Source organism: Cibotium barometz, chromosome 55 (assembly GCF_041138505.1).
Source record: "Cibotium barometz isolate CiBa-2024 chromosome 55, ASM4113850v1, whole genome shotgun sequence".
In the NCBI taxonomy this organism is placed as follows: domain Eukaryota; kingdom Viridiplantae; phylum Streptophyta; class Polypodiopsida; order Cyatheales; family Cibotiaceae; genus Cibotium; species Cibotium barometz.
In genome coordinates, this window is record NC_141100.1 from 31,757,461 (window position 1) to 31,901,639 (window position 144,179).

Below are 144,179 nucleotides of genomic sequence, written 5' to 3' on the forward strand. Positions count from 1 at the left end.
GTTCTAAGGATTTCTATACCATTTAGTGCCTTAACACAAATGTTTGTATCATATGAGGGTGTTAAGAAAACAAAGATAATATATCAAGTGAGGTAACTTAATAATGCTTGGATGAACCAATTTTTTGGGAGAGGGATGGGATGTAAAGAGGACCTCCATTGAAGATACCATTGAATGCAAAATAACAATGCCATATATTACATTCAGGTGAAATCAGAACATAATGTTTGTTTATGTTTGTAGCGAATTCTGTTAAGGTGACAACTGTTAATTTTTAGCATTGGTTGTTTCTATGACCACGTATTTCATTGGGAGGCAAACATTACATTATGCATGTGATTTCATTATAGAAGATCGCGGCTATTGTAAAGAGGCATCTGGCAAAGCTTGGATCGAGACATGCGTGATAGAACTCACTCTTCCCCATCATAGATGTTGTAATCCCATCACAAGTTCGAGACCCGTTATAGTAGTCAATCTAGAAATCCATTGGCCATTGGCCGTTCCGTTGCTACTATGGTGTGTGTGTGTGAAAAAACTAAAAATATACATGAAAGATGACTTAAACAATTCAATGCCAATAATAATCTTTCTACATGAAGCCCAGATCAATCAGGTGACACATAATAGCAATGCAGCCAATGACTCACCATTTGACGTCTTGCATGCACTAGTAGATATAAAGGTTCATTTGGCTAATGTCACTGTACCCAGGTGCTCTAAAAAATTCAGAGACTCTGAAAGCAAGCTACAAAAGTCTTCATTCTCCACAGCAGGTGAGACAAAGAATATATGTCTACACGACAGGACTAGGCGACCAAGGTGAACAGTTGGTTTAAGTGGCCAATTGCTTGCAGTCAGTTGGCCCAGCCCTTAAAATGCTTTCTTTTCTTGATGGAGAGAGAGGCAGAACGTCTCAAGATGTCATGGACAAGACAAGCCAAGCCAAGCCAAGCCAAGTCAATGACATTGTAGGTCACACAGTGTGCTGTCATATGAACCAAGAGATTATCATCCTCCAAGCTGCATGTCAAATCCTTAGTGATGAAGAGCTCCACCAGTTGCATCCCGATACTGTTTGTGCATCACCTTCTTATAATCTACAGATGCATTTTGAGCAGCAAAACAATCATTTCACAGAGAATTGTGATGCAGCTAGAAAACCTAAACCATGACCATATAAAGGCCTAACACAACGCACTCCCTGCGCATGGGATGGGCAGGATTGGCCTGTCCATCCCTTGAGCAGCCCAACCGAGAGGCATTGTTCTGTATCCAGACTAAGGAGAAAAATCTTTTAAAAACAAGTAGAAGATTATGAACACTCAAACTTATCCATACTCCAAACTCACACACCCCAGAAAAGTGAAGAAGAAGCATGCCTTCTTGATTACTCCACAATGCTGCTGCATAGCTGTTCAATGGACTGTCATTGTTTGGTTCTGTTGTAAAAGTCATCATAAACATCAGGTGCTGATAGACATACAGAGCAGAAATGCAGATGCAGGAGACCAGCAATTTACCTCCTAGAAGGCTTTGGATAGAAAGTAGGATAGTCCGGACATCATATGCAGAGGACCACTTATCCTGCCAACCACCAAAACCTACCTTAGTCCCTATCTATGGTGCTCACAGTAGAAACGTGCAAACAGGTGAAACAAGTAACCCAACCTGAAGAATGTCCAAGCAGATGTTTCCATACTGGTCCACATTTGGATGGAAACACATTGTCTCAAACTTCACAAGAGGCGGCTTGAAAGGGTAGTCTGTAGGGAATCGTAAAGATAACTTGTAAGACAATCCTTCATACACAGTTCCTGGACTGCCCTTGATCGTGCCAATCCATGAGAATATGTTGTCACCATCTGGAAAAGCAGATATCCCAGGATCTCCAGATGTCTGAAAAAATAGCTCAATTTAAAAATACCAGGCATTAGTCTAATCTTACAATATGCAATGCTAGTCTAAACAAATCTGCAGTTCTTGGGTGTCTTTCCATGAATTTACCTGCTCTAAAACGTCAGCTATTTCTCTTAAAAGGCAGTATCCAGACATGAGCAGCCCACAGAAATCTATATATCTTCTAATGGTCAGCCCCACTATGAGAATAGATACCATAGTGTACCCTCTTCAAGCTCTCGACTATATCCTCTCAAATGACATAACATGACCTACGGGCACAATACTCTAACAATAAGCCAGGTGCAAGGTTTGGAGAAGAACTGATAAAACTATCTCAATGTGTCACAGCAGCTTCAGCCCATTTGCAGCTGTAACTACTCCCATCAGCAATGCAGTCAAGCTCAAGCCTACCTTGCTGATTCGACCTTTCCCAATTTTCACCTCCTCATGAATAAAGTTTCTGTTTCAATTCCCCCCCTGGTCACTACTTCCCATGACTCAACAGCACTCGTGAACATACACTACCAAACCATCAAGCATCCAGGCTGAACTTTGAATCGCAAGTCAAGATTGTGACAGCTGATAAACTGCACAATACCAACCATAATCTTCTTCTCCACCTTTTGTACATAACCAAGCATCTCAGTTGAGATGGACTCAAGAACAACTACCATAGACTTGAGAATTATGGACCAACAAGCTGCTAAACTGATTGCAATTATGTCAGCTAATGCAGGCATGTAATACACCCTGGTCTTATTTTTCTTAGTTCTAGATAAGTGACATTACCAACTAAGGGCAAATTCCCAAATTTTTCCGATACGTTTTCTTTTTCCATTCACATCTTTTAGGGTAGGTGGAGTTATGTGCGAGCAATTTTTTCCTACACACACACACACCAAGTACCACAAGGGGGTACATCTTATTACTCACGCCAAGAAAGGGAAAGGACCAAAAAAGAGAGAATTTTCCCCTTTAAATGAAGCAAGGTATTCACCAAATTAGGTATATCAAATGCTACGATCAAGCTACTAACTCAGTTTCGTACAACCCTTGCTTCTTCAGCCAGTTCTGCAATAAAGTTAATAAACCAATTCATATATTACTGCTGAAAAAAGCATTCATGCTCAATCCAGACATGCCCCAAGAATGACCGCAGTGAAAACCGAATAATCATACAGTTCTACCAGCCCATGCAGGTCCCCTGTAGTATGTCACTTCCATGGACGCTCACCTAACCCAGTCAAAATAACGACATATTCGATAGCTCCAAAGTTACAGATTCATTAGAGGATCAAAAAAAAGTTCCTAAACTTACCATGAGCGACATAAGCTCTGTCTGCAACCTGCACAAACAAAACAACCAACAGGCAGATAAGCATATGAACTGAATTACATCTGAAATTGAAAAATCAGATGTTCTGGTACACAGGGCCCTGCTCACACTCCCCTGAGGCACCTTTTCACACCGCCTTCGACAGGCACTTAGCTGCCCGCAGGCGTATTCATGTACGAACTTACAGAAGCATCTACTACTAGGAGGAAAAAGGTCTTGAAATAACGGTGATGCAGCCTAAAGCCCTGTTAGGGCATCAGTTTACTCAGCAGCCATCTAATCTCTACCTTATTCAATCACCTGGGTCTCCAGCCACATTCATGAAACGTTCAGCTCCTCCATGAACTCATAGAAAATATTAATACAGCACATTGAAAACAGAGACAAAGAGGGTGTGTACCTGCGAGCGACGGAGTGGCTGTCGACAGGCTGAGTTGCGGGCCGTGTCTGTTTCGCGTTAAAAGGGGAGGTCACCGTGTTAACGACGGTGTGGCCCTGCTGAGGAGGGGCTCGGGACTCCATAGCCAATTTTCGGCGTGGCAGGCGTAACCCTAGAAATCCCTCAGAAGAAGATCGCGGTAAGTGAGAGGGAGAAAGAAGAGGAAGGTGGTGTGAGCACACCTTAATAATAAGCCTATAGTGTTGCTGGGAGTGATTTCAAATTCAATTTGATTTTTGGAATCGCTAATCTATATAAAATCTTTCACCAAAAAAAAAAAACATTTTCATGTGTGTATGCTTTAGAAGTTACAAGGTCATGGTGGGGCTAGTACAAAGGCAGAAAGCAAAAATTGAGTAAGTAAGAAATTGACAACTAGACATTTCTTGTCTTGCATCTGCCATAGTACTCGAGCTAATAATGTTTAAAGAGGGAAGAGTGGGTGGGTTCATTCACGCGCCCCTTTACTAGTCCCTGTACCGTAATTGGACGGCCTAGGTAGTCCTGACCTTCAATACTATGGGAGATAGTCTGTTGTAAGCCTTTTAAGAAGCCACCCCAAGTGTCACATGTATCATTGTGAATGTGTGTGGATTGCATATGCTTTACACATATGTGGCCATAAGCCTCTTGGGGTGAAGAAGCCACCTTAAGTGTGTGGTGTATCGTTGGCATATATGTGCTAGGCCCAAAAGCATGTGCCTCTTTACTAGCCCCTTTACCCTAATTGGGTGGCCTAGCCAGAGCTAACCTTTCAATTCTAGAGATGCTTTGTTGTAAGCCTTTTAAGAAGAAGCCACCCTAAGTTTCACGTGTATCATTGTGAATGTGTGTGGGTTTCAACTACATGTCCATATGCTTACACATATGTGGCAGTAAGCCTCTTGGTGAAGAAGCCACCTTAAGTGTGGGGTGTATCGTTGGTGTATATGTGCTAGGCCCAAAAGCATGTGTGTTACGCTGCATACAAATATATTCCCATTCAGGACCCAAAAGGATCAAACTTTGCCCAAATGATAGGTGTAATGCACACCACACATCCACGTGGGCATCTACAATTTTTTGCATAATCTTGAGAAACCAAGATGCCCAAGTTAATTGTAGGTATTTGCATACATGGGTATGTGTGCTTGCATCTACATGTGCATAGCTTCTCAAGCCAAATTTCAAACTGTTCCAAATATGACAATCCCCCCCTCCTCTCCCCCTTTCTTCCTTTCCTACCTGTTCTCTTAATGCACACAAATGTTCTTTATAGATGCATTGAGTTTTTATATTCCAAAATTGTAGCTATAGATGCATTGAACAAGACGAGGAAAAATGAATTCATTATCTTAATAATCTTTTAAAAGTTGCGCAACTAATTCCTAGTTTTATTATCGGGTGTTAGCTAGTTGTTAAGGTGTTTGGTTGATATGCCCGGTTTATGGGTTCAAACCCTGCTGGCTACCTTGAATGATGTGGTGTTTGTAAAAGGGCATGAGGGGCCTTGAGAGGAGTCCTCCCATTATCTTAATAATCAGGTTTCCTTCTTTTACATCCTTGAATTCTCCTTATTAGACTTTTAAGAAACTAATTACATGAGAACTTATGTATATTCCTTCTAGCAAGCATTGTAGTTTTTTAAAACCACTACCATCTATAGAAGACGTGTGTGTGGAAGCAACCTACCAACCATGTGCACCATGCTTTCCAAGTACTATAGATAATGAGCTCAACTTTCATTTCATTGTGAATGAAGATTCCTCCCATGTTCCTTGTTTGTCTTATGAGATGCAACTTGCGAAGATTCTAAGTACATGAAAAGAAAATTAGATGATTTGTTTATTGTAGCACATTGACTATGATGTGATGAATTGTTTACTGCAAAACATTGAGTGTGATGTGCATGCCTTCATTTAGCCTTTTGATGCTATGAAAGTATAAAAACATCTACTAATGCTAGCCACATTTTGTTTTCTATATGATTTAGTGGTATAGCTAGCTTTTCAATATGGCCTTTTCAACTAAAAGTGACCCAAACATCAAGCTAGAAACCTTTTGATGTGATAACACAAATAATAAATTCTTTAAATGTTGACTTGAAGTTATGCTAGGAAGGCATGTCAAAGCTATGACAAGACCATGGGCAGTATGAGGTTGCATTAATAATTAGTAATAAATAGTTTATGCTGGTAGAATATGTAAACATAAACAATGATAGATGAGAATACATGGTCAAAAATCTTGAATCCATGTGTGAATGGTAGTAAGATTCTAAACACAAGAAATTAGAAAAGCCAATGAAGTTTTTAAGGCATTAAAGATTTACAACAATTGTGATAGAATCTATAAATCATGTAATAACAAGTTAAGGTGTTCATGAGAAGTGAAAGATTTAATAGTTCTTTCTCCCAAGAAAAGCACAATGTCAAATGCATGCATTCATTGTTACAAAAGACCTATTAAAGGGTTTACAACTATAGGGGGTGGGCTTAACAACATTTTACTTCCCCCATCTCATTCATGTATACACTCTAGGGTTTACAACTCTAGGGGGTGGGCTTAACTTGCCCATCAAGGTAATATATTTATTCAACAACATTTTACTTCCCCCATTGCATGCATACACTCTAGGGAGTTGTAAATGTATGAAACAAAGAGTATGTAATAGTTTTGTTCAATAACATTCCCTCATCTCATGTATACACTCTAGGCATTACAACTCTAGGGGTGGGCTTAACTTGCCCATCAAGGTTATAAGGAGTTGTAAACACATAAACAAAGAGTATGTAATAGATTTATTCAATCATCTCAAGTATACACTCTAGGGTTTACAACTCTAGGGGGTGGGCTTAACATTTTACGTCCCCCATCTCATGTATACACTCTAGGGTTTAAGGTAGTCTCAACTTGCCCATCATCTCAAGTATACACTCTAGGGTTTAAGGTAGTCTCAACTTGCCCATCAAGGTTATAGGGAGTTGTAAACGTATGAAACAAAGAGTATGCAATATATTCATTCAACAACATATTACTTCCCCCATCTGATGTATACTCTAGGGTTTGCAACTCTAGGGGGTGGGCTTAACTTGCCCATCAAGGTTATAACGTATGAAACAAAGAGTATGTAATAGATTTATTCAACAACATATTGCTTCCCCCATCTCATGTATACACTCCCACAAAGTTTAAATTACATTCATGTGTGTAAAGTCCTCCTCATTATTTTCCATTTCCTAGAATTAATCTCCAGAATAACATACATGCATAAGAAGAAATAGTATCATTAATGAAATGGGAAAATACGCGGGCCCTCGAGAAGCGTGCCAAAAAAATACAGACGCAAGAGAACACCAGATTGGGTCCCAACTACCCCCCAAGCATGTGCCAAAAACATCTCCGCTTGAGTATTTTTATAGTATTTTATTCCATCAAAAATAGATCACATGGCTATTTTAGCCCAAGCTTGCTCTACAAGCTTTCTTTTTACAAAAATAGCTCAAAAATAGCTTTCTTTTTACAAAGAAAGCTTGCTCTACAAGCTTTCTTTTTACAAAAATAGCTCAAACACTAGAGCTTGTTCACACACTAAGTGTAAATAATTACAACTCTTCTAGTATATGTGGTATTAATATAGCAACACCATGCACAAGCATGCATAAATAATTTGTACAAACATTTGGCACGTGGACAACAAAAATAACTCGTAAAATAACCTTGTGCACATTTGCACATTCCATTTATTAAGCTGATTTCTGCACACATTAAATCAAGCATATTTTTCTATGATTATTATGCATAAAAAATATGATAAAATATATACCTATAATAGTCCTCCCGTTTGAGGAAACAACTATCCTCAGTTGTGTAGAAGAAAACTGGTCAAAATTTGACAGAGCTCTGGTAGTGGGGATTACCCCAGATGTCTATAAATAGGATGTGGGAAAGCTTTCCCTCGAGTCCATGAGACAATACATGTAAGTCTATCTTACAAACTAGGCAAGTTCTTCAACCTTGCTAGCTAGGGGAGCCACACCAATGAAAGATCAAATAGAAATTTTAGGGTTTTCAATTAGAAGTCCACCTAGATTATTTACTTGCATATGGACATTGTGTAGTAGATGACCCTCAGTGGATCACCACAGTCGAGCTGGTAGCACTGATGGATGGAGATGTATGGAGAGGCCCTTGGTTTCTATGATTTCCCAGATGATTAGGGTCAAGGCCTCCGTACCACATGATATTATTCGTGCAAAGATGGCTGCCCCCCCATTCGTAGTAGAGGCACTCACTCGATCAGTCCCCTTTATACATAGCACTTGGGCTCTCCCTAGAGATAGATATGCTCGCTTAGCCCTGGAGTCTTCACGATAGTTGGCATCACAGGGAGACGGATCATGTTGGTATGCATAGATGACATCTTGGTTCCAACTGCATGGACAGGCTACCTCTATTTCAGTACTCCCTAGATGCACCATCCCTCTCTCGCACACGAAGACGGATCATGTTGGTATGCACAGATGACAACTTGGTTCCAACTGCATGGCTTTAGTATGGACAGGCTACCTCTATTTCAGTACTCCCTGGATGCACCCTCCCTCTCTCTCACACGGGCAGAGATTACAAGACTTATCAGGTAGGACTTGACTCAGCTCGACACTAGGAGGACATGGATACAGTCGACACATGAGCTTGGTACGAAGATGGCTTTCTATAGAGATCATCTTCTCTAGCTCATAGAGGATGGGTTAGACCCAGCTACATGGATACTCATCTTTCTCACCATGATGTACGATGTGCTGTTGTTCAGATGTGCATATCCTCACACCAGCTAGAGATTGAGACTGGCAGATTCAAAGGAGTACCAGAGCTGAGGCCAAGATTTGTCAGTTGTGCCAGATGGAGCCAGAGACAGAGTTACATTACATATGTCACTGTCTAGTATATTATGAGATACGAGGCCGTTTTCACTGCCTATTCAGAGAGGGTTTCGGACCACTTTCCAGAGTCATGAGATACCAGGATCAGAGATGCCTCGGATTATACTTGCTAGAGCTGTGTAGACATAGAGAGGGTCTCTTGAGAGAGGGAGGGGATCAGAGAGGGAGAGACACCTACAGAGGCAGATTACAGACTTCTTTCGACCAGAGATTGAGCAGTCAGGCCAGCGGATTGTAGCTAGCCCTAGAGTATAGCCGCACCAGAGGTACATTGATTGATCGGGCTATAGAGCTGGGGTGGTCCAGGCGCCCCAAGATGAGAGGCCCATCTTGACACCGGCGGAGACTATAACAGAGGATCAGGACCATACTAGCACGGCATGGGAGACGTCCAGTCAGAGTACTCACCATGGAGGACATTGAGGATATCTGCCACATCGACCGATGAGAGACATCTTTGGATAGTGATGTATATGATGCTTACCTTTGTTGTTGGAGTTTTCCTTCCAAGATGTTATCCATTAGGAGCTCCTAGTACCTTACTTTTCCTCATAGTTGTTGTTTCAGTTTCAGTTAGTTGTTTATTTGTTTTAGCTTTTCTTACACAGACATTATATCAGATCCACCAATTGTTGTAACCTTTTTGGTCTCATAGGTCATTTTGGCGAGAGAGAGAGAGAGAGAGAGAGAGAGAGGAGCAAGCAAACTTACCTATTGCCATTGCTTTCTGGTTACGTGGGTGTGGATGCTAGATTCTCTCTCTCTCTCTCTCTCTCTCTCTCTCTCTCTCTCTCTCTCTCTCTCTCTCTCTCTCTCTCTCTCTCTCTCTCTCTCTCTCGGGTTCCTGAAAACACTGGATGCTCTCTCTCTCTCTCTCAAATACAAGAACCATCAATAGTGGCGTGAGGATTAAATAACTTTATACGAGCCCACGTGTGTGTAGTAATAACGGACATGTGTGATGTTGACAATTGACACGTGGGGATTGTGAATATTAAAAACGACTCTTTTTTTATTCTATTTGCGCCTGAGAGAGAGAGAGAGGGAGAGAGACAGATCCATCGAGCATGATAGCGATCATCCATTGACCAACCACGACATTAATCCATCAAGCCTTGGTATGTGTTTAGCTTGCACACACTCATGCACGCACACAATGAGACACACACACACACTCACTCACACTCACACACACACACACACACACACACACACACACACACACTCAGATGTCTACACACACACACAAGGAGAAACACATACAACACAGACATACACATCCAATAATGCTATATATATATATATATATAGAGAGAGAGAGAGAGAGAGAGAGAGAGAGAGAGAGCGTGGTTTTTGCGTTTTGGCGTGATAAGGTGCTTTAAGCCAAAACTGAAGAGCTCTATCGTGCTAAACCGCACACATACACACACACATATACACTTACATGACATCCACAAATACACACATATACACTTACATGACATCCACAAATACACACACACACACACACAGAGGGAGATAGAGGGAGAGAGAGAGAGAGAGAGAGGTATTTTTACGGTTTGGCACCATATGGCGCTTGCGTGTCTAACGCAAGTTTGATATCGCATGCCAAACCGCACTAATTATTATAGAGGCCTCGCTGGTGCGGTGTAACACGTATACACACACAGGACACACACACACATGCACGCACGCACACATGCACATGCACACACGCGCACACACGCACACATGCAGAGAGAGAGAGAGAGAGAGAGAGAGAGAGAGAGAGAGATTGTGTTATGTCTCTTTCTACTAGGCTAATTGGTAGCTCATGGGCGAGGACGAAGGCCACTGCAAGGAGATAGGGTAAGGGGCCTGGATTGGCAAAGGCTGCCTCTCAAAAGAAGACCTATCCATATTCTGAAACAGGCCAGAATAAGGAGATTTTCACAGAACTTCTACATTCTGAGGGAGATCAGGAAGACGCAGAATTGTGTAGAGTTATGTGTTCCCAAGCTCCCTTTCCAGAGGGTGTGCAGGTCTATATGTGAGAATTGGAGCCTATCCATAAGGTGGAAGAGGACAACCTTACTCTGTCAGAGGAGGTTGCTGAAGACTTTCTCATAGAGTACTTCAATGACTATGTGTTGTGTGTTCCCACGCACATAGGATGACTATAATGCCCAAGGATAGTGAGACACTGAAGAGGCTTAGGTGAAGGTATGAGAAGCTTCTGCAGAGCTTATAGACCCAAAGATGAAAAACATCCTCATGATTCCACCAGTAAGAGCTCCTCAGGATAAAATAAAAATTATAGAGATTACACATGATATTAACACAAGAGCCAAGGCAGAACAAGAGGCCAGACGGGAGGGAGAGTAGAAGGTAAGAAAAGACAAGGATCAACAAGTAAAAACAAACCCAAAGAATCTCCAAGAACAGTACATCAAAGAAATAGAAGAGTTGGAGTCAGTCAACGTGGAGATACTAAGGAGCTTGCAGAGGGGGATTCTTGTCTTTGTGAATATGGAAGATGGTGAGAGACAGATCTCTCTTAACATCATGGATGTCAGAATTTTGATGGATAGGACATCACAGATCACAGATCACAGATACTATCCTATACGTCTGTTTAAAGTAGGTATGTGAATTGCATTTTCTGATGATATGGTCCTTTCGTCTTTAGTTCTTCCCTTTTTCCTCAATGAGTTACCCTTGTTTTTGCAGTTTAATAAAGTGCCAGCTTCCACGTGAGAGCCATTCTGAGGTGTTTATTCTCAACTCTCAGCTGCTGGCACCACTGCTAAGAAGGAGTACTTCCCAGAGCAAGAGATTCAAAAGTGGTTCACCTATTTGAACATGCTAGAGGTTTTTGTATTAATTTTTCCATATGAATCAGGGTATGTTACTCCTCTATCTTGTTAGTTATATGCATCTAATAGATAGGGGATGCCTTAGTTTTAGATATTTCTGCTTTTGCAGGAACCTTGGAGCCTTGCTGTTATAGAATTGGATAAGAGAATCGGGTGGACTCTTAATTCAGTAACAAGATCACATCTTGAGTTAGGCCTGTAAGTAAACATTCAAAGCACCTTTCTCTAGTATCTATGGCTCCTTGAAGTTGGCAATGTATCTTATTGTGAAAGCTTATTTATTATGCAGGTGTATAAAAAGGCTTCTTCATGTTCTTGGTTCCCTATATGGAGACTATGAACTTACAAATCAGAGGTCAAGCCTGTTCAAGTGCCCAAGCAAGGAGACTCACACTCCTGTGGATGCCAAATGTGGTTTCCGTGGAACCTGCATAAACTGACTCACCAACCCAACAGCATAGCTCAAATCTGGTCTGGTGATCGTCATGTAGATCAAGCTTCCTACTATGCGCCGATACATAGTAGGATCCTCCAAAATCTCTCCTGAATCTGCACTCAACTTGCCATTCTGATCCAATGGCACGGAAATAGGCTTACAGCCTGTCATACCATACTTGGACAACATGTCCAAGCCATACTGTCTCTGCAGTAATCCAATACCATGTGGTGACCTAATCACCTCAATGCCCAAGAAATATCTGAGCTCCCCCAGATCCTTCATCTCAAACTTTTGTCTAAGCAAGATCTTTACATCAAAGATCTCTGCATCATGGTCCCCCGTAATGATCAAGTCATCTACATAGATGACAACAAGCACAACCCCTCTATCACCATGTCTCGCATACAGCGAGAAATCTGCATTGGCTACATGAAAGCCAATAGTGACAAGATATTCAGAAATCTTGTCAGACCATGTCTTGGTACTTGTTTTAAACCATACAAGGCTTTCTTCAACCTGCAAACATGCTCGGGGTGACTCACATCCTCATAACCAGGTGGCTGCAACATATACACCTCTTCTTGCAGATCCCCATGCAAGAATGCATTCTTTACATCCATCTGATGTAAAGACCATTGCTTTGACACACAGCCACTACTATCACTCACTGTTGCCATCTTGGAAACTGGGCTGAAAGTTTCCTCATAATCAATGCCATATGTCTGTGCATATCCTTTGGCTACCAATCTAGCCTTGTACCTGTTTATGCTTCCATCACTGTTATGTTTTACTTTGTACACCCACTTGCATCCAATGGCTTTCTTGCCTTCGGGCAATTGCCAACTGAGAGTTAGTTGTGATCAATTTAAGTCAGCTATATAGGCCAGCTGAGAGTCAATTGTAATCAGTTTAAGTCAGCTATAGGCCAGCTGAGAGTCAATTGTGATCAATTTAAGTCAGTTGTGATCAGTTTAAGTTAGTTGTAGGTTAGTTGAGAATCAGTTGTGATCAGTTTAAGTCAACAGGTGATCGGTTTAAGTTAGCAGGTGATCAGAGAAGTTAAGACATAAGATCATACTTGTTTAGAGTCAAGGTTGACCCAGGAGGACACTTTGGCGGGTCAGTTGATCAGTGTAAGTCATATGTGATCAGTTTAAGTCAGCAAGTGATCAAAGGAGGTTAGAGGAGGAGTTAATGCATAACATAATACTTGTTTAGAGTCAAGGTTGGCCCAAGAGGACACTTTGGCGAGTCAGTTGATTCACGCTGAGAGGGTTTAAGTATCCGAATCAGGGCTGACTAGTTAGAATCAGGAGAAGTGTTAGAATCAAGAGTCAGAATGAGTCAGTTAAAGTTATAGAAGGGTAGATATAATTTTTTAGAGCTGAAAGGGATTTAGTTAGAGTCAAGTTTGACAACCAATGGTCTATCAAAATCAGTCAGACAGTTTTTTGTGAGTTGGAGGACATCAAACAAAGTCAAGTGTAGGTCAGTTTTTGATACCAAACTATGGACTGTAAGGCTGAATCACTTTGAAGCTAAAGGTGTTTGCTTGTTTGTGAGTGTTGGAGGATATAGAAGTAGAAAGTTCTGAGTCAGATGAGTCAGCTGAGTCTTAGCACAATCAGGACTAAGTCAGATTGGAGTCAGTCCAACAGAAGGGTACTTACATGATCAGTAAAGTTCTAGAGCAAGGGTTTTAAGGATTGTAAGTTTTGGAGGAAAATCTGAGAGTCTAGAGAACAGAAATATGACAGAGGTCAGCTATAGTTAGCTGAATTAGATATGGTCACTTGAGGGTCTTCTAGGTTAGCTGAATCAGATATGGTCACTTGAGGGTCTTCTAGGTTCTGATAGAGTCAACAGATCAAAGGAGGTCATCTAAGGAGTTAGGATTGAAGATCAAGGTTGCTGAGTCAGATCTAACCTAGGAGGACATTTTGGTGGGTCAAATGATTTAGGATGAGAGAGTTCAAGTGTCCAAAATAGGAGCTATCAGGATTAGGAGTTGTCCAAGGCTGCATTTAAGCAAATAAGACCTTCAGTTTGTGTGTTTGTTTGTTTGGTGTTTGGGGATGGTGCCTTGTATAACTGATGCCATCCTGCCTTCTTATAGTTCTAGCTAGTTGTAGCTAGTTTGAGAGCTGAAAGAGCCCTCATAGACTAGTGCCCCCACTAAGGAAGGCTCTAAATCAGGTATAGCTGTATAGATCGTGTGAAGAAGTAGATATTATGGAGCATAGATATATGCCTACATATTTGGGGATTCCTTCGTTCTTTGGAGAGGAAGGGAAAGATACTTAGACATTTTTAGAAAATGTGACTACTTCATGTATTCTAAGCAACAAAGATACTCCAACAGGTCTTGGGACTAAGAAAAGAGGTAAAGAAATGTTTTAATAGCTTGGATACACTGGTTCAATAGGATCCTAATCAGTTGGAAGTAGCTTTGAAAACTCAATATTGCAAAGGAAGAGATGTAGCAACCTTATGGCAGAAGATTCTTAGTCTGAAGCAAAAGAAATTAGATGAATACACTGAATATGAAGTTGAATTTTTAAGGTTATGGGGCAGATGGATAAGGTCCTTAGCATAGTTTTTTTTAAAGATAGATTTATTGAAGGTCTGCACCCTCTGCTATAAAGGCCAAAGTGGAAGAGGTTCAACCTATTGACTTTGAAGAAGCAGAAGCTAGGGCTTTATATAAGGCAAAAAAAGTAAAAACATAGGAAACACATGCAAGGGGAACAGGAAGATGAAGGACCATCAACAACAAAAGGAGGGGAAGTAGAAAAAGAGGGCAAGGAAGAGCAGACTAATGTAGGGAGGACACCCTCAGGTAATTCAAATTGTTACTCCTGAGATAGTTGATAGACTAAATGAGAATATGCAGAATCTTTCCATTAACTTGGCACATGGCATAAGAGGAAGAGAAGGTGAACACAGAGAACCAGGTGAAATAGGTGGTAGAGGAATCTTTCCATTAACTTGGCACATGGCATAAGAGGAAGAGAAGGTGAACACAGAGAACCAGGTGAAATAGGTGGTAGAGGAATGGTAGGAGAAAGAGAAGGTGAACACAGAGAACCAGGTGAAATAGGTGGTACAGGTAGAGGTAGAGGAATGGGAAGAGGAAGAGGATGGGTACCTAATATACAGTGTTGGAATTGCACAGAGCTAGGAATGTATACTTGTCCTTGGCCTAGAATGGAGCCTGGTCAATCCTTACCTACCTATCCACAGGTTGTTCCACAAGAACCTTAGGTTTTAGCAAGAGGTAATCAGCAAGTGCAAGGTGGAAATCAACAGAGGTAATGGCCAAGGTACTGCTACAGCTCAAGTGCCCAATCCACGAGTTCCAGAACCATAACAAGAACCTTAGGTTTTAGCAAGAGGTAATCAGCAAGTGCAAGGTGGAAATCAACAGAGGTAATGGCCAAGGTACTGCTACAGCTCAAGTGCCCAATCCACGAGTTCCAGAACCATAACAAGAAGCAGGAGATAATAGAGTAGTGCATTTGGTTGAGCTAAAGGAGCCAAAAGAAGCAACAAATTTGGATGCATTAGCTACCAAAAGGACTAGGAAAAAAGGGAAAGAGCCCATAGATAAAACTGGACCATCAAAAGTTCCTAGAAATAAAAGTAAGCCAAGTGAGGGGAGACCAAAAGTAGCTAGGAGAAGGAGAAGGATTACTTTAAGGAGTTTTCAATTGGGAGAAGGAATAGAGCCCTATAATATCAAATAGGATCTTCAACAATTCAAGCCTAATATCTCTTTACCTTAACTACTTGCTATGGTACCAGCATTAAGAAAAGAATTTGCTAGATGTGTAAGTGTGAGGCCTCATAAGATAAATCCCCAGCCTATGGTTGATGTAAATGCTATTCCAATAAATATGGATGAAGATGTGGCTCCTATTGTGGACTGTGCAATTAAAAGAAGGATTGTACCCAATACTTTAGTAGATGGAGGAGCACACATATGCATCATGTCTGAAATTCTTATGCATAAGTTGGGGCTAAAAAATCATGAGGTTTCCTACATCAAAGCAAAGATGGTAGATAACAAGAAGGTTGAATTTTTGGGTGTGGTCAGGAAGGTAGATGTGGATGTATGTGGGATCAAGAGGAGAGTAGATTTCTATATTATGAACATCAAGGGGGATGGCTATGCTCTCATCTTAGGAAGACCTTGGCTACGTGGGGTAGGAGCTATACAAGATTGGATGAAAGGTCATCTTATCATGCAACAGGATGAGCATAGGGTTGTGTATGACTTGAAAGATCAGGTCCACTTTAGTTACATGGATGAGGATGAGATAGAAGAGATGTCTGACTATGAATCAGGGTCATCTGAAGAGAATAAATGGTATGTTGGAAGTGATGAGGAAACATATTTGAATGTCCTGGGAGCTAAATTTCTTTCAAGAAAAAAGGGTGCCCTAAATATTGAACTAGAGGACAAAAATGAGGAATGTAAAGCTTTGTTGGAAAAAATGATTACTAGATATTTAGATCATTAGGAAAGGGATAAACATGTAGAGATGTTGTCTCACTTTCGTTTATTACTGAATATACTAAGATCATGGGAGTCGAAGTTGTCCAACACCATATAGAGTTGAAGCCCAATGTTAAACCAATAGCACAGAAGCTTAGGAACTCGGTGTAATTTAACAAGAAGCCTTGTGGCATTAGGACATTTTGGAGGTCATTCATAGGGCCTTTTAGTAGAGAGAGAAAAAGGAGCGCATCCAATCAGGAAGAAGGCAATGTTACGTTGAAAAATAGATTATTTCTTTTTTCTAAATCCAAGAGCTCTTCTTTTTCACCTCAAAATGTACTCTACTTACACTTGATAGTCATTTTTCACACCCAAATGCATTAAACACACCCAAATGCATTAAACACACCTACACTTTTGTAGGGAGAGAAACTTGTATTCGTATCCATGTAATAAATACACATCTTTGCAAAGGAGGGAAAATTTCCTCCTTCTCAAACTTCCTCTTGCGCTTAAACAATATCTTGACACACTCTTTTCATTTCCTCTACCTTCTGCCACACTTCATTTTGTGAAGCTTCAGCCTTTTGTACTCCATTTCTTCTTGAAAAGATGGGTAGCGAATCTTGTTTTATATCATCCCGATTTTGCCCCACTAATGCCATCATAGATGATTCAATTCCTAGGGCAAGGAGACTAACTTGTATTCAACTCTCTCAATGCACAAAATCAGTGGGCTGAAGTGCTAATCACCAAGGGCACATGGGTCCTTATGCAGCCAAGGAAGAGAAGAAAGACAAGCGACAAGAATACATTTAGGGTGTCATGGAAAGGAAGAGTGAAAGACTTCAAGATAGAGGCTGGAAGGACAATCATCAAGGAATTCCTAGTGAAGCATATATATATATGCATAATGAGCTTGTGCTTGAGAATCCAGATGACATAAAATTTCCCTCGCATAGACCAAACTGTAAGTTAATCTATCACTTGTCAATCTTTCATTTTCTCATAATGGTCTAATGGACTATGTAAACTATCCACGTCTATGGTTGCAGATGTGTACCCCTCATCATATAAGGAGTGGGAGCCAGTTCAGTGCATCATTGGAATTATGAATGTGGTTCACGTACACATTGGTCGGGTATAGTATGAGGGAAGGAGCAACAAAAGCCTTGTAGATATGCAGGAATCTTTTTCTATGATCATTTCTACCGTCTGCTAAACAAGCAACAGAATCGTGGCTGCTTGGAAGAGCTACCTTTACAAGCTGAGTGGAACTACATGGATTGGCCTATCCCAGACCCCTTAGTAATGGAGTCAGCCAAGAGCAAGCTCTTCAAGGATGTGTAACGCTCTCTACGAGGGAGCATTCCAACTCGTGTAGTAAAAATTATTGTTTACCTACCAATTACTGTGTTCGTGAAACTTTTTAGCTTATTTCAGGTAAAGATAGCGAGAACCATGCTTGTCTGCAAAGATTTGGACACATTCCTCTTAGCAAGACTTCTTGATGAGGGATGGCTGAGTAAAGTTTTTGACAATATCCATTATAACATTGCACTAGAGACAGTAGTTGCAAAGTACATGATTGCAACTCAAACTTTTATCTTGTCCTTCTAGTATAGCAGGTCCCGTTACATCAATGGAGAGTTGGTACCAATGGATCAGGAAGCCACAAGTGCAATGGATGACAAAGTCATAGACATTAAAGTGATTTATGAAGCTTCAACACTGGTGACAATTGTTTCTATACAAGAGAAATGCAATTTACAATAGCTAAGGAAGGATATTGTCAAAGAATCCTTGCAAGACACGCTGACACACTTTAATTTCATTCACAATGGAAGAGAGGTCATGCTTAGAAGGGAGCGGCTAATACAATGTAAAGAATTGGGTAACACAGTCAAGATCATTTCTACTTGACAATACCCACTCCAATGTACTCTTCTGACATAATTAATCAAGTCTATCATGATAATGACACTCCTACTTGACATTACAAATTTGACTCTTTTAACATAATTAATCAAGAGCCTTTTGTTCGAGGCAGTACTTTCAAAAAACAAGACAATGTATACTATTTTCCAAGACACATTACTTGAGTGAGAATAGAACAGTTGAAGACATTACATTACAAAAAAGGATTTCTCATTACATAATCTTGTACAGAGTCTTTTGATTTGTACAATCCATCTAGATATGGAATGAATTGTTCTTCCAAATAAACATCATCTGCATTGTCTTCGAAAGGAAGGGGTGATATCAATGTTCCAATGGGATTATACATAACTTTCTCAGGGGTATCATCAATTAATAATGTATTTGTAGGATTATACGGGTGTTGGATATCCAAATAGCACTTCATAAGTAAGGACCCCAGGTTTTTTGGGATGAAAAACACCCGGGTCAATGTAACAGTGCCTTTGGTCATATACAAAATACAATTCTGTTTCCTCAATCTTAGATTCTCTCAAAACTAGTGATAAGAGGCCTCAAATTATGCGTCATCATTGAGGACCACCTGAAATTCTAAAGTGCTTAGTTACAAAGTTGATAAATTGATACAATTTGGGCCTTAGCATGACATGCATTTCCCTGACTTTGTAATTCCCTATAACACTTGGTCCAAAGATCTTGGGCTGTCTTTTGAGCAGCAATCCATTAACATCCAAGATGATAAGCCTCCTCAATGCTGCCTGGAACCATTATTGACATGATTGATACTTCTAATCAGTCTGAATATGATTGATACTTCTAATCAGTCTGAATATGATTGAAACTTATAATCATTGTTAAGGGACAAAAATAGCTAATAGAAACAATTCTTAAAATTGAGTATTAGGCTTGGGATCTTCATCAAGCTTGGGATCCTCACTAGCCTTGGGATCCTCATAAGACTTAGGTTCTTCATTGTTCGCCTCCCTACTAGGTCCCGACTCAGCCTCTGCACAGTCTGCTTCGCGTCTGTCTACTCTTCAGGCTTCGGCTCTGCCTCTTCAGCTTGCTCTACCTCATCAGCCTTGGGTTGTTCAATGTTAACCTCCACATTGGACCTTGGCTCTACCTCTATGTGCTCAGAGGGCTTTGGCTTGCCCCCTTGAGCCTGAAGGAGCACCTCGACATCTGTAGGATCGGGGAATCCCGGCTGTTCTCTTCAGACATCTCTATGCTATTCTTTAGTATTAATCGTATCATGGTCACTTTGTACCGCTCCACATAGTTCCTATCATAAGTTTGTAATGCGGTCTAAAAAAATAAAATTCACAATGTCAAACCGCAAATCTAGCTAAATCAATGTCCACCCGATGATTCTTCCACTTACCTTGGACATGAAGGGATTCATGGAGAAAAGACTGGAGAATATATTCTACATCCTTCCTATTAAAAAGCTCCACATTTTCAATGTTGCAGATGTGTTTACTCCTAGAGCTTATCTACAAAGGAAAATAGAACATTATTACCATTTTGTTGGGCTCAAAAATCTAAATAACGAAAATAAAACTCTGAAGAAATGTTGTGAAGCTTGCACTCCATTTTTCTTGTAGTCGAGTTGATAAACAACTCTGTAAGTTTTCACAAATGACATCATAGTCAAGAAGGTTAACGAACATAACAAAAAAAATAAAATCACAAAGAAATCATGATTAGTAAACATAGCTTAACAAAGTTTACCAGACTATTAAGAAGGCAGAAAAAAGAAGCCGAGAGAAGAAGAAGAATAGATGAAGCAGATATGGTGGAAATAAGTGACGTTGTAAGAGGTGGGAAACGAAGAGAACTAAGTTCAAATTGTGGAGAAAGTCTTCAATTAGACTAGCTTTCAATTAGTCTACCTCTTTTCTTGATATTCCTTCTAACATCTGTTTTGGTAGGTGATATTCAAGCATGACATTATTCTATTTTTGAGTTTTCGGCCAATATATTTTATTTCTCTTTTTTGAGCTTGAAATTATGGGGACCACTCTAACAAAAAAGATCCATGTTACATGGATCTAGAATCCAAGCACTCTCATTAGCTGGCCTTGTATTATTTTATTGGGCTCTAAAAGGGCCTTGTATTATTTTATTGGGCTCTAAAAGGGCCCATTTGGAGACCGAATTTTTCGTAATGAATCTGCTTTGCGTACTATCAGCAAAGCACTCTCATTAGCTGGCCTTGTATTATTTTATTGGGCTCTAAAAGGGCCCATTTGGAGACCAAATTTTTCGTAATGAATTTGCTTTGCGTACTATCAGCAAAACCATCTTTGCCCTATGTAATGCTGCAAAACCTATTCGTAGTATGTATACTTACCAAATATAATCATTTATATTTCCACACATACAAATATACAAACCATTTATATTTCAACACGTACAAACCATTGGACCATATAGACCACACATTGAGTGCAACAACCATAAAACAAATCACATGGATCCCTTTCTTATCTTGCAATCCATGCCAAGATAATATGGAGCATGTAAAGATCTTTTATAACCTGCATCATCTATGTACAGAGGCAATATGAACCATACAAACCACTGGATGATACCAAGTATATAAAGATCTTAAGTTTCTTGCTTTAATCATGCATGAGGCGTATGGATTATATCGACCACACCAAGAGGACACCAAGCATGTAAAGAGATTGATCAAATCATTTTTCTATGTGTAACCATAGATGTAGAGCACAACATTCGGAGAGACCACATGGAATATGCAAAGCACACCATGAGAAAACCAAGCATAGAGATTCTACATGAGCCCATTCTAACCATATACATAGTACATGGACTATACAAAGCACGCTTGGAGATGACCGACCACAATATGGAAATCACATACATTCCGATCATACACTTGATGTATGTACCATGTAGACCACATGGGGATAATATTGTGACCGCATAAAGATAATGTACAGCCCCCATCGCCACATTATCCTAACTAGAAATACCATAGGGACCAGACATGGGCTATACAAAACACACACCATGAGAATATATAGAGATCATATAGAGCCCATTTGACCATGTACAAGATATATAAACCATATAAATCATATAAACCATACCGAGATAATAGTGAGCATGTAAAGGCCCTGGGAAGCCCATTTTGACCATGTACAGAGACCACATGGACCATGCAGTAGAGCACATCATGAGAAGACCAAGCATATAGACACCCATTATGATCATATCTAGATCACATGGACTATATAGAGCATATAGAGAGAATACCAAGCATGTAAAGATCTATACAACCCATTATACATATGTATGGACCATCCAAGGCCATGATCTATGGACGACACAACCCATTCCCCACACATGCAAACCATGTACATGTCGTATCCACTATAAAAGCCACATTAAGGTGAGCATGTATAGATCTTGGAAACTTGCTCCAATTTTATGCGGATCATATAGAGCCGAACCCATAAAGAAAGCTCATAAAGAAAGGCTCACCACCAAATGCTCACCAAAAAAAGGTATCGAGACAATACAAGGCGTGTAAAGATCTCATGCAACATGCTTCGACTATGTACATGGGCCATATAAACCATACAAACCACATCATATGCACCAAGTATGTAAAGACCTCAAGAGTTCTGTTTTGACCATGTACGAGGTGTATGGACAATGTAGACCACACCAACAGGACACCGAGCATGTAAATATCTTAAGCATCCCATTCTGACCATGTGTAGACCACATGGAACATATAGAGCATAACATTTTGACCATGTGCAGACCACGTGGAACATGTAGAGCACACCATGAGAAGGCCAAGCATACAAAGATTACATAGAGACCATTCCAACCTATACAGAGACTACATGGACTATACAAAGCATAGGTCCTAGAGATGACCAAATATATGGATATCACATAGAGTCCTAATCGTATGCTGGTTGTACGGACTGTGTAGACCACACGAGGACAACCCTGACCACATAAAGATTACATAGAGAGAGAGACTATGTGGATTATAAAAATCACACCTAGAGAGAGATGACCAAATATATGGATATCACATACAATCTCGATCTATGCTTGTTGTACAGACCATGTAGACCACATGAGTACAACCCTGACCACATAAAGATCGTGTGCAGCCCATCACCAGAGTGAACCATCTAGAAAGACCATAGAGACCATACATGGGCTATACAAAACACACACACCAAGTATATAAAGATGACATACATGACCATTCCAACTATGTACAGGACATATAAACCACACCAAGACAATAATGAGCAAGTAAAGACCTCACGAATCCCCTTCCAACCATGTACAGACACCACATGGACCAAGCAGTAGAGCACATCATGAGAAGACCAAGCATGTAGACACCCATTCCGACCATATGGAGGATCAAATAAACTATATCGAGCACATCGAGATAAGACCAAACATGGCCTTGGATGGACTATATGGACCATCCAAGGCCATGATCTATATACGGTATAACCCATTCCACACATGTACAGACCATATGGAGCATCTAGAGCCATATGGATGATACCAAGAATGTAAAGATCTTAAGCAATCCATTTTAACAACGTACATGTCGTATCCACCATACTAGCCATACCAAGGCAACAACAAGGATGTAAATATCTCAAGAAACTTGTTCTAACCATGCACTATACATATGATCACATGCACTATGCAGACCACATCAAGATGTCATCAAGCATGTGAAATCTTGGTAATCTGTTTTGACCATGCACACCGTGAGAAAATAGAGCATAGAGAGATCACATAGAGCCTGCTCCACCCATGTACCAGACACATGGATCATACAGACCACATTGAGATGACAAATGATCATGTACAAATAGTACGTGGACTATGCAAAGAGCACACTGTAAGAAGACCAAGCATATAGAAATCACATAGAGCCCATTCCAACCATATAAGGGTAGTATAGAGCTCACTAAGACCACACTGATCATGTAAAGATCTTGGGTAGTCTGTTCCAACCAATCCAAGCATATAGAGATCTTATAAAGCCCATTAAAACCGTATGCATATCACAAGGATCGTATAGAGAACATTGAAATGACATTGATCATGTAAAGATCTTGGGCAATCTATTCCAACATATACATACCACATTGACTGCAATATAGGGCACACTGTGAGAAGACTAAGCATATAGAGATCACAATTTTGACCATGTACAAGACATATAGACCATACAAAACACAACATGTAAATACCTTAGGAAACCTATTCTGACCACATGACATAAAGTGACCACATGGTGGCATGCAGTAAAGGAGACCATGGGAAGAAGCATATAGAAACGTATTCCGACCATATGAGCATTACATGGACTATATAAGGCACATTGAGAGAAGACCATATGTATGGCCATATGGACCATCCACCTTCTTGGTCTATGACATCATGCATGGCCATCATGTGGATGATACATGTATGTCCATGGTGCACATGATAGCATGTATGTCCATGCTCAGTATGCCAATCCCTCTTGTTTGAGCCATTTCTCTACTCTTAATATACTAAGTAGTTCTTCCAAAATGTAATGGTTAAGCTAGAAAGCTTGAACCACTCTATTCTCCACTATTTCTCAATCACTCTCACTCAAGCTAGAAAGCATACACACTTAACACATTTCAATCACACACACAAGCATGCATCGGACAAGCAAGAAAGAAAGAAGGTAAGAGCTCAAGAGAAGAAGAAAGCTTTGCACTTGAGTCATTATTTAATTCCCCCATTCACATTATCAAAAGTTGTATGTATACAAATGGGTTTTACCTAGCCGCCCAACTTAAGTGGGGTGCCCATTGCCTATCTCTACCCATATATACAAGGCTTATGGTTGGATTTTAATACATTATTAGGTCCATGGAAATACATAATATGAAGTAATCCTAGGCTATATGTAGGGATTTTAGATGTACGAAAAGGGTTAACGAGCCCCCCTATGTAGACCTGCTTCTCTACTTGAAAGTTGTGAATGATGGGCTTTGTCCATGAGAGGCTGTTAGTTTACCTTTGCAAGTAATGACTTGTTCATGCGAAAGTGTTGCACCACCTTTAAGTAACATAAATTTGGAACCTTAAAGAATAAACTGAGATGAGAACGTCTCTTCAAAGACTCGCATTCTAAAAGTTTCCAAAAATTGGGTACATGCAAACAGTTCATAGATTTCAAAGTGGGGGCTCGAGGTTGATTTCAAAGGGAGGGACTTGCACATATGATTCATCATATTTATGCCATTGCATTGGACCCTTCTCTTCTATGAAGTCTTTTATATAGATTTGAATGGTGTCCAAGAACTTGATGCTGGTTTCTCGAATATAACAACATCTAGGGCATCTTAATATAAAGTAATAAACAGTACAATTAGTCCACACATCCATTCTTCTATTAGGATCATGCCAAATGGTGGAGATTTAAACTCGACGAAGTTAAGGAGGAGAGGGTTAATCTTCTTCATAGCCTCATACTCCTTCTATCTCATACACCTACGTAGTGATATAGCAACATCTAGGGCATCTTAATATGAAGTAACAACATTAATATTCTTCATAGCCTCATACTCCTTCCACCTCATATACCGGTGATGATGTTTTTTTTAAAACCCTTTTACTCTATTAGATGGTGTCTAGGGGCTGGTACCAATGTGTAACTTTACACCTTTGTGTTGACAAAGGAAATGAGCATGAATAAATGGTGAAGCATGTAATGGCCATGTACCTTATTTAAAGGGAGGCTAAGACGCACGTGGAAGGTCCAGAAAGAAAGAAAGAGAATGGGAAGTGAAGGTGTCATGTGATAGACTCTTTCAAAAAGGAAAATGTGAAGCACAGCTTACTTCTTCCTATAAAAACGTCTTTCAACTCGGCTGGAGGGGGATATACATGACACACGGTACGATGGGAAACGTAGGAGGAAAGGAGAGAATACAAGCTTGATAGAGAGAAATAAAATCAGAGTTTAGCTAGCGAATAAGAGAGTGAAGCTATAAGCTTTGTTGTAAGAAATTTGAGTATGAAAGTTGAGCAAGTCTCTTTGTTTTCACTGTGTGGGATACATATTCTATGTAATCAGTATAATAAGAAGAAATTTCTTTGTTGAAACTTGTTCAGTTTAAGTCTACTTATTATCAGTCTCAACAATGAGAGTGGAGTACTTCATGTTCATTTACCTTCTCTAGAAGTCTCTCTGATTCATATTGAATATTGTCTCTGGGTTATCAAGAATGTCAGGTTGTGTTGGTCATTGAGCTTCTATAAGGCAAGAGTTTTGGGTCAGAGTGGACTTAACTGCTTGTGTTTATTTTTAGTTTTTTTTCTTTATGAGAGGTGTCAGTTGAAGAATAAACTAGAGTAATTCAATCTGAGAAGGGAATAAAACCAGACAGTCTCAAAAATCCAATATGATGGAATGAATGCATGTCCCAAATAAATGGGCGAGACTAAATAAGTCTCCATAATACCAATATGAAAATTATGTCCGAAAATAAATGAGCAACACAAAACAGTCCCATAAGTCCAGATATCATAATCATGTCCCAAAATAAATGGGCAAGAATTCCGTGGAAGATATGATAGTAAACACAAGCACAAGAGCCAACTGTGTCTCAATAACCAATACCAACAAGATAAACGTATGCCAATGAAAGTCGCCAACCAGGCGCTAAGACCCTAAAACAAGTGCCATGCACAAGAAACTAGTGCCTTGCATAGAAACATGTGCTATGCACACAAACTGGTGCCATTCCACAACTCAAACCATGGTGATAGAAACGATAGTTCTCCATAGTTCTGGCAATCCTTTCTCCCAATCTCAATGGTAGCCATGTTCTCCCACACAATCCCAACTCCGATCAACAAGCATGGTGTGGAAACAATGAAGCACTCACTCCACAATCCCAACATGAATCCACATGTATGGTGGAGTGTTTATTGAATTTCCCTCTCACAATCCCAACACGAATCCACATGTATGGTGAACCTCTTGGTCTTCGTATGGGGAGATAGTGGTGGTTCCAATATCACAGGTATACCCTGGTTCTCCTAGTTTATAGGAATTTCAACCAAATGAGAAACCATAGATATAATCCATCCCAATAAAAGGGGCCATGAAAAGACCATCCCATTAAAGGGAGCAGTAAGTCCATAAAGCCATCAAACAAAAGAATGCAAAAGATGAACTTATATATATATATATATATATATATATATATATATATATATATATATATATATATATATATATATCCATATCATATATTGTAGTCCTCGAGCATCATGCTCACAATAGAGATGACCCTTAGATTCTAGGCTTCTCACCCATGAAAAGAATTTTTCTTCCCACTCTAGCATGGGTGCTCTAATAGGATACAATGTGTGGACGGGAAGCCAGGTCCTCCACACTTCACCAAGAGCTTTCCACCATCACCTCCAACATCTCCGATCGCTCTAGCCGCCGGCTCCGACCGTCGGTGCCCTCCGACTGCTCTGACAACTCCGACCGCCATCATCGTCGTGCCCTCTGCTTGCCATCATCGCTGGTGCCCTCCAACCTCTGACCACTGTCACCGTCAAAACTCCCTGACCACTCCGACCACTGTCATTGTCAATGCCCTTTGACATCTCCAACCACTCCGACTGCTATCATCGGTCGATGCCCTCCTCTGCTTGCCCGTCACCCCGCCGGTGCCCTTTGACATCTCTGACCGCCGCCGGTCCCCTTGATGTGCATGGCCAACTCTGATGGCACTCATGGAGGCAACACCCCTCTCCCTTTCCCAAGGTTGGGAGAGATCCTCTTCTTCAAGATCCTGATCACATATCTTCATTTCCCCTCTTCCTTTTGCAAGGCAAGGAGAGATCCTCTTGAGCACCACTTGAGGAGGAGATAAGGGGAGCACTCAGGTGAGGGGGTGCACACTGATAGGAAACACTCTCCTTTTGCAAGGCAAGGAGAGATCCTCTTGAGCACCACTTGAGGAGGAGATAAGGGGAGCACTCAGGTGAGGGGGTGCACACTGGGGTAGGAAACACTCTCTCAGACACATACATTATCTTATAGGACATACATTGTACCACATTCTCTGTTGGAACAGAGTCTCCCTTGTATTATTCTTATCTACAATTGGTATATAGTGTTGTGCTTTGTTGGTGCTTTGTTTATCTCTCTGTGTGAGCAAGGTGAGTGAGTGGTCAGTGGTGTGTGTGTGTGGTGTGAGTGAGAGGCCTGTTAGGGATATTGCGGTGCTAGGTGGTGGTCAGAGAGCATGGTAGACAGTGTAGAGCATAGGTCTTGCATGTCTATCTAGTGATAGTCTCAAATTATTTTTCCTTTTTCTTTTTCTTTTGGTGATTTTTGTTCGTTTGGTTGGTGAGAGGAGTGTTGTGTATTGCCCCAAAGACTAGAGCTTCTAGAGGTGATTCAACCCTTTATTCTCCTTTTTGAACTAGTTGTCATAGGATTCTCCCTCATTCCCTTACTCTTCCCTCATCATCTTCCTCTTCTAACCCTATGGCAGCTCCAGGGCCAGAGCCATTGGCTACTATCCTTAACCATGTGCAAGTTAAACTACCAACCTTCAAAGGTACCATCACTAAAGATGCCGAAGACCATGTGCAGTAGTTCCTCACTATGTGTGACTCAAGAGGTCTCAACTAAGATGATGCACGCTTGGTCTTGTTCCCAACAACGCTAGAAGAAAGTGCTGACCAGTGGTACAGTCAATTTCACATCAACCACTTCCCGGATTGGGCCACCCTCAGACTGTAGTTCTTGGCTAGCTTTCGGCCTAGGAACTACTTCGACCTCATCACTCAAGAGCTCAACCAACTCTCCATGAAGGCGGGGGAGTCAGTGGCACAACTTGTCACAAGAGCTAAAGTTTTGGTTGCTCGGCTACCCTAAGATCCTAGAAACTACATGCTGCAATAGTGGGTGCTTCGAGCACCTCCTACTCAAATGGCGATGAATATGAGAGAGACCTTTCCACCCCAAGGTACTGTACAAGACTTCCAAGACAAAGCTACATAACTGGAGAATGCTCGCCTCAAGGCAGAGCACAGTACCTCTTGGTCTCCACTTATCCCCCGGCATGTCTTCGGCTCCTCCAACTGTTCATTTAGTCTCGACGATAGCTTCTACATCTGCTTCCATGGACGAGCTAGCCAAGCTCAAGGAGCTTGAAGATTTCAAAAGGTCACAAAAGAGGACACGATTGTGGCAGCGCTTAGGAAGGAGATCGAGCATCTCAAGTCAAAGATCCCAAGACGATTCCATGGTGTCCGGTATGTAGCTTGCAAGGCCATCTTCCAAATGATTGTCCCACCAAGAAATATTGCTCATTTTGCTCAAAGGCGGGCCATGAGGACAAGGAGTGTTACTACCTCAAGGGACTTTGCCTTATGCAACAACAACTTAAGAAAGGTGCCACCCTTCTTGATCCCTTCATCATCGAAGACTACATGGTGACCCACCAACTAGTAGTGCTTCAACTTCTGCCCCCTATGCCCCTAACCACCAACCAAACCCAACACCCTTCTTGAATCCTCAATCAGCTGGAGTAGTTACCCCCCAATCCCAAGCTTATATTAACCTTGTCACCAATGGCCCCTCCTACTTAGCTGCCCCACATACCCTTCCCTCTCCCATGGCTACTTTCGTACAAACCCCTCCACCGGCCCAGGCCACATCATCTCAAGGAGCTCAAGTAGCCACGATAGCATACACCAATACCCCTCATCCCAAAGCAACCCTAAGATATAACCCCCTAACTATGCAAATCCAATAGGCATAGACATGCAAGACCTATGCTCTACACTATCTACCGTGCTCTCCGATCACAACCTAGCACCACAGTATCCCTACAAGCCTCTCACTCACACCACACACATCACTGACCTCTCACTCACCTTGCTCACACAGAGAGATAGACAAAACACCAATAGAGCACAACACTATATACCAACTATAGATAGGAATGATACAAGGGAGACTCTGATCCAATAGAGAATGTGCTACAATGTATGTCCTACAAGAGAATGTCTGTGTCTGAGAGAGTGTGTCCTACAAGAGAATACAATGTGTGTGAACGGTGGACCAGCAAAGCATAAGGCTGGTGTGCAAATAGACGTGAGACGAGCGATGATGGAGCAGAGGACTATGGAGATGAGTGCAGCCCAGTAAAAGGAATGAGTGGTGTGCAAAGAGAGAAATGCATCAAATAGGGGGAGGCGAAGTACCCCTGGCTAGGGATGAGGAGCGAGCTAGGTGAGGAGATAGTAGATGAAAGCGTGTGGGGGGTGAAGCGAGTCTGCAGACACCAAGGTGCTGGTGTCCAGGGACTAACCCTTGGAGGTTAAGGACCCAATCATCCTTTGGAATCCTGGAATACCCCATCCCGTGTAGGCTTGGGAATGGTGGGAGCCTGAAAGATCTCGACTATGTAGGTGGTGATGAGGGTGGGGATGTGCTTGGTGGCTAGGTCCACTAGGAAGGATCTACATAAATCCTCAGATGCAGTGGTGAAGTCTAAGGAATCAAAATGAGCCAACCCTACTAGGGCAAGCTCATGTGATGATAAAACATGAGACAAGGGCGGACCTAGAGGGTGGTGAGGAAATGATACCTCAGCAAGTGGCAATGACGGCTCGGTGGTGGTGGTGGCAACTGTCGAGGAAGCTGCATGAGACATGCTGGCGATGTCGATGGGTGGCAGCCACAAGAGAGGTGGGAACTAGTGGGATCCAAGAAGTGGAGATGATTGGTGGTGGGCCAGAGAAGAGAGACACTCCCAGGGCTGAAGTTGTTAACCCATGGGGTGCGGGCCCTACAGTTGCTTGCCGCCGAGGTGGTGGTGAACGGAGTGCTCCTCCATATGGCGACGGCTATGATGGGACAACGGCCTGCTGTAAGGGTGGGGTGAGGGTAAAAAGGGGTCAATGAGAGCACGAGAGGAGGGTGGATATGAGAGAGAGGGATGGGGGAGAGAGGGAGAGGGGGATGTAGTTCGGTGAGAGAGAAAGGGGGAGAGGGGGTCAGTGGAGAATGGGGCTAGAAAGGCGTTTTTGTTTTTGTTTTTGTTTTTGTGTTTCTTTTTTTTGTCTCCTTTTGTTTTTGGTTGGGCTATGGGAATAAGCGCTAGGGAGAAGGAGAGCGAGGAGAGAGAGAGAGAGTGAGGGCGAGGGAGAGAGAGAGTGAGGGCGAGGGAGAGAGAGAGTGACGAGGGGTGGTTGGTGAGAGGGAAAGTGAGGGAGAGAGAGAGAGAGAGTGAGGGCGAGGGAGAGAGAGAGAGAGGGCGAGGGAGAGAGAGAGTGACGAGGGGTGGTTGGTGAGAGGGAAAGTGAGGGAGAGAGAGAGAGAGAGAGAGTGACAGGGGGTGGTTGGTGAGAGGGAAAGTGAGGGAGAGAGGTGTTGGTGATGGATCATGGAGTCACATGTGGGATGAGTGGAGGATTTGGTCTGACAAATATGGTAGTCTGACGGATGTGGTGGTCATCCATTCAAGTCATCAAGGCAGCTTTATTGGCTTTACAGGTGTGGCACTCAGAGACTGACAAGTCATTTGGAGCTTTTTTGAGCCTGGCCATGGGAAGGTGGAGCATGTGGTACTGATGCATGTGTGAAATACGACACCAACTTTGGCATAATGCAGAGAGATGTAGAGCAAGTGGTGGAGTGGTGTTGTGGTGGTGGTCGTCCATTCAAGTCATCAAGGCAGCTTTATTGGCTTTACAGGTGTGGAACTCGGAGACTGACAAGTCATTGGGAGCTTTTCTGAGACTGGCCATGGGAAGGTGGAGCATGTGGTACTGATGCATGTGTGAAATACAACACCAACTTTGGCATAATGGGGGTGGCACATTAGGCGGCATCTAGGGAGAGGGAGAGCAAGGGGGAGAGAGAGTGTGAGGGGGGCACACTGGGGACAAGGAGACCAAGGGAGAGAGAGAGAGAGAAGAGAGGGGGGTTGGGGGGTCACGAAGGAGAGGAGGAAGGAGGGGGGTTGGTCAGTGAGGAAGGCCGAGGGGAGAAGTGAGAGGGTAGGGGGTATGGTGATCCATGGAGATTGAGGCCACCCTCTGACCCACTAGAGAAAAAGGAGAAAAATAAAAATGCAAAGAAAACCAATAAAGTGGTAAAAGAAAAAATATATAAAATATGTACAACCTGTATCATCCCCACAAGTGCTTGCCAGCCTATCACCCTGAGGAGGCCAGTACCTCTTCACCCTAGAGCCATTCACCAACAACGGAAGGGAGGCACCTTAGAGAGTTTCTAGTTGCACTGCACCCATGGGCAAGATCTCCACCACCCGGAAGGGACCCTGCCAAGCATACACCAACTTCCAAGCCTTTTTTAAATATTTAGAATTGTAGACCAAAGCCAAGTCACCTTCAGATAATTGAGGAAGTGTCGATCATGCCATGCTTTACATCAAAGTTGCTCCACCTCTGTGGCCATCTGAGCGAGTTGACGGGTCTCTTCCAAGACTTTGAGCTGCTTCTGCTCGCGGAGTATGCTGGGAGCCCTAGGCTATCCCACTCTGGATGAGCCTACATTAAATTCAAAAGGTAATACGGCCTCAAGCCCAAAAGCAAGTTGCAATGGAGTGTGCAAGTTGGTTGCCTTGTAAGTTGTGCGATAGGCTCACAATACACCCAAAAGGGCTTGATCCCATTGTTGAGAGTGGTCCTTGGCTACTCATAAATAGGGACTTTCACAAGACCTTGTTGGTGCTCTCCACTTGCCTGCTGTTAGCCCTGGGGTAGTATGCATAGGACCTCTGGTGGAAGATTTGATAATGTGCCAGCATGGTATCTATGACTTCATTCACAAAATGTTTCCCTCTATCACTGATGATTTCTATGGGACACCCAAATATGGTGAAGATGCTCTCATACAGGAACTTGGCCACTGTGAGAGCGGTGTTGTCCCAAGTGGCTTTGGCCTCGGTCCATTTGGTTGCATAGTCGGTGGCCACTAAAATGTACTCGCACCCGGTGGGGTGGGACTTTGGGGTGATGGGGCGCCCACAAAATGAATGCCCCACTTCTTGAAGGGATCCCAGGGTAGGGAAACATGGAGAGGCCAGTAGTGCCTACTATCGGGTTTGGGTCCTTTGACATATGCCGCATTGTTTCACCCACTTTTAGCAGACTACATGATCTTCCGGGCGGTGACATGGCCAGGCTAGTGACCTCCACCTAGTTGTTAGAATTCGTGGTGCTCATGCTAGATCAAGTATGTGGAGGAGAGGGACTCACATAATACAAGAAAAATATCTTGCTTATTAAGTTGTTTATGAATACAACTAGGCCTTGCTCAATCCAAATTGCCTTCTAGCTCCACCTTTAAATAGGTGAGCTAGTGGACCTTAAGTCCCTTCACACACACACCCTTCTCTTCCTCCCCTTCTACATAACCTTAGTCTCTTAATACCCCCCCTCAATTCCAACTATGAAAGTAGATTGGAATAGGTGGTATTGGACATAGGTTGCCTTTATAACATCATGCGTACAAGGATATCATGGTGGTGTGGTTTACTAGGACTTACAACTATGTTCCTAGAGCCTTAAAGGCTAATACAATGATGCCATCTAAGTCTTTATTTGATGTCGATGAAGATGTACACCTTAATGATGGTGCACCCCACTCTTTGTGCTTGCTTGACCTTTTGTAGTTGACATGCTTTAGACATACATGCCATTGCTTCCACATGCTTTCCACCTTGACCATTCTCACACAATGATCAAAACAAGGCTGCCACCCTTGCTTAAGTGGTTTGCACATAGATGTTTCTTCAACATGCTTGATGCTTCCTGGAATACCATACCTCCTCCATGGGCAATGAGGGCCTTCCTTGTTAGAGTAATGGTGGTTTTGAGGTACATTTATATGGGAAATGGTCTTACCACTTGCCTTATGGATTGGTCTTACCACTTGCCTTATGGATTGGTCAAGGGGAGTGTCTACTCCATAATTACAACAAAAGCTTTTGTGCATGTTGGTTACATGATACCCATTAGGGTTTGAAGGTGGTACAAGCTTAATGAAAGTGAGTAAGTGGTTGAGGTAAATGCTCAAACCAATAAGGTACATCATTCTTGGCTCAAGAAGGAGAGGGCATGGCTCATAATGTTGCCTATGCCTCTTACAAAGACAATGCCAAGAGATGCTTAAAAACATGATAAACAACAAGGTAGAGCACTTAGTGATGCTATGCTCAACCTTACAACTCATCTTAGAAGATGAAAATGTTGAATATACAGTGGAATAACATGCCTTGGGCTTGGGAAATGAGAGCATATGGCTTATGACATGCCTATGCCTCTTACAAACAAGAGCCTCAAGGGTGATACACAACAACATTAAAGATGAGCACTTAGTGTACATGTGCCCAGCTTTAAACCACTCAAAAAAGTGAGTTTTTTGATGAAAAAACCAGAAAACTTCAATCCTTTGGCTTATGGGATGAAGACAAAGCACTTCAGGGATTGATGGTCCGTGATCACCACAAAGTGATGCCCTAATAAATAATGTCTGAATTTGTAAAATGAGTATACCATGGCCAAACCCTCTCGCTCTATGGTGGAGTAGTTTCCTCACAGCCTGATTGAGCTACCTGATTGCATAATGAATAGGCCTATCCATCTTCAGTTCTACATTTGGTTGCACTAGCACTGCTCCTACTGCTATTGCACTAGCATCTGTGTGCACATGGAAGATCAATTCCCAATTCGGGGTGATGAGTATCGGTGCATGCACCAGCATGTGCTTGAAAAAAGTGAAGGCTCTCTCTTGATCGTGGCCCCAATGGAAGGGAACATCCAAGTGGAGCAAGCAGTTGAGTGGAAAACAAATATCTGCATACATGTGGATGAATCGGCGTTGGTAGCCTATATGCTCGAGTAGTTCCTGCACACCTTTAGGATTGGATGGAGGGCTTAATCTGAGAATAACAATGATCTTGTGAGGATCCGGAGAAAGACCATCGGCTGAGATGATGTGACCCAGCAAGGCACCATGACCCACAAGGAAATGGCACTTGAAGGGGTTAAGGCAGAGACCGGATACCTTGCACTTCACAAACACCAAAGTGAGTTGAGGTGGGAGTTCCTCTAGAACCACCACCCTAAGCATGCCTTTTTTCCCACTAAAGTTTGAGAAGTCATCCAAAAAGATGCATAAGAAATCATTCAAATACTGTTGGAAAATCTTGGTGGTGGCGGTCCTGTGGAAGGAGGCTGGGGCATTGCAAAGACCAAAGGGCACCATCCTGTAGGCATATGTTCCCCACTGTGTGACAAACGCTGCCTTGAGTTGATCCTTCTCATTTATCACTACCTAGTTGTAGCCACTGAGAACAGTCTGCACAAGAGAATGATCAGGAATAATCTCACCTGCAGAAATCAACTATTCCTTGAGATCTTTAATCTCACCAAGAAAAACATTCATGTCATCATCTTCCTGCATAATTTTCGATTCTATCTCTTTACGCAGGTAAGAGATTTTTGCCTCGTTACGACCTGCATGCAAACCAGCTAGAATATCCCAAGCCTGTTTTGCTGTTTTAGCTGAACGAATATGTGGAGTGATGTTACATTTGACAGAAAGTGCAATCAAGGCATGAGCCTGCGCATCTTTACCATCCCAACGAGATTGTTCAATAGTGGGTAAAATAGTAGCAACAGTAGAGTTGCTAGAACAACCTGCAACATCCTCAATAGATCCTACATCCACAGAACCTGGACATACATCCATACCCCGCACAATGTTCCACACTCCTTTTGTAACAAAAACATGCTGCATCATGTATGCCCAAAGTGGGTAGTTGCTGTCTCCATCCAATTTGTCACAGCAGACAACATACGAAATACATCATTGCTATTATTAGCCATGGCCACTGACTGAGATACCCCGAGCTAGAGCTACTTTTTTTGATATACTCACCTACAAGGAGGGGCACCCATAGGTGGAACCAAGACTGGAAGAAGCTCAGGATGCAGAGATAGAGGATACTTTCACCATGTTTTTGATGATTCTTACAGGAAGGTTCATCATGAAGCTTCAGGTGGGATGAGCTTGCATAAGGCTTATGCATAGAGCTCTAATGAATAGCTTGCATAAGTCTTATGGATAAATCCTATGCATAGAGCTCTATGAATAGCTTGCATAAGGCTTATGCATAAAGCCTATGTATAGAGCTCTATGCATAGGCTTTATGAATAGAGCTTGCAAGAACTCTAAGCTAACCATAACCCAAAACCTAAGAGTGAAATAATACGAAGAAAAAAGCATAAACAAGGAAAGGAAAAAGAGGGCTTACCTCTTTTTTAAGAAGCCGAAGGAGAGGATTGGTGAAAGACCTACAAAACAAAAGAGTAAACAAAGTAATTAGCATAAGATTAAGAACTAATGTACAAGTAATATAAAACCCTAAAATCTCTATGCATGCATTGGGAGATCTATGCATGCATAGAGAGCTCTCAACATGCATACAGAGCCAAAAAAACCACAAAACCCTAAAAGCCCTCAACTCCAAAGAGACATAAAAACATAATAATAAAAGGGGCTCTTACCTCAAAAAGGTAGAGTTGCGAGTTATTCACTTGAATAAACCTACAAAATAGAAACAAAATAAATCAAAAAGTTAGTAAGTATACTTTATTTTAACATATTATCATGCAAGAGACTAAGTGAAAGAGAAGAAGGACGAGAAGAGAAAAACAATGTGAGTTTCTTTAACCTAATCCTAATGCATAAATGTTTGAAAGAAAGTGGTTTATGTTGCCCTAGCCCTAGCTTTTACATAGAAAGCATAATAGAGAGCTTTGATGGAGAGCTCTCCATCCATCAAAGCTCTCTATTAGTATTCCCATGCATAGAGCTAGGGTTAGGGAAAGGGAAAGGAAAGAGAGAGGAAGGGAAAGAAAATCTCACATAGAGAGCTATGTTGAAGCTTTCCATGAAAACTTAAAAAACAAGAAAGCATTGAAGATTTACATGAAATCTTGGGAGAAATAAAGAAAGGAGAGAGGCACTTACCTTGGAGAGGGAGAGAGATTTGATGGAAGAGGTGAAAGGACTTGGTGGGAGGAAGTGTAAACTGTGGTCCTAGCATGTGTAACAAAGAGAGGTAGGTAGAAAGGAATCCCATTTGCACAATTTAGGTGGGAGTCTTAGTTTCTAGGTCATTGCCTCTAGGAGTGAAATTAGTCTTAGTTTCCAAGTCATTGCCTAGTAGTGAAATTTCACAGCTGGGCAGTGTTATTTCACTGCTATAAGTAGCGAAATTTTTCTGCTGTGTAAACGCTGCCTGGCACAAAACCCGTGATATTTTGTCTACCGGTTCTGGATATTTCATGTGTTTTAATACTAACACATAATCAGTTTTGGTCTGGTTTTAGATGTTTGATAGTGATCAAGGGCTGGGAGTTTGTTCCGAAGCATGGTTGAGAGAAAAAAATTATTGTATGTGTGATTGATGCAAGGGCCAATATATGCCACCACGTCATATAACAATTGAGCATGTCCTGACATATGAGCTTCATGAGTCATTGGCATGACCAAGTGTGGATGATGACATGGAGGAGAACCATAGGAGAGTGTTACATAACATGCCACACCATTCAATGAAATTAGGTAGATTGTGAAAAGTGGCAAGGCTTCATAGGGAAAGCATGGTTGAGAATCATCTTCACCAACTAATGAATGAGGTGCCTCCACCATTGCCACATGAGGAGTAAGAGGATCTCATCATGGAAGACATGGTGAATGACTTCTTTGAATTGGAGGTCATAGATGATAGAGAGCAAGCTCCAATGTCACAAGAGGAGGAAACCTTGCATAGAGAGGCAAGAACCCCTTTGTATGAGGGATGTTCATACTCTACACTACTACGAGCAAACTTGGAGCTATTAAAATTGCAAACAACTTATGGATGGAGTGATGCAAGTGTCACAAGTCTTCTTAGTTAAGATTGCCTCATTCTATTCTCTTAAATAGAAAATGTCTCATGTTTTATATACTCTCCTTGTAGATATTTTGACATATGATTTCTTATGTTATGTTGTAGGCTTCTCAAGAATATTCTTCCCCCTCAAAATCTAGTACCGGACTCACGCAATGGGTGTCATAAAATGCTCTCTATGCTAGGTATGAATTATACAAAATATACGCATATCCCAATGATTGCATGCTATTTAGAGGGGTTAATAAAGATACAACATAATGTCTACAATGTGGAGAGAGCCGCTATAGGGATGATTTGCAAGAAGACAAAATTCCCCGAAAGGTGTTGAGACACTTCTCTATTATTTCTGGCATCCAACACATGTTTAAATGTAAGGGGATTGCAGAACTCATGACGTGGCATGCTACTCATCGCTCAGATGATGGCATCATCTCGTCACCGCCGGCATGGCAACATGTGGAGCATTAATGGCCAAAGTTTAGAGATGAGCCCGTCACTTACGTCTTGGCTTAGGCATGGATTGTGTTAACCCATTTGGATTCAAGTCCACATCATGGTCTACTTGGTCTATTGTATTGGTGAATTACAACCTCCCTCCATAGGTGATAATCAAGAAAGGTCATACTATGCTTACTCTCTCCTTGTACTAGAGAAGTATAAGGTGGAAAACATTGATGTTTACCTAGAGCCTTTGATTGAGGAGCTTGAGACACTATGGCGAGGTATCAAAGTGCATGATATCTCAAAAGGCATGAGGTGAAGGTGAAGGTGAAAGGAGTTTTTCTTTGGACGATGTATGACTATCTCGGGTTCTCGGAGTGCTTAGGTACATACTTGAACCGGATAACTTTAAACTTTAAGTTTATATCTCTACCTCTTAATCATCTCAATTTTAAAATAGGTTTTGAGACCTCTAGACATCATGCATGTCCGATTTGTGGACCATCATTTGTTTTGGAAAGACCCTCTACACTAAAGAAGGTGGTGTATGACAAACATCATTTGTTTTGGAAAGACTCTCTACACTAAAGAAGGTGGTGTATAACAAACATCATCGATTTCTCCCTCCTTCACATCCCAAGTATGTGGTGCCACATGATGTCTCACCACTTGTGATGATAGGTAGAGATTGGTTTGAGGCATGGAGAAGCACCCCCAACCCACCAACCCGATGGGATGTCTAGACACGCAATCTTCTTTTAACTTCCATATTGGTGTGAGTTGAAGATCAATCATCTCTTAGATCCCTTGCATATCTTCAAGAATGTGGCAACAAATATTTGGGACTATTTAATTGGTATAAAAGAGATACAAAGGGTGCAAGGGATGACTTACAAAACATTAGATGCCTTCAAAGTGCATGGTCAATTGTAAGTGAGAGTGGTAATATAGTTCTACCAAAGGCACCATGGATATTAACCAAGAAGGAGCACAATAAGGTGAAAAGTGTGATTGCCTCTTTTCGTACACCACAATGGGAGTAATGCATTCATTCAAGGGTGACTTCACAAAGACCAAAAGAAAGGAGAGGTACAATTATATGGCCTCAAGGCACATGATTGGCATAAATATTAAAATTATATAAATATTCGCTTATTTATTTTCTCTTTATGGTACATAATTTGTAGGCTCATATACTAGCTTTCATTTTTTTCTATGCATAGTTTATTCTTACAATTGCTATAATTAGTTGTGGAGACAAGAAGGTGAGAGAGTCTATTTATAAAATGGGAAGCTTGGTGAGGTATGAATCTTTTTAATTCACTAGCTAAGTCATATTTAATATTTAGTATTCTCATATAATCACAAGTTATGTATAATAAATAGTACACATGATTGCTATGTATGTAGGTACATATCTTTAGATAGATCCTACATCCATTGAGATGGCTCGTCTCAATGCTATTGGGGAAAAGTGTATGATCGAGGAAAACTTTCCTAGAACAATTCTCACTAGCCAATTGCATCTTGTGGTGCATTTTGCTGATGAAGTGGTGCTTTGTGGTGTTGTTTATGTTCAATGGATGTTTTTTCTTGAAAGGTTCATGAAAAACTTAAAGGACTTTGTGAGATAAAGAGCAAGGCCAAAATAAAGCATGGCAGAGGGATGATTGATGCAAGTGTCTCTTGTGTATATCTTAAAACATCTCTCTCACATAGATCCTTTCATGCCACAATTGTGGAAATCTTATGACTATGTGGTGTTTTGTTCTTACTTGAGGTTACTGCTTCCCATTGAAGTTCAATGCTTTGTGGCTTTAGTTTATTTCTTTGGAGTTTTAGTTTTTGTTGAAGGGTATATGCTAGCTCATGCACCTAGTTTTGCTTCTAGTAAAACAAGTTGTCTATAATGGCGATTCTGACACTATTTACTACATATGTCTCCAATCCACTAGATTTAGCAATGATAAGAACATAAGAAGATTTTATTTCTTACCTACATAGGAAAAAAAAGGTATTCACTAGACAATTTCCTAAGTACAACTGAACATATCTAGGAAAAAAAGGAGGTTTTGTAGGAAAAAAACGTATTCACTAGATAATTTCCTAAGTATAAATGAACATATCTAGGAAAAAAGTAACTTAGAGAAATGGAACACTTACTAGAGAGATTACATAGGAAATGTGGGTTTAACATAGGCAATTTTACCTACATAGGAAACCTGCCTAATATAGGTAATTTTTCCTATGTAGTGAAAATTCCATCATTTTTCTTATGTAGAAAATGTGCCCAATGTAGATAATTTTTTGTATATAGTGAAAATCCTATATATTTTCTAGTTATACACTATCTGGTAAGTGTTTCATTTTCTCTAGTTTGCTTCTTTCCTAGATATGTCCATTTACACACTTTTTTTCCTACATGGAAAATAATCAAATAGTCACCTAACATAGTTTTTTTTTCTCTATGTAGGTAATATGTCAACATAGATAAATGTTCATGTATTTTGTAAATCACATACATAGTAAAAATTCATCTACATACAGATGCAAACTACCTAGAAATATGTTCTATTTTTTTAAGTTTGCTTACTCTATGTTTATATTTTAAACTTAAAATTTTGCATAGTGAAATGGTTTAATTTTTTCTCTATAATGTCTACCACACTATAATAAGTACACAACGGAGTAAACTCGGCCAAATGCTATAAGCTGACTAATGAAGCAGAAGCCGCCAGCTAAATGCCAAACACAGAGTACTAAAGCGGACGGTTGAATTGAGTAAACACGAGCAAGAAAGTAAATTAGGCCACTGTTGAATGTGGATATCTGAACACTGAAAGCTAAGTTGCTGATGTGGAAGGTGCAATAAAATGTTGAACGCTGATGGGGCCGAACTCCAAGCACTGAAAGCTGATTACTAAATGCAGAGAGCTGAAAGTTGAAAGCCAAGCTGTTGAAAGCTAACTGTGGAATGCGAAGAGTTGAACGCTGAAGATGGAAAACCAAGTGCTGAATGCTGAAATCTGAAGCCGCAATCAAATGCCAAAGGTTGATGGTGGCTGAATGCTCAAGCCGAATGACTGAAATGTGGAAAGCTCGAAGCCGAATGGCTGAATGGCTGAAATGTGGAAAGCTGATTACTAAATGCAGAGAGCTGAAAGTTGAAAGCCAAGCTGTTGAAAGCTAACTGTGGAATGCGAAGAGTTGAACGCTGAAGATGGAAAACCAAGTGCTGAATGCTGAAATCTGAAGCCGCAATCAAATGCCAAAGGTTGATGGTGGCTGGCTCAAGCCGAATGACTGAAATGTGGAAAGCTCGAAGCCGAATGGCTGAATGGCTGAAAGCCTGAAACCGAAGGCTGTAAGCGGAAAGCTTAAAGCTGAATGGCTTGTGCTAAAGCTGAATGGTTGAATGTGGAGGGCTTGAAGCTAAATGACTGATTCTGAATCTAAATGATTGATTCTAAAGCCAAATGACTAAAAGTTGAAGCTGAAGTCAAATGACTGAAAGCTAAAGCTGAAGTCAAATGCTTTAATGTGAAGTGCCTGAAGTAGAATGGCTGAATGTAGAAAGCCAAATGTTGAACGGTTGATTGGGCAAAGCTGACTGATACAACTGATAGACGTAGAAGGTGAATGTCGATAACTGAAAAGGTGAAGGATTATTTGCTAACTAGGCAAAACTGATGGGCATAGCTAAATGGATGATCGAGCACAAGTGAAGTTGACTGACTGACTGAACGTGCAAGTGCTAAATGAGGAAAGCCAAAGGCTGAACTACTGACTAGGCCAATCTAATTGATGTAGTTGAATGGCTGAAACAAGCAAAATTGACAGACATAGAAGTCTAATGCCAAATGGAAAGTTGAATGATTGACTGGGCTAAATTGATGAACATAGAAGTCCAATGTTAAAAACTGAAATAGCGGCAACAAAACAGCAGAACTTGGCGGATACTAAAATCCAATGCCAAAAGTTTCTCAAAGCTATGTGTGGTGCTAGTGTGTGGGGTTGCCCAGAATGTACAACAACATAAAGAAAAGATGACCAATGTACAGAGAAGGAAGAAACCCTAGATCTATGGAAAGAGCAAAGTGCAAGAGTTTACCCAAGCTTAATATGGCAAAGTTAAATGGGTGTACGGTGACAAAGTTGAAAAAGACTAGCAATGTACACCTCCCTTCACCACTTCAAAGATTGATGGCAACAAGGAGCTATTGGCTCTATAGCCAAGCTTTGAAACCAGCTCTAAAAAGTGCAACAGAAGCCAATGCTAACAAAAGGAAATGCATCGAGGCCAACTGCAAGAAGTCAAGTCAAGAGTAGACATAAACGCCAAGTGTAAATGCTGACAATCGAATGCAAACGCAGTCTTAGAAAACAAGACTCTAATAACATTGCTCTGGTACCAATGTTGCATGAGGGAGAAGATGCTCTACACACTCACACAGACACACATGCGCACATAGTGATAGAGAAGCTTAGAGAGAGTGAGAGAGATGAAGATAGATGTTGGGAAGTACTCAATGATAATGATCACCAAATGAGTGGAGTACAATATAGCCCTAGCCCTAGGGCTAATGTGGCTAACACACAAGAGTGTGTTTACACGGGAAAAAAACCCTGCCCACACAGGGTAAAAAAATGTCCGTATGTAGGGTTGTTCGTACTAGGGACTTCAAGGCTAACAAGGACAATACCTTTTTGGCTCTTTCACGTCATGCTTTATATGCCTATATAGAGGGCTAAATAAGCAGATGATAACAATAAGTATCCCTTGTCTCTATTGATGATTTGACAGTTTAATTATCCAAAACTAAAGTTTCTTAGAATATTAACAAGAGACTAGACTACCTTTCCACACTCGAATGCGTGTGTGTGTGTGTGTGTGTGTGTGTGTGTGTGTGTGTGCATGTATAAACTATATATCACCATAAATTTTATTAATCTAACTCTTGTTCCACACACACACACACACACATACACACCCAATCACATGGGCACCATATATTTGAGAGTTTTTCATGATGGTTCCAAAATTTGAAATAGCTTGGAATGTGGGGCTCAAAAAAAGTATTTGCCTCTTTTTAAAATCCTTTAAAACAACCCAACATCTCTCTCTCTCTCTCTCTCTCTCTCTCTCTCTCTCTCTCTCTCTCTCTCTCCATTTTTCTTTTCTTTTAGAATTTTACTTTGTCAAGATAGATTAAGAAGTTCATTCCCTTATATTTCATGAATGGATGACATCCCTCATACACAAATCATGTCATGCCTATTTTGACGTACAAATGTTTGTTTGATGCAAATAAAGCAAACATGCCAAAAGCAAGAACAAAAATTGTGCTTATGGACCAATATTTATTCTTGCTTACTATATCCAACATTTAGAATATTTATTATTTGCTTTACCATATCCAACATTTATAAAATGTATAATTGATTGCATGAATTCTATTTTATAGCCATCGTTTAGGAGTTTAAAGGGCCTTAGAGACTTAATAGGTACACCACCCTTGTGTTTAGACACCTTTGTAATAATTGGAGTTGTCCTAATATGTATTGGCTCAAAAGAATAGTGTCCTCTAAAAAAGAACATTCAAGATATGATTAAAACTAAAAGCTTGTATTTTTGCTCACCCTATTATTTTCATATGGTCTCCAAACATTGACATGGTAATGTCATTGAGTGGATATGACGTTTTAAAAGTGTTTCTTTTAGAATTGGTATTTAAAGAACCTTGTTCTTAGATAAAGAGTGATGAAGGGATGATGTAAGAATGGGAGAATTGTTACATAAAAGTAGTGATGGTGGGTCAATACCATGTGAAAAGAGAGCAACATGTGAAGCGTGAGAAGAACTCGAGGGGATGGGGTCACAACATGTGAAGGGTGAGAAGAACTTGAGGGGATGAGAGGGAAACATATTGGTGCCACTTTAGGTGGTGTAGACTAGGAGAGGGACCCGTGAAAATGAGAAACAAGGACACTTGGAGGCTAAGCCATATCTCTTTGTAGGAAGATGTTAGCGCATAGGGCTAGACATCAACTACAAATTACCACATGCTATTATTGTAACATATTGTCTAGTTAACACTTGTACTAAATAACTCAAATATTCTTTCGCCACTTTCTATATGACCTATGCTATCTCAACTAGTTAAAAAGGTTGGTGTTGTCCACATTATCTATGTTGTACAATCAATGATGTTTCAAAGTATCAAGACTTATGGTTTCTTTTTTTCCTTTTCACAAATGCATTCAAACTAGCACAAAAATGTCTTCTTTTGATCAAATGAAGGAATGCTATGTAGGGGTCAATGTATATGCAGGGAGCCAATAAATAACCAACAACCATTGATGAGTGGGTATGTAGATTTGATTGTGAGGGAGGTAATACATTCAACTTTTATAAATACAAGTGAAAGAGATCTTGGAGTGTGTGGGCCCTTTAACCTTCCATTAGTTGTGCACGAAGCTCTCATAGAGGTCAATCTTACAGTAGGCTAAGTGTGGCTTCACAAAAGTGATCATTGTCCCTAGGGGTGGCAGTGTGACGAGGCCAACTTGGAATGGACACAATGCTAGCCATCGCATTTGTCACATTGAGCCTAAGAATGAAGGGCGAACACCATAATGTGAAGCCTCTTAAGAGTGTGGGCAAGATCAAAGCATATTTTGAGTATTACCACCACCAATGCTGCTTGATTTAAGGAAGCATATTTTGAATATTACCACCACCAATGCTGCTTGATTTAAGGAAGGGAAAAAAATGTCGATAGACATGCTAGAAAATTGATGTCTAATTTATATTGAGACCATTTTGATGTCTAAGTTATATTGATGCCATTTTGATAAAGATTATTTTGTTGTGATAGGTAGATTACAAAATATTAATTGGAGTAAAGTTAAAATAAAAAGAATATCATGCAAGTGTCCAAAAACCATAACCTCACCTATTAGGAATTAGGTGAAATAAAGCCTCAATGTAGTTGTCACAAACAACCTCAACTCAATTATTCTCAGAGCAAGGATAAGTCTAAGTGCCAATGAGCATCAAGTTGTATAGAATACAAAGCATGAAGAGCTGAGAGTCTTTACAGTGCATCATATACATTTGGAGGAGATAATGGAAGACTCACTCATTCTAGTTTTCATCTTACTTGCGAATTATCTAATTTGGAGATGAAAGGGAAGCTATGCTTCTATCCTTGTTAGCTCAAACTACAAGTAATGTGCTTTGAGGAAATGCATGGGGCACAAAATAGTGCTTAACAAACAAGAAAACAAAAAGATTACGTTCTTAGAGAGCCATTGTGGTTGGAGAAATTGCCAAAGAATTGTGAGGCCAAAGGTGTGCATGTGAAGGGTGATTAAGCGCTAGGTCCTCTGTGAGAAGTTAACATTGGCAATAGCAACAATAGAGAGTTACCTTATTTTGGTGAATATCACCTTTATAAACAAGTTTATTGTAGAGCCTGTGCCTTCTGTTAGTGGTTCTAGCTTTGTTCTTTCTTCTTGAGGATTTCCTCTTCCATTATTTTTGAATAAGAAAATTCAAATTTTCTTCTTTTGTTAGCAAGCAACTAATAGTTTCTACTTTACAATCAATGGGGGGCACTAGCTCTAGATTTGGTCGTGGATGATGGGTGGTCGATGTGTCTTGTCGCATGTTGGAACACCCTTGTAGGTTTCCACTGGTAGTCTTAGATTTTCACCACCCAAAACTCATGTATGGTGGATCTCCCTTGTCCATAATAAGGGCTCGCCCATGGTCTTTAAGCACACTTAAGTTTGCTTAGACATGAGGGGAAATGTTTGTCTAGAAATTAATAACCCTCACTATGTGTGTGTTTATTTTGGAGTTTATAGCTAGAGCTTTGGAAGCGGTCTAACCGTGGTTCTTGTAAACTCAACCCTGGTTTAAGTCTAACCTCATTGACTGCTTTGGTGTCATAGCTGTCGCCGCCTGACCTCTTTCTCGCCATAGCCGCTTTCACTGCTTGTCCTACGTTAATCCATCGCTCTCATTCTGTGGCTCATTTTGATCTTCATTTTCAAGCAGAAAGAAGAAAGCAGAGCACCAGCATCACAACAGCTTATCCGAATTTGCTTCATTTTTCTCCCCCCCCCCTCTCTCTCTCTCTCGCGCGCGCGCGCACACACACACACACACTGGCCCCCCTCTGTGGTTTACACACAGCTCGAAATCGGTTAATGGAACCTGATTTGCTGTGGAGACCATCGGATCAGAGGCTATGCACAACAGTGTTGCTCCATAGACATCATTTGGAAGCAGGGTTTCCTTCGCAAACGAGCTTTGTGTGAGTTCCTGCTCGAGGAATGGTAGCGATGGAAAGGTACTTGCTGAGCCTCTAAGATGGGAAGATAAGCTGTGTAATGTTCGTCTTAGTTCAGCTCCAGAAAGAAAACACAGAGAAGGATGTCCCTGGCAGAGTTGAGAGATCGGCACTTACAGGCAAATCTGCATGTCAATGCTCTGAAAGAAAGATTGCTACAGAGACGCGCCCAGCTTATTGATGCTGATGGTTAGTCCTTAACCGTTGCCTGGTTTTTTGCTGAATTTTTCATCTTTTTTCAATATCACATTTTAATTTTATCTTTGGCAGTTGCCTCTTATGCACGGAAGAACGGGCATTCGACTGTTCCATTGCGTCCTCAAGATCTTGTCTGCTGCAGAACCCTTCAGGGACATACAGGCAAAGTATGCAACCTGTAACTGGATTTCATATTTCATCTATAATTCAACACACGCGAGAGAGAGAGAGAGAGAGAGAGAGAGAGAGAGAGAGAGAGAGAGAGAGAGGTCCTAGCCAAGCCAATGGACCAATGACGATCCCTATGATGGCATTGAAGTGCAGGGAATGTGACTTGAACCAGGGACGAGAGAGAGAGAGAGAGAGAGAGAGAGAGAGAGAGAGAGAGAGAGAGAGAGAGATGAAATGAAATGTTATATTAACGTCTTCAAAAGGCAAAAGTGACCTATGAGACCAAAGTTACAACCATGTGACATCTGATACACTGTCTGGAATAGAAAAGAAAGAATTGAAGGTAAGTATATAGCCCTACAATACATCAGTAGGGGGCATCCGGAAGCAACATCTAGGGAGAGTGGGAAGCTAATGCTACTAGCCAAAATGGGGTACATGAGTACATGGATACATGAATATGGGGGAGTACGAAAGTGACAGTGAGTACAACAGTATATGGCAGGAGTCGTAATCATCATAGGAGCTCTAGCATGGGTCTCTGTCGGATGGCTTGGATATCTGCCATAGTGAGATGCCTGGTCGGACGAGCCCGATGCCTCGCAATGATGCTCTGAATCCTCTGGTGTAGGCACCGTCTACGATGTGAGGATCCGCGAACCCTCGAGCGTCTGGATCTGCCCAAGTGGATAGCTCTCTCAACTAGAGTCCCACGGGGTGCCCAGGAGAGAGAGAGAGAGAGAGAGAGAGAGAGAGAGAGAGAGAGAGAGAGAGAGAGAGAGAGAGAGAGAGAGAGAGAGAGAGAGAGCTCGTTTAGTTTTTGGTAATTGATAAGAGTATAAACCAGCATAGAACTATCAATAAAGAATGAAAAATGAAAATTAGTTTTTTAGTGCAAATGTCACATGGTAAGTGATAAGGATGCTGGTGACTTCTGCCCAAGTACTCCAACGCTAGGGGTACCTTGTGTTCGGCTTGGAGTTGTAGAGGTGAGTGAAGACCTCATCCTTTTGAGGGGTTAAGTGAAACTCGCGGCGGGTGCCCGGGGGACTAGGGCCTTTGACACACTTGTTGATACCATCAATGCATATTAAAACGTTTAAACATGGCCACAACCTTAACACATATGCATCATCACTTTGCATAAAACATAAAGCTGGACAAAACATCCACAAATGTTGAAAATGGATCTTGCACGTGTGACACCGCATAGAGGCTGGAATGGGCCGACCCCCCCCCCCCCTTGGAGTATTTTATTACCCAACGAGAATAATATCAGGTACAAGCTTTGAGGGCCTTACTCTCCCCACGGGAGATGCCGGATTATCCCTATACAAATTTCATAACATAGCCCAACACGAGGCAACCGAGCCGGAACATAGGCTGTAGAAATGCCGAGCCAACAATATAATCCATATACCTCCGTGTGGGTACCGATTCTTTCCCAAAAACCACGGGTCTTCATGCAATAGAGCTGGTACAGCAAGAACAACTCTCCATTCAGCCAGTACAGCAGGTACAATGGTTGGTACAGTCGGTACAGTGGTTGGTACAGTCGGTATGGTGGTACAGCAGGTACAAGTACAAATGCTGGTACAGCAGCAAGGTTGTTGCCGTACATACGTACGGATCCGTACAGTACGGTACAGCCATACGGTACGGTACCGTACTGTACGGATCCGTACGCAGTCATTTAAAAAAATAAAAATATGTGGCGAGGCGCGAGGCCCAAATTCAGGTGATTGTAGATAAGCGACCACGTTGCACTTTATTTTGGGCATTTTGTGTGTACTTGCAAAATCGAGTGTCCTGTGTGTACCTGCAAAACTTTGCAGAGCAAATTTCCTTGCTCTCTCTTCCGCCCAGACTTCATCATGCCGCGCAAGACTAACCCGAACTGGGCAATCCACACCAATGTCTTGAGGGTTGTTAACACCCCTTCTCAGCAAGGGTCAGGTACTCGGCTATGGGCATGCAGGTACTCGGCTATGGGCATGCAAGTATTGCGGGGAGCAATACACTAGCACCATAACCCGCGTCATCAAGCACATGACAGGTATCAGGTGCACCAATCAATGTGGTCCATGTGATAAAATACCACAAGCTTTGAGGGACCAATTGATTGCGGAGAATTGTCTTGCAATGGGTGGTGCAAGCAGTGTTAGAGGTGATGAAAGTACGCAAGATGCTCTCCATGATGCTTTTATTGGAGATGTTACAAGTTTAGGTACACTAGATGAGGGTGAAAGCCTTTTGGCTTCAGCCCAATCCACCACAGGAAGGAAGAGGGCACGTATTGCCGATGATGAGGACCTCTTGCCACAAGATGCGAGAGGCACAGGGGAGGCATCAAAGCAATCCACTCTGCGTTCTTGTATCTCATCACAAGCTTGGGTAAAGGAGCGGCAAAGGGTGGCAGAAATGGAGATTTGTCGTACTCTTATTGAGTGTAATATCCTTCAATGTGTTAAGGACAGACCAATGGAAAAGAATGGTGAAAGCATGTCATGTGCATCAGCAATGCCATGGACCTTCTCAAGGCTAGATCCAGAAGAGGCAGACAGATAAAAGACTAGGAACCAGATAGAGTCAGACTGTGGAGCACAAGATGCAGTAGTGGACAGGTTGGACTTGGAGAAGCACCAGGGAGCAGTCGGCTGAGGACAGAAGCTGTCGGCTGAACCAGGAAGAAGGCGCATGAAGTCGGCTGATTTAATAAGCATTTAATGCTTTTAGAACTGGCCGACCAGCAGTCGGCCAGTTTCCAGCAGTTCCCACATTGTCCAAGACACATATAAAAGGGGCTCAAGTGCTCATGAATTATTCATTCCACCCACTAGGGGTGTGGGTCACTTAGAGGTCCCATAGGGACAGAATTTAGGGTTTATTACCTTTTTATGAAGGCAGCCCATGGCTGTACAGATTTGTACCTTTTTTGTACATAGTATATACTGAAATTTCCAGCACTTCTCATTCTCTCTCTCTACTCTCTCTCTACCTGCGTTTTTGCATCATGGTGCGTTTTTGGCATCAGGAGGTCTTCAAGAGTGTTTAGGGCTGAAAGAAGACTACCCAGAGCTTCCGCACGTTACATTGGTATCAGAGCATCAGGCTCAGCAAACCTAAACGCTGATTCAGTCCCAGATGATGGTGTACAGGTCCAAGGTACAGGAAAGTACACGGATTCGAAGCCCCAGACAAGAACACAGATCGGGAAGAACTCCCAGGAGGTTTGTTGGTGGTGTTCCACAGTGCCAGATAGGGATGGCAGTTCCGTGAGCCAGATGGGTTCTAAGGGAACGGTCCCAAGGGAGGTTGATCCTCCAAGGGTGATGTGAGAGTGCCAGACTCAGTTCCAGGAACGAAGACCAAGACGGTGTTCAGAGCCAGGGGCAGGAATGGATTGTGGACTAGAGGAAGACCAGATGCATAGATCTTCATCAGAGACAGAGTGGTTTGGAGAACAGATCGGATTTTCAGAGAAAAAGGTTTGCCAGGGATGGATGATGACAGAGGGACTTCGGAACAGGATTGGGATGATGACAGTCATCCAAGAGCAGATTGGATTCCCGTCATCAAGTTTAGCAGAGGGGGATGTCATGTGCATCAGCAATGCCATGGACCTTCTCAAGGCTAGATCCAGAAGAGGCAGACAGATAAAAGACTAGGAACCAGATAGAGTCAGACTGTGGAGCACAAGATGCAGTAGTGGACAGGTTGGACTTGGAGAAGCACCAGGGAGCAGTCGGCTGAGGACAGAAGCTGTCGGCTGAACCAGGAAGAAGGCGCATGAAGTCGGCTGATTTAATAAGCATTTAATGCTTTTAGAACTGGCCGACCAGCAGTCGGCCAGTTTCCAGCAGTTCCCACATTGTCCAAGACACATATAAAAGGGGCTCAAGTGCTCATGAATTATTCATTCCACCCACTAGGGGTGTGGGTCACTTAGAGGTCCCATAGGGACAGAATTTAGGGTTTATTACCTTTTTATGAAGGCAGCCCATGGCTGTACAGATTTGTACCTTTTTTGTACATAGTATATACTGAAATTTCCAGCACTTCTCATTCTCTCTCTCTACTCTCTCTCTACCTGCGTTTTTGCATCATGGTGCGTTTTTGGCATCAGGAGGTCTTCAAGAGTGTTTAGGGCTGAAAGAAGACTACCCAGAGCTTCCGCACGTTACAAAGCAATTGCGCAGGTAGGGCCTACTGAGACGTGGACAGGTCTTGAGTATACGAAGATGCGTACATCCATGTTGGATGAGCAGAAGGCCTTGATAGACAAGGCGCTCACTCCTGTGAAAGCAGGTTGGCAGGAGTTTGGATGCACTATTATTTCAGATGGGTGGGCAGACATTCGCAAGAGGCACATAATCAATATCCTTGTGTCATCTTGCTTGGGCACCTATTTCTTGCGTGCCCTGGATGCAGGGAGAGCAAGAGACAGGATCACAGGGGAGTTCATTTATGGCCACATTCGACAGGCTATCCTTGAGGTTGGGGAGGACAATGTTGTGCAGGTGGTGACCGACAACGCCTCTAACTGCAAGGCAATGGGTCAAATGGTCGAGGCAGAGTTTCCACATATAGTGTGGATTCCATGTGCTGCCCATTGTCTTGATTTACTTATGGAAGACATTGGGAAGCTTGTTTGGGTGCAGCCCATTGTTGCAGATGTTGTAAAGATCACCACCTTCTTCCGCAAGAAGCATCAGGCAGTTGTGGTAAGCTTTACAAGTTTTGAAATTTGGGCATTTTTCTCTGTGAAAATTTTCTGGCAGATATTGGCAAATTTTCTTGCAAAGAAATCTCTACAGGTTTTTTGCAAGGTTTTGGGTGCAGTAATTTTGGGCATTTTTGGGCATTTTGGCAGTGTGTAAGCCATTTGTGCTGCTCTACTCAGTCAGTGGTGCATTGTATTGCACATTCAGAGGATTGAGAGTGCAGGCATATTTGGGTTAGCTGTATTCAGTGGAGTACAGTTGCTTTCAGGGTCTTTGCTATTGGGTTTCTTGATACACAGGTACAACATTGTGCATTGGCATAATGGCAAATCAACAGCAGAGTGATGTATTCACGTATTTGTCTAAGGAAGACAAGTTGGACGGCATGAACTACTCCTTGTGGAGTTTTATGCTGAGAAATGTGCTCGTGGCAAAAGGTCTTTGGGATTTTGTTAGTGGTGATGAACCACGTCCAGGTCCATTGGCTCCAGAGACTCCTCCCCAAGGGGGTGCTCGTGGACGAGGACAACAGGTACAGGCACCAGGTCAGCCATTGCCTGTTCAAAGAACAAATGCTCAGAAGACATGGGATGCCAGAGATGCACAAGCCTTGTCACTCATTGCATTGTCAGTTCAGAGGTCTATTATACCTCATATTCGTTCAGCTGGCTCTTCACGGAATGCATGGGTGACTTTGGAGCAGATGTAGGCTGCTCGTAATGAGGCTCGAATCTCGTTTTTGAAAAGAGAGCTGGAAAATCAGAAAATGCATGAAGGAGATGATATGTCTAGCCACTTGAACAAGCTGCAGGATTTGAGAGAGCAACTCATCAATGTGGATGAGATTATTCCTGAGACACAGCTTGTGTCCACCATCTTGAACTCTTTACCAAGATCTTACTTGGCCTTTCATACCTCTTTGAACCTCAGCATGAGGAATGCTGTTGAACCCCTTAAGTATCAGGAACTTGTTGCTCTCTTGCTACAAGAAGAGCAAATGAGGAAGAATATGAATATGAACACAAGTGCCGAACAAGCATTTACTACAGGTCAAAAAGGGAAAGGCAAATCTCAGCCAAAGAGTTCAGATCAGAATTCAGGTGATGGTGGTTCATCTCAGGATACCAAGAAAGGTGATGGACAGCCCAAGAAGAAGGGCAAATGCCATTACTGTAAGAAGCCAGGTCACTACATCACAGAGTGTAGAAAAAGGATTGCCAAAGAGAAGGCAAAGGAATCTGGGATGTCTGTAAATGATGCCTCTAAAGCTCCTCCAGAGACTGCTTCCTTTGTTGAGGACAGGGATTACTGTTTCTATACATGCAGCTATGATGCCTCTTGGTCTTCACAGGCACTCAGTATGACAGAGCATGCATGTACTTGGTATTTTGATAGTGGTGCTTCAAAGCATATCACATCTCGCAGGGATTTGTTTTGTCATGTAGGCCCTGCCCCTGTTGGCAAAACTGTTCAGTGTGCCAATAATGCTTCATATCCAGTTCGTGGCATTGGGGAGATTCAGCTCACAGCCATTGATGGCTCTATTCTTCGACTTACAGATGCCTTATATGTACCAGGGATAAAGAAGAATTTGTTGTCCATTTCTTCTTTAGCACAATGTCTGGTATCAAAATCACCAGCCCAATCTGAATCGCTGTAAGCATATAACTGCATGTCACCCCCCTCAGGATAAAGCAATCCAAGAGACAAGGTACCCTGCAAATACCGGAATACATGCTTCACAGCTTGCCAATGTGACAATCGCGGGCTGTGCATGAATCTGCTCAACTGAGATACGGCATACTGAATATCTGGCCGTGTAGTACACAAATAAATAAGGCACCCAACAGCCTGAGCATATGTAGTGGCATCAAAGGAAATACTGTCATCTTGTAGTGACAGTTTCATCCCAGGCTCCATAGGAGTGCTAATAGGCTTGCAATCCTGAAATTTAAACTTCTCCAGAAGTTTAGCAACATATCAAGATTGCAACAACCCAATGCCTCTGTTATCCTGCACAAACTATATGCCCAAATAGTAGTGTACGAGCCCCAAATCAGACATGTCAAATGTCTGTTTTGCAGTATCTCTTTAAAAGCTGCAATTTTGTCATCATTTGATCCCATGAGCAAAAGATCATCTACATAAAGACTGATGACCAGCAGATCTTTCTCTTCTTTCTTTACATACAAAGTGGCTTCTGATAGACTGTTCACAAAGCCTTGAGTGAGTAGGAAAGCATCTATCTTTGCATACCAAGCTCATGGAGCTTGTTTCAAACCATACAAGGCCTTTTTCAGCCTGCATACTTTCCCTTCATGACCATGTTCTGCAAAACCTATGGGCTGATATACATAAACTTCCTCCTCGAGGTCCCCATGTAGGAAAGCAGTCTTAATGTCCAACTGGTGAACAACCCAACCACGATGTGCAGCCAATGCAATGACACACCTAAGTGTCGACATACGGGATGCAGGAGCAAATGTCTCCTCATAGCCATAGATCACAAGCTCGAAATCGCCAACCTTCCAACACCCTCCCTCGATTCGAGCTCCGCAAGCCACCGAGGCACGAGGGGGTTGCCCAGGACCACACGTGCCTGAGCCGCCCAGGACCACACACGCCCGGGCTCTGATACCATGAAAGAATGGTTGTAAATCAGAAAAACAACAAATAGATCCTACGGGCAGCCCTCGTGCTCTACTTAGCAAATAACAAGTTTTCTACTTCAGTTCTTTTGCACATGTGCTTCTTTGCAAGATCTATTTGCTTTTTTTTTGATTTACAACCATTCTTTCATGGTATCAGAGCTCGGGCGTGTGTGGTCCTGGGCGGCTCAGGCGTGTGTGGTCCTGGGCGACCCCCTCGCGCCTCGGTGGCTTGTGGAGCTCGAATCGAGGGAGGGTGTTGGAAGGTTGATTTTGAGCTTGTGATCTATGGCTAGAAGGTGCCTTGGATTATCCCATAAGTGGAAGCATGGGAAGTTGAAGAGCTATATATAGGCTAGAGTGGCACCTTGTCATAATCATCTCCTCCGGAGGCAGCTCACCGGGAGATGGGAGCTCGGTGGAGGGATGCTGCAGTGCCCGTTGGGGGTGTTCGTGGAGCTCGATGGTGGTGCATCTCCTACGTGCGTTAGTCTTCCGCTGCGCATTTTGACATGTTGGCATTATCATCTCCAGATTGGGCATATATGTGCATATTTCATGCTGTATCTGGCTAGATTTATGAGGCCATGCATTCATCTTATTTTAGATATTTTTCTGCTATTTTTGTCTATTTTTTAGACATTATTTTAGTATTTTTTACATAGTCGGCCAGCCCACTGTTTTTATATTGGCCGACCAGCTCTTGTCCAACCTATAAATAGGTGGCTTGGGTTAGCATCATTAGCACATCATTATTCAGCCATTGCTGTTGGTTGTATGCACCTACGAGCAGCCCTTGTGCTCTACTTCAGCAGATAACAAGTTTTCTACTTCAGTTCTTTTGCACATGTGCTTCTTTGCAAGACCTATTTGCTGTTTTTCTGTTTTACAGCCATTCTTTCATGGTATCAGAGCCCAGTGTTACAAAGGGACCTGCAGTTTTCTACATCTACTGCTGCACGCAAAGATCCACCGCATCTACATCTACAAAGGAGCTGCGTTTTCCACAAAGGAGCTGCGTTTTCTGCTGTGGACGTGCGTTTTCCATGGAGCTGCGTTTTCCACTGAGGAGCTGCGTTTTCCACAGAGGTGCTGCGTTTTCAGATCTCAACCCTGTATTTTGGTGCTACAACAGGGTTTTAACCCAGGGGAGTCATTTCTTACCTCTCCTTTTGGTTTCCCACCCTCCCATCCCTTCTTCTCCTTCCTTTATCTTTGCTGCACTCAGCTTTCGAGGAGGAGTTTGCTGATTTTCTGATCAGCTCTGTTGAAGAGGAGGATTGTGCTGCGTTATCGGAGATATGGCTTCTGGTCATAGTCATTCTTCTCACTCGGGGATTCTCTTTTCTTCTCCCCGCTCCCAAGCCCCAAATTCATAGGCTTCTTCTTCCCAGCTTCCTGTTTCTCTACCTTATTCCCAGATTTGTGTTTCTTTTCCTTCCATATTCCCCACCACCACCACTTCTCTTGTTTCTCCCCTCCCACAAACCCTCATCCCAACCCCTTCCCATGTGCCATCCTATTCACCCCCTCAAGTGAGTGATTCCATGAAGCTGACTGCTACCAACTACCATACTTGGTCGTTTTATACGCAATTGCTTCTTGAAGGAGCAGGTGTGTGGCTCTCTGTCACCACTCCTCAATTGGTGGATCCCGCGTTTCGTGGAGTTCTGGATGCACGGGCCCGTCTCATCATCATCCATTGTATGACACCATCTGTCCAGGCACAATTCATATCTTCTCGGAGGGATGCCAGTCAGATGTGGAATGAGATTCGGGAGAGTATCTTCCGTGAAGATTGCTAAGTTGGAGGCGGATCTTGAGCAGATTATCATCAGTGACTCAGATAATATCATTGATAAGATTGGGGAATTTACAAGGATCAAGAGGCTGCTTGAGGAGTATGGGAGCTCAATCAACAACCCGATCCATAAACTGCTTGGTAAGCTGCCATCATCCTTTGACTCTTTTAAAGATCACATTTATTTCCGTGATTCTCTCCCCCCTTTTGAGGAAGTCGTGAGTTATCTCCACGACAAGTGCATGCTTCGCGGAAAAGGCAAGTCAGAGTCTGCTTTTGTTGCCTCTAACAAGGGCAAGGACAAAGGCAAAGGCGGAAAAGGGAACCCCAACAACAACAAGCAGAAAGTCACCACAAAGTCATCTTCTGACGACGACGATTCTGATAGCAACAAGGGTTCCAAGATGAAGGAATCTTGTGAGTTTTGTGGCCGACTTGGTCATTCTGAGGCCAAATGTTTTGCCAGACAGGCTGCTTCCCGCAAAGCTAAAGCCAAAGCTAAAGCAAAACAGGAGTCCTCCTCCGATGGCTCAGACACTTCACCCACGACAGATGGTTCAGATACTTCGCCAACGACAGAGGAGGGTACGAAGTCTCATGCTAAGATGGCTTTTCTTGCTGTCTATGATCCCCCTGTTCTTTCATCTTCACAGGAGCAGGATGAGTCCATCCTGGTGGTCACAGAGGAGACATCTGATTCAGAAGTCAGTGCCCTATCCGCAACTGAGGATTATTTACAGGAGTTTCTGATAGAGACCTTATCAGTTCCTCTAATTCCTTTGGATGAGTATCTCCCTTCCCTTGTGATGTTTCACGTTGATGCTATTATTGCAGATTTTCTCTCGTCTCTTTCAGAGGAGGATAGTGGTTCTTCTACTGGGTAGGTGGATGATTTTGCTGAGATATCCTCACATATTCTCAAGCTTCCTACTTTGGCAGTTGCTTCTCCTTCCTATGTTTCAGAGGAGGCATCTTCCACTATCTTGGAGCCTGTCCCTACTTTGAACTTGGCAACTTCTACTATCACTGATGATCAGTTTGTTCCAATGGTTGTTTCATTTCCTTCTTCTTTAGAGGAGAAGTCTACTTCGGTCCTGATACTTGTTGCAGATGCAGAGGAGGTACCATCTATGGTTCCATCTCCTGAGGGCTTCTCTCTTCAGATTGACCATATTGTTTCGTATCTGGCCAGATTTATGAGGCCATGCATTCATCTTATTTTAGATATTTTTCTGCTATTTTTGTCTATTTTTTAGACATTATTTTAGTATTTTTTGCATAGTCGGCCAGCCCACTGTTTTTATACTGGCCGACCAGCTCTTGTCCAACCTATAAATAGGTGGCTTGGGTTAGCATCATTAGCACATCATTATTCAGCCATTGTTGTTGGTTGTATGCACCTACGGGCAGCCCTTGTGCTCTACGTCAGTAGATAACAAGTTTTCTACTTTAGTTCTTTTGCACATGTGCTTCTTTGCAAGATCTATTTGCTCTTTTTTTTGTTTTACAGCCATTCTTTCAGAGACATTAAAGCATAAGTTACCTGTAAAGTTTCCTCTGACTGATGAACACAAGAACTACTAACATCTGTACTGGAAAGTTCCTGCAAACTGTTGCCATCAACTGGCAAGCTATCCTCCATCTGGTCCCGGAAAGTTAGCACCTGTAGCATATCCACACTTCAGTGGCCATTACTAGACTGCCACTCATCACAAAACTGAGGACCCGGGAGAGAGAGTGCTGAAATGTGACATGTGAGAGCTTAAGACCATCGTAAACACAACCTTAGTCTAACTAAACTGCACTTAATGATGTTTAAGAGATAGACAAATATGTGTCAATGCAATGCAGCTATATTAAATGATGAAGGCGGTTACAATGAGATCCAAATGGATCTATACTGCCGAATATGCTGCCTATATGCTAAATATACTGATGAACTGCTGTCCACTATCTTTCCCTTGTCTCCTGGGAAGGAAACGCTGAAGGGATGCTTTGGAACAGATGCTATGCTGACCTGATGATGAAACGCAGATGCTCTCCAACACGGGAAGGTGGATGCTCCATGCGTTTGCAGATCTGATGGGCTGATGATGATGCGTTGCTGAAAATGCTGCTCCCAAAGCTTCCTGGAGGAGATGCGTTGGAGAACACCCTGCTGAATGCTGCAGTGATGATCTTGGAATGCTGAATGGAGAGGCGCCTATATATATATGGGTGAGGGGGCTGGTCGGCCAGCTTGGCTGCAGTCGGCCAGATGTCAGAAGCCCACGACTGAATATAAAATGCCAAAAATAGCATAAATGCTGGTCGGCTGCCCATCATGACTACCATGTGCTGTCGGCTGCCCATAATGAATACCTTACATGCTTATGAAGTCTAAGGTGCTGATGTTGGTGATAAAACACCCTCATATATGCCTGAATAATGCCTGATAAAATCCTGATGATGCTTATGATGCTAAAATGATGCCATGTCACTGTACACCTGAATGGTGTGCACGTGACATTCCCCACTGCTAAACTGTTGCTGGGTGGTATACCTGGCAACCTTCGACTCCTTTGTGATCCTTCTCCTCCGAACCACTGCCCCCTTCTGTCTTCTGCTGCCGGGACTGAGGCCGTCTGTTTGCAGGAGTGAAATCCTTTGAGCCAAGACTCTATGTACTGCGGGAACTGAATGGCAAATGCTGCTAAAACTGCCTGGAAATACCTGAGTCACCCCTGACCTGCCTGTGGAAACCTTTCACCTACCATCTCTGTCGTTCCTGAAGCTCTGAACCTCCCGAGGCGATGTTGGAGCAAACTTCCGTCTTCTGTGGAAGAGAACCCCCCTGCTGCTGCCAGTTGAAGCCCAAAACTTATGTCCTCCTTTGATGATGGATGTCATTCTTCCCCAGAGAGTTCATGGGCAACATGTATGCAAGACTGACTGCTAAGATGTCTGTTATGCAAGCCGTGTGCAACCCTATATGCTGTGCAAGAATGCAGATGGATGGGTTACTGATGCAGACCTAAGGGAAAATCCCTAAGGGTGGCTTGCAAGATTTTGAGAACTGGGTTTAACTGTGCGGAAGCGATTAACATGATGTCTGACTGAATGACTGATGAACTGAACATGCTCTAAGGCTGGTTACCCTGTAACGCTCTGATACCAATGTGACATGAGAGAGCTTAAGACCGTAGTAAACACAACCTTAGTCTAACTAAACTGCACTTAATGATGTTTAAGAGATAGACAAATATGTGTCAATGCAATGCAGCTATATTAAATGATGAAGGCGGTTACAATGAGATCCAAATGGATCTATACTGCTGAATATGCTGCCTATATGCTGAATATACTGATGAACTGCTGTCCACTATCTTTCCCTTGTCTCCTGGGAAGGAAACGCTGAAGGGATGCTTTGGAACAGATGCTATGCTGACCTGATGATGAAATGCAGATGCTCTCCAACATGCTCCATGCGTTTGCAGATCTGATGGGCTGATGATGATGCGTTGCTGAAAATGCTGCTCCCAAAGCTTCCTGGAGGAGATGCGTTGGAGAACACCCTGCTGAATGCTGCAATGATGATCTTGGAATGCTGAATGGAGAGGCGCCTATATATATATGGGTGAGGGGGCTGGTCGGCCAGCTTGGCTGCAGTCGGCCAGATGTCAGAAGCCCACAACTGAATATAAAATGCCAAAAATAGCATAAATGCTGGTCGGCTGCCCATCATGACTACCATGTGCTGTCGGCTGCCCATAATGAATACCTTACATGCTTATGAAGTCTAAGGTGCTGATGTTGGTGATAAAACACCCTCATATATGCCTGAATAATGCCTGATAAAATCCTGATGATGCTTATGATGCTAAAATGATGCCATGTCACTCTACACCTAAATGGTGTGCACGTGACATGAAAGTTTGTAAACTCCATTCTCCACTCCACCTTCCCAAACTACCTGGCTTGTTGCTTTGTCTCGGAGAGCAACAAAATGCTCATCAAACTCCACCCGTACGCCAGTCTTGCAAACCTGATGCATTGACAACAGATGAAAACCAAGTGATGGAACATACAACACCTGGGAGGAATGCTTCCCCCCTCTGCCATCGGGAACTATCTCCAACTTGCCCTCACTGTGAACTGGGATAGTGGATGTATCCCCGGTAAGAATGTGACCAGAATACCTGCACAGATCTTGTAAATCTGAACGGGAAGGAGTCATGTGCCTAGAAGCACCACTATCTAGAATCCACTCCTGAGTATCCGTAGCGGCGAGTCCTCCAACCTCCTCCCTACCCGAAGAAAATGAAACATTGGTGTCCATCACCTCCAGGTGTACAAATGCTGGAGTCTTCACGATTGTTGCCGAGGATTCTTCACCCTTCTCGGTGTTCCGCTTGGGACACTGCCTCCAATAGTGGCCTTTCTCGCCACAATCATTATAGGTCCTCTCTGCCTTTAGTTTCTCACGGTCTACATCGGACATCTTCTTAGAAGACTTCTCCGATGAAGCCTTCCCTTTGTCCTTGTTGTTATTCTGGCCTTTCGACTGTTGGCCAGTTAAGGCCTCTGAACCTCCGCCCTGTGGAGGGTTCATGAATCTTTCCTCTTGCACGTGATATTTATGATGCGGGAGTGGGACCATGGCATCTTCTTTTCCTCGAGTACCACAAGTCTTACATGGCATCATGATGCTCCGCAGTGGTTGAAATCACCTTACATATTGGGGTGATTCTTTTCTTTTCCGGCTTATAGCTGTGATTGTTGTATGTTTTTTTCATACTTAATAGAAGTCTCTTTCTGAATTAAAAAAAAAAAAAAAAACCTGTGTAGGAGACTTTATAAATAATGAGAATTTTGGGAATATCAAATTCCATGAATTTTCTTCTTGTAACAAAATATGAAGTGTGAAAAACTGATGGTGCTGAGCCTGCCATTGGTAATCAAAGACGAGTAGAATGCCGAGTACTGAGAGGGCAAGTGCGACAGCAACGTTATAGCCATATCCTCTGATGATATCTCCTTCCCAGCTTGAAGAACTTCCTGCTGAAGAGCCTGCAGCTTGTTAATGTGCTCCCGCATCGTCGATGACTTTGCAGGGTTCATAACTTGCATCTGTACTTCCAAGGAAATCCTCTTCATGGGCGATACCCTGTTATAAAGAGAAGCCAAATGCTACCATATACCTCTGGCCGGCGTCATATGCTTTATATGATTGATTACTTGTGGTGTGCAGTTGAGGAAGATGAATGAACGGACCCTGGCATTGACACGATCCCACAACTGTGCCTGTGCCTGTGCCTCCCGGTCCTTATGAATCGACGGTAACTCCCCTTCCTCTACCTCCGGCCGTGGAACCCAAAACAGATTCCATCATAACCTTCCATATGCTGTAATTGGTCCCGTCTAATTGATGGTCTACTGGGAACGTGGGGAGTGTAGGCATCTTCACATGCTTCTCAGCCATCTCAAGTAAATCTGCCATTGCGGGGATGTAACTGAAAAGGGTGGGTGGGTGGGGAAAAAAACTTACACCTGCAAGTGGCTGTCCAGCAAATCAGCCCGCCTTCCTCTTGCTTCTCCTCTTCCCGAACAGTCCAGAACAGTCCACCAATCAGCAACACAACAGTCCCCCTCTTGCTCACAAAATTCCCAAGATCTATCAAGAGCCTAGGGCTCTGATACATGTCAGAATATGCAGCGGAGATCATAACCAAATCTGAGAACACGAGCAGTACAGTGCAGAAAATAGACAGCACAAGAGAAGGAGAGAGAGAGGCGTGTAACTTTGCTCTATATACACAAGAAGATCCCGAAGAATAAGACACAATGGCATGGGGCAATGGGGCCATTTTATATGGCCCCAAACATGCAGTCGGCCTGTAGAAAAGGCAGCCGACTGGACCTGAATCTCCACGACCAGCCAAATCCACGAGTCAGCCAGCTGTGCACAGTCGGCCAGCATCCATGAGAGGTCGGGGACCTGAAGGAGCAGTTGGCCAGCATATGGGTCCTCCTGCCATCACAGGGCAACCACCCAAGCCAAGGAAAAAATAGGAAAAATGTGAAAAAATATGGAGAGTGGGGAAAAATGAGAAAACACCTAATAAGGGCGGGCACACCCACAACAGAGGCCCTGGTGTATATGTATAGACAGGAGATGACTTCTAACAACATAGGCCCAACTAGTTTTATAAGCAAAAGAGTCATGGTCTTGCCTTACCTTTGCACACTGGGAGCCTGATCTTTCTGTATATTTTTGATTTTCTTCATCAATCACACTAATAGACATATTGTGGGGTATTGTCTCTTTGAGTGATTTGTGGACTATAGTGTATAGTGTTCATTGCCATCAGTATCCCATTGTGATGAATCTTGCACCTCGATAGGAGAGGGGTTCCTAGGCAATGTGAGAGCGAGCGCCCAGGGGATGACCATTGGGCATCTTGAAGAGGGGGTTCCAAATCAAGGGCTGACAAAGTCTCTCGTCATCTAAAGTCAAAGGTAGCTGAATGACTGCCGGCTTGAGATGACCCCAAGCCCGGATCAAAGTGGCTGCAAAGCCATCCTCGAAGGAGAAGTTGAGACCGTGAAAATGGGCTTCTGTGAAGATCCACGGACCACCGCACACTAGGTGTCCAGGGGCCATTGAGAGGGGGTGCGAGATGAGATCTGTGAGAGAAGAAAGACCTTCCAAGGCTCTCCACTTGGCTCGAGGCCATGAATGACCAGCTTACCCAGCTAGGCTCTGCTCTAAATAGCTGGGTCAATGATGTCCAGCCCACCACAGGTGACGAGGTTGGATGAACACCCTCCAGGCAACCTTGGCCCATGTGCCGGCCGACTGCTGTCGGTCCCAGCCCACAGAAAATTCCGGATCAACCTCTGCAACTGCCCAAGGCATGCTCTAGAGAATGCCCAACAAGAAGCAATGTATCACATGGTGGCTAGGAGTACTTGGTTGGCCACAACCACGCGGCCGACGAGGGATAGCCCGTCAGTGCTCCAATAAAGAAGCTTCTCCCGAACGTTCAGAAGAAGATGTTACTCGGGTGAAATATCGATCCCGACCTGACAACCCAAATATCTGATCGGGGTGCCACGGGAGATCCACCGAAAAGACTCAATTGATCGCCAAGCTTGGGTGAGGGGCCAACCGTGAAACTACACTTCTTGTGCGAGTTGATCTGAGCCCCTGAGGCTAAGCAAAAGTCATCAATGGTTGGCGCAAACCTCTGCTGGTTCCCTTCCTCTCCTGACAGGTAGGCGGTAGTGTCATCTACAAACTCGGAGGCTAGCAGCTCCTCCTGAGATTTGATGGGGAGGCAAAGACCTTGTAGTCTGGTCCCCTGGGTGGGAAAAAAACTGCTCATGGCCTTTGCAACAAAGAGGAAGAGGAAGGGTGGAGCGGACAGCCCTGCGGACTGATCTGGAAATCAGGAATCTGGCCCTTGTGGACCCCCGAATGAGGACCTGGCTGTGGGAGGTGGAATTAAGCGTGGAGACTCCTTGGATCCAGCTGCTGGGAATCCCACCCGAGGCATGGTGCCAAGTCGTAGGATTTCTCAAAGTCCAGGAGTACCACTGCCATATCCTCCTGGCGGAGGCGTGCCTTGGCTCTCAAAAAGTGAAGATGTTATCCTGGATGAACCCTGTTTGGGTGTGATGAATGAAGTTGGGGAGGTGGGGCTGAAGGCGGCAGCGGATGGCTTTGGTGAGCATTTTGTAAGCACTGCCAAGGAGGGTGTGGGGCGCCACTGTTGTACCGCTAAATGGTCACCACCCTCCTTGGGAATCATGTGAATGAGCCCCTCCAAAAGCCCCTCTTGGCATGAGGCCAATGATCATGATCTCATTGAAGGCAGCCTGAAAACCATCCTCCACAAGGTCCGAGTGACGAAGGAAGAGGGAAACCGGAAGGCCGTCCACTCCGGGGCACTTGCTGCGAGACGGGGCTCAAAGAGCCTCCCTACGCTCTTCAGTTGAGAAAGGGGAACTCAAAAAACTCTGTAGGCATGGGGAGACCACCTCTCCTGTGTGCCACCAAACCCTCTCTCTTGCTGCTTGAATCTGGGGGTGAGGGGACCGGCCAAGAGAAGCCCTCAGTAGAAATCTGTGGCAATGGCATACACCTGGGGGGGGATCTGACTCAATGGTACTGATTGGATCCCCTCAGTCTGCAGATCATGTCTCTATGGTGATGCGGGCTTGTCAGCTTGATAAAATTCCGCGTGACCCTGTCTACTGCTTAGGTCCAAAAAGAAGTACAGGCATGATACTTGAACTCCACCCTCCTCTCTTCTATCGAGCGTATCTGGTATTCCAACCACAGGCTATCTGGGGTCTGCTCCTGAAGTCGCTGAAGAGAGGATAGGCTTCTGTGAAGGCTCTCTCCTGCTCCCGAAATGCGATAAGACTATCCTGGGCTGTCCTCTGTTGGAGTGAGCCGATCTCTCCAAGACCCAAATCTAGATCCGCTGTAGCTGATCCTTGTCTGAAGGCGAGAGCTCCCATAATCTCCTCGATCTGCGTGCCAATTTCGGTGTCTAGGACCAGCCTCTCTGGGATGCGGACACTCTGCTGCTTCTCTGGTCTCCAAGGGTCCTCTAGTGGAGGAGAACAAGGGCATGGTCCGACAGTGTGGTGCCTGCAATGATGCCAATCGTGCCTCCCCTCCTGCAAGCCCACTCATCCACATAAAATCTTTCAATACGGGAGAGGTTTGGTCCATGCATCTTTCCGACCTAGAAAAGTGGAGGCTCCCATGGATGCATCCAAACTCCGGTAGGTGCCAGGGCTCGTCCTCTCATGGTGGAGTACAACTCCTCCCAGGCGGAGGCAATGATGCGGGCGGCCGGCGAAGGGAAAAAGGAAGAAGATGGCAGACAGCAGCAGAGAGAAGGCGGCGAGCAGCAGCAGAGGGAGAAGATGGCGGACAGCAGCAGAGAGAAAAAAAGAAGAGGTGGACAGCAGCAGGTGAGGACGGGTGAGGAAGGGCTCACAGCAACGGAGTCGGTAGGAAAACGAAGAGGCGAAGGAGAAAGGGGTGTGGCAGAGGGGTGCACACAGGAGAAAGGGGGCGGCAACGCGATAGAGGGAGGAGGGAAGCAGAGACCGAAGGGAGGAGGGGAAGAAGGCAATGGCGAGGGAGGGAGGGCGAAAGAGAAGGTGAGGATAAGGGAGAAGACGATGGAGGCAGGTGTGCAAGCGAGGGGGGGAGCTCCAGCCCTATTTTTCTCTTGATAACACCCCAGATGGATATATTTCAATCTTATGAAGGTATTTATGGAAAACAAAATAACCCCTAAAATCACCTGAGTCTTTGGTAGATGAGGTAATCTATTATCCATTAGAGACTGATAGGGTTAGATAATCATTTGATATTCTCATGTGGGGATTGAATTTTAGCGTTTTATCCAAGTAAACATTTTGCATCCACTCACATATCCACTAGAGCTAAGCTTAGAGTCTAGCATTGTTATACATGGCTTACCAGAAGAAGCAAGTTAGATAAGTTGGTAAGAAGGGCCAAGGTCTTCAACTGAAGTTTGAATGAATTTTTCTGGTTTCAGATATACTCACTGGACTGGTCACGAGGGAAGGATCGAATTGTGAGTGCTTCACAAGACGGTCATCTTATTGTTTGGAATGCCGTGACAAGCCAAAAGACTCATGCAATCAAGCTAGCTTGTTCTTGGGTAATGACATGTGCGTTTTCACCCAGTGGACATGCAGTAGCTTGTGGAGGGCTAGACAGTGTTTGCTCCGTCTACGTGTTGAATTCTCAGAAAGAGCAGGTCATGTCGGATCCCAAGGTGCTGGATGGACATAAAGGTTATATTTCTTGCTGCAAGTATGTACCCGATCAGGATACTCAGATTATTACGAGCTCAGGGGATCGAACTTGTGCATTGTGGGAGTCCGAAAGTTGTCGAAAAATCTGTGTGTTTGGTGGGGATTCGTCATCAGGGCACATTGAAGATGTAGTGAGGTGATCTGTTTCAAAAAGTTTTCTACTTTTTGCAATGCTTTTGCTGTCTATATATAGTGCGTGCATCTGATGGTCAAATTTTGCTAGAAACAAATTCTTTCAAGCCCTTCGAGACTTTGGGGCTTTACCGACGGATCCCTGCCCATTAGACGGTGGGCACGGGAGATCCCCCGACAGGCGGGTAAGATCTTCACATGTGGGGGTTGTGAAGCCACAATCTTCCTTTTCACATGTGGGTGGTTGTGTCTGTGAAGACACAACCCTCCTTCACATGCGGGTGGGTGTGTCTGTGACGACGTTTAGATCTTTGGTGCAATTCTAGCTTGTATCGAAGGAGACAAAAGTGTGAGGTTTTGGTTGTGTGTGCGTGCGTGCAGGGTGGGTGGATGGAGTTTTACGTTGACTATTGTTTGTTTTTACTTTCAGTTTGTCTATCAGCACTGAAAATTCCAACCTTTTTGTATCGGGTTCATGTGACCGGACAGCACGGTTATGGGACACGCGCACTGCCAGCAGAGCGGTACAGACTTATCAGGGCCATGAAGGGGACGTGAATACTGTGCAGTTTTTCCCAGATGGCCTGAGATTCGGGACTGGTTCTGATGATAGCACATGCAGAATTTTCGACACACGTACGGGGCATCAGCTACAACTGTACAAAGAATCTTATCTGTCCAGTCAAAATGCCAAAGCAAACTCTATAGCCTTCTCATATTCAGGTCGCCTTCTCTTTGCGGCATACTCAAATTCAGATTGCTACATATGGGATACTATAACTGCAGAGGTGAGTGTTATTTTCTTTTCCACCTGCTGTAGGCAATGCAATTGATGTAGGACAATTATTGGTTTATGAAGATGTTGTAGTACATCATCCTTGGCATTGCTGTCGTGACCACACTCCCAACGGTCATGACATGGCTGGCATATTATATGAGGCTAGGCTTATACCTTAAGGGTGCCCTACACTGGAACGCTACAGGTATGAAGTGACTTATGGGCACTTCTGGCATGGGTTAGTGTGAAAGGTCTTACTTACTAATTTCTAAGTGTGCTCACCTGCTTTGCTTGTGGCCCAGCCCTATATAAGTGAGTTATAGGCTCATAAGTGCATCTTTCTCATACGTAGGACTCTTTTAGGATCAAGACCCAAGTGAGGTCTTGGCCATGGCTCTAGCCATTGGGTGGTGGGCTTCAGTTGCATGGCTTTAGCCACACACTTGGGTAGTGGGCTCACGTGGTATGGGATGCCGGGGTTTTGGCAACAAGCATGGTCAACGTGTTGCTCAAAGTGTATGGCTGTAGCCATACACTTGGGTAGTGGGCTCCAATGGTATGGAATGCTTCCCCCCCCCCCCCCCCCCCCCCCCCCCCCGCGAGGGAAAAAAATCTTTTTTACTTTTTTTGAAGTTAAAAACATGAACGTACCAATACGTATTTCGGGTACTCATTTTGGGACACGTTTCAAACATACAGTACACTTTTTGAACCACGTTGGCTCTCTATGTTGTGGGTGTCACGTCGTGCACACCTTAATCAGGTGTGACGTGGACATGCTACCGACATGTAATAGCCTTTTATGCAAGATCCGAGGGCGAGTATGGTGGTCCAATTTGCAAGTTTGATATCCCAATAGGTGCTTGGAGGTGCTGTGGGCGTGCACCAATGGATGGGGCACAAGTTGGGCACAATATGAATAGATTCACAGCTTCTCTCGTGAACCACCACGTGCCCTTGCTGCCATGCTTTCGATCTTCCAGTCTCTGGCTACTGGATGCCTTTAAATAAGCCTTGGCGTGCCTTTATATAGGAATCCGATGGCAAGTCGTTTGCTCATCTACAACCCTTTTTTGACCCCAAAATATCATCCAAAAGGACATTAAACAAGTAGGTTAGAGAAGTTCTCATGTGCATAGAGCATGCACACGTGGACAACTAGGAACCTTTTGTATGCACAGTAGTAGATAGTCATGCATGAACTGGATCTTAGTCAAGATCAAGATTTTCATTGTACGTTTTCATGTTTTGGCAGCAAGGGCAGGTGGTGAATCTCCAAAGAAGTTGTGAATCAGTAGGGCAGAGCAATTCCTATGTGCGTTAAAGCATGCACAAGTAGAGGGCACCTTTTGTATGCATTGTAGCTAGTTTGTACAACACACCAGATCAGATCTTAGTGTAGATATGGGATCTTCATAGTATACATAGCATACAATAGATTAGGGTTTCACATCTCTCGTCTCTCTTCTCTAGGTTGATTACATACGATGCACAAAAACAACCCTTGTTGATAGTAGGAGTAACATTTGACTTCATGTGTTTAGCGTTAATTCAGAATAGCTTCCTCATTGGTATTATAGCATCTAGGTTCTTCTAGGCAACATTTTTTGCATTAGAGTTTGCAAGAAGTGCATTTGCAACCAAATTAGGGTTTGCATTTTTGCATTCAAATCAGTTTTGTGCATGTGTGTTAGGGTTTCCTACATAGGGCTTGCATGTAGATGAGTGTTGCATGCAGTCAGGTCAAGCCTAGGTAGGCATTTCTCTTCATATAAGAAAAGAAGAGCTATCATTGCGGAATGTTGTCATGGAGAATTGGAAGAGAATCGGATTTGCATCAGATACTTGTATGGTGTTTTACTTTAATTCATTGTTTTTTCATTACTTTTAAACCTTTTTACATGGTTTGCACAAAAATTGCAGTTTTTTGTATATACCAGGCTTTTTTTTTGACCCCTTTATTGTATGAAATGTTTTCTGCGCTGAGCAGCAAAGGTGAGTGGTGGGTTGGAAGAAGGGCATTTAAAAGGGCCAAGATCAGGAATAGCTACAATGAGAAATTACCTTTTGTTCATGTTCATACATGTAGGATCGATGCTAGCATGATCGGAGTTAGGATCTGAGTCTAGATCCCATATCAATATTGTACTTATTCATGTTCTACAATACATAGAGTAGATTAGGTCTATCTTGCATAGTCTCTTTTGTATTTGCAGCATTAAGTAGTTAAGCTATGTGATTAAGACCTAATAATATTTAAATAGCATTAATCTAGCCATGCTTTTGGAATGCATGCTACATTGGTGTTAGAGCATTAGGTTTTCCTTCATGTAGATCAAAGCATAGTAAAGCAATGTCCGTGCGTTCTGCATATAACTTTGGTATCATAGGGCTAGGTTACCTAGGGTATTTTGCAGCCTGATGTGCGTTAGCTGTTGTACACAACTTCAGGTCATGTGAGTTAAGAGTTGTTGCATGCAATTTGGTACCTGCATAGGTTTGCGTTAGCAAAACATGTGCGTTAGCTGTCGCAGACAACTTTAGGTCATGTGAGTTAAGAGTCCTTTGTCAGCCCTGAGAATCTTTACTTGCAATCCACACTCTTTTTCCACCATCACGTGCCAATCCTTGAACCGTGCAAAAGCTTGGTCCTTCTGTGAAAGAAAGTAGACCCACGTGAATCTGGTACAGTCATCAACAAGCAGCATGAAATAGAGAGATCCTCCCAATGATGGTGTCTGCTGAGGTCCACACAAGCCAGTGTGAATCAACTCCATTGCGTTAGCATAAAATTTGCAGCAGATGCATGAGTTATGTCTTGAATGTAGGAGTAGTGCATGCATTTAGAGTCTAGGTCAAGGTAGGCTAGTCAACATTTAGGCTAGTCCGGTCAACATTTTTAGAGTCTAGGCTAGTCAACGTTTTTCTTCATGGAGTGAATAATTGAATTGTACTGGCGGGCGAGAAGACGTGATCCAAGAGTGGTAGTACTGCCAAGATTAAGAATTACAAGAAGCTAGAGAGGCTTCTTGGGAAGAATACCTTTGGAAGGTCAAAGTACGTGAAGCTCGATACGAACTAAAAGAAGAAGACGTACTTGAAGGTATGGGAGAACTGGCTTGCGTTTTACTAGAGACCAAGTCAAGGCAATGCAGCTAGTGTTGGCACAATCAAACATAGTTGAAAAAAAGCACATCGTGGTTGAAACTTAGCAGGAGGAAGTTTCCCCAGCAGTAGCAGTTTGACTAGAAGCTATCTCCCAAGACGCATAGCTTCAAGGACCTAAATTTATCTAGGATTTTGGATTGGTAGAAGACCAAGAAGAGGTGCTGTCGTCAATTTGTGCAAACAACGTAAGTGCAAGAATCGGCTTTTGAGATCGAGCAAACCCTACAATTGGTGGCAACACCATAGAAACAAAAAAAAAGAAACGTGTTTTGTCCTCAAAAAAACCATTGAAACCTCTCAAAGAATCCGTTTGATTTTTTGAAGTTTTTTTAATAGAATATTTCTTGCCCATTTCTATCGTGTTTTGCTGTGCCTATTTTCGGGCTGTTTACGAATTGTTTATATTGTTGGCTCCCCTTGGGCCTTGGCCTTCCCTCTTCTCCTTTGCTTCTCTTCTCTTTCTCCTTCCCTTCTCTTCACCTTCTCCTTCTCCTTCCCTTCCCTTCTCTTCTCCTTCCCTTCTCCTTCTCCTCCCATTCTCCTTCCTTTAAAGCTCCATCTCCTATCTCCTGGTTCTCGTCTCTCCAAATTCTTCAACAATTTTGGGTCTCCCCACTTTAAATTTTTCCTTGTTTCCAAATTCCTCGCTGAAATCCCAATGATCTTTGAAGTAATATGTTTGATTTTTGAAGTAATATGAAGTTTGAAGTTGGGACACTTTACATATGGAATCTAGATTTGAAGTTTATGGTTTAAAGTTTCGAACTTTCAAGCTTCTAAATTCGTGAATCGTCATGTTTTTTTTGGTCATCTATATTCAATGTGCATTGTATATAATGGTCTCTAATTGCTCTAATCATTTTAAAAAATAATTAATAATTTGATTTTTTTGAAACATGTCGATATTTTTATTTGTGGACGAATCGTTTCGAAACAAAACCCCAAACACCTCGAAAAGAAAAAAACGTTGAAATGTTTCTTGTGACTATGGGCAACACCAATGGTTCAGGTTCCTCAAATTTCATTCTTTGAGTTCATTTTAGTAAGAAGAGCTGGAAGAGCATGTTGAGACTTAAGCTGTACGAGATTCAAAGTGGAGAAAAGGTGAATTATGTTCCCTTGTGAAAGACCTGAAGTTGTATATAATCTTCAAGGACATTGGCCATAAGTTTGGATTGGTGGAAGTCTGAAGACCAAGAAGAGGCATTGTTGTCAGTTTCCACAGAGTCATCATAAGTGCAAGTATTAGTTTTCGGATTGAGTAGACTCCACAATTGGTGGCAACACCAATAGTTTAGGCATATCAGATTTCATTAGTTCGAGCATATCAAATTTCATTCTCCAAGTTCACGTTAGTGGAGAATGAGGAGAGTTTTGCACTGATTCTTATGGCATCAGCTCCAATGAAGTTGACAGTGGAAGAAGAGCAGGAAGAGAGCAAGTTGAGCCTTTAGTTAGATGTGTTTGAAAGTGGAGCAAAGGTTAATCATGTTTTTTTTATGCTTTAAGTTTAGCTCTAGACGTTAGTGAACTCAAGGGTAAAGCCCCCCCCCACCTCCAAAACTAAAAAAAACAAAAAAAAAAAGAAAAAAGAAAAAAGAAAAAAGAGAAGAAAATATCATGCATTAGTCATAAAAGAAAGAACATCCCCATATCCGGACCACAAACCAGCTCTCAATATGTACAACCCTCGAACGAGGTGTAAAAGCAAAATAAGAGGGGGACTCCCTCTCAACCTGTCCGCGTAGTGTTTGGGGGGAAAGTGTGGGGAAGAAGCCACAATGGGGTCTTGAAGTGCCAAGATGGGTACTCCAAGCTCATTGTGAGGAATGGGCTATCACCAACATTGTTAGTTGTTAATCCCTACGGAGCCCCTGTGTTTTTGCTAGCACATAGGTGGAGGCTGGTTGGATCTCTGAGTAGTTAGTGCCCGGACCCAGAGTTGTAAATACGAGCAATGAGAATGGGAGATTGTCAAATACTTGGTTTGCATTGCTAACTGAAAGTATGTGTGTAAAGTTCATGGCATGATTTGTTTGGTTTGCCTACCTGTTATGTGTAAATGTCATCTAGTGGCGTCGAGGATGCTTTGAACTACTTGCCACTAGGTTGTGCGTGTGAAAGTGTCTTTGACACGGTTTGTGGGATGTTGCCAGGTTGTATCACTCTTAATATTTGGTTTATTCAATAAACAAGCATGTGTGTGATAATAAGATTGGAGGTTCACACGTCAAAACCGAGGCCAGACACTTAGGAGAGTGGGCAAACATAGAAAAGGCCCAGCAGTTAATGTAGCATTTAACTATTTTGGCAATTTTTGTCCAACATGTAACTGGCAGGAAGGCATATAAAAGCCAAGCACATCATTCCCATTCATTCATTCAGTAATTCAGCAAAGTGTACAGTAGTTCAGCATCTTATTCTCTCTAGGCTAACAAGGAAGAACCTCTTTAGCATTCAACCAGCATATGTGCAGTCCTACAACTATCGGGACTTGTATTAATGGCCCAAAGAGTCTTTAGTAGAGCCTTGGATTGGTGGATACTCCGCCGACATACGGTCTTCCTTGTCCTTGCGTTGGGCATTCATATCGCTTGTTTCTCAAGCATTGTACAACATTCTCCAAAGAATAATATAAGCAAATACTCCTTGCGGGGGGGAGGGGCTTTCAGTTGGTATTTGGGACCTAGTAGGGTGTCGTCTACTTCACTCTCTCATTCTCTTCTCTCTCTAATCTTTGAATTGGATGCTAAAGAATCTCACCGCATAAAGGTATAAAGAAGGCCCTGTTGTGCGTTACCACGATCAACCTCAATGCATGTAACATTGGTATCAGAGCATTAGGTTGGTGACCCAACTCGGCTACCTAAAAAAGTGAGAGCATCCGGTGGACGGTAATACTACGGTTCCGAAAAAACACCCAAGCCTCCACCATGTTGGGAGAGAAATCACATCAAGAAAGCCAACAAGAAGTAAGGGAGGCACAAAGCTTCCAACGCGACACACCAATAGAAAGTACCCTTCCGCCAATCACAGAAGTGCTCCTGAGAATAATGATGGAGCAAATAAATTCTCCGAAGATGCAGCTGTTAGAAGTCATCTCCTGTCTATATATATACACCAGGGCCTCTGTTGTGGGTGTGCCCGCCCTTTGTAGGTGTCTTATCATTTTTCCTCACTCCCCGTATTTTTTCCTATTTTTCTGTGGCTTGGGTGGCAGCCCCGTGGTGGAATGTGGACCTCTGAAGCTGGCCGACTGCATCTGACATGTTGCTGCTGGCTGTTTGCGTTGCCTCATGTCCACGACCCCCCAGATGAGCTGGCCGACACCATGCTGCTGGCCGACTGTGCATTTCAGCAAGTCGTGGGGTTTGTGGTCCTGTCGGCCGCCCTACAGCAGGCCGACTGCTGTTGGGGGGCCATATAAAATGGCCCCCAGCCCCCTTGTCACATTTGTATCATTCCGGGATTCTTTTGTGTATATAGAGCAGAGTTACACTCCTCTATCTCTCTATCTCTTGTGCTGTTATTTTCTGCATTGCGTTTTGCTCTTATGTTCCCAGATCTGGTCATCATCTTCGCTGCGTATTTTGACATGGTATCAGAGCCTAGGCTCTAGATAGTTCTTGGGATTTGTGTGAGCAAGAGGGGGGCTGTTGTGTTGCTGATTGGTGGACTGTTCGGGACTGTTTGGGAAGAGGAGAAGCAAGAGGACGGCGGGCTGATTTGCTGGATAGCCACTTGCAGGTGTTAGTTCTTCTTTGTTCCCACCCACGCACCCTTTTTCAGAGTACATCCCCGCAATGGCAGATCTGTTAGAGATGGCCGAGAGACATGTGAAGATCCCTACACTCCCCACGTTCCCGGTGGACCGTCAGTTCGATGGGAACAACTACGGCATATGGAAGGTTATGATGGAATCTGTTCTGGAGTCTTACGACCTCGCTGATTTTGTCGTTGTTGGGGTTCCATGGCCGGAAGTAGAGGAAGGGGAGTTACCGTCGATCCGAAGGGACCGGGAGGCACATGCACAGATGTGGGATCGTGTCAACGCCAGGGTGCGTTCGTTTATCTTTCTCAACTACACACCGCAGGTAATCAATCATGTAAAGCATATGACGCTGGCCAGAGGTATATGGCAGCATTTGGCTTCTCTTTACAACCGGGTATCGCCCATGAAAAGGATTTCCTTGGAAGTACAGATGCGGGTTATGAGCCCAGCAAAGTCGTCGACGATGCGGGAGCATATTAACAAGCTGCATGCTTTTCAGCAGGAAGTTCTTCAGGCTGGGAAGGAGATATCGTCAGAGGACATGGCCATAACGTTGCTGTCACACTTGCCCTCTCAGTACTCAGCATTTTACTCGTCTTTGATTACCAGTGGCAGGCTCAGCACCATCACGTGGGAGGAGCTTGTGTCCATGGTCTTGGACCAGGAGGAACGATTCACGAACCCTCCCTAGGGTGGAGGTTCGGAGGCCTTAACTGGCCAACAGTCGAAAGGCCGTAACACGGGCAAAGGGAAGGCTTCATCGGAGAAGTCTTCTGAGAAGAAGTCCGTTACTGACCGCGAGAAACTAAAGGCAGAGAGGACCTGTAATGATTGTGGCGAGAAAGGCCACTATTGGAGGCAGTGTCCCAAGCGGAAGACCGAGAAGGGTGAAGATTCCTCAGCAGCAATCATGAAAACTTTGGCTTTTGTGCACGTGGAGGTGATGGACACCGATGTTTCATTTTCTTCAGGCAGGGAGGAGGTTGGAGGATTCTCCGCAACAACGGATACTCGGGAGTGGATTCTAGATAGTGGTGCTTCCAGGCACACGACTCCTTCCCGTTCAGATTTACAGGATCTCTGCAAGTATTCTGGTCACATTCTTACTGGGGATACATCTACTATCCCAGTTCACAGTGAGGGCAGGTTGGAGATAATTCCCGATGGCAGAGGGGGAAGCATTCCTCCCAGGTGTTGTATGTTGCGTCACTTGGTTTTCATCTATTGTCAGTGCATCAGGTTTGCAAGACTGGCGTACGGGTGGAGTTTGATGGGCATTTTGTTGCTCTCCGGGACAAAGCAACAGGCCAAGTGGTTTGGGAAGGCGGAGTGGAGAATGGAGTTTACAAACTTTCAGCACTCTCTCTCCCAGGTCCTCAGTTTTGTGATGAGTGGTAGTCTAGTAATGGCCACTTAAGTGTGGATATGCTACAGGTGCAGGCTTTCCGGGACCAGATGGTGGATAGCTTGCCAGTTGATGGCAGTAGTTGGCAGGAATTTCCAGTACTGATGTTGGTGGTTCTTGTGTTCGTCAGTCAGAGGAAACTAAACAGGTAACTTATGCTCTGATGTCTCGTAGTATTCGGGACAAAGAAACTCCTATAGATGAGGATGTTCTTTCCACGGGGACCTCTCGGAAAGCCAGGCAAGTGGTAGTTGATTACTTGCAGAAGGAGGTGGTTTCTCCAAGCTTTGTGGTTCCGGACTCAGAGGGGGTGGTTTACAGGTTTCAGAAGGCCTTGCATGGTCTTCAGCAGGTTTCCAGGACTTGGCTTTGCACCGTAACAGGTTTTGATCCTTGTGAGTAGTGTGATGCCTCTTTGACTCAGAAGCAGAATGGTTCATTGATCTGGTTGATGGACACCAGATTGGACGGGAGCTTCCTGATGAGGCAGTTGAGCTCATGGTTGCAGATGACTCTTTGGGAGGCATGATTGCGTATCTTGTGGTTTTTGCGGCATGCGAAGGATCATGGACTCTTTTACACAGGAGGGGGATTGATGGTTGGAGTCCGACTCCACGGTTGGGAGTGACTCAGTTTGGGGAGGAGATCCAGACACGAGGGGATCTACTTCAGGCCCAGGAGCAGTTTTATGGAGCAGTAAGAGGCAGTCATCCTTTGCCTTGTCGTCTCGACAGAGGCAGAGTACCGGGCTGCTTGTGATGCTGCTCGTGAGGTGGTGAGGTTGCAGAGGTTGCATTGCAGGATTGGGCTTCCACTGGAGGAACCCATGGCCATCTAGAGGTACTTTGTTCGTGAACAGATCGTTGCTGATGACATCTTTCTAGAGTTCTGTTCGACGGAGGACAGTACGGTGGACCTCTTCACGAAGTCGCTATCTCAGGATTTGCTCAGGTGGCACCCCAGCTCCCTGTGGTTGGTTTCATAGCCAGGAGCTGAGAGGGGGTGTTAGAAGTCATCTCCTGTCTATATATATACACCATGGCCTCTGTTGTGGGTGTGTCCGCCCTTTGTAGGTGTCTTATTATTTTTCCTCACTCCCCGTATTTTTCCCCATTTTTTCCTATTTTTCTGTCGCTTGGGTGGCAGCCCGGTGGTGGAAGGTGGACCTCTGAAGCTGGTCGACTGCATCTGACATGCTGCTGCTGGCTGTTTGCGTTGCTTCAGGTCCACAACCCCCCAGACGAGACACCATGCTGCTGGCCGACTGTGCATTTCAGCAAGTCGTGGGGTTTGTGGTCTTGTCGGCTGTCCTACAGCAGGCCGACTGCTGTTAGGGGGCCATATAAAATGGCCCTCAGTCCCCTTGTCACATTTGTATCATTCCGGGATTCTTTTGTGTATATAGAGTAGAGTTACACGCCTCTATCTCTCTATCTCTTGTGCTGTTATTTTCTGCATTGCGTTTTGCTCTTATGTTCCTAGATGTGGTCATCATCTCCGCTGCGTATTTTGACAGCAGCTTGCCGCAGAAAAAAGGAAGCCCAAAGAAGGCATCTGAGATGTGGCATAGATCCTGTTCACTATGAAGGAACAAAGAAGAAATGAGAAAGATAGATGTGAAGAAGCAAAAAGAAAAGACGAAGAAAGACGTGACGAAGCAAAAGAAAAGTAGCAGAAGAAAAAGAACAGAGACGTGCGGAGGAACAATAAGATAAGGAAGCCACATGCTAATATGAGGAAGACTAGCGCCGTCGACAAATCGCCGATCGAGAGTTTTAGCAAAGAGTCGACTAGGAGGCTATGCAAATCCAGCATCAACAAACGATGGCACAGATTCTGGCATCCCTCTCGCATTCGGTGCCGAATACCTTGTCCTCTACCACCACCATCATATGAACCTCTCCAAATTTTAGTTAAGTATGATAGTAATTGTGATCATGCTGTTGTTACTCAATTTATTCATAAATTTGAAGCACATTTTCCTTTAGCTAAAATTATAGATCCACAGGACAAAGTCCATGTGGCAGCACCCCAACTCATTGGGGAAGCCGTTACTTGGTGGCAGCATTGGTCACAACTTCACACAAACCCCATCACATGTCAATTCCAATTTCATTAGACTACATTTGTGGCTGACCTCAAATCCCGTTTTCTTCCACCATAGTACATGACCAATCTTGAGGACGAGTTTTGCACGCTCACTCAGGGTGGTTCCCCTGTTTTGACCTATTCCAACAAGGTCAATTACAATGGCTCAACAGTTGGGCATATCGAAAGGAGATAAGCTTAAGCAGTTCATTCGAGGTTTAGACACTAACATTAGGTACCCAATTAGGAATTTTGAGCCTCAAACTTATGCACGGGCACCGACCCTCGCTCAGAATCAGGAACTGATGCTGAATAGCGGTAAGCCCAAGTAGGTATAGTCTATCCCTAAGTCCCAACAACAGTTATCCACCTAGCAATCATCAGAGCATCAGGTTGGTGACTGTCACCATTTGGTCCATCTCCATTTCTGGAGACACTTCTATGGGATTGTCACTCCATAGAGCGGCCAGATTTGTACCATGTTCACATGTGGCCAGGCCAGTGTCCCATGTGAAAGGGTCAGTCATCTTGTGTCACATGGACGGGAACCAGTTTCGTGCCACTCGTGTGTGACCAATATTGTCCCATATGGAAGGGAGCCTGTTTGTTGTTGCCACCTGTGTATGAGCAGAATTGCGTCTTACCCATGGGACTGTCACTCCATGGTAGGATTGATATTTGTGCCGAGCTTTGTTTCGGGGATTGCCACTCCATAGGAAGGCCCGTGCCAGGATTTGTGTTTTGCCTATGGGACTGCCCATAGGAAGACCCGGACTTAACATTTCTATCGCGCTAGTTTTGTGCCCGACAAGAAATTCTTGTACAAGTTTCATGAAAGGGAGATTTCGTCCATTACATGTGCACATGCATTCATGGTTGCATGCATAAACTTGTTTTCGCATGACTTGTTTACGTGTGTTTGCTTGCTATGACGTGCCAGTACACTAGACGGGATGCCCCCCCAGTGTACTGTGGGTGTGCTGTGTAACATGCAGCAGAAGTATTCGTAATTTGAGGATCCCGTCACACAAATTCTCACACCGTCTTCTGTATCCTGAGTTTCGCGAGTTTAGCAATCCACTTTAAGACTTCAAACTTATAAGAGATTTGAGAGAGAGAGAGATGGAAACTGTACATCGTATGGGGTCCCAAATTACCCAATGAAGGGCCCCCTATCCCGTTACCGGAATAGTATTTGCTTTATGTCTTTGCACTCTTCCCAATGGATGTAGGAAGGCTGCAAATCTGAGGCTGAGAGAAGGAGCTGATTGTGACTGTTCTAGACTATGTATGAATGCTGAAATTGAGTATGAATGCTGAGTTTTACCTTCACCAAGTGGTTGTAGCAAAACAATGCATATGAGGGTGCTGAAAACTGTATGTATGCTGAAAACGCAAGGGGAACTGAGTGCTGAATGCTGTAGGTGCTGCGTTTTACTGCATAGAGGCTGAATTGCTCAAGCGTTGATGCTCCCATGTGCTGATGAGGAAAACGCTGAGGTATGAGTTGCTGAATTCTGCAATCGCTTTATGCTCCTTGTGCTGAAGGCTCTAGGCAATGAGTGCTTCAAGGCTGATTATGATCTGAATGAATAATGGATGATATGTTGGGCTATTTATATGGACATGGTGTGCTATTTATATGGACATGGGGTGCTGGTCGGCTGGCTACAGGGCTGGCCGATTGCACTTGTCCAAGAGAAATATATAAGTGATGTAAAAAACGCCCAATAAATGCTGAAAATCATGGGAATAATACTGGATAAATACTGATGATTGCTAGATGATATCTGAAGGCTTGTGCAATGGTCTAGATGGCCTACATGCATATGGAATGAATGCTATGCATAAATGCACACATGTCTTGATGGAAACTCTAAGGCTTCTACTGACTGTACATGCATGAATGCATCTCTTCAAGTGGGTTAAGGAACTTGGACTGACTGACTGATTGACAGCGACCAAAGGCTGCCTCATACGGAGTCCATCCGATACTAGATGAATGAGTATCGTTCAAGATGGCTTGGACCAATGGAAGATAATGTTCCCATTTGGATTGCTGGTCATAACAATATGACTTGAGAACATCAAAGGCGAACTGGTTATAGATTTCTGTCTAGCCGTCTGTTTGTGGATGGAATGCACTAGACAACTGTAACTCAGTTCCAAAGTTAACTTAGTTCCAAAGTTTTTGAATAATGCCCTCTAGAAATGCGAGGTAAACTTGGAATCTCTGTCTGATGTAATGGTGCTAGGCAAACCACACATTGGGTACCAATGTTTGAGAAAAAGACGGGCTACGTCCTTAGCTGTGGCCGTATGCTTGCATGGGATGAGCATGCAGAACGTACTGAAGCGATCCACAATGGTGAAACACTGGTGGATGCTGGTAGAACCTTAACTTTTTGACAAATCTTACAGGCTTGAACATGTAAATATATATCATGCCTCATTTTTGGCCAATAAAAGGACTGTTCTAATTTCTCAAGGGTACTGTTGATACCTCTATGTCCTCCAACTAAGGAGTCATGGGCATCATGGAGAAGAGCTGATCGCTTTTCCCGAATGACACAGAGACGGTTCTTGAAGAACAACCAACCGTTCTGCACTGAATAATGGCCAGGCTCATAAGTGAGGGCCAAATTATACTGAGTACCAAACTCAGGGGAGTCGACATACTGGTCTTTCATGCTATCTAGGTCCTTCCCCGTGATTTCGAGAATGGTGGACTTCTGAACTGCCTAGATGTTGGCCTTTCGACTAAGAGGATCTGCGACTGGGTTATGCTTACCAGGGATGTACTCGATCCTTCCTCCAAATTGTTGGAAGAGTTGACTCCACTTGGCTTGCCGATCACTCCACTGGGCACTTGGCATGGTTTGAAGTCACTTAAGTGCTTGGTGGTCTGTTTTGACTGTGAAGACTTGTCCATAAAGGAAAGGCTTCCAATGTTTGAACGTTGTGATCACACCCAAAAGCTCTTTGTCATAAACCGAATAATTCTTTTCGGCGACATCCAACTTTCGACTATAGTAGGCCACGGGTCTGTTGTCCTGCTGGAGAACTGCATCTATGGCTACATTGTTGGCATCGGTAATGACCTCAAAAGGTTCATCCCAAGATGCTAACTTCAAAACATGCGCTTTTGAGGCAGCTTTCTGGAGTGCACGGAATGCATCAAGCGCCTTGCCTATGACTGAGACTTTTTGTTTACGAGTCTTCACCCCCTTGAGCAAGTCAGTGAAAGGTGCTGCAAGGTTGGAAAACTGGTGAACATGGGTGCTGTAGGCTTGACAAAGACCTACGAAAGAACGGATCTCTTAGGCAGTGTAAGGGATGTCCCAATCTAAGATCTCCTGAACCTTTGAGGGGTCCAATCGAATCCCATCGGAACCAATGATATAGCCCAAGTATTGAACCTCTTTAACGCCGAAGATAAACTTTTTGGCATTTATGTAGAGCCCATTATCTCGCAAAAGTTGCAAGAATTTCTCCACATCTTTCTCATGCTGCTCCGCAGTGGCTGAGAATACAAGTATGTCGACAAGAAAGATGAAGAGACACTTATCAATGAGGACTGCGAAAATCCTAGACATCATTTTATTGAAGGTTGCTGGTGCATTTGTAAGCCCAAAAGGCATGACTACGAACTTGTAGTGACCACGCTCTGTCTGGAAAGCTGTTTTTTAGCTTCAAAAATGCGGACATGATGGTAACCACTCTTGAGGTCGATCTTAGTGAAAAATTTTGCACCGTCTAAACGCTCCAAAATGTACTCAATCCTTGGCATAGGAAACTTATTCTTAATGGTGAGTTTATTCAATGCCCTGTTGTCACCAGCCTGGACATTTCCCAGTCTGAAAGGGGTCTGGTGGACTCCAGGATATTTAAATATTTGGAAAGTACAAGCTTTGGGAATGGGGGATTATCCTAGAATACCAAGGACCACACTCCTAAAATTTAGGAGAGTTGCTATTTTTGGCCCGACTCCCATGGAAATTCTGTTCGCGTCATTACATCTGGAATTGAGCAGATACCAAGAGTTGGCAAAGTGCCTATGACAGAATGTCTACCAGTTGGGATATTTTTAGAGGTAAAGATTATGGAAGGACCCATCTCTTAGATTGGGACATGTGGCAAGAAAGTGGACCAAAGTGAGACAAGTGGCCTGACACTTGTTATAAAGTGGATCAAAGTGAGACAAGTGGCCTCACACTTGTCACTTCAGCTATTGTGTGGCTCTCCACTTGTCATTGTAGCCTTCTCTTGCCATTTTAGCTCATGGGAGGCCTAAATCTATAAATTGGAGCCCTCTCTCTTCATTAATAGAGGCTCTCTTGCTGCACAGTAGCCTCTAACACCGTTACAGGCTGCCCTAATGATGGCTACTCTCTTTCTCTCTCTCTTGAAGGCTGCCCATGAAGAATACCGGCTGTTGGGGACTGTTTTGGAGGCTTCCATCGCCAAGAAATACTGAAGGCAAGGGTATTTAATCATTTATTATGATTTCTAGCCATTGTACTTGTTGTACCGGCATTTGTACTTGTACTTGCTGTACCAGCCTTGTACTAGCTGTACCAGCTTCTATACTTGCTGCACCACCCATTGTACCGGTTGTATCAACTTCTGCACTTACTGTACCTGCTGTACCAGCCACCGTACCGGCTGTACCAGCCCTTGTATTGGCTGTACCAGCTTCTGTACTTGTTGTACCACCCATTGTACCGGCTGTACCAGCTTCTGTACTTGCTGTACCTGCTGTACCAGCCACCGTACCGGCTGTACCAGCCATTGTACCTGCTGTACCGGCTGAATGGAGAGTTGTACTTGCTGTACCCTTTCTATTGCATGAAGACCCGTGGTTTTTGGGGAAGAATCAGTACCCACACGGAGGTATATGGATTATATTGTTGGCTCGGCATTTCTACAGCCTATGTTCCGGCTTGGTTGCCTCGTGTTGGGCTGTGTTATGGCATTTGTATATGGATAATCCGGCATCTCCCGTGGGGAGAGTAAGGCCCTCAAAGCTTGTACATGATATTATTCTCCTTGGGTAATAAAATACTCCAAGGGGGGGGTCGGCCCATTCCGGCCTTTATGGTGTCACACGTGCAAGCTCCATTTTCAGCATTTGTGGATGTTTTGTCCAGCTTTATGTTTTATGCAAAGTGATGATGGATATGTGTTAAGGCTGTGGCCATGTTTACATGTTTTAATATGCATTGATGGTATCAACAAGTGTGTCAAAGGCCCTAGTCCCCTAGGCACCCGCCACGAGTTTCATTGGTATTAGAGCATAGGCTTTCTTGGAAGCGGAGGCTTCCTTCTATCAATAAGGAAGAGAAAAGATCTCAAGTGGGGACCACACTTACCATCATTGCTGTTAAGCATGGCCAGCCGCTTCATAGCTTATGAAGCAAGAGCATGAGCAGTAGACAGCTTGTTGATCTAAGGATTTATGAATTCACAAAATTTATCTTGGAAGTATGGAGTTGGCTTTATGTGCACACGTTTAGCACTCTTTCCATATGGATATTGTGGATTATATTATCAAGCATCAAGCTTATAGGCAAGCTATATGGAGATATATCTCGGGATATCTTAAGGATATGGTGAGGAGATATTTCTTTTGGCTTCATGATCAACCTGGTAAAGAACAGCTAAGTATACTTTGAGTTTGCAAAGTTGGTGCTTTTGCTATTTACTATGAAGTGTTTTTGATGTTCACTAACCCTTGCATAGCTATGCAAGGAGAAAGGTGTTGTTGTTTGCCTTGAGATGGTTTCAGGGAAACATTGTTTATGGCTCCCTTTAATGGGATGAACTCTTTTCATGGCTCTCTTTATTGGGATGGATTATATCCATGGAGATTTCTTTCTTGGACGAGATTTATATAGATATTGGGCTTCACAAGCAATTTCTATGGACGAATCTGTCCGAGTTTATAGAGAAGAAATCTTTGGATATCTCATGGATATGATGCTTTTATGGATAAAGTCCACCTCTACTCCAAGGTGTGTGGTTAGCACAGAGTATGTGGTAAGAGTTATGGTATACAAGGATTATGGTATACATGTCTATGGATTCTTGGACTTCTTTTCTAGGGATTTGGATCCATCCTCAGGTTTATGGATTATTATTTTTGGTTCCCTTTATTTGGGATGCATTGGACTTATGAAACTCATGATTCACATACCCTGTGTAGTGTTCTCTTGTCCTACGTGCTCTCTTGAAGATTGTTTCTACCATGTGAGGGTGGAACAATAGAGAGCAGATGGAAGGGAACATGGGCACTTCAAAGGGTAGTGACAAGCATAACATACCCTGTGTTGGGGTAAAGGCACTATGCCCACCCTTATAGTGTGTACAAGCCCATAAGTTATAGTACATAGTACACTTAGTACTTTTAATGTACTAAGTGCACTATGTGTACTAGTGCAATATACATGTGTGATAGGGGAGTCACACACTCATATCATTATGAGTTGACTTATCCCCACAACTCTCTCTCTCTCTCTCCCTTGTTGTTTCTCTGTGTATGTCTCCCACACATGAATTAACCTAACCCTAATTCCTGTTTCTCCCACACAACTGGTATCAGAGCCTTCAATTGGAGCCATGGTCATTCTGCTGGTCGTACCCTGAGCAAGTTGTACCCTGTGACTGATATCAGCTGGCTGTCACCCTCATTAGTCTACAGCGCAGCCTGTGTGTAAAGAGGAGAAGCGACTACCCAGGCAGGCAGCGCAGCAGGTAGCCTACGCTGCCCAACAGGCAGCCAATCAGGCGCATACCCAGGCGGGTGCCCGTCAACAGCAGGCGCTACATATTTTGGACACCGTGCAATCATTAGCAGGCGAAGCTGGAGGCGAGCTCGTAAGCGGGGTAGTGGTCCACGTAAAAGCCAGGCGTGTTAAACGCTAAGCGTCACTGAAGCGAGAGCAGCGCCTGGCCATTAGCGAAGGGTGCCCGTCGACTTCAGGCGTGTTAAACGCTAAGTGTCACTGAAGCGTGAGAAGCGAGCGCTAGGCAAAGGCGTTGGCGTGAAGCGAAGGCTACTAGGCGAGCGAAAAGGGTTGGGCGAAGGCGTTTGCGAACTCACGCGGGCTACAGCCGGGTTGTGTGGCGCTAGGCGAAGCTAGGCAAACGGGCGTTGGAACACACACAGGCGTGTCAGCGCTGCCAGGCGCCTACAGCAGCGCTCGCAGCAGGGGTCGACTAGGTGTCAGCTCGAAGCTAGGCTGAGCCGGCCACCTAGCAGCACGGCGAAGCCATAAGGGAAGCAACGCTATTAGTTATGCGAGCCTGCAAAGACACCAGCGTGCGCTGCTGGGAGTACAGGCAGCAACCTGGTACTGTTCGCATCACCGCCACGGGCTTTGCCTCACCTGCGCAGTTCGCCTCTTCCAATGAACCTTTTCCTTACATGTGAGGAGTTTTCATCAGCACAATCTTTCTGCAGCAGCACCAAATTCATCAACCCGCCTGCAAATCAGAGAAAAATCAGAAAATTACAAGGTATTCTGCTTCAATTTTTTTTTGGGATTTGCAATTGAGCAAGTACAGTAATCAATTGAGCAGGTACAGGTGCCCAATTGCTCAATTTTTGAGCAAAATTGGCAAAATTGGGTGACATTGGTCACAATCAGGATCAATTTGTAGGAAATTGGTCACAATCAGGATCAATTTGCAGGAAATTGGATGTCAAAATTTGGGGCTTTTGATGTAATTGTGCAATTAAGCACTCATACATGCTGTATGATGTGAGAAATCGCACATTTGGGCAGAATTGCAGCAAATTGCGGCAAATTGCAGTGCAAATCAAGGGGCTTTTGTGCCGATTGGATTGATTTGCATGCAGGCAATCGCATTTGATGCTGTGGATAATGTGTTGATGCCTTACAAGCACTCAATGTGCCTGTAAATCAAGGGGCTTTCATGTATTTGATGTATATGTGGCCAGGGGAAGCATCGTGAACACTCTGGATGCCTTCATGTGCGTCAATGTACCATGTATGATCAGAAATTGATCTTAAATCAAGGGGCTTTTCAAGTTTTTATGCTTGTTAAGCTTGGCAAAGCAGCAGGCAAGACATTTATGCCTTGAATCCTCAAAAATCAGCTTGCAGTCAAGGGGCTTTTGCCCAATTTCTGTTCGGGACTGTTGTATGCAGTGTACAGGACTGTAAAAGTCTGATTTTCACTCATTTGGACAGCCAGGAGAGCATTTATTGCTATTGTACCTGCTGGTACAGATTTGGCATAGCTTTGTGCAAGTTTTGGCATGGCTGTACACTGTTTTGAGTGACCAAAAGGTTCAATTTCAGCTGCTGTACTTGCCGGTACAGGTTTGGTACATCATTTGTGAGCAATTGGTACTGTTGTACAGTACTTTGGAAGGGCAACAGAGCACATTTAAGGTGCTGTCCAAAATCTGCAGCAACCAGATTTTGGTGATTTCATCACATAAAGTGGGAGAAAAGTTGCATTCTTGCTTCCGCAGTGGGAGATAAAGCTTGGGAGAACAACAGTGAGCACTTTGTGTGCTTTTGGTGCAGTGTTTGCACATTTTGCAGGGAGTCAGGCATTGACAGGTTGCATTTTGCTATGGCAACCACAGGTGAGAGCTCTTCATTGCTTCACATCAAGAAGCTTGAAGGCTCACATAACTATGATATTTGGCAAACCCAGTGCTACAATGTGTTGCTCCAGAAAAAGCAGCACAAGCCTATCAAAGAAAGGGGTGTAAAGCCCGCTTCTCTTACTGCTGAAGAGTGGGAAGATATGGATGAGCTGGCAAGATCTACTATCATGTTGTCTGTGTCAGACTCATTAAGAGAAGACAGCTTGGGGAATGTGGCAGAGATTGCAGGACTTGTATGCCCAGCAAAGTGCCTCAAGCAAAGTGTATTGGTTGAAGAAACTCATAGGTCTTCAGATGAAGGAAGGGGCATCTATGACAGCCCATCTAAATGAGTTTAATGGTATTGTCAGCCAGGTCATTAATCAAAAGTTGGCAATGGACGATGAGTTCAAAGCCACTTTTTTGTTATGCACTTTGCCAGAGAGTTGGGACACATTTAGGACAGCCACTAGCAATTCGCATGCTATGCTGTCATATGCAGATGTTGAGGGTGCTCTTCTTCAAGAAGAGATGAACAGGAAAAACAACTCTGTTGGAAAGTCCAATGCAATGAATGCACGTGGGAGATCCCAACAAAGGGGAAAAAGCCAAGAACGGGGAAGGAGCAAGTCTCGCTCCAAAAAGGATTTGGAATGCCATTATTGTGGCAAGAAGGGACACATTAAAAAGCAATGCTCAAATGGAAAAATGATCAAAAGGAAAAGGGAAAAGGCAAAGACAAAGACAAAGATGAAGCCAAAGGGCAAAAGTGGAGTCAAGATTGAAGAAATCAATGTGTCACATGCAGGTGGCAGTGAGGATGAGGTCCTATTTACGTCTTCACTTGATGCCCATTCACTTCTTACAGGTGGTCATGGTATATGCACTCATGGATCATTGATTCAGGTGCCTCCTTTCATGTCACAGGTTGCAGAGACTTGTTTGTCAGGTATACTGCTGGCAATGAAGGAGTGGTTTATTTGGGTGATAACCATGCATGCAAGATTCTTGGCAGAGGTGATGTGAGGCTTGTGTTTTCAGATGGCTCACAGCTTATGCTCCATGATGTCAGGCATGTGCCTGAGATCAAGAAGAATCTGCTTTCTACTGGACAGCTTGATGATGCCGATTATGTTACCACATTTGGTAGTGGAAAGTGGAAAATTAGTAAGGGCTCACTGGTTGTTGCCAGAGGCTCTAAGGTGGACACTCTTTATTTCATGCATGCAGGTGTTTGTCACCATGCTAATGTAAATGCAACCGAGCTGCCGGAAATCTCTATGTGGCATAGCTGGTTGGGACACATGAGTGTCAAGGGAATATCACACATGTATATTGCACTAGTACACATAGTGCACTTAGTACATTAAAAGTACTAAGTGTACTATGTACTATAACTTATGGGCTTGTACACACTATAAGGGTGGGCATAGTGCCTTTACCCCAACAACCTCCCACTTAAAGGCAAAGTGCCCTTAAGTAAAGGAAAAGAAAAATCAGCATGTACATGATAATATACAAGGCCATATCAAGGCTGAAACTGGCCTCATCCAATGCCCATCAAGTGTCTGCAATGAGCAAACCGCTCCAGAGGCAAACTCTTTGTCAACAGATCAGCCGGGTTGTCATCCGTGTGAATCTTAACAAGCTGAATTTGCTTGTTCTCTATCACCTCTCTGATGAAGTGATACTTCACATCCACATGCTTCGTCTTTGCATGAAAGACAGGGTTCTTTGCCAACTGGATGGCACTCTGACTGTCACAATGCAACAATGGATCATCCCCTGTATATCCCAAATCAACCACTAACCGAGATAGCCATAATGCCTCCTTGCAAGCCTCTGTGGCTGCAATATACTCGGCCTTTGTAGTAGATAAGGCAGTGCACTTCTGCATCCTGGATATCCATGACATAGCACCTCCTGTGAATGTAAACACATAACCGGTAGTAGACTTCCGGTTATCTGGATGACCGGCATAATTCGAATCCGTGTAACCATGCACTAATGCATCCTGTTTGCCAAAACAAATGCACATATCCTGTGTGCCCTTCAGGTATCTCATGACACCTTTCACTGCTTCCCAATGCTTCTTGCCAAGGTTGGCCATGTATCTAGAAACCACTCCCACTGCAAATGCAATGTCCGGCCTAGTAGCAACCATGGCATACATGAGACTGCCACAAGTTGAAGCATACGGAATCTTGCCCATATCAGCCCTGTCTCTATCTGACTGTGGGCTGTCCATAGCACTGAGTTTCACATATGGAGGCAAAGGAGTACTAGTCTTCTTCCCCCCGTCCATATTGAACCTCTGCAAGACTTTGCCAATGTATTCCTTCTGAGACAAATACAACACATGCTGATTTCTGTCCCGAAGTATCCGCATACCCAAGATGTGATTTGCATCACCCAAATCCTTCATATCAAAGGTTTGATGCAGCCTCTGCTTCAAGGTATCCATCTCCTTACGAGATTTCCCGGCAATCAACATGTCATCAACATACAAGATGAGGATCAATAGACTGCCATCCAAAGCTTTTTTGGTGTACAAGCAGTGATCTATGTCACTTCTCCTGAATTTCTGAGATTTCATGAATGTATCAAATTTATGATACCATTCCCTTGGTGCCTGTTTGAGCCCATAAAGACTCTTTTTCAGCTTACATACAAGCTTCTCCTTTCCACTCACTGCATAACCCTCTGGCTGCTGCATGTATATCTCCTCATGGAGATCACCGTGAAGAAAAGCAGTCTTCACATCCATCTGAATCAAGTCCAGATCATCATGCGCAACCAAAGCCAACACAGCTCTAAGTGTGGTCATTTTGACCACTGGAGAGAAGATCTCATCAAAGTCCACACCATATTCCTGCTTGAAGCCCTTAGCCACTAACCTGGCTTTGTATCTTGGCTTTGCATCTGGTGCAACTTTGAGCCTGTATACCCACTTGCATGGCAAAACCTTCTTGCCTGCAGGCAAATGCACCAACTTCCATGTTCCATTTTTATGCAGAGAATCCATCTCTGACTTCATGGCATGCTCCCATAGAGCCTTGTCTGCCCTCTGTAAAGCCTCCTTATAACATGAGGGCTCCCCACAGTCAGTAAGTATCAAATAGTCAACCCCTGGAACAAACCTGTCAGGGGCTCTGGAGGGTCTTGTGGACCTCCGTACCCAATGACCATCATTTGCAGGTTGCTGTCCAGCCTGCATATCACCCATTGGTGGCTCCTGTTCCATGCCATAAGGCTGAAAAATCATGCCCGGTATCTCCTCTAACTGTGGTATATCCATAGGGATATCTTCTGCCATCTCTGGCTGTCCATTTGGACCATTTTCAGCACCATTTAAGGGCTGGTTTTCCTGCTGTAATGGCTGATTTACAGCCCTTTGTTGTTGTCCATGATGTCCATCATCATCAAAGATGACTCTGCCAGGCTCCTGTTGCCTTGCAGGCTCCTTATACATGCATGTTTCATCAAAAATGACATCATTGCTGCGTATAATCTTTCTATTCACGGGATCCCAAAGTCTATACCCCATTTCACCTTTGTCACCATATCCTAGGAATATGCATTTGTGAGACTTAGGATCAAGTTTGGTGCGCATTTCCCTGCGTATGTGCACGTACGCAACGCAACCAAACACTCTCAAGTGCTTGTATGACGGAGGCTTCCCTGTCCATACTTCTTTTGGCACTTTCCCACCAAGCCTCGTGTTAGGTGACCTGTTTATAAGGTGAACGGCTGTCATAACAGCTTCAGCCCAAAAACCATGAGGTAACGCAGCATGTGACAACATAGAACGGACCTTCTCTTGTATGGTCCTGTTCATCCTCTTTGCTGTCCCGTTTTGTGGAGGATCATAAGGAGTAGAGAGCTCCCTCTTGATGCCTTTAGCATCACAAAAGTCCTGAAACTGTTTGGACATATACTCTCCACCATTGTCGGAACGCAAAGCTTTCAGTGTTTTGCCAGTTTGATTCTCAACAAGAGCAACAAACTTCTGAAACACTGAGAATGTATCACTCTTCAAACGAAGAGGATAGACCCACATCTTGCGTGTGGCATCATCAATAAAAGACACACAGTATTTTGCCCCTCCCAAAGAAAGCTGAGGCATCTCACATACATCTGTATGCACAAGCTCTAACTGAGCATCTTTCTGTCCAAGAGCTTTCTTGTGGGGGCACTGTAGTTGCCTACCATATATACAATGTTCACAAAACTGAAAACTTGAAAACTTTAGAGAAGGCAAGTAACCCAAACGAGACAATTGCTCCATTCCCTTGACACTCATGTGTCCCAACCGGCTATGCCACATAAAGATTTCCGGCAGCTCGGTTGCATTTACATTAGCATGGTGACAAACACCTGCATGCATGAAATAAAGAGTGTCCACCTTAGAGCCTCTGGCAACAACCAGTGAGCCCTTACTAATTTTCCACTTTCCACTACCAAATGTGGTAACATAATCAGCATCATCAAGCTGTCCAGTAGAAAGCAGATTCTTCTTGATCTCAGGCACATGCCTGACATCATGGAGCATAAGCTGTGAGCCATCTGAAAACACAAGCCTCACATCACCTCTGCCAAGAATCTTGCATGCATGGTTATCACCCAAATAAACCACTCCTTCATTGCCAGCAGTATACCTGACAAACAAGTCTCTGCAACCTGTGACATGAAAGGAGGCACGTGAATCAATGATCCATGAGTGCATACCATGACCACCTGTAAGAAGTGAATGGGCATCAAGTGAAGACGTAAATAGGACCTCATCCTCACTGCCACCTGCATGTGATACATTGATTTCTTCAATCTTGACTCCACTTTTGCCCTTTGGCTTTACATCTTTGGCTTCATCTTTGTCTTTGTCTTTGCCTTTTCCCTTTTCCTTTTGATCATTTTTCCATTTGTAGCATTGCTTTTTAATGTGTCCCTTCTTGCCACAATAATGGCATTCCAAATCCTTTTTGGAGCGAGACTTGCTCCTTCCCCGTTCTTGGCTTTTTCCCCTTTGTTGGGATCTCCCACGTGCATTCATTGCATTGGACTTTCCAACAGAGTTGTTTTTCTTGTTCATCTCTTCTTGAAGAAGAGCACCCTCAACATCTGCATATGACAAGCATAGCATGCGAATTGCTAGTGGCTGTCCTGAATGTGTCCCAACTCTCTGGCAAAGTGCATAACAGAAAAGTGGCTTTGAACTCATCGTCCATTGCCAACTTTTGATTAATGACCTGGCTGACAATACCATTAAACTCATTTAGATGGGCCGTCATAGATGCCCCTTCCTTCATCTGAAGACCTATGAGTTTCTTCAACCAATACACTTTGCTTGAGGCACTTTGCTGGGCATACAAGTCCTGCAATCTCTGCCACATTCCCCAAGCTGCCTGTGTAGTGTTCTCTTGTCCTACGTGCTCTCTTGAAGATTGTTTCTACCATGTGTGGGTGGAACAATAGAGAGCAGATGGAAGGGAACATGGGCACTTGAGAGGGTAGTGTGAGTTGGTGGCCGAAATGCCTATAAACTATGTGTACCAGAAATGCTTATGGAACACCAGGTTATTTATGCCTGCGAGTGATTGTTTTATCTTGTAACTTGAGCCCACCTCTCATCCAAGGTGTGTGGTCAGAGTACCAACACGGAGTGCAAGTGGTAAAGTGGACATGACGGGACTTATGTCTATGCCAAGGGTCATGTGGACCGATGTCTTGTTGACAGGAGACTTATTTTGTCTCGCCCAATTACTTGGGACATGGATTATGATATCTGGACTTATGGGACTGTTTTGTCTCGCCCATTTACTTGGGACATGGATTATGATATCTGGACTTATGGGACTGATTTGTCTCGCCCATTTATCTTGGGACATGATTATGATATCTGGACTTATGGGACTGTTTTTGTCTCGCCCATTTATCTTGGGACATGATTTTGATATTGGTATTATGGAGACTTATTTAGTCTCGCCCATTTCTTTGGAACATGGATTCTTCAGTTATATTGGATTTTTGAGACTGTCTCGTCTCGCCCAATCGATGGGACATGATTATATCTTGAATATATGGCTTGAAGCTTAAAGTTGCGGACAACTTTTAAGAAGTTGGGAAGGATGTCACCAGCCTGGACATTTCCCAGTCTGAAAGGGGTCTGGTGGACTCGAGGATGTTTAAATATTTGGAAAGTACAAGCTTTGGGAATAGGGGATTATCCTAGAATACCAAGGACCACACTCCTAAAATTTAGGAGAGTTGCTATTTTTGGCCCGACTCCCATGGAAATTCTGTTCGCGTCATTACATCTGGAATTGAGCAGATACCAAGAGTTGGCAAAGTGCCTATGACAGAATGTCTACCAGTTGGGATATTTTTAGAGGTAAAGATTATGGAAGGACCCATCTCTTAGATTGGGACATGTGGCAAGAAAGTGGACCAAAGTGAGACAAGTGGCCTGACACTCGTTATAAAGTGGATCAAAGTGAGACAAGTGGCCTCACACTTTTCACTTCAGCTATTGTGTGGCTCTCCACTTGTCATTGTAGCCTTCTCTTGCCTTTTTAGCTCATGGGAGGCCTAAATCTATAAATTGGAGCCCTCTCTCTTCATTAATAGAGGCTCTCTTGCTGCACAGTAGCCTCTAACACCGTTACAGGCTGCCCTAATGATGGCTACTCTCTCTCTCTCTCTTGAAGGCTGCCCATGAAGAATACCGGCTGTTGGGGACTGTTTTGGAGGCTTCCATCGCCAAGAAATACTGAAGGCAAGGGTATTTAATCATTTATTATGATTTCTAGCCATTGTACTTGTTGTACCGGCATTTGTACTTGTACTTGCTGTACCAGCCTTGTACTAGCTGTACCAGCTTCTATACTTGCTGTACCACCCATTGTACCGGTTGTATCAACTTTTGTACTTGCTGTACCTACTGTATCAGCCACCGCACCGGCTGTACCAGCCAAGCTCCATTTTCAGCATTTGTGGATGTTTTGTCCAGCTTTATGTTTTATGCAAAGTGATGATGGATATGTGTTAAGGCTGTGGCCATGTTTAAATGTTTTAATATGCATTGATGGTATCAACAAGTGTGTCAAAGGCCCTAGTCCCCTGGGCACCCGCCACGAGTTTCACCTGTAGTCTACACAAAGGCGTGCAGACTTGTCCTTCTTTTGGACAAATAGGATGGGTGCAGCAAATGGTGAGGAAGAAGGTCGAACGAATCCGGCTCGGAGGAGCTCAGATAACTGTCTTGCTAGCTCGCCCTCTAAAGTCTTGGAAAGACGATAGGGGAACCTGCTAGGAGGTTTTGATCTAGGGACCAAATTGATATGATGGTTCTCAGGATGTGATGGAGGGATCGTCCCTAAGCATGATGTCCTGATGTCTGGCCAGGAGGTTTGCTAACTGTGGGACTGAAGATGAGATAGGTGCTACCGATGAAGTAGAGGCTATCTGAGCACGAACATAAAGTAGTGCCTCCTTCCGCTCCCTTGCGGATAGCTCGTCGGGCCTGGAGGTGCGAAATCAATGGGATGCCAAGAATGCTTCTATCCTCACGAATCGTGACGGGCTTAGGGAAACCTTTACAGATAGTAAAAGTATCACGTCTCCAATCGGGAATAGGCTCATATTGGCGAAACCACTGGATTCCTGAGATCATGTCACACCGCAAAAGAGGCGAGACAATGAAATCTCGTTGGAATGAGGCCTTCTGAACTTCAAAGGCAAACTGTTGTGCCTTCTGAGATATGTGGGTGCGGAGACTAGGTGTGAACTCGTCCACATCCAGATGATATGGTACTAATGTGCGGCTCATCTTGTTAGCCAACTGGGGAGAGATGGCGTCCTCAGAACTGCCCATGTCAAAAAGGACTACAAACTGTCGGCCCTTGGCAGAGCCATAAGCTCGGATGAGGCTTTTTTGTGCAGCATCGCTTTCACCCTCGTGCTTAGCATCAAATACCACCGATGGCATAGGATGCATAGAAGGTAAAAGCTGAACTGCATTGGTGGTAGTAGGCGGGGCTGGAGGAGCTGGAGATGCTGTGGCAACTTTGGCTGAAGGTGCTTTGGAGGCTTGCTCCGCTTGCCATTTGTGGCAATTCTTCTTACCATGCTCCATGATATGACAGAAAAAACATATGTTTTCTGACTGGTATTTCTTTTGCTCCTTTGGAGGAAGATAATCTCCAGTAATGCCTGCTTTAGCCTTTTCATCAGGGTTTTCTTAGGCTTAGATTCTTATCTTTTTTACCCCTTGAACTGGAGCTATTACTGCCATCCTTCTTAGCATCTTTAGAAGATGCATTACCTTTCCTTGGCTGCGCAACAAATTACTGCTGTTGCTGGGGTTTGGTACTGGACTGTGATGACTGCTTGGGCTTGCCTCCGTTCATCTTCATTTCTTCGTTTTGAGCGAGAGTCAAAGCCCACCGGTCATATGTACTGGATTCAAAGTTACGAACTGTGAACCGGATGTTGGGATCTAATCCACGAATGAACTGATCCTTCTTGGCCTGCTCAGATAGCCCTAACTGTTGTGCTAAAGTGATAATCTTTCTAGAAAACAGAAGCACTGGAGATCCGTTCTATCTGAGTCCATAGAACTCATCTGCTAGACCGGTCATATATTGGGGCGGGAGGAATCTGGTCTTAAGGTCATGAACAAATGTATCCCAGCTAAAAGCTGACACCTGTGGTCTAGTCTGTATGAAGACTAGACCAATGTTGCCACCAAGTGACTGCCTCACCTGTAAGGTGGGGAGCTACTACGTGGACTCTATTATGAGGATATGTGATCCTAGCTAATGGACAATGAGCAGTAAATTGATGAATAAACTAATTAACTGCTAAATGATCACACTTACCATCATACTTACTAAAATTCGGTTGACTTCGAATGACGGTAGTCGATGTTGCGGGTTGGTGGCACCCGAGGCTAGGGACACTGAAGAGAGGTGCTGGTATCTAAGATGCATGGCCTCCTTTTCTCTTTGGTGCTTGAGTAACATACGTTCTCGTTCGAGCTCTCGTTGGTGCTCCCGAGTGGCGAGTACAGCCTGACGCCGGTCTTCTTTGATCTTGCGTTGGGCTTCCACATAGTCCCGTCTATCTGCTTTTTCTTGCTGTTTTCTTGCTTCAACTTTTGCTTTTTCTTGCTGCTTTCTTGCTTCAGCTTTTGCTTTTTCTTCTCTCCGTCTAGCCTCGTCTTCTCTTTTTTGTTGTTTTATCTGAAAGAAGAGGGAGATGTAGTCGGGGATTGCTGGAGGCAGAGGAGGACGTGTTGCCGTTGCCTCCAAGAGTTGGAGGCGCTCCATGAGAAGCTGGTTCTGAGCTCTGAGTAGAGCTATGGTGTTTGCTACAGTCGGAAGAGCAAGGTCTCCTTCGGTCTTCCGGCTGATGGCTACTCTCCTCTGTAGACATGATGCTGAAGTCGGTGGTCGTGCCGGAACGCAATCTGATCATCCAAGGATGCCCTCACGCTAGGATACGGTGTGTGTGGACAAGCTGAATCTGATACCAATGTAACATGCAGCGGAAGTATTCGTAATTTGAGGATCTTGTCACACAAATGCTCACACTGTCTTTTGTATTCTGAGTTTCATGAGTTTAGCAATCCACTTTAAGACTTCAAACTTTAAGAGATTTGAGAGAGAGAGATGGAAACTGTACACCGTATGGGGTCCCAAATTAACCACTGAAGGGCCCGGGGTATCCCGTTACTGGAATAGTATTTGCTTTATTTCTTTGAAGAGACTGGCGGTGGACTGACGATAAGCCAAATGCAAGATCTAGGAAGACTAGGAGTCGGGTTGAACTGTACACGGCTGTAGAAGCACCAATGATGACCAATCTCGAGCCTATGCACTCTTCCCAATGAATGTAGGAAGGTTGCAAATCTGAGGCTGAGAGAAGGGACTGATTGGGACTGTTCTAGACTATGTATGAATGCTGAGTTTTACCTTCACCAAGCGGCTATAGCAAAACGATGCATATGAGGGTGCTAAAAACTCTATGTATGCTGAAAACGCAAGGGGAACTGAGTGCTGAATGCTGTAGATGCTGCATTTTACTGCATAGAGGCTGAATTGCTCAAGCGTGGATGCTCCTATGTGCTGATGAGGAAAACAATGAGGTATGAGTCGCTGAATTCTGCAATCGCTTTATGCTCCTTGTGCTGAAGGCTCTAGGCGATGAGTGCTTCAAGGCTGATTATGATCTGAATGAATAATGGATGATATGCTGGGCTATTTATATGGACATGGGGTGCTGGTCGGCTGGCTACAGGGCTGGCCGATTGCACTTGTCCAAGAGAAATATATAAGTGATGTAAAAAATGCCCAATAAATGTTGAAAAATATGGGAATAATACTGGATGAATACTGATGATTGCTAGATGATATCTGAAGGCTTGTGCAATGGTCTAGATGGCCTACATGCATATGGAATGAATGCTATGCATAAATGCACACATGTCCTGATGGAAACTCTAAGGCTTCTACTGACTCTACATGCATGAATGCATCTCTTCAAGTGCGTTAAGGGACTTCGACTAACTGACTGACTGTCTAAGGCTGAGAATGACCTACGTGGCTCGTGCCTGAGTTATCCTGGACTGAGGATTACAATGGGGTCACGGCGTACGACAATTATCATCCTAAAAAGGTACTAATAATGTACAATGTTGCACTGATGATGATGAGCCATCTTGTCACCATGCACTACAGTGTAGAGTGCATGTGACATGGTGTTTGCTGACGAGTTGGTGTGGCGTGTGAACAGGTGGTAAGTGTTGCCTTTTTGGCCTTTTTCAAATGTAAATCTATAAAGTAGTGTAAACCTCAATATTTATAAGGTTGGGTGTTCACAGTGCACACATATTTTAATAAACCATGCTTGAGGGCTTATTGTTATAGTTAAAAAAAAAAACCACCCATGAAGCTTGGTATATAAAAAAAGCCTTAAAAAAAACACAAAAGCTACATAAACTAGTCGCATAAAAGAAAAAAAAACCACATGCTTTTTATTTAAAAAAACACACTCTTGTTTTTTAAAACCCCTAAATCGAAGGTTCAAAAACGAAAGCAACGCGCGTTTTTATATATAAAAAAAACGAAGTCTTAAAAAAAAAAAAAGATCCGTCGACTGTGTGCTTTCCGCGTTTTTCTGCAGCAACGATATCGTCAACTGGAGTTGGTGCTTGCGCATACTTGCCCGCCTGCGTATACCTGCGTATACACGCATATACCTGCCTGCGTGCTAATACCTGCGTGTGACTGGTTCAAGGTTCTTTTGGCTGGCTTCTTCTCTCATAAGGGCTGCGCAGCCACACAGGCGACACGCAGCCACACAATTGCCACACAGACACACAGCCGTCGATACTTCCTCTCTCTCTCTCTCTCTCTCTTACGAATTGGTACAGCTGACAGGCTTTTCTTCTCTTTCGCTTGTTGAAAAAAAACAGCCCTTCTTCTTGCTAAGCAAGACAACCCTTCTATGACCACAACTTTTAAGTCCTAACGATAGAAACATAACATGCTGAATTCTAAAAAACAGCAGTATGCACGAAAAAACAGCAGTCTTCTCGAACTCATACCTTTTCTTCGGCCTCTTTTTCTCTACCTATTGACTTGCTCGTTCACGAGGCTTGCTCTGATACCACTGTCAAATCCCCATAGGATCTCCTCGTAGAACGCTCTTGGTACAAGACTCGAAACCTGCAAACAAACCAAACAAACATGACGGGGATGCAGGCTTGACTCACCTCCCAACCTTGACAGCCGTGGGCAAGCCCACAAGTCTAGGCTGTCCCCAGCGAGCCACGAGCTGAGCTAACTAGATGGACGTACCGACCAATCTCTACCTCGTGACGTCCCATACCGCCACGAAGCTACCCTTGCGGGCCTCGAGATTGCTGCCGGCCTCGGCTGCATAAAGTAGGTGCACGTCTGCACTAGATCCAGGCTCTTGACCATAGAGCTCTCACAAAGACACGCGAGACTCTATATGACTAATGACTAACCTTGGCCACCCTTTTATAGGCTTTTGGCCGGTCATCGGGCATCCACACTTGGGTGCCCACCCGTCCATACTTGGGTGCCTGCCCGTTAGTCTATCCCTAACTCAGCTCGTTAATCAGCCTACCTAGCTCCAAGCTTCCCCAACCTCGAAGCTAGTCTTGCGTGCGTGTAGCACACGGTAGATACACACTATGCACATGACAACCTACCATCAGCACCGGCCGTTGTTGCTCCTGAACCCGCCATCAGACATGCTGCCGGCTGCTGCTCTTGTACCCGCCATCAACACCGGCTACTGTTGCTCCTGAACCCGCCATCAGCACCGGCTGCTGCTGCTCTTGTACCTGCCATTAGACCTGTTGCCGGCTGTTGCTCCTGAACCCGCCATCAGAGCTGTTGCCGGCTGTTGCTCTTGAACCCGCCATCAGCACCGGTTGTTGGTGCTCCTCCTGAACCCGCCATCAGCACCGGCTGTTGCTGCTCCTATACCCGCCATTAGACTTGCCGGCTGTTGCTGCTCATGTACCCACCATCAGTACCGGTTGCTGTTGCTCCTGAACCCCCCATCAGGTCTATCGGCTGTTGCTTCTGTATCCGCTATCAAGACTGGTCGCTGCTGCAACCCCCGCCTCTTCTTCCGACTATCCTCCTGCTGCTGTCTGCACCAACCAGGACGGCGTTAAAGGGGACAGTCTCCTCTCCTTAGATCCTAATTTGAATCTCAATCAGGTACTTGTTTTTGTAATTCAAATTTAGATAAGATTAAATTTAAATGTTGTTTCTCCAAGTCTTGTGTAGAAAATCATTACCACCAGTTTCCTTCACCATGGAAGGCCACTGGGATGGTGATCTTTCCCCGTGAGTGGGGTTTGAGGAAAACTGGGAGCAAAGCTGTCAATGGGGTTTGAGGGAAATTGGGAGCAAAGCTTACTTGGGAGCACCAATATCACTCCCTCCGTGGTGCCTCACCCTGCCAGGTGTTAGTACGGGCGTGCCTGTTGGTGCACGGTCCCGAAGGACCAGTGAGGGGCGGGTGTTCACCCAGTGAAGGTGGGAGAGTGCCTGTGATTTGGTCTACTCCGACAACCAATTCTTCATCGACAGAAATCTTATTGTTGTTTCAGTTGTATTCACTCCATGTTATGGAGAAATCTGGCCTTGGGGCCCTTAAACACTTATACATATAAATACTCCAAGAAATACAAACTGTATTGAGGGGGGGGGGGGGGGGGGGGGCGGGGCCTTTCTGGCCCCAATGATGGTGTCAAGTGTTCTTTGTCATTTCCAGTTTTAATGTTGCAAGTATTGTTCCATTGTTTGTATTGGTTAAGTGATCTAATAATGTGTAGTTTATGTTCCGATTTGTAGGCCTCCCATAGGGAGTGGTTATAGTGACCCAACTTGGCTACCTAAAGAAGTGAGAGCATCTGGTGGATGGTAATACTACGGTTTGGAAAAAACACCCAACCCTGTCGGGAGAGAAATCACATCAAGAAGAAAGCCAACAAGAAGTAATGGAGGTACAAAGCTTCCAACGCGACACACCAACAGAAAGCACGCTTTCGCCAAGCACATAAGTGCTCCTAAGAATAATTAAATTCTCTGAAGATGCAGCTTGCCGCAGAAAAAGAGAAGCCCAAAGAAGGCATCTGAGATCTGGTATGGATCCTCTATACTATGGAGGAACAAAGAAGAAATGAGGAAGATAGACGAAGAAGAAAAAAGTAAAGACGAAGAAAGACATGAAGAAGCAAAAAGAAAAGCAGCAGAAGAAAAAGAACAGAGACGTGCAGAGGAACAACGAGATAAGGAAGCCACACACAAATATGAGGAAGACCAGCGTCGTCGACAAATTGGCGACCGAGAGTTACAAATTGGCGACCGAGAGTTTTAGCAAAGAGTCGATTGGGAGGCTATGCAAATCTAGCGTCAACAGATGATGGCACAGATTCTGGCATCCCTCTCGCAGTCGGTGTCGAATACCTTGTCCTCCACCAACAGCAGCATGATCACACTTACTATCATACTTACTAAAATTTGGAGAGGTTCATATGATGGTGGTAGTAGGGGCACTCAATTTATTCATCAATTTGAAGCACATTTTCCTTTAGCTGAAATTACAGATCCACAAGACAATCTATGTGGCAGCACCCCAACTCACTGGGGAAGCTATTACTTGGTGGCAGCATTGGTCACAACTTCACATGCCAATTCCAATTTCGTTAGACTACCTTTGTAGCTGACCTCAAAGCCCGTTTTCTTCCACCATAGTACATTACCAATCTTGAGGACGAGTTTTACAAACTCACTCAGGGTGGTTCCCCTGTTTTGACCTATTCCAACAAGGTCAATTACAATGGTCCAACAGTTGGGCATATCGAAAGGAGATAAGCTTAAGCAGTTCATTTGAGGTTTAGACACTAACATTAGGTACCCAGTTAGGAATTTTGAGCCTCAGACTTATGCACGGGCACTAAGCCTCGCTCAGAATCAAGAACTGATGCTGAGCGGCGGTAAGCCCAAGGAGGTATAGTCTACCCCTAAGCCCCAACAACAGTCATCTACCCAGGGTAAGGGGGCTCAAAACAGCAAAGATCAAAAGGACCAAAAGAAAAACTCTTAGGGTCAATCGGGCAATAAGAAGGATTCTATGCCCAAGAAAACTCCCGAGGAAAAAGCTAAGGAGGGCATCACTGGAGTTTATCTCCAGTCAGATGAACAAACATGGTATTGGACGGAGAACCGTGGTTTCTTTTGCCACATTGTGGGACACGGGAAGAAAGATTGCACTAGTTGTAGGCTGAAAAGTCCGCTAAGGCATCCACTTCCACAGTAGCAACCGTAGCAGCCCAATCCACACCTCTGCCATCAGGCTCTAATGTTGTTCAGCTTTTGCCTGCTTTGAATTTAGTGCCACCATTGGTATTTGAAGATAAGCACGAGGGTGAGGCTGAGGGATAGACAAAGGCTCTCATCCATGCCTATGGCACTGCAAGGGGATAGCAGTTCATTGTCCTCTTTGACATGGGCAGTTCTGAGGATGCCATCTCTCCGCAGTTGGCAAACAAGATGAGCTGTACCTTGGTTCCTTATCATCTAGATGTGGATTGGTTTACCCCTGGTCTCCATACACACATTCCTCATAAAGCTCATTAGTTTGAGTTTCAAGTTCAAAGGGCAATCTTTCAGCGGGATTTCATTGTCTCCCTTTTTAGGGTGTGACATGATCCTCGGGATCCAGTGGTTTAGACAGTATGCACCCATTCCTGATTGGAGGCAAACAAGATGAGCTGTACCTTGGTTCCTTATCATCTAGATGTGGATGGGTTTACCCCTGGTCTCCATACACACATTCCTCATAAAGCTCATTAGTTTGAGTTTCAGGTTCAAAGGGCAACATTTTAGCGGGATTTCATTGTCTCCCTTTTTTAGGGTGTGACGTGATCCTCGGGATCCAGTGGTTTAGACAGTATGCACCCATTCCTGATTGGAGGCAGGACACTTCCACTATCGTTGAAGGTTTTCTTGAGCCCATCATGATTCGCTAGGATTGGAGCATCCACTCATTTTCCATATTCAAGCCGAACGCGCCATTAGAAAAGGAGTAGTGTGCGTGTTACTATATGTCCGCTCTCAGTCTAATGCAGTTCAAATAGCACCTGCAATGGAACAGCGGATGGCTGGTCTTTTGTCTCAATACAACAACATCATGTTGCGAGACGACCGCCCACCCAATCTCCCACCCACTAGACCTGAGGATGATGGCATAGAGTTGGCTCTTGGTTCATAGTCTCCCAACAAGTTTCCCTACTGCCTTTCCAAGGCATTGGAGAGTGAGCTGGAGCAGCAGTTAGCCCAGCTACGGTGGTCTAGATTTATCCGACCATCATCCTCCCCATTTTCTGCTCCCATTTGGTTTGTGCAAAAGAAGGATAAGTCCACACGCTTACATGTGGATTACAGAGCGCTCAATAGCGCTCAATAAGCTAACAGTTAAGAATAGATTCCCCATGCTCAGAATAGAGTACATCCTCGAACGACTCAATGGTGCAAAATTTTCTCTAAGATAGATCTTAAGAGTGGCTACCATCAAGTCTGGATCTTTGAGGCCAACATTCCAAAAACCGCCTTTAGGACCCAACGTGGCCACTGCGAATTTGTGGTGATGCCCTTTGGACTCACCAACGTACCAACGACGTTCAACCAAATGATATCTGGAATTTTTCGAGATCTCATTGACAAATGCGTCTTCATCTTTTTAGATGACATCCTTATCTTCTCAGGGACTGTGTCACATGCACTCTGCACTCAGTGCATGGTGACAAGATGGCTCATCATTAGCAGTGCAACAGTTGTACATTATTAGAACCCAGTAGGATGATATTTGTCGTACGCCGTGACCCCATTGTACATCCTCAGTTCAGGATAAGTCAGGCACGAGCTACGTAGGTCATTCCTCAGCCTTAGCGGGTCAGTTAGTCAGTCAAGTCCCTTAACCCACTTGGAGAGAATCATTCATGCATGTAGAGTCAGTAGAAGCCTTAGGGTTTGCATCAGAAAGCACTCTGCATTTTGCATAATATGCATTCATATACCTGTGCATCATTTAGAACATCTCAGAAGCCTTAGGGAATTTACTAGGATTTATCTAATATTTTTTCCATATTTTATGGTATTTATTTAGCATTTAATGTCATTTATAAATATAAACTTTATTAAATAAATGACCAGCCAACTTGACCAGTCGCTAGTTAGTATAAATAGGCTTGCGTAGGGCTTAGTTCTCCCATTCAGTCTTCAGTGAGCTAGGCACCTTCCTCCTCAGCACTAGGAGCATTCCCTGCCTTCAGCCTAGACTGGTTCCTGCCCTTTTGGAGTTTGTGTTGTGCTTCAGCCTTCTTGCAGTCCCCTTAAGCAGCCCACAGCTCCACAGTCATCAGGCGCAGCCCTTCTTGCAGTCCATTCAGCAGCCAGCAGCTCCACAGTCCCTACAGCCATCAGGCGCAGCCATCTGTACCCCAACGCAGCAGTTCTGTCCCTTCAGCCCATAGGCGCCTGCATACAGCACCTTGCCAGGCCCCAGTATAGCAGGTTCCCTCTGTGTTTGAGCATAGATCACAGCCAGCAAGTATTCTGGACAGTTCAGTCCTGCTTTTGCAGATCTACAGCAGTTTCCAGCATTGCGTTTCAGTCTACAGTCTGCGTTTCAGTCCAGCATCAGTTCTACAACAGTATTCCGCCTTCTGTGCAAAATCCATACATGCAACAGTCATCTGGTGAAGGTAACATATCATTCATAAGCATTTACAGCATAGTTACATAGCTTAGAACAGTCCACCGCAGTCCTTTCTCAGCCTCAGGTGTGCAGCCCTTCCTCATGCCCTTGGGAAGAGTGCATAGGCTTGAGATCGGTTCATTGAGGTGTTTCTACAACCTTCCGATCCTCCGAGATCTTGCGTTTGGCTTATGTACAGTCCACAATACTATCTCGTTACCGGGATAGGGGGCTCTTCAGTGAGTAATTTGGGACCCAATCTGGTGTACAGTTCTCATACCTCTCTCTCTCATCTTTTTAAAATTTGAAGTATTAAAATGGATTGCTAAACTCAAGAAACTCAGGATACAGAAGACGGTGTGAGCATTTGTGTGATAGGATCTTCTAATACAGACTTCCGGTGCATATTACAGACTGTAGAGCAGCATGAGCGAGATGTGGATCTTTGTCAAACACTGAATAATTCTTTTCGGCATTATTCAACTTGTGACCGTAATAAGCCACTGGCCTACCATGTTGCTGTAAAACAGCTCTAATGGCAAGGTTACTAGCATCGGTAATCACCTCGAAAGAATCATCCCATGACGCCAACTTCAAAACTGGTGACTCAGAGGCAACTTTCTTTATTGCTTGGAATGCCTCTAGAGCCTTGCCCATGACCAGAAACTTTTTGACGACGAGTCTTTACGCCCTTGAGCAAGTCACGTGAGAGGTGCTACAAGGTCAAAAAACTTATCCATGTGTGTGTTGTAGGCCTGACAAAGACCGACAAATGAGCGGATTTCCTGGGCTGTAGTGGGAACATCCCAACTAAGAATGGCATGTACCTTTTCAGGATCGAGGCTAATACCTGATGAATTGATGATGTATCCCAGGTAATGGATTTTCAATACTCCAAACTCACTCTTCTTAGCATTGATAAATAACTCTTTGTCCTGCTAGAATTGCAAAACTGATGATCGCTCTTAAGCACTTCCTTTACGAGAGGGACTTCATAGTTAAGACAAATCACCAGGTCCTTAAATGGTTGGAAACCATGCCCAGTGTCCAATGGAGTGACAGTAGTCCAGATGGAGTAAATTGTTCCAACAATTTGGGGGAATGATTGAATATGTCCCTGTCAAAAACAACCCGGGGTGAAGCAAGGATGCCCACTGCCTCCCACTCTCTTTGGCCTCTACATCGAGAAGATTTCGGCCTTCATTGATAGAGGGGAAGGAGGCGTATCACTAGCAGATATCCTTGTTTCCATACTACTTTATGTTGACGACATTGTGCTTATTTTGCAGATTCTCCAGAGGCTGTCTAGAGGCATCTTGACACATTCCAAGACTTTTGTGCACAATGGGATTTCACAGTAAAACCTTGGGAAAACCAAGGTTATCGTCTTTAACACATCCCCTCTTTTCAAATATCGACTGAGTTTCATCTACATGGTGCACGCTCATATGTGTAGTTGGGAGTCACGTTTATTGGACCGGTCTTCTTGATGAGCCACGCTTCAGAGGCTAGACTGATGCGAGGGTATGCTTCTCTCGCTCTCATGGAGAGGCAATGCTTCTAGGCCTATTTCCAAGAACCGAGGACCAAGATGTGGCTATTTGACACCTTGGTCACTCTGCCGTTGATGTATGGAGCACCCTTTTGGGCACGCAGTCTTACAATGGCTCACATACATTCACAGGATCTGTGCCATGGCTCCCTGGAGACTCCGGAGGTTCGCCCTATAGTCCTCCCAGCAGCTAGCAATAGATGGGCATAAGTTATGGTATAGCCTAAGACTTAGGATGGATCGTCTCCCGCCACTCTAGTATGACCCGTACTCCCCATTCATTAGGCTCTCTCAGTATGATAGGAATTGGGTGATGAGATATGATTTATTGGGACTATACGTACATGATACTTGGATCACAACACATGAGCCACTCTCACACAAACAACAGTACGACATGGATACTATCATACTTTCATGAGGCTTATAGAGGATGGTTTCATCTTCAAGGCTAGATATCTTGACATATACATGTAACATGCCATGCGGATTGTAGTAGGCCAATTGCAGGTGGCATCACATTGCTTTAGGATAGAGACAAGGAGAGCCATGCAGATACCTCGAGGAGAGGATATGCACTATGTGCGAGCGGGAGGACGAGTCAGAGGAGCACCTCATATGTAGGTGCATCGTATATTATGAGATTCGAGGGAGGTTCCACTCTCTCTTTAGAGAGGGGTTTGGACCCTTATCTAGGATCATGGATTACCTAGATTAGTGGTGCCTAGGTCTCTTCCTACTAGAGCTTAGCCACAGAGACTCACTAATTAGGGAGTCGAGACCCCATGGGAGACATCCACCCTGGCCCCAGGCGACCATCACTCAGTTCTTCCGACCACGAGAGGATGCCGCACCAGCCATGGATGACATACCCATAGCCTCATCGAGCTGCACATTCTTGAGTGCCCGACCCCTGCCAGACCCCACTCTGGTGTGATTCTTAGATCGGGCCATGGCACTACAGCGAGCCTGACGTCCTAGACTCCTTGGACCTCGCCAGCAACACATACATCATCCCCAACTTGAGGACATCTCTCTCTTCAACTTGAAGACGTTTGATATAACTTTCTCTCTCTCTCTCTCTCTCTCTCTCTCTCTCTCTCATAGGTCATTCTGGCCTTTTGAAGATGTTAATATGACATTTCATTTCTCTCTCTCTCTCTCTCTCTCCCAACGACCATGTACATGGCATTAGTAGTTATGACACATGCATTTGATGTGACACACCTATGAATATGCAGGGCACACCTGGACATAAGATAGCAACCGACAGGTAGAGTTGGACATCACAAAGGACACATGGCACTTTCACATGACAATGATGACGTGGCAATCGGGTACAAGTGGCCGACAACAGTACTGTTGGCCTACTAGGAGCATCGGCGCATATATACATGGGTAGCCAAATTGTCATATTCATTTGCTTTCCTCAGTGTTGTACTTCATACTTCGTTTTTCTATAGGCGAAATGCTAGCCGGGAGTGAAGAGTAGGTCATAGGGCTGTGATTTGATGTCTTCATTCTCAGCCACATCTTGTACTTGAATTTCAGTTGTATTACTTCTTGTACATAATACAAAGCAGTAGTTTAGGACTCTTGTGTGTGCTCTATGTGTGACTCCTCCTCACTCTTCTGTGCAAATGAGGGTTGACAATGCTAGGTGAAGAGACTTCCAATATGCATGACGCTATATGATAGGACTCTTGTAGGATGTTCGTGAAGGCTCCTCTCGTGTGGAGCTGCATTATTGCCTTATGCCACAATCACAGTAGAGCAGCCTGCTGAAACTCTCTATTAGGGAGTCTAGGAACATGAAGGAGATGCCCCACTCTCTGATTGAAATGGGTAGTTTTTGTTTTGAGGAACAAGTTTTCTGTTTACAGGTGGTTGGTAATCTGAAGAACCTGCCGAGTTCACATTCAGCACTCGTAAGCTGCCTAGGTTTAGCCTCTGATGGAAGCGCAATATGCACAGGAAGCTGGGACCGAACCCTGAAGGTTTGAAATCTTTTGACTGCACTTGTGTGATTCGCTTAAAGCTTTAGAGGCAAAAAGTTTGTGCACAATCAACTATGTATGATCTCATACTTTCTGCCAAATACCACCAACACTATTTGGCACACTGATGCATTCATTTATTTGCAGATTTGGGCCTTCAATGCAGAGCGGGAGAGAAATTAATGTACCTGGATGTTTCTGGGTGGGTCATTTTGTTTGCAATTGGCTGAATTGTCTTTGTGTGTACGATAGTTGCATGCCTTTTTGCTGTCATAGCTGTCTACTGGAGGCTTAATCATGTCAACTTGCAAGGTAGCGCCTTTACAGCCTAAAGCTCACTAAACTTGCTCATACCAAAGCTTTATCCAAATGGGCCTTGAAATCATTTGTTTACAGGTGTGGCCTCTGCACATGAGCACGTGCACTAGCCTTTGACACCTCTTGTTGTGCAGTTGCATTTTACATAATAGTCAGAGATGTGGAAGTGTGCATTGTACTGGTTTGATAGCAAAAGTGTGATAATCAGGTCTAATTATTCCTCCAAAGATTTTGATGGAGGCCAATTATTAATCTTGATATGACTGACTCATGGAAAATATAATGGGCATTTGGTGATACTGCCTGGAACAAAATTTAGCATGATATTGATGTGAATTTTTGCTCTGGTATTTGGCATTTTGGGCAGTGTTTTGTGGACACACCTAAACATACTCTTGATTAACAGAGATCGTTTTTGATAGAATACATTACATTGGTGTAAATTTAAATGCAAGTATGTGGCACTTACGGCAGAGCTTTGTGGGCATTGCTAGATATACCCTTAAGAGGAAGAGAGATTGTTCTTGCTAGAATAGCAGGTGGACATTGCTGTGTCCATCTCAAGAAGGTGGGTGGACATTGCTCAAGTAAGGGAGACTGTTCTTGAAAGGATGTGAGGGAGGACAGATTGGTAATTGTTTTTTTGAGTTTATTTGTTTTCGACTCCCACCATAGATACCATCCTTGACCACAGATGAAATCAAAGAACGCATTAGGTCTTATGAGTTTGGCTGACATTGTTTAGTATCCATCCTTTAGTGTAATGGAGATAGTTCTATGACCAAATTATTGGAATATGCATGAAATTCATCTCCTTGTGCAGTATCTTTCCCTTCTCAAAAAAGATTTTTGCTTGTTGGATATGATATCCTTAAACAAAAATCTAGGATCTAGAAGACTAAAGCAAGCAGGGTATCAGCTTGAAGACCATTCTAGAGTTTAGAAGTGTAAACATTCTATGTACATGGGCTAGGTGTTGCAGGTGGATTAAGACAATGTATAGGAGCATGTACAGTCAGTCTTCTGTGAAAGAACGTATGTCTCCATCAACACAATGCTGTTTTATTTAGTAATTTTCAAAGTCATAAATTAGTAGGTGCACGTTTTTTTTCTTAGTTTTTTTAAATCACAGGGTGTGCAATTGTCACCATTTGGTCCATCTCCATTTCTGGAGCCACTTCTATGGGAATGTCACTCCATAGAGCGGCCAGATTTGTGCCATGTTCACATGGGTCCAGGCCGGTGTTCCATGTGAAAGGGCCAGTCTTTTGGTGTCACATGGATGGGAGCCAGAGTCGTACCACCCGTGTGACTAGTACTGCGTCACATGGATGGGAACCAATTTTGTACCACCCGTGTGCGACCTGTTTCGTGCTGTATGGACGGGAGCTTGTTGGTGCTACCCGTGTATGGCCAGGATGGCGTCTTATCTATGGGATTGTCACTCCATAGGAAGACCAGGACATATATTCATATTTCTGTTGCGCCAATTTTGTGCTAGTCGGGAACTTTTTGTACAAGTTTCATGAAAGCGAGATTTCGTCCATTACATATGCACATGCATTTATGACTACATGCATAAAATTGTTTTCGCATGATTTGCTTGTGTGTTTGTCTGTTTTGTCGTGCCAATACGTTGGATGGGGACGTTCCCAGTGTTCCGTGGGAGTACTGCTTGTTGACACATTGGTGTGGCAGCGTGTGAACAAGTGGTAAGTATTACCATTTTGGTCCTTTTGAAATGAAAAATCCAAAAGCTATGGTTAACTTCAATGTTTATAAGCTAATGTTTTCACACATTTAAAATTTGGGCTGGATATTTATTTTCTAGTGTGGATGTCCATAAACTAACCTTTGATTAAAGTTAAATAATATTTAAATCAACTATTGCATGAGAACATTAGTACTTTTTCCCACGTGGGTGGTGGCTAGCTGTCCTCTCTCCATCGTTTGCTCCAATCTGATTGTACCCGCCTTTAGCTCTAGCTTATCTGCTGTTGTACTTGCACCCGTGTGCTGTACGGCTGCTGAACTTGTGCTCGTCTGTTGTACTTCAATTGTACACACTTGCAACCAGATTGTACTTGTTGTACCTGCTTGTACTTGCTGTCCGTGTGTTGTACCTATTGTATCTGCACACGTGTGCTCTACTTGCCTACAGACTGTACTTGTACCACACTTGCAACCAGATTGTACTTGCTGTACCTGCCTGTACTTGTTGTTCGTGTGTTGTACCTATTGTATCTGCACACGTGTGCTCTACTTGCCTACAGATTGCACTTGTACCACATTTTACCTACTGTATCAGATCTGTACTTGTATCAATCTGTACCAGATTGTATCAACTTGTATCAGATTATACCTTGTACTTGATTGTATCTTGTTGTACTTAAATTGTACCAAGCTTGTACTCTTACTGTACCAGGATTGTACTTGCTGTACACCAGGCCTGAACTTACTATACCACGACTTGTACTTATTGTACTAGGTGGACCTGACTACATGGTGATAAGAATGCATCTCCATTGACTGCTGCTACAAGCTATACCAGGAAGCTTTCCTAGTTTGGTTAGTTTTTTCCTGAGTGGTAATGCTAACCGCGCCCTCAGAATTTCTGAGAGCCAGTGAAGGTTAGAAACTCTAGGGAATTCGGGAGCAAAGCTTATCTGGGAGAATCAAGCAATGTTGCCTTTACGGTGTACTCCGTTGCCTGTGCTAGTACAGGCATGCTTGTTGGTGCACGGTCTCGGAAGACCAGTGAAAGGCAAGTGTGCACCCAATGTAGGTGGAAGTGTGTCTGATTTGGAACTTCTTGGACTGTCCAGACTTCATCGATAAGTATCCAATAATTGTTTGAGTTTTATTCACTCCATGTGAGGAGAAATCTGGCCTATTGGCCCGTGACACTTGTACATATAAATACTCCAAGAAATACAAATGTATTGAGGGGGGGCCGGTCCTTTCTCGCCCCAGTGTTGGTGTCAAGTGTTATTGGTCATTTTCAGTTTTAATGTTGCTAATAATGTCCATTGTTGATATTAGTTAAGTGATCTAAAAATGTGTATTTTGTCTTACGATTTATAGGCCTCTTGTAGGGAGCGGTTACATTGGTATCAGAGCCCGGTCGTCTCTCTTTCTCATGAAGAAGCTTTTGCAGGCAAAGGAGCAAGAGTCGAAATTTTTGCATGAAGATCTCCATGTACAAAGTGTCATTGAAGCAAGGAAAGCTAATGCTATGGTGGATATGACCTTTGAGTCCATGGCTCGTGAAGTGGGCAAGAAGCTGAGGGAGTTGGAAATCTCTTATCTCATCCGCAAGGGTGATCTTAAGGAAGGAGAGGATGGAGAGTTAGTATTCAAGAATCCACCTCGTTTGAAGCAGGGAGACCCAACATCTCAATGGTTGAGGTCTTTTAAACATAAGGAAGAGGTATCAGTCACTTCTCGCCATGCATCTACTCCTCATGGGACAGGAGGCAACAAGTATGTGCATGTTGGAGCTAGTGGGCGACATGATGGCCTTGTGCATGGAGAGAGTGGTCGACATGCAAGCCGAAAGACTTTGCCCATTGAGTTGTCTCGTGCTGAGACATTGCATCATTTGGGAAGGTCACATGCATCGGGGCCATAGATTCATAATGCACATGCCATCGTGCCTCCTGAAACAGCTTTGATTGCCCATGAAGCCCATGCAGAGAGGGCTGTCCCGTTGGATAAGGGGAAGATAAAAAGAGAAGAACATGTACCACATCCCATGAAGCTCAAGCAGTTCAAGGCAGGGGACAAGTCCGTGAAATTTGATGCCTTTCATGGAGAGTATGATGCCTCTAAGGTGCTAGCTTTTGTGGCACAATTTGACATTGCTTTTAGTGATGAGAACTTCACTGAGAAGTCCAAAATTCGTCATGCAAGCATGTTCTTGAAGGGGACAACTGCCCATTGGTGGATCACTGAAAAGACCACCAAAGATGAGGATAGATTTTATGCCCAATTTTTGCCTCCTAATGCGGAGCAAACTCTCACCCAAAAGTGGGATAGACTTGAGCAAAAAGACAATGAAAGTGTGCAGCAATATGTCAATAAGTTTTGAAAAGTGTTGCTTGAGGTAACTCCCTTTATGCAACTCTCCGAGGATGAAAGGAAGAGGAAGTTTCGCTTTGGATTGCAACCAGCTTATCGTTCGGGCATTGAATTGCACCTGAAACACACTCTTCAATAGCTCATAGCATCTGCTCTTGCTATGGAGCAATTGGTGCTTAAAATCAAGCCACCAAAGGCAAATGTGCATGCCATACCCGATGTGCAAGGTACCACTGAGCATAATGGCAAAGAGAGAGTGCTATGCAAAGCTTGGGGACAAATCAAGGATCAGCCCGCCCTGTTCATGTTTGATGATTGTGCAACAAATAATTTCATCTCTACACAGATGGCAGTTGCCTTGGGCGGGGACATGGGACCCCAAATTGAAGCAGAGGCAGCTTTTGTTGGCAAAGAGGTGCAGGTCACGCCTCTTATTTGGATCATGAGCATTTCTTGATTGCCTCGCTCAGTGGATGTGATGTATTACTTGGCAAGCCTTGGCATTATAGGCTTGAGTCTCGCAAACAATATAAAACTAACAGGATCACATTTATGCATCGAGGCCGCATGCATGTTATTCATGCGGGCAAGGAAGGGGATTCCATCCCAGTTGTATCTAACATTCAAATTAATAAGGTAATGAAAAAGAGTCTTTCCGCGTACTTGTTTTGTGTTTGGACAAAATTGAACAAAGTAATGTGAATGTGGATGTATTGACTCAAGATAGGTTGAATTTTCTTAATGCATATGAAGATTGTTTTGCCAATGCATTGCCAGGAGAACTACCACTTGAGAGGCCCTGAGGATCATTGCATAGATCTTGTGCCAGGTAGTTTCCCACCTAATAAACCCACATATCGTGTGAGTGTCGCACAACAAGAGGAGATTATGAAGCATGATAATGAGCTCTTAGAAAAGGGTTTGGGTTAGCCAAGCTCCTCATCCTTTTGTTCTCCCGTACTTCTTGTGTAAAAGAAGGATAGATCTTTCAGCATGTGCGTGGATTATCGAGCTCTAAACAAGCTCACCATCAAGAACAGGTTTCCAATTCCATGCATAGATGACATCTTGGATAAGCTTGATGGTTCGGCTTGTTTCAGCCGTATAGATTTGAAGAGTGGTTATCACCAGATTCGTGTGGTATCCCAGGATGTCCATAAGACTGCATTCAGGACAGCTTTTGGATTCTATAAATTCTTGGTAATGCCTTTTGGCCTTACTCATGCCCCGGCAACATTCAACTGCATGATGGACAAGATATTTCGACCCCATCGTAAGTTCACAGGTGTATTCTTTGATGACATCTTGGTTTTCTCCAAGAATGAGGAGGAGCATAAGACTCATTTGGCTACAATGTTTGAAGAGTTGCGAAAGCATCAACTCTTCATAAATGCTAAGAAAAGTGAGTTCTTCCTCTTAGAGATACACTATTTGGGGCACATTGTATCCAAAGAGGGTGTAAGAATGGATCGTGCTAAAATTGAAACCATTTGAAATCGACCAGAGTTGCAAAATGTACATAAACTACGTAGCTTTCTGGGGTTATGTTCGTACTATAGGTGATTCATTAGGCATTTTGCCAACATTGTCTCGCCATTGCATGATCTTACAAAGAAGAAAGCCACCTTCAAATGGACTTTGCATGAGCAAGATGCCTTCTTGTAACTCAAAAATGCTATCATTTGTGGGTCCGTGTTGATTGTTCTTGACTTGCAAAAGCCATTCATGGTGGAATGTGATGCATGTGGGAAATGTATAGGGGGTGTCCTAAATCAAGAGGGTCATGAATGTTGCTTATGAAAGTCGCCGATTGCATGATGCCGAGATCCATATGGACATTTATGAAAAAGAGCTCTTGGTTGTAATTCATTCCTTAAAAATATGGAAGCATTATTTTCTTGGGGCTGAATTTGTAGTCAAGATAGATCATCAAAGCTTGAGATATTTTCTATCTCAAACAAAGCTTCAGAGAAACAAATGAGGATGGCAAACTTTCTTTCCATGTTTCATTTTCAGATTGTCCATACTCTGGGAAAGAAGAATTTGGTGGCAGATGCTTTGTCCAGGAAGCCTTATATAGCTGCAGTTTCAGTGGCCTCTCATGGGGACTTATCTGCCATGCGTAATCTTTATCATTTGGATGCTGATTTTTCTTATATATGGATTGATTTGATGGCTGGTCACTCGCATGCCTCTTATGTGATCAAAGAGGGTTATCTTATGAAGGATAACTGCCTATGTGTGGTGAAGGATATGCGTCCAAAGGTTATGGAGGAATGTCACGCTCCACCTTATGCTGGTCATAGAGGTATTTTACCTACGACACGCATGATCGAAAGATATTTCTTTTGGCCAAGCATGCGTAAAGACATTGAGGCATATGTACGTGCATGTATTACTTGCCAAAAGGTGAAATTTGATAGGCAAAAGCCTCTAGGCTTGCTTTAGTCGTCATTGCCTATTCTCTCGTAGCCATGGAAAAGCATTACTATGGACCTCATTATGGATTTGCCTAGATCCCAGCATGAGAATGATGCTATTTGGACCATAGTTGACAGGTTTAGCAAGCAAGCTCACTTTTTGCTAGTTAAGAAAACCATTAAAGTTGATCATATGGTGAAGCCTTTTCTTGCTCACATCTTCAAGCATATGGTATGTCCAAGTCCATTGTTGGGGATAGAGATCCCAGGACTACGAGCCTCTTTTGGAGGGCTTTATTTGATAACATGGGCACTAAGCTTGAGTTCTCATCGGCTTATCACCCCCAAACGGATGGCCAAAGTGAAACTGTGAATTCAGCCGTGTTGGATTTGTTGAAGTGTTATGTGGCGCATCAAGAGAGTGCTTGGGAGAAGTATCTTCCACTTATAGAGTTTGCCTACAATAACACAGTACGTGCCTCCACGAGAAAGGTCCCGTTTGAGATTATTTATGGTAGAGTGGTCTTGCCACCCATCCTTCGTACAAAGGATGAGATTTTTGCAGCCGAGATGAGTATATGCGTGACTTGGATGTAGTCTTTGCTCAGGTGCGGACAGCCATTGCAAGGACACAAGACAAGCATAAGAGGGCTGGTGTCAAGCATAGAAGGGACATGCAAGTCAAGGAAGGTGATTGGGTATTACTGAAATTTGAGAAAGCTAGGCTTCGGAAGAGGCCAGGACGACTGCTACCCGTGTTGTACCTGCACACGTGTGCTATACCTCCTTGCAGACTGCACTTGTACCTACTGTACCAGATTGTACCTACTGTACATGTTGGTACCTTAATTATTTTCAATCTCTTCAATTAGTTCTCTATATTTATATAGTTTATAGCATAATGGATCTAATAATGATATGGAGAAAAATATGCACTTGAGATATCAAAGCACCTCCACTATATTGTTGTTGATTCTTGATCATCTACAATGCTTCTAGAAAAGGGTGTGAATTTTGATTGTGTATGCATATATTTCCATACCTCCCCACCTTCTTTAGTCACAAATTGGTTGATTCTTAGGCAAGATTATTTCACATATAAGCCATCTTAAAAACTTAGTGGTGTACTACATGAGAAATAGTAAAGGGTTATGCAACTTGTTGAAGCTCCTTTCTTTTCCAGTGATTGGAAGTTTAAGTAGGTTCAAAGATATGAGCATTGTATATCCAATAGCTCCATGCGATTGACCTTTGCTTGGCTTGGTTGAAAGCCATAGAGATAGGTGATAAAAGCCAAAACATTGAAAACAATGTCATATATATTAGTACTATCATTAAAGTGTAATAACAGTGACTACATTTAGGTGCTGTATGATTTTTGTTGAACTTGCCTTTTCCTTGTTACAAACTTACTTTTTTTTAACTTGATAAGAAATCTTGTAGTTAGTCTTCTGTAACTATTCCTTAGCTCATGATTAACCAGTCCCTTGCTCATGTAATCAATACGAAGTTAAGGTTACAATTTCTCAATTCATGTAGCCAACTCACCATGTCATTGACTTATTAACTACTACACAAAAGAAGAAAGAAAACGGTCCTTTTAAAAATATAATGAAATTTGGAGAGAAAGTGGGCTCACTCTACCACCACTCATGGTCATGTATGTATTGAGAATCATTTGTACATTTCAATCTTTCCATATCAACCCAAGTTTACTAGAAACATCATGTTCTCTTTACCTTAAAACTACATTTGAACTTGCATGTGATTCTATTGTAAGTGTCAATCTTTCTATTCTACATGTCATGTCAATCTTTCAATAGCAACCACGGAGGGAGAGAGAGAGAGAGAGAGAGAGAGAGAGATGATTCCCAAAAATATTCATTTTTTGATAAATTTCTTTTTGCTACAAGCAAGATGAAAACTATGGAGTGTACTTGGTCCAAAAATATCTTTTGAACTCAACTTGTTGCAAACTTTTAAGGTGACAAGTAGATGACAGCAATTTCGTTTGGCAATTTCCATGAATCCATCTGCCTCTATCATTTTTGTAAGCAATTTTCATTTAGCAATTTCCATGAATCCATCTGCCTCTATCCTCTTTGTAAGCAGGGTAAAAACACTACCACATCCTTGCAAAATCTGCCAGGGGCTTACAAAAAGGATAAGAGGCAGATGAATCCATCCTTCTTGTAAGCAAGGTAAAAACACTACCACATCCTTCCACGACAAGTAGATTGATAAGCAGATTAGTTAAAGAGAGAACCAATGCATTTGATAAGATAAAAAAGAAGCATACAAATGAGTACCATCATTTGAAGAGGAAGAGAAAGCTGAGTGGTGAGATCTGGTGGAGACACCCATGTCCGGCTTTCTAACAGCTCTCCAACCATACGAGACGATTGATCTCTTGCTGTGAGAGATCCAAAAATGGAGAGTCCAAGCTGTGCTAGAAGGGCGATCCATCAAACAAATCAACCACCTGAGAGTACCATAATTTGCCATGTCCATCTCGATGAGCTAGCCATGAGCCTACACCCTCAAATCTGTCCACCATAAACAGTGAGATGCCATCAATATACAAATCAAACTAGAGCTCCTACAGTCGTCTATAGCTCAAAGACGTGATCAAGTGTATAGTTTCTGCTCCATGATGGCTCATAGGTTAGAGTTGTTTCTCCTCTATGAGATAGCTCATAGGGTAAACATGTGATCAAGTGTATAGTTTCTACCCCATGATGGCTTTTAGGGTAAAGATATGATCAAGTGTAGAGTAGTTTCTCATTAAGATCTCCTTCCCTAATGCTTTGTATCCAAGCCTCTTTGCCATGAAGTTGATCTCAAACTCTAGCACTACCCTATAAATCTCTTGGCTAATCATCCTATAATTATTTAGATCCATGGGGTCTCTTGCCTTGTGGATGGGAACAATCATGTTTGTGGTCCAAGCATGGGGGAAGCCTTCCAAAGGGCTCTATTCAAAAGATTTCTGAGAGAATGAGGGCCAATATATGATTCGCATGTAGATCTTCATGATCTTTTGGTCTTCCACTATGTAGCTTTGATAGATCTGTTTGACATTGGTAGTGTTGAAGAGGATAGATGATATGGCAAACAAAGTGATGTACTCGTTGTAAATAGCATGTCAGTGGATGCTATAGGTCATATATATAAGATGTGTAGTCATTAGGGCCAAAAATGAAAAAAAGGGACCGTGTAAGGATTGGATTAACTTTCTTAACCAAAGTGATTTAACTAAAATAGTACAAAAAAAAGCTATATTAAATGCATCTCTTTTACCTATATTTAGAGGAGAGTGTCGTTAATATACCATCCTTCACGTATATCTAATGTCTTTAATTTACCTATTCTTGGCGGCCGTCTTACCTACTTTAGTACATGTTTTTTAAAATAAGCTTATTTCGAATATTTGAATCCATAACATACTTCTCTTTCATATGGCACAAGTTTTTCCCTCTCTTTTCTTTTTACTATCTTTTTTCCTCTCCTCGCCATATGTTACTTTCTCGTTGAATCATTTTTACTACTATGGTGCTCTCTCTCTCTCTCTCTCTCTCTCTCTCTCTCTCTCCCTCCACATGACGTAGTTGAGGGAGACCTCTATGCCATATTCATTAGCCCCATTATTGATATTTTGGAGAGTGATATACTACATATTAGGGGTTGATGCTCCTCTCATGTTACATGTTTCTTGGTATTCCATGATGGGATTCCATATACAATTTTGTATGACCCAAGTGAGATAGCATTATTTTGTTTCTATTTTATTTATTTATACCTAATAAGATATGCCATGGGCATTATTGTATCACTTTGGTCTCATAGACCCATTGGGTCTTTAGTACATGCTTAATATTCTTTCTCTCTCTCAATCTCTCTTTTATTATCTCTCCACTTCCATTCTCTCTCTCTCTCTCTCTCTCTCTCTCTCTCTCTCTCTCTCATGTTCCATGTTTCTTGGTATTCCATGATGGGATTCCGTGGACATTTTTGTATCACCCAAATGAGATAGCTTTGTTTTATTTCTATTATATTTTCCATTTGATGATGAAATATGCTAGCCCATGGAATCTTTATTACATGCTTAATTTTCTCTCTCTCAATGTCTCTCTCTCTCTCTCTCTCTCTCTCTCTCTCTCTCACTCAAAATTCTTCCATTTACACCCCCTTGCTCCTCTCATGTTCCATGTTTCTTGGTATTCCATGAGATGGGACTCCATGGATAGTTTTGTATCACCTAAGTGAGATAGCTTTGTTTTGTTTCTATTTTATGTTCGCTTCAAGAGTGTGTGGTAGTAAGTTAGGATGAAGTCCCAAGTGATGTACTTCATGGATATATTATGAGAGTAGTTGTTGTAATAGCATTAGGCCTCTTATGATCCTAAAGTGCCCAATCGGCCATAGTTTAAGTGAGTGTGAATACTTATCGCCATCTCTCATAATACAAAGGACTCTCTCGTTGTGTAATAGAGTCTTGCTCTTGCTAATCCTCTTGCTAATCTCTCTCTCCAATGCATGCTAGTGAGTGTGTGTGAGTGAAGTGAGGTGAGAGGAGGGATGAGTACACGTAGTGCATCGCGGGGCAGTGTGATAAAGCTCGCGAGAGGCATGGTGGAATTTCTTCTCTCAAGAGTTATGAGATCGGCCATTGGAAAGATTCTCATGACAGTTGTGCGGTTCACCAGGCAATCTCTTGTTGGATGTGTTTCAAGGGGGGTTAAGGTGAGCCATTATATTTTTGGCGTCCTGCTGGGGAGTCATCCCTTGGCTTTTTCTATCGTTTTCCTCTAATATACACATTACCCATTGCCCGTTGTCTTGATTAATGGTTTTCCATGAAAAAGAGGTAGTTTTGATGGTGATTTGTGTGTGATTTTGGTGTAGAATAGCTCTCTTTTTTGTTTTATAAAGAATGTTTTTTTGCTTAATTTTTAGCTTAAATTGTTGTTAATGTGGTTTTGAATGTTCCTAGGGCTTGTACATAGAGTGTATTAGGCTTTTTTTTCTTCCATTGCATCAAACAATGCAATAGAATGTAATTTTTAGTGGTTTTTAGCTTTGTTTAGAGTTAAACATAGAGCTAGAATCAATAATTTTTGTTAGATTTGTATGTTTTTTGTTAGATTTGTATGTTTTTTGTTAGATTTGTATGCATTAGAGTGTTAGTAATGGTTTTTGTCATTAAGGGTGATTAATACAGTTCAAGAGGCAAAAAGATTAGAAAATATATTTTTTGGGTAAGAAGTCAGAATTAGTGTTTTTGAGTGTTTTGAGAGTATCTAGATGCATCAAAACACCTAATTACATCAATTGGATGAATTTCTGTCACTTTGGTTTAATTTTGCATAAAGAGAAGATACTAAATTAAGAGTTTAATAAATCTTTAATTATAAATTAATTTACACATTAGTTGATTGAAAATAGCTTAGCAATTTCATGCTCTATCCAATGGTGTGCTCAATGGTATAAATTAATTAGTGATTAGTAGTTAATTAGAGCTCTTGATTAGTTTAAAAGAGAAAAAGATTAGTGAAAGATTAATCTTTGATTAATTTTTAAGTACTTTTTATATAACTCATTAAGGCTAATGATCAGCATTGAATGAAAAGATGCCAATGAGTTGTCAAATTATCCATTTTGGGGGTCATTTATGAAGGTGTAAGGGTGGTGTGTCGTAAAAGGGTTGACTTTAATGATTTCCACTTACCTTTTTGGAAAAATACCCATATCTCTCCAATTTAAAATTTAAAAAATATTCTCCCCAAACAAGAAAATTTGAATTTCCCTCTAGACTCGAAAAAAATAATAATCCGTGAGACATGTGTCTCATGCCTTAAGCGGGTTACGCCTTACGGTCTCATGTCCTTAAAAAAATAAATAAATCCATGACACATGTCTTTCGTTGTGAATCGTACCTACTGTTTCACGCCGTGAAACAGCCCCCAGCGAAAAAAAAATCAGATGTTTCATGCGTTAAGGTTTCACGCCTTAAACGGTTCACGCCTTGAGCAGTTCACGTCTTAAGGTCTTACGCCTAATTTTTTTTTTAAAATTTAATAAAATCTTTGAAGTCCACTTCATGTCGTGAACCGTACCCTGCTAGTTCACATTGTGAAAGGGGGTCCGTCAGCAAAAAAAAAGAGTTTGAAAAATAATCCTGTTTGGAGTCTCCTAAGCCGTGAATTCGATGAACGCACTCTAGTGCTCATCGAAAAGCCGGCATCAAGCTCTTTGAAATTGGTCTTAAGCATTCGAGGACAAAATCCATCATTTTCGTACCTGATTAGCAGCCTCAAAATTCGACCCAAAAATTGAGATAAAAAACGACCTTTAAAGCACTAAAAATCGCCCAAAACAGCCCGAAAAGTATTGCAAACTATAACTGGGCTACTTTTTGAGTGTCTAAGCGACGAAATCACAAAAAATTCAGAGAGAAAGTTATAGTACTCCACAAATACTACAACTCTCTCATACATAGTTTTTTCAAATTCCTTTTGGAACACATTTAAAAACATGTTGTGATAGATTTCCAAAATCATGAGCAAATACGATGGAACGACTGATCTTGTTCAATTCATATACAAATGTTTGAACAACGATGCGAAGCCTTTGGAAATCCAAACTACCCCACTAAGGTACATGCGTTGAACCTATGTTTAGTGGGAAAGGCTAGTTGATGGTCATCACATTGATGCCGACGATCAAGACAAACACCCTTAGGACCTTGCAAACACCCTTTATCCACGGCTTTTCAAGACAAGGTGATTGGTGGAGTGCAGCGAAAGAACTCTATTCAATTGAGCAAAAAAAAAAACGAAACCATTAGAGATTTTATCCTTCGGATAAAAATCTTGGACTCACGATGTGAGCCATGGGAGAAACTAAATGATGCTCAATTGAAGATAGGTTTCATGATGGGCTTAAAGAATAACAGCTTACACAACTTGATCATTGTATCCAATCCGGAAACATTCGATCAATGTTGTAAAGAACCAATACATTTGGATGGCAACATGATGGAGGATGATCGCGATACTCGATGTTCCTTATCGAAACCAAGTGAAGCAATGCCTAAAAAAAAATTGATCTCCGAATTGTCATTTTTCCAATTCTATGCAGCCTTGCTTAAAAGCTTTCAATCAACATCTCTAAGAGAGGATGAGCTTCTTCAAAACCAAACATCCTCAATGCCTCTCAAAGTGATGGGAAAAATGCATTTTGTTCAGTGCAATTACTATGTCCATCCCAATCCCCATTGTGCATACAAGGTGCCTATTTTTCTGTATTGCATATATTGCAAAATCTTTGGTCAAGAGACACCCCAATGTCCCAATTCATCTATAATTAACTCAAAACCTCCATCTCTCGTGCCCCAAGAAAAAATAGTCCAAAGGGTTGAAATTGCTCAGGAAGCAGCTAAGCAAACACTTTAGTGTTTCTATTGTTGTGGACCACACAAAGTGGCAAAACGCACAGTTTGGAATGCTTTCATGCCCACTGTCACTAACACCTTACAACCCATATGTGAACGATGTGGCATTGATTATATGTTCCAAAATTACCCAAGAAGGTGAGTTGCTTCACTTTTGCAACCTGTCTCAACAACTCTTAATATCTTAAGTGTTCAAAACGGGTAATTGTTCACGATACCCTTGAATGTGCTTACACACTTACAAGCCAAGGTATGAGAAAAAATAAAAAATAATGTAAAAGAAAACACTTTGAAAGCTACTTTTGCAGATTTGGGTCTATCAGTGGATAGACAAGTTGTCATTTTCTGTGACAACATTAGCAGTATCCAGTTGGCTAGGAACCTAGTTTTTCATGCTCACACGAAGCATAGAGAGGTCCACTACCATTTTGTCAGAGAGAAGGTTTTGGCAGGAGACGTTAACCTTGTCTATGTTAGCACACAGGATCAGGTCGGTGACATGTTCACCAAAGCATTGGTGGGTACAGAGAAGCTCCACAGATTCAGGGCTTCGCTTGGTGTACATGAGATGGAGTTGAGCTGCTCGAGGGGGAGTGTTGAGATATCGAGCTCATCTAGTGAGGCGGTGGACATTGATGACCCGCCTGGGGGATAGGCCCCACACTTACACCACTGGCATGGTTGGTGAGATCATGGGTGATATGCGGCCAGTGGGATGACAGGCTATGTGACAGTCATTCTAGGGATTGGCATAGTTATAGCGCCAGCTCATTTAGTTGGGTTCACACTATAGAGAACCCTAGTATGTATTTGGTTGAGTACCTTTTTATATGGTGTGTTGAGTGTTGAGTGAAGAAGAAGAAGATTTTCAGCCTCTCACCTTGTGTGTTGAGTGTTGAGTGAAGAAGAAGAAGATTTTCAGCCTCTCACCTTGTGTGTTCTCTTTTAGGGTTTTGTGAGTGTGTGTGTGCTTGCAAGAGTTCAAGCTCTCTTCTCCCCTGCATCTTTTCACTTTGAACATACAATATATATTGAAACTAACTCCCTTACTTGTAAGTTTTTTGTGGTTGCATATGTGTTGGAAGAAGATTTGATCTTGGGGTATGAATAGACTATTGCTGCCCAAGCAGCACCACTGTGCTTTGCTAGCGATAGGGTCATCATGATGGTCAATGACATAAAGTTAACAATACCATATTTCTAGGAAGAGGATCCAACCCTAATGGATTTCTATGATATTGAACGCAAAAAGTTACAAGCCTCTTCCATGAAAGCCTCTCTACACAATGACCTACCATATGCATCAATGACTGAGTTCGATAAAGTAACTTCCCCTTCAGCTCCATCTTGACCAACAAAGTCCAATACCACAACCTCACAATTAGTAGCTATTCCTGAAAAAGTTTCCCAAGCGCAACCATCTATCTCTAAAAAGGAACTCAAAGAAAAATCCTTGACCTCGACAACTCCTTGTTCACCACCCTTACCACAAGAGATGGCTACATACTCAAAAGACTCATCATTGATAGCGCCACTCCACAAGAGACTCTAGCCTCATCGTGTCAATAATGCCCATGAGTCTCAAACTCGTAACCTTAGCGCCAACCAATGTGAAGGATGTCTAAAAACCTTCCACTTCAACCAAAAATAAAACTCTACCACGACAACCAAAATCAAGGTATCTTAATGGTATCAAAATATGCATGGAAAAGTAGTTACTTGTAGCTCAAGGCTACTACGATGGTGCCAATCCAATTTGGGTGCGTTGACAATCAAAGCCTCTTCCTCAACGTGAAACTAGAAGGCCAAGGAAGAATAATAGTACTCCACAACACCATCCACAAAAGCCTATGCGAGTTGCTTAAATAACTCCGGTAACTTAACAAGTGTGGGTACCTAAAAGATTACTGCAAGCACAAGGGTAATACTAAGGAAACACCAAAGCTTGGATTCCCAAGCACATCAAAAAGTCTCCTGAGCCTTCACAAAGAAACAAACCTTAGTACCCAAAGCATCAACCCCAATTTATAATGTTCATCAAAGATGGGTGCCTGTGCATGTGCTTTAACAACAAGGATACTATAATCGTAATTCCATCATATATTTGCCAACATTGAACAAAAGAAGTAATACTTCATCAACACCTTCAACCCCAAAAGCTTCACCTAAAGTTTAACAAGAATGAAAACCCAAGCAACACCAAGCAAGCTACTCAATAAATACAAGAGCTTGCGTGTTCATTCAAACCAAATGGCAACTAACCAGAAGCTGTACCTACCGCCTCGACAACACTTATGCCACAAATTCAAGATTCAATTCCCACGTTTACAAACGGAGACTTGTGAGTGCATCAAAGACAAACTCACAATTCTCTTTTCACCCCTCTGGATGTGGAGCATAAGTGCATAAGCTACATGACAGACATAAGAACCTATTCTCTAAAATATGAGGTAGACACAAGAACCTATTGCTTGCAGAGAAGGTACCTAAAAAGAAGAAGAAGAAGAAGAAGTTGAAGAAGACACAAGAACCTATTGCTTGCAAGGTGATACCTAAAAAGAAGAAGTTGAAGAAGACACAAACACAAGGGAGTCACACATATGGCCTACCTAAAAATGGTAGAATATCACAAGAAACTCCCAACAATCTTCAATAGCCATTACATTTTTGTTAAGCTTATAGCTTACTATTCTTTTGGCTAAGTTAATGTAGCATCTGCTCCATGAGTGCATATCCATACTCATGCATTGGATGATATTTGCACCAAAGCCTCACCATCAACAACTTTCCAGGTACATCTCTGGATTGGAGGCATGGTGGGCCACAGCTTGGTCCATGGTACAACCCATTGCCTGGAATTTTCCTTCACATTGCAAACCTCTCCACCTTAAACTAAATATTCACACACAATGACATCTAATCCTTTGTGAAGATATCTATCTAAACCTCACAAGTCGACGTATATCTTTCAAGCTTTGCCAACAAATGGCTACTTCAACAAGAGCAGCTCAATACGAGTCTATGTGACTCATTTCTTGTACATGTATATCTGCTTCATAAGAGCACTTACATATGAATAAAAGCATAAAAAGCACATGAGAAGAAGCACACAGGAGAACATATCCTACTCAATAACATTCGTTTGAAGAGCCATTATACAGAGGGGAGAGAATACCTATCTAAGGTGGTGGATTACTTACTATCAGGTCGCTTGCCTGAGGAGCTCAAAAAGAGCCAAAAGTATCATTTTATCAGGAAGAGTAAGCATTATGTCATGATTGGGGATGAATTGTACATGCAGGGAGCTGATCAAGTATTGAGAAGAATTCCCTGGAGGGAAGAAATATATCATATTCTATCTTCAAATCATGAGGGAGCTTCTGGAGGTCACTCATTATGCATTTAAGATCACCTTACAGAAGATATTACTAGAGAGTTATGTGTGGCCTTCCATCCAGAAGGATATTCAACACTGGTGCAGGTCTTGCCATGAGTGCCAGAGAATGGGGAAGAGAATCTTAAAAATGGAGCCGAGAAATATCATGTTGGTATATGACATTTTTGAGAGGAGGGGGACACATGGGATGGCAAAATTTAGCCCCCCAACAACCATCGTTGCATACCATGCCATAGATTGTGTGTCTTTGGGTGAGATAAAACCCCTTCCCAAGGGCAATAAAGTTGTCAATAGCAATCTTGATAGAAGAGCACCCACAACACAAGATCTCAAAGAAGCTTCTGTCATGGGCTTACCCGAGAAATGCAACAAGACACCTATGTCCACCCTAGATTGCAAAGAGCCACAACTTCATGTTCACAACCTTACCCTCAGAATGTTGCTCACGGTTACCGAACATCAGAAACCTCACCTCCAATTACCAATCATCACATACCTCTCTTTAAAGTTTTTCAAGAAAGACGCCACCATCTCGTGCTCTTTCATCTTCAAAATATGAAGCTTTTGCTTTAAGTCAAGCAATCGAGTTGTATTTGTTGCTTCAGAAATGTTGTGGAAGGAGTATTCCAAGCCTCTAGTAGAGAATTGGCCAAATTGATTTGTGGAATAATATCGCCATGCACATATACATGCACATATATACTAATCATACATAATGCTCTCCAGTTGCCAAAATCACCTCCATGATTCTAGCTACCTATCTCCATGATTCGAGCTACCTATCTACATGGCATCCAACTTGGCATTTGATGTGGATTCTTACTTGAATAGCTCATATCCTATGTATACAACATATGCCAACTCATCCCTACATTTTAGGCTGACCTGCAAATAAGGAAAATATTTGTTTTTTTCATGAATGTGAAATTTGAATTGTCTTTTCCTCATCTGAATTAAACAAAATCTTGTTTATAGCCTGGGTTGATAATGCTGATAAAGATCCACACCCTAAATTAACTTAAAACCTTGAATTCAGTTGAAAACTGAAACCGTCCCACTGATCATGTCCTGAAAACCTGATTTGATGACCAAGAAGAAATCTAAATCATATGAGACTCTATAGAGATATTTCCTATGATGTCTAATCTTCATTTGATAGATTAGAGTCATGTTTGGATGCAAACCTAAAAACTGTCCTATATCTAAATTAAAAAAAATGATATTTCAAAGTGAATTGTGCATAGTCCTCTGACATTGGAAATCCTAATTTATTGAGATGAACTGCTTAAACTCCATTTGAGGCCCTCATATTAGATTAATTTTACTGCTATTTAGTGTATTGCATGAATTGGAAACTGGTTATCGGCATTTTTAGATGAAGACCAAATGGAATTAACTTTGGTACAAGTGTTCTCAAACCTTTGGAGAAGAGTCCTGTAAAATCAGATTTGAATTTTGTTCAAGATCTTAGTCTAAAAACTTTGACTTCTAAATTGTTCCTGAAATTGTACATATATTGTACATGTTTTGATTACCTAACCTATTTTGACCTCCTTTTTTCTCTACTCTTGGTGTACCTATGATGGAGATTTGAAGAAGAACATATGTACAACCTACCTTGCAATCCATACTAGTCCACAAAGGGGAAGAAAACATTGGATTTATTCAACAAACTCCATTTCACCCTTGAAAGGTCCAGGCTGCGATCTATGAAGAGTTTTACGAACACCCAAGTCGAGCTCTTCCTCATCGAGTTGGGGGTTATTATTCCTACCACGAGACAAACTCGATCCATGATCCTATCAATATGAAAATTCTTGTTAAGTCCTTTTATTTACAATTCGAATCCGACTTTAGATCCAATTGATTCTGGGGTTCTTTAGATTGGTCAGCTCTCCACAGAATCATGGGATAAAGATCCCTTATATAGAACTCATTATTAGATAACAATTCATTCAGAACGTATCATTCACATTCTTAACACAATAATGGTCCATCAGACTGAAAATTCCATTTGAACATTCCTCCATAGAAGTTTCAGTTATGCAGGTTTTTTATCTATTTGACACTTGTTTACTTGAAAATAAGGGTATATGTACACTACGTGCAACATTCAGTGGGATTAGATTTTCTTGCATCATTTAGCCCACCCCCTTGATTAGTGACATTCATGTCCCTAATCCTTGATTCTTATTTTCTTAACCTCACAACTAGGGAGTGGTAACTCTGAAGTATACAAAGTGGGAAAAGCTTCATGTAACCACTCCTCTGGTTTCTCGTATAGAGCATGTGAACATCCAACTTCACCTTCATGTTTTGATCTGTTTACTAGACCTGTTCCACTTTCTTGAGATCTAGCCATCACGTTTCTTGAAATTCTTTGGTCTTTATTTTTTGAATTAGATCCTTTAGATGAATTCTACTGAAATATGGTTTCAGCCTCCATCCATCTATCCTAGTTTTATGCAGCTTTCTAGCAATAACGTCTTTTAACTAATAAGATCTATTTCAATATTTGTTGACTATGACAAATGCCCCGAGTCACATTTTTGCTGAAATTTTGATTTTGTCTTATGTCTCTACCCCAACCTATTATCATATCTCATTGCCTATGACCTAAAATGATTTCTAATGGTGTCCCAAACTGAAGATAGATGTTGTCATAGATGAAGTTCAAAACTACTTGACCAGTGATTCTTTTGGTCCCAATAGCTTCAACCCATCTTGAAATATAATCTACAGCCACCAAAATGAAGATAGATGTTGTCATAGATGAAGTTGAAAACTACTTGACCAGTGATTCTTTTGGTCCCAATAGCTTCAGCCCATCTTGACATATAATCTACAGCCACCAAAATGTATATCTTGCCACTATATGTACTTAGTAGAGGTCCTACAACATCCACTCCCCATTTAGTAAACAATCCCTAATTTTGAATAGGAATCCTTGGTTTTGATATTAATTTTTTGTTTCCAACTTTTTGGCATCCCAAACATCCTTTACACCACTATTTTCATATCTCTATGCAGACTACAAACTTGACCATACATATCATGCATATCTAGCTTGCAGTTCTCTTTAGATAATGGAACCCTTCTGAGAATTTGATCCTTCCCTTTTTGATATAACTGCTCTCCAATCATCTAGAATGATATAGCTTTCTTTTCAAGCTTAACTTTCTGCCCCTTTGGCATTCGGATGTACTCCCCCATGTAACAAGAAGTAAATAATATCCTATAAAGAATCATCCCCTTTATACATCTCTAAAGTCACTTTTTGATAAATTAGATTATCCTTGAATCCTTGTAAGATTCCTCCCGAGCCTCTCAAAATGTCCAGCATCTTCCCCTGTAATCAATCCCTCTTCAGAAATATAAAAGACTTGTTTCTAACTGTTTTAACCTAGAGAGAGAAAATATTCTAGAGAGAGAATATTCAGATTTTTAATATTTTTGGATAGAAAATTATCTCATCTTATTAAAATAAGTTCCCCTGAAACAGAAATTAAAAAAGAACTTTCCAATGTGCAATTGGAATTAATTGGAAATGGGTATAAAGGACCTTAGCCTAAGAGTCTAGATTTTCAGAAATTTTTGGATTATGGTCCAATTAAGGTTCCTATGGACCAATAGCATCAATCCATGTGTAGGAAGAAGATAAATCCAATTTTGTAAAAGAAGATACCCAAAAATGAGTAAATGCTCACATAAGATGAAGAATTAAAAATGTACAAGGTTTATTAGTAAAAAACTATGAGCAATATTAAAAATATGAGATATTTTGGGTATAATGATTTCATATTGACACTATGTAAGGAAGGGGAGTTCTTTAAAGGAGGTGCATATTTCACATAAGATGAAGAGTTGAAAATGTACAAGGTTTATTAGTAAAAAACTATGAGCAATATTAAAAATATGAGATATTTTGGGTATAATGATTTCATATTGACACTATGTAAGGAAGGGGAGTTCTTTAAAGGAGGTGCATATTTCACATAAGATGAAGAGTTGAAAATGTACAAGGTTTATTAGTAAAAAACTATGAGCAATATTAAAAATATGAGATATTTTGGGTATAATGATTTCATATTGACACTATGTAAGGAAGGGGAGTTCTTTAAAGGAGGTGCATATTTCACATAAGATGAAGAGTTGAAAATGTACAAGGTTTATTAGTAAAAAACTATGAGCAATATTAAAAATATGAGATATTTTGGGTATAATGATTCTATTTTGACACATATGTAAGGAAGGGGAGTTCTTTAAAGGAGGTGCATATTTCACATGCTTGAATGAGTTTTAAACTCATAAAAATTGAGATATTTCATCTCTCCTCTCTCCTAATTCAAGTCTAGTTACAAAACGTTAACTCAACTGACCTAAAAATAGTCAAAAATTGACCAAACTGAGTTGGAAAATTCTAGAATCAGTTTGTTTGGTTAGGAGCTCAATTTTTCCTATAAATAGAAGCCTCCCCCTTGTTGAAAAATATATAGTGTTTATGCATCGTTACTCTACTCCACCTAAGCCAAGAACTGTGAATTCATTAATAATTCACTAGTTTTTGGAGCTTCCCTCTTTCTTCAATCCCCATTGGTGGCTCCATCAACATACTTAACCAATTGATTGGTTGGGGGCTTCTACCATGAACAAAGAATCAAGCAATTTGTAAGGTAATTAGTGAATATTGATCTTTTCTATAAATTCTTAATGTTTCTCTCTTCTCAACCCCTCTCAAGCTTGAGAAGCTTAATTGGAATGGTTTTTGAATGCTTTTTAAGTGAATTGATGAATGTTAGTGAAGAGTTACATAATTTGATGAATGCTATTGAAGTTAAGTGATTAATGATAGTTAAGAATTATATAAATTTTCATTTATGCTTAATTCTAATGGTTTTTATGTAATTTCTTTCTCTCACTCAAGAAATGGTCATACTCATGACCCATTCTCAATCCAAATGAAGCTTTTCATAAAGCTTTTCCTTAATCCAAGATTAAGCTATGCTTGAGGCCAAATTAATGCCTTTTTTCTATGCTTTTAGTGTATGTATATTGATGATTCAATCCATTTTGGATTAATGATCCAATTAGAGACCATTCTAATTATTTCTTAAATGATAAGCTTTATCCCTTAATTTTTTTTGAGATTTTTCAGTCATAGCAGCGGAGCTATGGCAAAATTTTTATAAAAATTACGCATAAAATAATTTCATTCAAAGCATAAAAAGAGGACTTCCTACCATATTCTAGGAATTATCATCCTAGATTAATTGAAAGAATTTCATTATAATCATGGAGAAATTAAATTTTTATATTATGCATAAAGGATAAGTTTTTATATCAAAAGTGTTACTTTTATCATTTTTATTTTCATGCATAGAAGTATGCATAATGGATAAATTTTTATATCAAAAGTGTTACTTTTATTATTTTTATTTTCATGCATAGAAGTATGCATAATGGATAAATTTTTATATCAAAAGTGTTACTTTTATTATTTTTATTTTCATGCATAGAAGTATGCATAAAGGATAAATTTTTATATCAAAAGTGTTATTTTTATTATTTTTATTTTCATGCATAGAAGTATGCATAAAGGATAAATTTTTATATCAAAAGTGTTACTTTTACCATTTTTATTTCATGCATAGAAGTATGCATAATGGATAAATTTTTATATCAAAAGTGTTACTTATATCATAATTGAATTTCATGCATAAAGGTATGCATAAAAGTTGATTATTTTATTATAAAAGTGTGTCTTTTATTATATTGAATTTCATGCATAGAGGTATGCATAAAAGTTGATTATTTTATTATAAAAGTGTGACTTTTATCATAATTGAATTTCATGCATAGAGGTATGCATAAAAGTTGATTATTTTATTGTAAGAGTGTTACTTTTATCATATTGGATTTCATGCATAGAGGTATGCATAAAAGATATTCTTTTTTTACTAAAAGTGTGATTTTCATCATAAATGGATTTTATGCATAACTTAGATGCATAAGAGAAATTCTTTTTATTCTAAAAGTGTAATTCCTACCAAATTGAATTCATGCATAAGAAGATGCATAAAAGATTGATTTTAATTTAGAAAGTGTTAGTCTCCTTAAATGGAATTTATGCATAAATAAATGTGTAGAGAAATCTTATATCAAATATAAGAATTCTCTTAAAAAGGATATGAAATGTGATAAGATGTGATAAGAGGTGTATGAGATGTGATAAGATTTGATAAGATGCGTATGGAAAGTGATAGGATGTGATAAGAGGTATATGAGATGTGAAAAGATGTGATAAGATGTGTATGAGATGTGATAGAATGTGTTAAGATGTGTTAAGACGTATATGGGATGTGTTAGGACGAGAATGGATGTAATATGGTTGTATGAATGTGATGTGGATGTATACATGTAGATGTATATGTATGAATGTGGATGTGGATGTGGATGTATGGATGTAGATACGGATGTGTATGTATGTATGTGGATGTGTATGTATGAATGAGGATGTGAAAATGGATGTATACATGTAGATGTATATGTATGAATATGAATGTGGATGTGGATGTATGGATGTAGATACGGATGTGGATGTATGTATGTGAATGTGGATGTATGAATGAGGATGTGAAAATGGATGTATGCATGTGAATGTGGATGTATGAATATGAATGTGGATGTGTGGATGTGGAAATGGAGGTATGGATGTATGAATGTGGATGTGGATGTATGCATGTAGATGCGTATGTATGAATGTGAAATTGGATGTATGATATGGACGTACGAACATGGATATGTATGTAGAATAATGAATATGAAGGTGTATGTGAGATAATGTGTAGTCTATATGAGTGAATGGATGAGAACGAGTACACATTGAATGGAATGTGGAATAAGTAATGTCGTCCGAGGGTGGATAATATGGAAAGACAAGAGTTCGTTATAGAAACTGTATTTTGTGACTGTTTGTAAATGACTGTTTTATGTCAAGAATGCTGGAGAAGCATTTTGACCGTCTTGAGGATTAAGGTCATGAAGACCGAACTGATAAAGTTGCAACTGCTGACGGAGAGTCAATGGAGGACGTCTCGCGTAGCAAGGTCGATCGAGGTCTTGACCAGCCTCGGTTCGATTTAAATGGTGAGCTTCCGGTACGGTGGATGAGGGACCAAGGAAGCGGCCTATGAGTGAAGCGCTAGGTCACCTGCGAAGAAGGATCCTAGAGGGTGCTGACCATACGGTGCTCGGGCTCTGGGTCGCCGAAGATACCCACACGTGCGTCGTGGAAGATATTGGAACAAGGAGTAGGAGTTGTTTTCTGAAACCGGGCATGGATCTGGTTGATTGACCTTGCTGGTCCTCAACGGATGAGTCCATGGCTCTTTTATATGGATCTGTGGGTTGATCTAGCTGATCTTCCACGGAGATTCCATTCTATTATATGAATATATTATCGGTTACTATGAGCTAGGAACTATGGAAAAGGCCCCTGAGCGAACAGGTGGTGAGCGTTCTGGTTGCCAATGATGCCATAAGTATATCGATGAATGAATGACTGGAAATAAGGATTCAACCAGAGACTTTGAGGATTGTTTTAAAGCTAGTTGATGCTAAGAAAAAGGCAATTTCATATTGGGTGTGTAAGTGGTGTGACTAGTTTTATGATTGCATGAGCTTCCGGCTAGGGGGCCTTGGAACTCTTTTCCTTGGTACCCGGGACAAAACCTAACCAAATTCTTAATTGGATCCCATAACTACAGTGGTTGGGTGGTTGGCTAACCCATGGGACTGGATGGGGCTAGGCTGGACTGATGGATCCGTAAATCGAGATTTAATTTCTATTATTACGATAGATGAAGTAAATCCCGGATAGAAATTGTTCTATGGATAGGAATCAACGGTTGTGCCTCTTGATGGGGAAAAAAGCGTTGATCCCAATGATCCAAGTGCAAGTTTCTTCCTTGATTTGACCAAGTACCGTTAAAGGTGCAGTCAGATTAGTTGATCCGTAATGATCTTGACTACGTTAGAGTAAAGAGTTATCCTGGTGGAATCGCCCATGCTTTCCGGGTAAAGGAAGTTTTTCCGGTTTTGGTTTTGGACAAACCGACGGATTAGTCTCTTGTCCGGATATCCGTGGGCGAGGCCCCGAGTGTGGGTCCCTGCCCTGCGCATGAAGTGCTACTTCCGCTACTAGTACCACGAATCCGTCGCATGGTGGGGACAGGGATCTCACAATCCTCCTTGAGCAAGAGCATTAACTTCTTTACTGAATCCCAAGATATATACCTAAGATTCACATTTTTGAATTATTAAATTAGCTTCTTCACTTTCCTATTTCAACTTTTGAAAGAATTAGATTATCCCCCAAGTACCAAGTAATCGCTTGACTATTAGTAGAGAATTCCCCTTGACATTTAGTTTATGAATTCTAAGTTCTTTACATTTATGTAATCTTGCCTTGAGAGTAGCATATTCTGCCTCATTATTAGATCCTATCCTGGTCATGTAAAAGGGTAGGAGAAGGGTGTGTGTGTGAATGGACTTATGGTCCACTAGCTCACCTATTTAAAGGTGGAGCTAGAAGGCATTTGTGTGTGAGCTAAGGCCAAGTTGTATTCATAAGCAACTTAATAAACAAGATGTATTCTTGTATTTTATGGGTCTCGCTCCTCCACTTATCTTGATCTAGCATAACCACCACGTTCTCTCAACATGGTATCTACAGCTTGGGTAGATTAGGTCACATTTTTTGTGGTGTAGACTAGGTTATCCATATCTCACTACTTGTGGAGATGAACCCCCAACCAGTGGAGGCCTTCCTGCTGCTTGTGGAGGCCATATCTTGGCTTGATTCCAACTAGGAAGATGAAGAATATCACCGGGCACTCAGGAACGTACAGTTCATTTTGAAGGGTTACTCCTCTCTCAGCCGTGCCATTGCATTCTGAGCAGGTCGGCGCTCGCATAGTCCTACAGCGCTGGATTTCGTACAGCCATTTGCTTGCTGTGGTGGGTAAGTATAAGCTACACAAGCTTAGGGCTTTTGAAGCCCTAAGCCTCAAGGTTCTATAGCCAAGAAATCAGCCTCAATGGCTACTCGACGTGTGCGCTAGAAGCAAAAGACCAGGCTGCTCCTGTTTTCTGCCATGAAAGCTTCTTCAAAAGCTTGATATAGTGTTCGTAAACACTAATAGTGTTAATTAACACTAATGATGCAACTAATAAAGCAAAGGGGAGCCATTTCAAAGTGTTTCTAAACACTAAGAGTGTTCTTAAACACTAATGGTGAATCTAATCACCAATGCAAGTGTCATTAGATGCTAAAAATATGCTCTTAAGCACTAATAGTGTTGCTAAACACTAATGCTGATCTTAATCACCAAAGAAAGTGTTCTTTGACACTAATGAAGCTCATCTCCATCAGAATTAGTTGTTGGGCACAAACCCTAAGTGCTAAACCATAAGCTTCATCATCTTAATCTCTTTTTATGCAACATCCTTAGCTTGATTAAGGATTGTTACACTCTCATAAGCCATTCTCTTTCTACTTTCAACATCATCCAACACCACTCGACAAGAAACTCCAGTCTCATTCGTAAAAAATGCTCATGAGTATGACTAATTCTTTAGCAAATGAATGCTTCTCATTGATACATTCTTAATTCAAAATCAATCTCTAAGCTTGTTAAGCTAGAGGTTAAGAAAATGGCTTTTTTATGCTAATAAAATTATGGTAAACTTATGATGATTTAATTCCATAAATTGGATTTAAGTCTAAGGATAGTATTCTATCATAATTGTATTACAAAGTCTTATTCTATCTAGAAATATTAAAAATTATCAGTAATAGCAGCAAAGCTATGGCAAAATTTTTAGAAATTAAAACATAACTCATTTTTATGCATAATGTGAAAAGAGGACTTCCTACCATATTCTAGGATTAGACATCCTATGCTAAAAGAATGATTTTCATCAAATTCATGGGAAACTAATTTTTAGTATTTATGCATAAATAATTAATCAAAGAAAAGAGAAATTTTTGGTATTTTTTATTTTTATGCAAAAAGAGAAATTTCCATGATAATGGAGATCCATGTAATTAAATGAAAAAAGAGAAATTTTGGTATATTAAAATAATGAATATTGAATTTAAAGAAAAATTTTAGATAAATTTATTTTATGCATCAAAAAATTTAAATGATAAAAGAGGAATTCCCATGACAATTGGAATTCAATCATTTAAAACGTAAAAGTGAAATTCTTGGCATATTTGAAATAATGGATATTTTTATTAAAGAAAAGAGAAATTTTAGATAAATTTATTTTATGTGATAAAAGAGGAATTCCCATGACATTTGGAATTCAATCATTTAAATGCAAAAGGAGGAATTCCCATGATATTTGAGATCCAAGAAATTAAATGAAAAAAGAGGAATTTTTATCATAATTCAAATTATGAGTATTTATCAAAAGTGAAATTTTGAGCATTATTGGGAAATATGGATAGAATTGATTTTTGTAAATCCCATGAATCTTTTACTCAAAAGAAGAATATTGAATATATTTCACTTGAGAAGAAAGAATATGAAAATATCCATCGAGAAAAAGTACCTTTAACTAGGCTAAGCAATTGCCAAAAATTCAGAAAAAGTCACATCGGTATCAAAAGTAGAAAATGTTACTAAATGTGAATAGATGTGAATACGATGTGAATAAGATGAGAATACGATGTGAATGCAATGTGATAGGATGTGATAAGATGTGATGTAAACGGATGTGATAAGATATGAGTGGATGTGATAAGATGTGAATGTGATGTAGATGGATGTAGATGGGATGTAAATGAATGTGGATGTGATGAGATGTGGATGTGATGTGATGTGATGTAAATGGATATGGATGTGGATGTGAAGAAATGTGGATGGGATGTGATGTGATGTAAATGGTGTGGATGTGATGAGATGTGGATGGGATGTGATGTGATGTAAATGGATGTGGATGTCGATGTGGATGTGAAGAGATGTGGATGAGATGTGATGTGAATGGATGTGATGTGATGTGAAATGGATGTGATGTGAATCGGGATAGATGTGAATGGATGAGATGCAATGTGAATGGATGTGATGTGATGTGATATGGATATGGATAGATATGAATGGATGAGATGTGATGTGAATGGATTTGATGTGATGTGAATCGGGATAGATGTGAATGAATGAGATGTGATGTGAATGGATGAGATGCAATGTGAATCGGGATAGATGTGAATGGATGAGATGCAATGTGAATGGATGTGATGTGATGTGATATGGAGATGGGTAGATGTGAATGGATGAGATGTGATGAGGATAGATGTAATGAGATGTAATATGATGTGACTAGATGAGAATGGATGAAGGACGATGGGAATACATATGATTGGATGTAGATTAAGCAATGTGAATTGATGTAGAAGAATGTGGAATAACGAGAAATGATGTGAAACAATGAGGAAAGATGAGAGTTCGTTAGAAATTGTATTTATGACCTCTTTTTAATGACTGTTTTATGTCAAGAATGGTGGGGAAGCATTTTGACCATCTTGTGAATGAGGTCGTGGAGACCTAAGTGATAAAGTTACAACAGCTGATGGAGAGTCAACGGAGGATGTCTCGCGTAGCAAGGTCGGCCAGCCTCGGTTTAAATGGTGAGCTTCCGGTACGGTGGATGAGGGACCAAGGAAGCGGCCGATGAGTGAAGCGCTAGGTGACCTCGAAGGAGCCTAGAGGGTGCTGACCATATGGTGTTTGGGCTCTGGGTCGTCGAAGATACCCACACCTGCGTGGTCGAGGAAGAAAATGGAACAAGGAGTTAGAGTTGTTTTCTGAACTCGGGCATGGATCTGGTTGATTGGCCTTGTTAGTCCTCAACAACGGATGAGTCCATGGCTCTTTTATATGGATCTATTGGTTGATCTTGCTGATCTTCAACAGAGAGTCCATCTAGATTTTTATAAGTGTATATTTGTGGGTACTGTGAGCTAGGAACTATTGAAAAGGCCCCTGAGTGAACAAGTGGTGAGCGTTCTAGTTGCCAATGATGCCATGGGTATACCAATGATGGAATGATTAGAAATTAGAATTCAACTTGGATATTTTGGAGGATTATGATCAATGATACTATGGTTTCATTAAAAGATTGTTTTAAAGATAGATGAATCTGTGAATCAGGCAATTTCATATTGGGTGTGTAAGTGGTGTGACTATCTTGAAGTTTGCTTGAAGCGTCGGCTATGGTTTCATTAAAAGATTGTTTTAAAGATAGCTGAATCTGTGAATCAAGAAATTTCATATTGGGTGTGTAAGTGGTGTGACTATCTTGAAGTTTGCTTGAAGTGCCGGCTAGGGGGTCTGGGAACTCTTTTCCCTAGTACCCGCCAGGACAAAACATAACCAAATTCCTAAATGGATCCTATCACCACAGTGGTTGGGCAGTTGGCTAGCCCATGGGACTGAGGCTGGATTGATGGATCCCTAAAATGAGACTCAATTCTCTTATGGTACGATAGATGAAGTAAATTCCGGATATTCTTTGTTTCATGGAAAAGAATCAACGGTTGTGCCTCTCGATGAGGAAAAAAGCGTTGGTCTCTATGATCCAAGTGCAAGTCTTTTCCTTGATCTGATCATGTGACTTACGGGTTCGGTCGAATCAGTTTGGTTAGTTAAGGCTCTTGACTACGTTAGAATAAAAATATCCTGGAGGAATCGCCCGTGCTTTGTGGGGCGAGGGAAGTTTTTTCGGGTTCGGTTTTGGAGAACCGAGGGATTAGTCTCTTGTCCGGATATCTATGGGAGAGGCCCCGAGTGAGAGGCTCTGCCCTGCACAAGAAGTGCTACTTCCGCTGCTAGCACCCCCTTGTTAATGACAAACTCCGTCATTTTGAGGGCTTGGTTCATAGGTTGGACCAGCAATGGTGTATGCAAGTTCATCTTGGTCTCCTTGTTTGTTGGGGTTTGAGGCTGATACTTGGGTGTCGTAAGAGGATAAATTACTTTGGCAAGGTCTCGTTGATGAGGAAATCCTTCATTTTCAAGGCCTGGTTCATGGGTTGAACCAACAATGGTGTATAGAAGTTTAATTTGGTCCTTGTTTAATGAGGTTTGAGGCTGAGACTTGGGTCCTTGTTTGATGGGGTTTAAGGCTGAGACTTGGGTGATGTAGAGGGATAAAATACTTCATCAAATTTTGTGTAAGAACCTTGTGAGTCTTTGTCAGAATCTATGTCACTAGACGCATCAAGTTCTTTGATGTGAATGTGGGATTTGGTCTTAGCCTCCTGTGGAATAGGCAATGGAGAGTTAGGAGGCACAGGTGGGGCAAGATCTTTGTTTGTCAATGTCAAGTTGGCAAATGCATCTTACTCATCCTTGAGCATAATCTTGAGCTCCTTCCTTACCTCTGATGTGAACGTTTAGGTTCTTTCCCATACGTTGAGTAAATAGATAAATAGGGTATCATGTATCCTGGGGTGTACCTACGTTTAGTGCTAGTAATGGCTCTTGTTCGAGTTGGCCCGGAAATCCCATACCAATACTTGGGCCTGTTGAAGATAGTGCTTCTCTAAGATGAGGTTGGATAATTTGACTAGCCGCTTTTATAGTTTGGCTTGATTGTGGCATTTAGCACAATCATCACTTCTTGAGAAGGAGGATGTGGTCTTTGTTAAGCCACTTCTAATGGTAACCGGATCATCACCTTTGCTAATGTGCTTGGAGCTTTTTTTCTTTTTGGATATGGTACATTAGACAGCTAAGGTGTTGGATTGCTTTGGATCTTTGGCCTTCTTGAGTTTTGCCTACTACAACCATGTGATTACATTCCATGGGATAGTGGATATCTTCCCATGTTGAACTCTCATCAACATGTTGAGGGATGGCATGCCTTTGATCGTGGAGTTAGAAATTGATTACAAAGGGCAATCCTTGAAGTAATGGTCGACCCCACAACTGTGACATTCAAGTGTCAATGTAGGATTTTCTTTTGAGGACATTCGGCCACTATATGGGGTCCATAGAAAAGGAGACACTAAAGAGGTGGTTTCCCTTGCAGGTGCACCGATTGTGCACCTATGGTGTGCACAATTGGTTTAGGGTTTGTATGAGGCGCAAGAAAAGGAAGATGATGTGTTATGGGTGCATCAGCGGGGTTGGGCTTGGCAAAGGACCGGCTTTTAATCTTTCCATGATCAATGGGGTTTGCTCTGAGATGCAATGGTTGGAATGGAAATATGGGCACTGTAGATAGTCATGGTGGCTCTATGTGCGAGTGGGGGGTTGGGGGCAGAGCTCATGGGGTGAGGGGAAGCTCTGATAACATGTTGCAATTCATGGTACCTTCACTAATGTAAGTGGATTAATCACGTGAGTGATTACACTAAGCTAGCCATAAAAGATGGGAAGGGTAGGATTATTGAGGCTAATGGGATATTAGTGCTAGTATAGGCTGCAATGGAGGGGGTTAGAGAAGCTCATGGGGTGAGGGGAAGCTCTGATAACATGTTGCAATTCATGGTACCTTCACTAATGTAAGTGGATTAATCACGTGAGTGATTATACTAAGCTAAGGTGGATGGTGTCTGATTACACCCATGATGATGTGTATGTGCAATAGAATCAAATCAATTAGGTTCCAAGATAGATTAGCTTGGACTCATACAGAGACTTGAGATGTGTGCAAGTGCTTGTACATTTATTTTCTTGGAAATGACCCCTTTTATATGGGTGGAGTACATCTTTGCTTGTGCCATGCATGTGGGATAATCTAGTTTTGCCATATGGCTTCATGCTCACCTACTCACTCCCTACCTATACATGTGCTGTATGGAACCACACTTGTCAACAATTAGCCCCTTCATCTATTGCCTCATCATCTTCCAATTACGCTTCCTTAACCTCTATGATGTTAATGTTTTTGTCAGCTCTCCTTGAATTGGCTGAACAAGTGAATTTACTGGAGCTGGTCCTCCTACTTCCACATGCCTTCTTACTTGCATAGGTGGTGGGGATAGCCCACCCTATTGATTAAACACCCTTTCTACTTATTCCAGTATCTCTAATATAGTTGGTCTAATTTGTGTAGGAAGTATTTTCCCTAATCTCCTCTAGGATATAGACAATTGTTCATTCCATGAACTCTTTCATTACAATTGTAGCATACATATTCCTGTTGTTGCCTCCTAATTGGTATATTCGATTCCCTTGGAATAGCATGTCTTTGTCCCAAACCTTGGATCATATTATAATGGCATCACCCATGATATTAACATAATTTGGTATGATTCAAAGATAATCTAAGCGTCCCCAAATTATCTAAGAGGGTAGAATAATATTTTAAAGAGGGTTTAAAATATATTCCCATAACATTCCCTCTTGCTTGAGTTTGCAATTGCCCTCAAAAGAATGGAGGATCTCAGGGAAAGCATGAAAATATTTCTCACACACCCATCTTGCATCTTCACGAGGATGATTTTTGAAAGTTATTAAATATTTTCTATATTGGTTTCCAGTTCGCGTTTGAGTAATTTGATGGTCAATGATAGTATCTACTGGGAGTAAAATTTCTTCCTCTCAATAAGAGGTGGTTCTTCATATATTGGGAGTAAAATTTTTCCCCATCTTGCATCTTCATGAGGATGATTTTTGAAAGTTATTTAATATTTTCTATATTGGTTTGCAGTTCGAGTTTGAGTAATTTGATGGGTCAATAATAGTATCTGGGAGTAAAATTTCTTCCTCTCATGCAATGACAGGTGGTTCTTCATATACTGGGAGTAAAATTTCTTCCCCTCCTGCAATAAGAGGTGGTTCTTCATATACTGGATGAAAGGAAAGTGGTTCTTTGAAAGGTTTTAATAAGCTAACATGAAATGAATTATGAATCTACCAATGAGAAGGTAATTCAAGTTTATATGCAACATCATTAATTTTGTGAATCTCTCTAAAAGGTCCATAAAATCTTGGTGCAAGCTTAACAGCAGCTAGGAATTTTTCAAGACTTTTAAGTCGACGCTTTTCAATTTTCAAAAGTACATAGTACCCAAGTTCAAAAGATATGGCTTTACATTTACGATTTGCTTTCTTAACATACTTTGAGCGTGAGCAATAGAATGTTTTATGTCATTCAGAATGGTACTAAAATCAATAGTGAATTGCTCAGCAGAGCTTCGATTTTGTGAGAAAGTCTAGTTACCGAAATAGGCAAAAGTTTTCCATACACAATTTCAAAAGGTGCTCAACCAGTAGTAGCTGAATTAGCAATATTATTGTAAGCAAATTGGAGAAGATGAATGTACTTATCCCATGAGTTAGGTTGTTGGGCATAGGCTCCGAGTAGATACAAGATAGTACTATTAACATCAGTTTGTCTATTCGTTTTCAGATGGAAAGCTATGGAGAAATGTACTTTAGTGCCTAATTTAGACAATAGTGTGATCCAAAAGTTACTACAAAATCTTGAATCTTTGTCAGAAACAATGACTTTTGGCAATTCGTGATGTACAAAGATTTGTTTGATAAACATATTTGCGGCTTGTTAAGAAGTCAAAGCTTTCTTACAAGGTAAGCTTTCTTACTCAAATGGTCAATTATTATCCAAATCATATTATTATGACTCGATGTAGTAGGTAAACCTGTGATGAAGTCCATGGATATTTGTTTCCAAGTATCATTAGGAATTTTTTGGGGGGTAAGGAGACCTTGGGTTTTACCTTTGTAGCTTTTAATTTTCTAACAAATAGAACATTTAGCCAGAAATTTTGCTATATCTTGTTTAAGATGAGGCCAAAAGAATTCTCTAGAGACTAATTGTAAAGTAGTTGAAACACCTCGATGACCCATGTATGGTGGTTGATGTATTTTCTCTAGTTTGTGTAATACACAATCTTTTTGGAAGAAAAGATAACCATCATGTTATGAGTAATCACCAATAGGGTTCCAATTGCTTTCTCTAAGCATAGTCCAAATTTTAGTAAAATTTGGGACTGTATCATAGGATTCTTTCATAGGACTTAATGGTTGACTTTGAATAACAGAAATGTTGTGAATACTAGGATATCTACTTAAAGCATTGGACACAACATTTTCTTTTCCTGGTTGATATTGAATCATGGGTTGGAAACTTTGGATAAATGAAGCCCATTTGATATGTCGATCAGTGATCAATGGTTGGGTCAACAAATGACGAATTCTTTGTTGTGCTGTCTTAACTAGGAATTCAAGTCTCATTAAATAATGTTTCCAAAGTCTTAAATCATGGACAACCATAGCTAATTCTTTGTCATATGTACTATAACTTCTTTCTACCTGGTTTAAGCTTATGACTTTTATAAGCAATGGGATGTCCATCTTACAGAAGAACAACACCAAATCCTTGCCCACTTGCATCAGTGTCTACAATGAAGAATGGTCGTTGAAAATCTGGTAATGTAAGAACTAGTGCATGGGTCAATGCTTTCTTAAGTTCAGCGAAGGAATGATCGTGTCTACTAGTCCAATCAAAATGTCTAGTTTTCTTAAGAAGTTCAGTCAAAGGATGTGCAATGTATACAAAATTCTAACAAACTTCCTATAGTAGCTACATAATCTAAGAAAAGATCAGAGTTCATGAATATCACGTGGTCTAAACCAATTAGTAATGCTTTCAATCTTTTTGGGATCTACTCAAATACCATTAGCAGAGACAATGTGTCCTAGATATATCGCATTATAAAGCAAGAGGGGTTTATTTCAAAAATACAAGACATGGAGGTGGAGCTTCTGCAGGAGGAACACGTACAAACTATCTACAAGAGATGTTCAATTGGTTTTATTGCACAACCTTTGGAAGGGTATTGGTTAGGGAGCGGGCCCAACAATATAAGCTTGCGCAAGAGGCACACAAGGCTGCAAAAAGTCATGCTTGGCTTGAATGGTTGCAGACCAATGCTCCCCATAGGCATGGTGCTTGGCATGCACGAATGAGGAGACAAGGGAGGCGTTGGGTTGTGCACGCACCAGCATAAATCTAGATGTAATAAGGCTAAGAAAATAAGTTTAGTTAGGTTTTTTCTTTCCCTTAAAAAAACTATTAATAGTTCCTTCTCTCACTTCATTTTCACTTCACTTTTTGAGAGATCTTGAGCTCAAGATCTACGTAGAAACCCACGTAAAGGACACTAGCACATCACCACGTTAGCATAGTTGTACATGGATATGGCACGCACCAAGAACACCACACGTGTTACCATGCCTTCACAAAACACAATGCAAGGCACCCAATGACCACATACTGGCGACACCACGGAAGAGAGTGACCCCTTGGATTCTAGGACACGCCCAATGGGATCACCAGAGTCCAACCCTCCTCCTAGAGCAACATGAGTGCACACACATGCAGGCCCTTCTAGTGGGAGTAAGTGTGTGAAGAAGACCCCACAATGCAGCCACCCCAGAGATCAAGACAGAGAGGCCGATGATGAGCAGTTCGACTAGGTTGGTGAAAACATTCCTACATTGCGCAGCACCATAGGTGGCAAGACCCTACTACCAGGACAGGGTCCCCTACCTACCCGGGAGAAACTTGATCACAGGTACCACAGCAACAGGAGGAGGAGGATTCAGACTATGAGAGACACCAAGAGAAGGTTCCTGCAAGTGCGCGCAAGCGTAGAAAGGTCAAGATCTTCAAGCCAAGGAAGTCCCAACCTCGCCACACCAACGCACTAACACAACACAGAGAGCTCCAAGGAGAATGATGCACCAAGGGCATAGGGCTCTACAAGAAATCAAGTTTTATCAGAGGAACACTGAGTTGCTGATAAGAAGAGCCCCTTTTGCTCAAGGTCGATTATTACCTCTTGCTCAATGTCTTCTTTGCCAAAGTGCTAGTGGGGGGCGGAGAGGTCAATCGAGGAGCCTCATCCTTTTTTGGTGCTTTGGTCTCCTCCATTACTCCAGTAGTAGCAAGGGTATCCTTTTCAGCCTCTAGCTTGTCTTGTAAGGTTGTGAATTCCTCCTCTGGCTAGGGCTTGCTCTGTGGTCTCAACCACAGTTTCCTTGACCAAAGCAACTGTCTCTGTGCGATAGATTCTCCAAGGGGTAATATAGCAATATCTAGGTGAGGACCGAGGTTGGACGTATCAAGGTCCACCTCACATCACGTGCATATAATGCCCAAGCATTCATCCATTCTCAAGCCAGCTGCCTTTTCAAGGTCATGAAGAAATAAGTATTCTTCACCTTCCACCACAATGGTGCTCAAGAGATTGATCTCAAGCTCTGGCAGCACCTCGCTCTCCTCGTGTGGGGAAGATGGCCTCGCATCTTCTACTACAGTGGGCTGTTCAGCTGCTGCAGATTGTGCACCCTTTGGAAAGTGCTTTGATGCAAGATGCTCTTCTACACCAGCACTTGTTCCTACTGCCTTCACTTCCTTGTCATCCCTCAAATACCTTGCCAACTGCAATGCATGCATCTCTACCTCCTCATCTGAATCCTCATCGCTGTGTGAGGAATGCAAAAGTGGCGAGCCACGAGAGGAACCTAGTTCCTAAATTTCCCTTCCCCAACCTCTTCACCTCCTGCTTATTGAAGGTACAGTAAGCTCCTGCTTCACCTCCTGCTTATTGAAGGTACAGTAAGCTTCTGCGGGGATGTAGATGTCGATGAAGCGTTCAAGGCGCTCGATGTAGGGGCGGGCATATTGTTAAATGTACTTAAGCAGCTCAACAGGCACCCATCGATCATTGGGGCAATGGGGAAAGGAGATGGAGTGGGGATCCAAGTATTGCTCCATGTATGCAATCTGCATCTCATAATGTTGGGACGCAAGGGCGAGCAACTTTTCAAAGTCGACTTCACGAGAGAAGATGACAAAGAGCTCGCTCTTGCCTGCCCACGGGGGGTGGTGGAGAGGAACTCACAGAAGTTGTCAAAGTGGGTAGCCATGTGAATGCAAAGAGATAGTGTGAGCTCGTGCTTGGTTTCTATCGCGTGAAAATGAGAAAGAAGGCACCTTTGGCTATTTATAGTTAAAATTTAAAGTTTGGCCTTTTCACACTAGACCGCTAGATAAAAAAATTGCAGTTTGCAAAAATATTAAGATT

At 42.4% G+C, this 144,179-nt stretch overlaps 2 protein-coding genes across 3 annotated transcripts; one reads left to right on the top strand and one right to left on the bottom strand.

The window, feature by feature from the left end:
- Window positions 1-558: 558 nt before the first annotated feature.
- LOC147607618 (uncharacterized) lies at window positions 559-3,875 on the bottom strand. The gene is made up of 6 exons (XM_086790420.1): window positions 3,639-3,875; window positions 3,221-3,248; window positions 1,672-1,899; window positions 1,524-1,587; window positions 1,383-1,442; window positions 559-1,100 (listed from the first exon to the last, which is right to left on the bottom strand). The coding sequence occupies exons 1-6, from the start codon at window positions 3,758-3,760 to the stop codon at window positions 1,039-1,041; spliced, it is 564 nt and encodes a 187-aa protein (XP_086646546.1). The 5' UTR covers window positions 3,761-3,875; the 3' UTR covers window positions 559-1,038.
- Window positions 3,876-45,793: 41,918 nt separating this feature from the next.
- On the top strand, window positions 45,794-107,043 carry LOC147607619 (guanine nucleotide-binding protein subunit beta-like). Of its 2 annotated transcripts, none has more exons than XM_086790468.1 (6): window positions 45,794-46,359; window positions 46,441-46,535; window positions 65,279-65,697; window positions 66,124-66,481; window positions 106,267-106,380; window positions 106,528-107,043. In XM_086790468.1, exons 1-6 carry the CDS (start codon window positions 46,254-46,256, stop codon window positions 106,561-106,563), a joined length of 1,128 nt encoding a protein of 375 aa, XP_086646594.1. In that variant the 5' UTR covers window positions 45,794-46,253; the 3' UTR covers window positions 106,564-107,043. The 2 variants fall into 2 exon arrangements, with proteins under 2 accessions (XP_086646594.1, XP_086646595.1); XM_086790469.1 differs by having other exon boundaries at window positions 46,221-46,359; window positions 46,441-46,530.
- Window positions 107,044-144,179: the final 37,136 nt, after the last annotated feature.

What these genes read in the sequence shown, in the direction of transcription:
- LOC147607618 (XM_086790420.1), bottom strand. Translation starts at nt 3,760, where the DNA reads ATGGAGTCCCGAGCCCCTCCTCAGCAGGGCCACACCGTCGTTAACACG. An exon ending in AGCCACTCCGTCGCTCGCAG is followed by an intron (nt 3,249 to 3,638) that starts GTACACACCCTC and finishes TTGTTTGTGCAG; the next exon opens with GTTGCAGACAGAGCTTATGT. An exon ending in ATTGTGGAGTAATCAAGAAG is followed by an intron (nt 1,101 to 1,382) that starts GCATGCTTCTTC and finishes ATGCATCTGTAG; the next exon opens with ATTATAAGAAGGTGATGCAC.
- LOC147607619 (XM_086790468.1), top strand. Translation starts at nt 46,254, where the DNA reads ATGTCCCTGGCAGAGTTGAGAGATCGGCACTTACAGGCAAATCTGCAT. An exon ending in CCAGCTTATTGATGCTGATG is followed by an intron (nt 46,360 to 46,440) that starts GTTAGTCCTTAA and finishes TATCTTTGGCAG; the next exon opens with TTGCCTCTTATGCACGGAAG. An exon ending in GGGATACTATAACTGCAGAG is followed by an intron (nt 66,482 to 106,266) that starts GTGAGTGTTATT and finishes TTCTGTTTACAG; the next exon opens with GTGGTTGGTAATCTGAAGAA.